Source organism: Phyllostomus discolor, chromosome 1, assembly GCF_004126475.2.
Source record: "Phyllostomus discolor isolate MPI-MPIP mPhyDis1 chromosome 1, mPhyDis1.pri.v3, whole genome shotgun sequence".
Classification (NCBI taxonomy): Eukaryota; Metazoa; Chordata; class Mammalia; order Chiroptera; family Phyllostomidae; genus Phyllostomus; species Phyllostomus discolor.
Genome location: NC_040903.2, coordinates 69,972,746 through 70,094,641, shown reverse-complemented (window position 1 = coordinate 70,094,641; position 121,896 = coordinate 69,972,746). Strand labels below are relative to the sequence as shown.

Here is a 121,896-nt window from a genome sequence, read left to right as displayed (position 1 = left end):
CTGCGATGAAGGTGAGGGAGGCAGTCGAGTCGAACTCCCCGGGTGATGAGTTAAGGGGACTGGCTGAAGTGTGGGTCGGGGAGGGGACCCTTGGAAGCAGTTGTGCTCTCCAGCCGCTGGCCGGGAGCAGGGGGGAGCTGCTTGGACCAGATGGCACGGTGCGGGCGGAGGGCGGGGCGCGTGGTGGCTTGGCCGGAGGGTTGGCCTGGAGGCGGGGCTTGTGCTCCAGCTGCCGGAATCCCGGCGCGGTCCTTTGGGTGCGTCGGCTGCCTGAGCTCCGTGCAGTTTCCTGCAAGCCTCCCGCGGCATCCCAGTGCCACCATGATCCTGCTTCTGGGGCTGTGCTTGGGGCTGCCGCTCTGCGCGGGGTCGCTGGAAGAGCCACGGAGTTGGGGTGACACTTTAGAGCAAGTAAGTGGAAATCTGGTGGGACCCAGGGAGGGACCGGGCGCTGGCTGTTGTCCCTTCCCACGTCCTCCTTTGAGCGAGTGCCCACTGGACAAGCTCCTTTGACCAGTGGTAGACGCTGGGAAGAGAGATACGACCCCCGTATCCTGTCACTTCGTCCCCTGCTTTTCTTCTCTGTTCCTCGACCTCCTGCGAGGGAGCTTCCCTATCTATTTATTGGTCACTTGTGACCAGAGTCTGAATGGTGAAGTTTCCTGCAGAACTGTGCCTGGGACTTCAGAGTCCTGCAGAACCAAATCTTCTTGGCTCCTATTATCTGCACAGATTTCTGCTAGTTTTTTTGTTGTCATTTCTGAGCCAAAGTCCTCAGTTAATGAATTACAAGGATCTTCTTTAAGAGGCTGTGTGGGGTAGTGTGTTGTTACTGTTCCTCCTACCTGTTCAGAGAGAAAGCACAATCTAGGGAAAGCTCCGAACTCCTGAAAGCCTTGCTTTTTCCATCTGAAAACTGGGAGAACACAGACATTCCACCAGGTGGTTGAGGACCAAGAACCAAAGGGCCTCAGTACTTCTAGTTAATATTCGGTGCATCTCCCAGGGTTTGTATTTTAAGTGGCTTAATCTCACAGATGGGTAAAACTTGCAAACATGAAACCCCAATACAGTGTCTGATGAACAGAAAAGCTCTTTGCAAACTATCAAATGAATTCACATGAATATCAATATAAAGACCTGATAGGGAGAAGTGGCTCTGTCCCAAGCAGATAGTGCATACCTACACCTCCTGGCGCTGTTTACACATACATCACTTAAATTATTTTCAAGTCGTTTCATCTGAAGCATGTTATCACATGATGGGAAGAGATAAGTAGGCATATGCCCTCCACCCCTTTTACACCTTGGTTTACAGAGCAGATCCAGAAGATGGAATCTGCCTAAACATCAGATGATCTTGTTCTTGTTGTCTGCCTCATGGATATGCTTCCTGCAAAATGGAAGAAATGGTCATTTTTTTTGTAGGGCTGTCAGAAGGGATGACCCATCAAAATTCCTGGAGGCTGTGCATGGAGTAGGGGAAGCACAGGCTGTGGGTCCAGAGAGAGAGGCTGGTCTTGGCCATTTGCAGTTGTGTGGCCTGGACAAGGGTTTAATCTTCCTGCCCCTTTCTTTCCGGTTGATCACAGCAGGAAGTAGGTCTCCTTTCAAGAAAACTTGTAATGATTCAGCTTCTGGTCTGTGGAAGGTATTCAGTAGGTACTCAATAAATGGCAATGTTTTTTTAAAAGATTTTATTTATTTATTTTTAAAGAGGGAAGGGAGGAAGAAAGAGAGAGAGAGAGAGAGAGAAACATCAATGTGCAGTTGCTGGGGGCCGTGGACTGCAACCCAGGGACGTGCCCTGACTGGGAATCAAACCTACGATGCTTTGGTTCGCAGCCTGTGCTCAATCCACTGACATGGTGTGGGCATGGTGTCAGGCAGCCAGAGTTTAATTCCTACATCTGTCCCTTACCAGCTCTGTGACTCTGGGCAAGTTACTTGGGACTTCAATGTCCAGTTCTGTTAAATGTGGGAAATAATACACTTAAAGTGCTTGGAACAGTGTCTGCACTCAGTGTGGCAGTGGCTGGTAGGCCTGGGCAGCTGAAGTGCTGAGGAAAGGAATTTAGGGTAAAGATTATAAAACGGTTTTTGGGGGGATGGAGGAAGGAGAGTGTGGGAAGAACTGAAACAAAGATTCTGTTTATGGACTAGGAGGAGGGATTAAAGCTCTAACATCTGCAAGTCCAAATAGGCCGTGAACACTGTCTGAACTCTCCCACATAAAATATGAAGGGCTTGGCCCATCTTAGTGATTTCATGCTGTCTTCAACCCATGACCCTACTTATTCATCTCAAAAATGACTAAGTCAGAAAAAAATCCAAGATATATAGTCCATGAAAATGAACAATTTTACCTCTTTATTATGACTCTATTAAAATTTATCTACTATCTTCTGTCTATCTATCTATCTATCTATCTATCTATCTATCCATCTATCTACTTATCTATCTATCTAGTGTGACATAGGATTCCAGAGCACAGGCTGCAGAGTCAGGTTTTCTGGGACGGTCTGGGTCTGCACTTCCTGGAGAGTTAGTGTCTACGAGCCTCTATTTCCCCACCTCCAGAATGTGGATAATGAGATGACTCAATTAAAAGGACTTTGAAAATTGAGAGAATTAATAGTATACTTAAACCTGAGAACAGTACCTGGAAATGTACTTTGTCCTCTATTCGCAGAATCGTGGTCTTCAAAATTATATGTAAACTCGATTTTTCTTTTTTTTTAACACATGAAATATTTTATTCTTCACCCTGTGCCAGAGGCCCCATTGTCATTTGGTAAAACGTTAAACACCCTCTGTCCCAGGCCTGTTCTCTGGCTCCTCGTGATGCTTCTCTATTATTTCTTTATGGTACAAACATCAGAAAGATGTGCAGTTGTCTCTGGGAGCGTGTGTGAAGTACTCTTTTCACTGTTTTCATTGGTGTGCATTTGACCTACTTCCAATTTTTCTTATGTAACTGAAAACTACAGTTTCAGAGAAGTTCTCTTATTTGTCTTTTACCTTTAGTTGGAGGTATTACTAATACCATCTCAGTAATGGATTCAGATTCCTTTCCGACTTTCCCTCCGCCTTACCTGTAAACAATATTACTCATAGCAGGATTACTGTAAGCAGAGTTTTTCAAACTTTGTTGCATAAAATGACACTCCAGGAGCCCACTGAACACTTTCGTTGCTGAGACCTCCACTCCCATCAGTTTAGATCCATTCAGTTTGGGCGGGGCCCGGATGATCCTGATGATGGGGATCGGCGGACCACACTTAGAATAATGCTGCTTTCAGACTCTTTCAGGCAATTAATATTAAGAAGGAGGTTTCTTGTATGAAATCAGCCTGCTACAAATGTATCTGTTTTGTAAGTTGCAAGTTGATATGGTTTCTTTAAGTAAGGATAAGTTTGTATTCCTGTTATTACAAAAGCAGTTTTTAATTTACAAAATAATAATAACCATTAATTATTAAGGGTCCATATGTCCCAAAGAATTTGCTAGGACCTCTTGTAAAAATAATAAGAAGCAATTATGTGTGTGGTTAAGAGCACTCCAGGTGGAGCCCGGCTGCCTGGGTTCAAATCTGGACCCCACCACTAAGTGGCCGTGTGTACTTGGGCAAGAAATTTAACCTCTCTCAGGGTCTCAGTGTCATCACCTGCAAGACAGAGTTGTTGATAGTTCCTACCCACAGGCAGGGGAAGATCTGGGTTTTGAGAGGCGAGTAAACTTTACACAATTTGCAGGGCCTTATTGAAGAAAAAAAATCAAATGGTGACTACAAAACCAGGTGCTAAAGTGAACATTTATTTAGGATGATAAGCAAATCACAACAAATGACACAACTGATAAGTTCACAAACACAAGTCTTGCTTATCGATGAGGAACTGTACAAGGGAGGTTCCCTGAAGCTTATTACATTTTATTAGTGTCTAAATAACAATAAAGTATTAAATAAAAATAGTATACCCACTTTTGCTCTTATGATTGTTGTGAGGATTAAATAAGTTAATTCAGGCAACGCACCTGCCTATAGAAATAGTGACTACCTTTAGTATTTATGTACAGCCTGGCTAAGTCCCCGAGTCCTCTGCAAGGAGGGTCTCAGTGTGCCACTTTACTGGGAAGGCATAGAAGTCCACGCTGAGGAGTGATGCGGGCGCTGCTGCGTGCACAGCCTGGATCGGAACGCAGGTGTGCTGGTACCAGAAGCAGCACTCAGTGACTCCTCCAAAGACCAAGCCATTTTCATATTTCCAATCTTAATGTAATTTGTTTCTGTGCGATTTTTGCTTGTGGCCCTTGGTGCATAGATGGTGTTCAATATTTGCTCATGGTATCACGTTGATTGTGGAGGCACATTTCCAATTCCCTGAATTGAGAATTCCTGGAGTTTTAATTTTTCATGATCTGTCTCTCAGAGCCAAACCTTCTAATTTGGGGAAAGACACAAAACAAAGACGACTGTTTTTTCTTTTTCTTTTTAAAAACTCTTTGAAAGGTAAGTCAGTTAAAGACTTGGTGAATTCCAGACCACTCAGTAATGTCTCCTTTATGTGCATGCGTGGGATTGCTGAAACAGGCAAAGAGCTGAATGGGGAAGGAGGATACTGTGAGAGAGATTCCAGGGATCTGCTCACTCCCTAACCAGCATATCTTGTTTCTCTGAGGAAGGCGAGAATGTTGGGGGGGGGGGGGTGGCAGGAATCCAGAGGATCAGGTGATGAATCTTGCCTACCATACTGTCAGTTCCAGTGGGAGGACCCAACAAGCTTTTTGTATCTAAGGAACTGTAGAGTCTGTTTAAGAAGATGGGGCCATGGGATGGGGACCTGAGCTTTCTGGGGTAGAACAGGGGGTCCTGAAACTCCTCTGGTCCAAGCAAGGTTCATTTCCCTTGCTTTTCACAGTTAAAAGAAACAGTGACTTGTCCAAAACGAGTTGATTTTCTTTTTTAAAGTTGCCTGGAAATTGTTTGGAATTTAAGCCTTAAAAAGAAGTTTTTTCTTCCATTACTGAGATTTTAGGCATCCCTAACTGCAAACAGTTAATAGCTGAACAGCTCACAGCATAATTACTCCAAAGGAAGAAAACTTTTGTGCAGGTGATATAGAATTACCTGAATGGGGATCTTCCCAGGCTAACTGTCCTCAGCCCAGGTGATAAATGGCATCTCCAGTGAACCTGTAGCCTTTGGTTTCGTTTCAGGTATAATAACACACCTTGAGACAACTGAGTTCTTGGGTCTCGGTTTCAAGATTTTAGAATGCCCTCAGAAGTTGGGGCCAACCAGTAGATGAATTCTCAGTACAGAACCCTCTAGAAACTCATGGCCAGTCACCCGATGGTATGTGGCTGAGCCAAGTGCAGGGTCCCTTGGTTCTATTATGGGACATGCAGACCCAGTGACAGGGCACAGAAGAAAGGTACGGGGGCATGAACCCTGCCTGTCAGTCAGTCTGGGTCGTTAAGCATCCACACTAAAAGGCAATGCACGTTCTGTGTTTGCAGGGTGTCTTTCACCACGGGCAGACTAGGATGCAGTGCTCTCCTCTCTTCCCCTGCTCTCTCCCATTTATGGACCTTTTAGAGTGCTTTCAGGATGTTTGTCTTCTTTTCCATTTGTGATCCAACACTGTGATGGATCCTGGGGGAAACAATAAATCTTTGTTATCCAACTTATAAACATTTAAGCAGTGCCTGCTATTTTTGACCTATAGTTGGCCCAACTAATGATGGGCTACATGGGGGAGATTGTAAACCCTATATCTACATTCCTTGTGCAAAGGAAACCTTCAGCCACACTCTACCTCCTGGTAGTGAATGCTGCTTGGTCCATATGAGTTGAACAGGCAGTGGCAGGTTGATGAAACTGACCATTTCTCACAGGGCTCCTGTACTGAACTTGATTCCCTTCAGTTTCTCCTTCCCTTTCATCCCACTGCAACAGATGTCCTACACAACTAGTTGTAGTGACCCCTTCATCACAAAGCCTCTTACGGTCACACAAGAACCTAGTACATTCTTTTTTTCATTTCCTTTGTAACTTATAAAGAATTATTTGGTCTATTAAATTTTCATGAATGTATTTCTTTTAACTTAGATAGTATGGTTCTTGATGGCAAAGATCACAGCTTATATTTCTCAATAATTGTTGTGGCCTGAACATCTTCTGTTCTGATGCCGGAGAGACAGGCTCAGTTCAGGAACAGCAAAGGATTCTATTTGTTCCCTCTCTTAAGTCTATGATTTGGGGCCCCAGGCAGGTTGATGGAAGCTCTGAGATTACTAGTCATGGCAGTCCCTGACCTTAAGTTGGAGTCAGTTACTTATCTGTCCCTACACCCCTCTCCCAGATTCTTACAGTGCAATGGGATCAGGAATGCATGACTGAAAACAATGATGATGACAGTGGTGTTATTTCCACTTCAGTCCTGGCTGGCACCAGGAACCTGTGTGTACCAGGAAGTTTGATTCTGGTTCAGTCTGAGTTTAAACTTGGACTGAAGTGTAGCCATAGTGATCCCCTGAGACGTCAGATAGTCATCTCAAAAATGAAAAACCAACTTCTCTTGTTCTCTTTAAAGCTTATTTTCTTGAAAAACCTATTTTACAAAGGAGGAAACTTCAAAGAAACTTCAGGTCAATCACAGAACATAATACCTAAGAGGGGCTGGGCTTTTCTTCTGACCATAGTTACATTAAGTGGTCCCCAGGCAATTCTACAATTTTGGACGGGAAAGGCCAGAGATGAATCTGCAGAACTGATAAAGACCTTCTCCAGGATGCTTATCACGGCTTTTCTTGAGCAGTCTCATACATACCACCTCATTTTAGAAATACAAACTAGTAGTCCCTAGAGTTGTTTGGTTCTCATTTGGAGTCAGGGCAGATGTCAACCTAAGTCCTACATTATTTCTTTCTATCCCATGTTCTACAGAATAGGAGGCTATCTGGTGGCTTATGATGGCAATTTACAATAGTATATTTTTTGAAAGGAGAAAGGATCAGGGAGAGGATGGAGATTAAAACAGTTTTTGTTATGCTTTTAGTTTACAACTAGAAATATCTTTCTTTTTAAAAAATATATATTTTATTTATTTTTAGAGCAAGGGGAAGGAAGGCAGAAAGATGAGAAACATCAATGTGTGGTTGCACCTTGCACGCCCCCTACCAGGAACCTGGCCTGCAACCCAGGCATGTGCCCTGAATGGGAATTGAACCTGTGACCCTCTGATTTGCAGGCTGGCATTCAATCCACTGAGCCACACCAGCTAGGGCAGAAATATCTTTCTTGTGTTTTCTTTTATTGAAAGTAGTAATGATTAATTCATCAAAACCTGAAGTAATCCAGTCCTGACAGATGTGGCTCAGTGCGTTGGGCATTATCCTGCAAACTGAAAGGTCGCCAATTCGATTCCAAGTCAGGGCACTTGCCTAGGTTGTGGGCCTGGTCTGTGCCACAGGCAACGGATTGATGTTTCTCTTGTACATCAATGTTTCTCTTCCTTTCTTCCCTGCTTCCCCACTCTCTAAAACTAAATAAAAATCTCAAAAAACTGAAGTAATACAGAAAAGTTAAAGTTGAATTAATTTTCTAAAAAGAAAAAGAATTCAACCACCCAAAGGCCCCACATCATTAGCATTTTGGTGCACATTCAAACATACAACAATGAGGTCATGTTAGAGGTAGGGCTGTGTTACTTGATTTAATTACTTAAACATGTGTCACTAATATATCAGTCAGGATTGGCTACACTGTACTGTGGTAACAACACCCAAATCCCAACATCTCAAATGACAAATGTTTATTTCTTGCTTATACAACTTGTCTGTCCTGGGGTAGCAGTGGAGAGTATGCATGTTGTGGTCAGTTGGGAACCTGGACTTGACAGAGCAGCTACTGTCTCAAACACCACTAATTACTGTGCCATAAAGAAAAGGCATTTCTGTAGTACCACACATCGGTAATTAAATATTTGGCCCAGAAGTGACAAATGTTCATTGCATTTATACCTTCTTGGCCAGAACAAGTCCCACGGCCCTGTCTTGTCACAAGGGGGCCAGGAAATGCAGTACATCTGGCAGAGAGCTGGAGAAATATTTGGTGGACAGAATTGAAGTCCAGCAAAATGAACATTTATTGATGGCAATAAACATAGGTCTACATTATCATATTTATTAGCCATATTCTAATTAGTCTGTATATCACAATATATTTAACCAAACCACTTTTAAGGGTGATTTATGCAATTTCTAATTATTAACAATTGTTTTAAAAGTTGCAGAGAATTTTCTTGTACATTGATACAGTGAGAATATAAACTCTTATAGCCACTTGGAAATCAGTTTGGCAATTTCTTAAAAGTTAAATTTACCATACATCCCAGGAATTCCACTCCCAGGTATCAACCTGAGGGTAATAAAAACATACACCCAACATCAAGACTTGCATGTGAATTTTCAAGCAAGTTCCATATCATACCCAAATAATAGCTCCTAAGCAGAAATAACCTAAATCCATCAGCTGATGAATGGATAAACAAAATATGGTTTATTCATACAATGGAATATTATTCAGATACAAAAAAGAATTAAGTAGTGATACATGCTACAACATCGATGAATCTTGAAAAGATTATGCTAAGTCAAAAAAAGCCAGTCATAGTGGGGGTGAAAGCAAGGGAGGGAGGTGGGGAAAAAAAGCCAGTCATACAAGACTGCATATAGGATGATTCCACTTCTATGAAATGTCCAGAATGAGCTGATCCACTGAGACAGAGTTGATTCGTGGTTGCCTAGGGCCAGCAGAAAAGCAGGGGTTGTGAGGTGACAGTTAAAGGATACAGAGTTCCTTCTGGGATAAATAAAAATGTTCTAAATTGATTATGGTGATCATTGCACAGCTCCACAAATATACTAAAAACATTGAATTGTGTACTTTATTTTTTAATTATATTTTATTGATTATACTATTACAGTTGTCCCACTTTTCCCCCCTTTGCCCCCTCCACCCAGCAACCCCCTCAGGCAATCCCCACATCATTGTTATGCCAAGTGTATAAGTTCCTTGGCTATTTCATTTCCTATACTGTACTTTACATCTCCATGGCTATTCTGTACCTACCTATTTATTCTTTTTAATCCCCTTACCTCTTCACCCATTCCCTCACACCCTCTTTCCTTTCGGCAACCATCAAAATGCTCTCCATATCCATGATTCTGTCTCTGTTCTTCTTGTTTGCTTTGTTTGTTTTTTAGATTCAATTGTTGATAGATGTATTTATTGCTATTTTATTGTTCATAGTTTTGATCTTCTTCTTTTTCTCAAATAAGCCCCTTTAACATTTCATGTAATAATGGTTTGATGATGATGATGAACTCCTTTGTTTTTTCTTGTCTGGGCAGCTCTTTATCTGCCTTTTGATTCTAAATGATAGTTTTGCAGGTAGAGGAATCTGCTTTTCATGACTCTGAATATTTCTTGCCAGTCCCTTCTAGCCTACAAATTTTCTTTTGAGAAATCAGCTGACAGTCTTATGGGAACTCCCCTGTAGATGACTAACTGCTTTTCTGTTGTGACTTCTAAGATTCTCTCTTTTTATTTAAGCTTTGGCATTTTAATTATGATGCGTCTTGGAGGGGGCATCTTTGTGTCTGTCTTGTTTGGGACTCTCTGTGCTTCCTGGACTTGCATGTCTATTTCTTTCACCAAATTAGACAAGTTTTCCGTCATTATCTTTTCAGATTTCCAATTTCTTGCTCTTTCTCTTCTCCTTCTAGTCCCCTATGATACAAATGTTGGCCCACTTGAAATTGTCCCAGAGACTGCTTATAGTATCCTTATTTTTTAGATTCTTTTTCTTCTTGTTCTGATTGGTTGTTTTTTGCTTCCTTATGTTCCAAATCATGGACTTGATTCTTTGCTTCATCCACTCTACTGTTGTTTCCCTGTAAATTGTTCTTTATTTCAATTAGTATGTCCTTCATTTCTGACTGGATCTCTTTTATGCTGTTGAGGTCCTCACTAAGTTCTTTGAGCATCATTATAACCAGTGTTTTGTATTCTGCATCTGATAGATTGCTTATCTCCATTTTGTTTAGTTCTTTTTCTGGAATTTTTATCTATTCTTTAATTTGGGCCATGTTTCTTTGTCTCCTCACTTTGGCAGCCTACCTGTGTGATTATATGTATTAGGTAGAGCTGCTTGACCCCGTCTTGGTAGCATGGCCCAATGTAGTAGGTATCCTGTAGGATCCAGTGACACAGCCTCCCCTGTCATTCAAGCTGGGTACTCAAGGTGAGCCCTTCATGTATCTGAGTACATCCTCCTCTTATATTTGAGCTTTGACTTCCATTAGCAGATCAATGGGATGGATTTACCCAGGCTAGTAAGCTGCGAAGACTGGCTATGACCACTGACTACCAATCTCTGCCCTCTGTGGAGGATTACTTGGGCAGGGGCAGGATGGTGGTGCTCTGATGTGGTCTGCAGCTCTCTGCTAGATGCATACACTCTGGGGTTTCCTGGGGGGTGAAAGCCAAGGTCAGCCCCTACCTGTGTTCTGCCCAGGGCCACTCTGCATGAGCTGTAAAGCAATCTGATACGGCTGCTACTTAGCTGGGCTTGGAGAGTCCCAGGTGAAGGCAAACTGTGAACCCAGGCTGGCTGTTGTTAGTGCCAGCCCTGGGTCCACTTAGCAGGAGGTATGGGGGGCTGGAAACTTAGTGAGGCCTGTTGTTGCTTGTTTGAAAGGATTTAGGAATTTGTGAAGCATGAGCCAATCATATGGAAAAGTCACAGTTAACAGTTTGGGTGGGCCATAAGTTGAGTGGGACAGAGTCTCAGTGGATCTCCAGGAAGAGGCAAACTATGTTTGCCAAGTTGATGGAGTGTCAGATATGGCACCTACTTGCTGGCTCTGTGAGTCTGTGCGGGAAGGCTCAGAAAAGGGACAATGGCCTCTGCTCACATTTCCGTGTGGGAGAAAGCTTTCCTCCATCTCCCACCTTGTTGCCAGTCAGTTCAGTTCCTCCCTGTATGCCACTGGTGCCTTTCAAACTTCTACTCCTGTGCTAGAGCTCAGAGAGAGTGAGTAAGCCTGTGTGTGGTTCTTTAAAGGAAACTGCCTGGGACTCCAGAAGTTTCTTCCACTGACTCAATCCCTGCTGGTTTTCACAGCTAGAAGTTATGGGGACTTACCTTCCTAACATTGGAACCCTGGCCTGGAGGGTTAGATGTGGGGCTGGGGCTCCTCATTCACAAGATATCCCTCCTGAATTTTTATCTACCTAACATGAGTGTGGGACCAGCCCATTCCCAGTCTCTGCCCCTCCTACCAGTCTGGATAGAAGTGGTTTCTTTAATTCCATAGTTGTCAGACTTCCATTCAACTTGTTTCTGATGGTTCTGAGTGACAGTTGTTCTGTATTTTAGTTGTAATTTTGATGTGTTTGTGGGAAGAGGTGAGCTGTGTTTACCTATACTGCCATCTTGACTGGAGGAACATACTTTCAATTATTCCCCATAAAACCGTTAAAATAAGACATACGTAAGATTTAGGCAAATCTTTCAAGTTTTTAATCTACAGTGTGAAATTGTCCCACAGAAAGGACAATTTATTACAGCAACAATAGTTCGCACTTCAGTTATTTAAACAGTGATTTTCCATGAGTAAAGTTCAACGATAAGCTGGGACTTTTAAATTAGTCCAGAGTGGCTGGTTCATTAGCATAATTTTTGAAAGTGAGGATCTTGTCATCTTCCCAGGGTCTTCCCCTTCATGTGAAAGCACAGCAAATCATCAAGAAAAACAAAAGAACATTCAAGTTCAGTTCAGCTTTGCTTTCAGGGTTTCCTGAAGTTTTGAGTTGAATAATTGAGTAAGGTCAAACACATTTACTTATTGTAATGGAGACAATATGAAAGGGCTTATTTTCAAGCCCAAAATAAAATAAAATAATGCAGATGAACTTTTTGTTCTTGTCAATTCATCCATACTCCTCTAGCAGATTTAAAGACACTCAGACGATGGGGCAGTGTGACGTCGTGGGTTCAGCAGTCCACCAGGTCTAGGAGGGAAGAATGCAAATTCTGTCTCAGAAGCTTTCTGACTAAAGATCAAAACTGTTTTTCAGGATAGATAGTCCGTTTTGGGAATTTCAATTGATTTTAACTTCCTTATGTAACTAACTCCTTTGAGAATAATCTCCCAATAATATTTCATGACTTCTCTTTTAGGTTGGAGTCAGGGTCCCGAGGCAAGTCCGGCTGTTGCAGAGGCTGGTATGTATATACATGGTGCGCCTTACATCTGTCCTCTCACTAGTCTGGGTATTTTGAACCAGGCACTAACTTTGTTTGCAGCTCCTCCAAAGTTTATAAAGCTGCTTGTTGAAGGATTCTAACATGAAACAGAGTCACTTTTATAAGGCTTTCTTTAAGTGGATTTTTCTTTCTGGAAAGAGACTTGATTATTTCAGTAGGACTATAAGGACAAAATGTGAAATTCTAAAGGCCTTCTTATGAAAAACACACACCTAAATTCACCATTACTTTTTTAGACATTCTTACATGAAAATAAAGGCTATCCTATGAAGCAAACAACTAAAGCAAATGAAGAATTCACATTTGTAAAGTAAAGCTTCACATGATACACGTTAGGCAAGGCTCTCAATGCATGTTGGAGACTAACAGATGGTAGCTCAGGCATTCATTCAACAGTTTTTTGAATGCTTACTATCAGCCCCGCACTGTTGCAGGCACTGTGTACACAGCAATGAACAAAACAGACCAAAGGTCCTGTCCATCACAGTGCTTGAATTGTAAAGGGGCACAGTGATAAATTAAACAAATACATTGTAAGTGTATTAGTAATAGAGAAGATAACAAATACCATGACAGAGGAAGATGGGGGGAACTTACATACATTTGCATCTGTGAGATTTTTGGTCATCACTTTCAAACAATGGGATCCTATAATGACAGCCAATATATACTGAGTGCTCACCATGTACCAGGCATTGTTCTAAGTGCTCCATGTGTCATAGCCCAGTCACCCTTGTCACAATTCTTTGAGGTATTTTACAGATGAGAAAAATGAGCTTCGGAGAGATTAAGTAACTTGCCCTAAACTACACAGTTGGTGGGAGGTGGAAGAACCAGGATTTGAGTCCCAATAGTCTGGCTTGTGAGGCCATGCTCTTAACTAATACACCAAACTGCCTTCTCAATTATATCTGATTTTCTATTTATTATTATTTTCACTCAACACTGCCTCACCTGGCCTAGCTCTATCCATTCTTTTACATGGAGAGAAATACTCCATGTTGTTGGCACACCATTAGCTATTAAGCACTCTACAACTGATGACTTCCCAATTTTTTCCTCTATGAACACTGCTGCAAAAAGCTTTCTGTTTATTCTGTTATGGGTGGTTTTAATATAATAGTCCAGATTTTTCATTAGGAGGGCTCCTGGATCACAATGCATGTACATTTTAAATTTTGATAGATGTTTTCAGATTACTTTTTGAGTACTGTTACTCTTAATACTATCTGTGTTAACTTTATTTCTGTCAGCAATAGAAATAATAATTCTTTTTTGACTTACCAGTCTTTTAGATATAAGGTGATTTTTTATTGTTCCTTTAATTTGCATTTCCCTAATTACTTATGAATTTGGACTTTTTGCCTATACATTTCTTGGCCATGCAGAGTAGTTCTGTGAATTGGTTTTTTCAGGTCCTTCCCTCATTTTTCTCTTGTGTTTTTATCCCCTACTTGTCAGTGTGTTGGGTAACTTTGTGTGTTATTGATACTCTGTCCTCTAAGTTGGAAGAATTTTCTCCTAAATATGTCACTTGTCTATTAACTTTGTTTATGGTATATTGGGCATTTGAAGGTTTTAAGTTCATAAGTAATAAATAAGTTTTTCTTTTCTTTTTAGCCTTTGAGTTTAGCCAAAATTTTCTTGGCCCCCATGACTGACACTTTTAATCGAATTGCCCCGATTTTTTGGAAATCTCTAGAAACTTTAGAAATCTTACATGTATTATAATTTTTTAACACGACCTTTCTTTGCCCATTCAACTGGTACCAGAATGATCTTTCTAGGAGTAGACCTGATGCTTCACTTTCACAAATGTCTTCAATGATTCTGCATCACCTAGAGCAGGGGTGTCAAACTCATTTTCACTACGGACCACATCAGCCTCACGGTTGCCCTCAAAGGGCCGAATGTAATTTCAACTCCTTAACCATTAAGGAGTAGTTACATTTATAGAGTCCTAAAATTATTTCAGCCCTTTGAAGGCAACCGCGAGACTGATGTGGCCCCCGGTGAAAATGAGTTTGACACCACTGACCTATAGGATTAACTCTAAGAACATACAGGGCCCTGAGTAATCTGGTCCTTGCCTGGCTACCTGAGGAGTCTGTCTCCTTTATTTTATACTCAGCTGTATCACACTAACTTGAATGTTCTCTATTCTCATTAATGAATAGGATGTGGGTGGTAACAGCTGGTATTCATTATCACTGCCACCTCATGGACCACAGGGATTTGCTTGATTTTATTCTCAATTAGATACCCTTTTTGCGAAGCTCTCTGACATCACATACACGAAAAATGTTTATAGTTTGAAAAGCAGAGTGTCTTTGTGTCTGAGTCTCCATGGTGCTTAACATATATTGGCCTGGTTTTCCTAAAACAATTAGACTGTCATCGTTTAACCTACCGATGGAAAGGGCCATGGCAGGCATCTCATTCGGAGTGGGTATTCTAAAATTTGTAGACCGGAGTTGTTTTAAGCAGATGTGTTGAGATTAATAGACATGGAAATGACTATAATAAAGGAAGAAGTTTATACTTACAGATTTGCAGGAACAGGAGGCATAGCACACCACATAGGGCCGCATTGGGGAACACCAGGGTCGGTCAGGAGGCAGAAGAAGCAGAGGAAGAATGTGGGCCAGAACCTTTACTGGGTTTTTGCAGGAAGGAATTGGTAAGTAAGCTTAGGATTGGATAGTTGGAATAATTTTGGCTGACTCTGGGTGATAGTGTTGGTCCCTGGTTGTCTGGGGGTGATTTAGGGCAGATGAATGTTGGCTGGGGGTGTGAGAGTTTAACAAAGAAGGTGGTTGAAAGTGCAGACTCTGGACTGATTGGTTGTATATCAAACATGTGCTGCCAGGGGAGTTGTTTGTTAACCATATGAATTAGCCAACCCTGGGATCGAGGCCCCCAATGCCAGAGCTTTAAGAATATAGGAAATAAGAAAGTGTAGTCAATACAGCAGATAACATGGCTCTGGGCACCATTACCTCATAGAGGGTTGATTATATGTGTGCCCATCTCTCTACTCCCAACTCTAACCACCATGGTTTATTTTTTAACCATGGTTTATTTATTTATTTTTAGAGAGGAGGGAAAGAAGGGAGAAAGAGAGAGAGAGAAATATTGATGTGCAAGAGATACATCCATTGGTTGCCTCTTGCATGCTGTCCCCAAATGGGGACCTGGCCTGCAAGGCAGGCATGTGCCCTGACTGGGAATCGAACCAGCAACTTTTTGGTTCACAGGCTGGTACTCAGTCCACTGAGCCACACCAGCCAGGGAACCATGGCTTATCTTTTTGTAGGAGATGTACAAAGTGGGTTTTTCTTCTGCATGAAGGTGATAATTGCATTTTACCTTTCCTCTCCTCTAAACATAATAAAATATTGCTAAGTAAGTAGTATTACTTCAGATAGGCAATCCTGAGCTTATGCAGAGGGGTACATTACTTCTCCAAGGTGATAAATACAGGTGCCTGATCAGGGAGGTGCTTCATCTTGAGGTCTTCTGTTTCATGTGATAATGATGTGGCTATGTTGTTTTTCTCAGCCAACTGCCAACCATTACACTTCTCCTTTATAAAGTGAGAGGGAGCTGAGTTAGATGATTTCTAAGGTTCTCTACCACCTTCAGAATTATTTCTCCTAATGATCACTGAATTATAAAACCAGAATAAAACAACAAAATGTTAATCTTCAGGGAAGAGGCTTAACTTCTGGCAAATGCCGATGCAAACATTCCTGAGTTACATTTCCAGATGGCATCTTGGGTAATTCAGGACATCCTCTGGGCGACTCCATACTAAGTGACTCACATGAGTCACACAGACACGTTTGTTCCCTCGAGAAGCTAATTAAGACACTCCCTGCCTCAAACTGCTTTTCCAACTGTTTAGCTTTTTTATGGAAAATACTGAAGAAATTATTGTGTCATAGGAAGACTTGATTTCTGACCCTATTTTCCAGTTGGCATTCCCAAATGAAGTGATTTAAGTATAAAAACGGAAAGCATGTTGAATTTTTAAGAAGTGTGCTCTGGGGAAAAACTGAGGCAATTGTTTTATAGCTTTCCATTTATGCCATACTTTCATGAACCTTGGCCATTCCAAGTTCTGTACTTGGCTTTTGGGGTTGTCCATTTCCTGACAATTTGACATACCTGTCCAGTATTCTTCTCACAATGTATCCTTTCTAACTGAACCATTCTGTTCTTTGTCTCAGGAATGTGATGTGGTTCATTGCTATTTCCATAAATTTTGTGTTTCTAGAATGTTCTTTTTGTTCTTTTCCACCACATACAAATTCTATGTCTGTTTTAAAACTCTTTCTTAATTTTACAGACCTCACTAATTTCTCTTTCATCTGAAAACTGTATATAGCATATATATATATCCCTATACCTTCCTCTATTGTACTTTTTTCCCAAAGTGATCATAGTGAGTGCCTTGAGAGAAGGAACCATATGTAATATTTTTCCCAATCATTCATAGTATTTAGTCTATCATAGTGTTTAATAAATACTACTTTATTACCATTTTCTTTTCTTGGGTATTTATTTTTCTTTAATTGTTCAAGAAGCAGAAAATTCAATTTAATTTCATAAATGTTTTTGAGTTTTATTTTATGCTGAGAGCTGTGGGTGAAAAAAAATTAGTGTTGGTCCCTGTTCTCCACATGTGTACAGCCTAGCGGGGGTGGGGATGAAGAATGGGTAGCTTGAGGAGAGTGGGGGACAGATTTGCACACAATTTCAATAGATTGTACACAGAGAGTGCAGTAACAGAAGGGCAAGGCCTATGACTTGAGAGTCACAGCAGATGCTCCTATGGAAACACAGTTATAGAAGGAGCCATAAAACTAAAATAGTTTTGTGAAACTCTCCTCAGCCTGTCTGTTGGATCTGTAAATTATGCCTCCCATTCTTGATATAATATTATGGGAAAATCTACTATATCCATAACCTTAATTTAAGATAAAAGAAGGTACAATGGTATATATAGGTAAACCTAGCCTTTTATCAGGTGTCTCTGATTTTCACATTTTAAGTTCAATGAACTTATAATTAAAAAGTATGTCACAAGTGACAACAAATCAACATGACATCAAAAAGAGTCACCGATGTACCAAGTGAAGAAGATTTTTAATTATTTTAAAAATAGTACTGGGCAAGGACTGCCTACTGAAAGCTAAATTATTTGGACTGCTATGCATCTCAAGCTGTATACTCTTACCTAAGATGTGAACTTAAGAACTGAAGATGTGAACTAATAGTATTCTACTTTTATGTAAAAGAGATAAGCAATAGGTTGATAAGAATTTGGGGGGCATTTGAGCTGGGAGTCTCACAGCTGCAGCATGGGTAACTCAGTTGCAGCGAGGCCCAGGCGGAGGAGAGCAGCAGCACACCACTTGGTGAGCCCTGTGCCTTAGCAGCTTTGGAGGCACCCGAATGTCACCCTGGCTCCCTCAGTTTTGCCTGCCTTTGTTAGCACAGTGACTGATCAATATCAGCTGCCCAAGAACAGATTGGTGAATTCAAGGAAGCTTTCTCCCTAGTAGAAAAAGATGGCAATGGCATCATCACCACACAGGAACTTGGCACTGTCATGAGGTCACTGGGTCAGAACTCAACAGAAGCTGAACTGACCAGAGAAGTGAATGCCAATGGTAATGGCACCATTGACTCCCCAAATTTTTGGCTATGACTGCAGAGAAATGAAAGATACAGACAGTGAAGGAGAAAGCTACAGGGCATTCGGAGTCTGTGACAAGGATGGCAATGGTTACATCAGTGTGGCAGAACTTCATCATGTCGTGACAAACTTAGGAGAAAAACTAACAGATGAAGAAATAGATGAAATTGGCAGAGACACAGATATGGATGGAGATGGACAAGTCAACTATGAAGAATTCATATAGATGGTGACTGCAAAACGAAGACCTACTTTCAACTTTCCCCCCTGTAGAAGAATCAAATTGAACCTTGCAAAAAATAGTAATAATAATCTACTCATTCTCTTTCTATATAGCAAAGCTGAATGTCAGGATTATGTTCTGTCAACACACAAAAATATGCATGTATTGGTTGGTGGCCTTCTCCCCTATAGATCAAGCTATACATTAGTTTTACAATATAAATGCTTGTACTACCTTAATGATAGGGAAGCTCTTAGTGGACTCCTTGCAGAAGATCCTTTTGCTAATGATTAATACACTGTTTGGGCTTGCCAGTTTTTCATGTATACAGCTTGACCATTGAGCACCATCAGGGATTTGTATTAAAAATGACAAATGAAAAAACAAATTCAAAACTTATTCAAATAGTTCTAGCTCAGTGTGTTAGTGTAAGTGGTCATAGCTGGTTTACTGAAAGAAAACACATTTAAAACTGGTGTGTAGAAAAGTGGGTGATGGATAAACTGTCCAGACATAGCCCACTAGCAGGATGGTCCTCTTGTACTTCCATGTGCCCTGACTCTTGGTGATGGTGACACATCCTGGTGGCATGCCCACGTGTGTTGGTTTTGCATCGTCTGCATTGTATGAGAGCAAAATGGGTGTCATGCTGTCAGCATTTCACCAAGGAAGCATCTTTGGACCCTTTGTTCATAATACCTTTTGAACCATGGCTTGGAGCCAGCAGAGGTAGACTGTGGGTATGGACTTTAGTACAGCCATCAACACTGCTGTTCAAGAAATTACAATTTACATCTATTCCAAGTTGTAAATGCTAGTCTTTTTAATATTTTCCAATAAAAAGACCATTAACTTAAACAAATAACTTTTGGAAAATGTCAGAATATGACCACAGTGCAGAATGGGTTCAGCTTAACACCCTATGTCTTGAATATTGACAATTTAGTGGGTGATAACTGAGGTTCACAGGTAGGGTTTGATTCAGCAATAAAGACTGAGTTATATTTGGCATGCCGTCAGAGTTCTATATTTTATTGGCCACTTAACAGTGATCACTGTGCAAAGCCTAGAATGGCCAGGCTCCTTAGTGAGCCCTTTATAACTGAGGTATGATTGGAAGTCAGAGACCCTAGTCTCCCAAGCTGGGTCTATTACCCCCTAGCTTTGGCCTACATTGGTAGACTGAAGGGATTGGACTTAAGAATCTTATTCTTTATATTTTGTGTTTATATTGTAGTTTTCTTTGGCAGGATTTTAAGGGTTTTTTCAGTATGCATAAATCTAGTTCAGAAAGCAAAACAAATAAAACATATAGTGATCAGAAACAGCATAAAGTTAAGAATAACTGACAAAATGACTAGATCTCACTCAAACGCTAGTCACACTACAGTAGGGTTGCAAACTCTAAAATGTCTTAAGAGATGAGGTAGGCATTCCAGTTTTATTGCTGTATAAAAGTCTTCCCCAAACTCAGTGGCTTTTAAGCCACAACCATTATTGCACCATGTGTGGGGCAGGGTTTGGGCAGGGCTCAGCTGAGTGAGTCTTCTGGCCACAGGATGCTGGTGGAGGTCGCTCGGTGCTGTTTAGGGGCAGAGGGGCTGATCTGGAGGGCCCACTACAGCTTCGCTCTTGTGCTGGGCTCCTGGGCAGGAATGGCTGCAGCTGGGCTCCACTGCCACAGCGACTGCATTGCCTACACACAGCCTCTCCAGCACAACAGTCTCAGTCTAACATGGTAACTCAGAGCCTCCAGAGAACGTGTTCCATGAAACCTGGATGGATGTGGTAAGGCTCCTGTGACCAGGCCTCAGAGTCCTAGGACATCACTTCCAGTGGGTTCTATAGGTGAAGGAAAGTTACTAAGGCCCAGATTCAAAGGGAAGCTTATATTAAACTCCTGCCATTGAGGAAGTTCTCAATGGCAGGAAAAGTGAGAATTTGTGGCCATTTTAAAAAAATATTTTTTCTTTCATTCTTTTGTTATTATAGTAAAATACCTATAGCACAAAATTTGCCTTAGCACTTTACAGTGTGCAGTTCAGTGACATTCATGCTATTGTGCAACCATTGTCATCGTCCATCTCCATAACTCTTTTCACCTCACAAAACTGAAACTGCATACCCATTAAATAGTAGCTTCCCACTCTCCCCTTCCCCCAGCATCTGGAAACCACCATTCTGCTTTCTGTCTAGTAAATGCATGTACTTGGAATCATACAGGTATTTGTCCATTTGTGTCTGGTTTATTTCACTTGGCATAATGTTCTCATGGTTCATTTGTGTTATAGCCCATGCCAGAATTTCCTTCCTTTTTAAGACTGAATAGCATCCTGTTTACATAGATACAACATTTTGTTTGTCCATTCAGCCATAAATGGATGAATTTTTGTGAAAAATGCTGCTATAAATATAGGTGTGCAAATTGTGGCCATTTTTAATCCAGTAGAACAGAGGACATCAATGAGTGAAATAGGCTAGGAATAAGGAAAATTACAGTAAAGACACAGTGAAAATGGCCACCCACTTTCAGTCTCAGCATCAACAAGACATTTGGGATGTGTAAGCCTAGGGAGCTGGGGGCGTGGGCTGTGGGTCTGATCTACGGCAGCAGCCAGCATTAGTGCCAGCAGCTCCTGGGCACATGGGGACACACAGCCACAGCGGCTCTACTTTCTGTTTCAAGGAAAATGGGCATTATGGATTTTTATGTGACCTTCCCCAATTTTTAAATGTTGCCACCTAAACTTGAAAACCTTTTAAAGATTGTCAACTCAAATAAAAATATCTATGGGCTATGTAATTTGAGATCTCTTCCTAAAATACACCAATCAGTAAAGATATGTAATGATGGATATCAGGGCCTTATCTGTTTAAATAGTGTAGACCAGAGATCAACAGACTTTTTTTTTTTTAAGAAGAAGATACTACCCTTACCAGAGGTTTTTAGGATAAGTTTAAGCAGCATAAGCTTTCCTTTTTCTGGGTTCTAATTCTTCAAATACTTTCTTAAACTCAGTATCGATTCCCATTTTATAATGATGTGACCGTAATCCAAATGGAAAGCCCAGAATACAACATCTCTAAGTGGATTTTGAAATTAATTTGAAAAGGAGAATCTCTTTAGGCATGCTCTGATTTTTTATCAGTTTTGTGATCCTATAAATGTGATCTGAACATTTATAATAGAAAAATATTATATATTTCACATACATCTAAAATTCCAATAATTTATTAAGGTACTTAGCAATGCGTAATCTCTGTCAAATTGGAAATCTTAACTGTGTGTGTTTGTTACAGTTAGGTGAGAAGATGTGCTTCTATGTTATAAACTGGTTCTGTAGCCAGGTTTATAAGCAGAGGGAGTAAAAGGTGGAACGTCAGGGAAGACAAAAATAAAGAAGTAGAGAATTACAGGTCAAAGTCTCCCAAATTAAAGATTATTTCTTATGGGGAAAAAATACCCACATCTATCCCAAATGATTGAATCATGCTTTCACACATCATGGAAAATGCTGTGTGTTTTAATTTCAACAGAAAACCAAACCTTTGATGACGGAGTTCTTCGTGAAGTCTACCATTATTTCTCGCTATGCCTTCACTACAGTTTCCTGCCAAATGATGAATAGAGCTTCTGAGGACCAAGAGACTGAGTTTCTGATGCAGATTCCAGCCACAGCTTTCATCACCAACTTCACTATGTAGGTGACATTGGTCAGTGACCCCAGAATGAGGACAACTATGTACGGTGGTCAGGGTGAGCCTGAGATGATGTGTGGCCCACAGCCTTGGCTGTGAGAATCTCTTTCCCAGTTGATAGCATATGGGTCAGAAGGCTGATCCTTCTTTCCCTTCTTCCGTCCTTCTCTCTCCCTTCTCCCTTCCTCCCTCTGTTTTGTGTTCTTACTCCTTTCTATGACCTCTTCTTTTCCTCTTGCTTTCTCTCCTTCCCTCCAACAAGGTTGGGCACTCTTCAAAGTGATTGTACACTTTTAGGAAAAAGACCATGCTGTTCTGCTCCAGAAATTTTATAATAATAAATAAACAAATCAATAAATGAGACAATTTCAGACAGTAGCAAACGCTATAACGATGGCAAACAGAAATGAGAGGGGCTTGTTGAGGTGGGGAAATCAAGGAGGTAGCTCAGAAAAGGCAATGTTTATGATGAGTTCTGAATAATGAGACAGCATGAAACCTTCGCTATGTTAGTTATATTTCTTCCTTTCCCAGTGGATGGTAAAGATATGCAAAAGAGGGGAGGTGCTTGATTTGCATCTTAGGCCTGGACAGGATTCAAGTACATGACGTGTCTTGGAAGTTTGAGCAGATTCCCTGATTTCTTCCTGAAGAATCATAGAGGCACCGTGGGCTGGGTCTTACCTTCTGTACCTATTGAAAATTGCCCTAGAATAATTCAAAGGTAGATCCTTGGTTTGGAACATAGGTTCTGCATATCCAACAGGCAAATAAAAATATTTTTTACTGTTGTCATGGTTATGAGATCTATGTTTGTATTTGGGAGCTGCAAGCTGGTAACACAGCTGTCTCTGGTTTACAGGCTAATTGGAGACAAGGTGTATCAGGGAGAAATCACAGAGAGAGAAAAGAAAAATGGTGATAAGGTAGAAGAGAAAAGAAATAAAACCACAGGAGATAATGGGTAAGTGACCTTTTATTAAGGAATTAAAAATTCCCTGTAGCAAAATGTCAAATTTTCTACCTCTTTGCCTAGCCACCTAGATCTTTTTTCTTCCTTTAAGTATTTATTTTCTTTTTTTACCATAATGATGATGATGATGATGATGATGATGATAATAATAATAATAATAATAAAACATACCTTGTTAACAGCACAGAAGAGAAGGATTTATAGTAAAAAATGAACATTTTAGTACTCCTACTCCCCAGTTCTCACTCTCTAGAAACATCCACTTCTAATATTTTTGTAGTTTTTTGTTGTTATCTCCCTAACTCTAAATATTTTATGATAGTCTTTGTTTTCCCAAATGTGATAAAAATCAGATATTACCCATTGATTCTTTGCTGGGAAGACACAGGATTTAGCATAATTGCAATGCTCCCATTCTCCCTCTGCATTCCAAATTTTTACATAATTATTCCTTCTTCTTACATCAGTTTAAGCAGTTGCACCATCTCAGACTGGACCTGCGATCTTCGATGACATTGTTCCCTCCCCTGTGCTTTACCGTACCTTTGGGTTTCCATTTCCGGTGCCCATCTTCCCTTATCTAATCGTTCACTTTCGCATTCCCGGATTTATTGGCTTTTAAATTCTGACCTGTCATGATATGTGTGTTTTTTGTTTTGTCTATAAACTGAACCTAAACACTGACCACGAAGAAATAGCATTTACTTTTTTACCCATACATAAATAACTAGCTGCAGAGCCATCTAGTATACTAAGAGAATCTAGAATACCAAGATTCTCTTTCTCTCTTTACCAGCCCATCTGGAGAAGCATGATTTCTTAGTATCTAGATAAAATGTGAAATTCTGTGAACATGTAAATCTGCTTTTTGTTCATTAATAAAAGAATATAGTTTTGAGGAAGTTTGTTCTCTGAAACCATACACTGTCAGACACTCCGCTGTTGGAAGTCTTGTTAGAGAGAAGGGAACATGTGAGTCATGGGTTCACTTTGATCATGAAAACCAACCAAGGTCCACAGCTTCAGATGAGGGGTTGTCTGCCACAAAAGTCCACGTTTATCTTAATTTTGTAGTTCCTAAGGACAAGGAACCTTGAGTTTGCTTCTCAGTTCAGGCTGATATTAAATGCTTTGCACACGGCCCTGCTCTTCTTTGAGCTTCCAGACACTGCTTCATTTGACTTTGCCTGCACTCCACCCTTCCCCCAATCCTGTAATAACCCGTGTCCTCCTTTGTTTGGCAAGATGCTCCATGATGCTTCTGGTATATAATCTCCTTTGCCACAGTAGGTTATTAAAGCCTAACTTTGTTGGTCTATAAGTGGTCTTTATCAGATGGGCTTTATCAGGATTATCTTCTCTTACAATTCATAAATTGTTCAGAATCATGCCACAGTTTTGTTTAGTCAGATCACAACACATACATACCTGTTTTCTCCTGGAGTTTCTAATTGATTTTCCTGTGAGATAAAGCATAATTTTGTCACAATTAACATCTAGAAAGACACAGAACTCATTTGAAATGGTGACTACGTAAACAGCCATAACAGTGACATCCATGTCATTGTCAACAGCAACTGGAAGGCATCACTAATTGAAAGACATATCCTGATTTCTGAGCTGGTTTTTTTTTAAAGATTTTATTTATTCATTTCCAGAGAGAGGGAAAGGGAGGGAGAAAGAAAGGGAGAGAAACACTATGTGTGGTTGCCTCTTGAGTGCACCCTACTGGGGACCTGGCCCGAAATCCAGGCATGTGCCCTGACTGGGAATCGAACTGGTGACCCTCAGGCTGGCCCTAAATCCACTGAGCCACACCAGCCAAGTCTTATTTCTAAGCTGTTAAACATGACTGAATAGGTGTCATGGAAGACTGTCATTGCTTTGCAGCCTTAACATATGATGTTTATCTTGGGATACCTTTTCATTTTTATCTGGGTTGATTTAATTACTTCTTGTATTCCATATCCTCCTCCTTCTTGATTTTCACCCTCACTTTGCTGGAGTATATTCTCAAGTAACTTCCTTAGAATGAGTGTGTGAGAGGCAAACTTTCTGAGACCTTGCTTAAAATGTTGACTGTGTATAGAATTTAAGATTCAGAATAATTTAGCATCCAAACTTTGAAGACATTGCTCCAGTGCCTCAAAACATCCAGCATTACCAATGATGCATTTAATGTGGCCTAATACCATTTCTTTTCTTTGTTTTCTCTACCTGATATTCTGAAATGTACAATAAGGAGTTTAGGTGTCAGTCATTTTTTTTATTGATTCTGCTCGGCTCTGAATAAAACTTTTTCATTTTAACACTTCTGTCTCTTTTTAACTCTGGGAAAGAGAAGTATAGGAAGCCTGTCATCTTAACCATTCATTCATTTACACATAAACTTGGAGTTCTCCCTGTATTTGGTCCTGATTCTCACTCTCATCTTGTGGTGTTCTGCTGAACCAGAAACTGGAGTCTCTCTGCACTTCTGCAGGTTGTTTGTTTCTCTGCTTTGCTGAAGACCCTTCCCACATAGTCTGAACTGTAGAGTTCTTGGTCTACTGAATTTCCCAAGTCTTCCAGAAATGTTTTCCCATGTCCTACCTGCTGATGGTTGCCCCTACCACTCTTACTCTTTTTGTTTAATCCTTTACCCTCCCTGTTATGGTCAGTCTGCCACCTTGAATCAGAGAACTTTCACTCCAAGTACTGAAAATATTATTTGTATTTTTATATGCTTTGTAATCCTTTACTTTTTACCCTTCCCTTAAACACATCCATTATATTTTACCAAGGTGTAAAAACCTCATATATTAGCTATTTTAAAGTTACATAAAATGTCTGGTTTATTTGGCTATCCCCACAAAGAAGCAAATGCAATTTACATGTTGACCCCAATGCTCTCTCTTACAGCAATTCACCTATTTCAGCATCCCCTTTCCCCTCTGTCCCCTTGAGTATGACTCAGGGAGAGGTAGGAGAGTTCAGCAGTGTTTGAATTCTCTACTCCTTAGTACCCTTTGAACCTTTGCAACCTTCCTCTAGTGTAGGCCTTTACTTCTCCCAATGCTAACTGTTACTTTTAATTTCTAAGGACTGTTACAGAGAGTTCGGTTGTGCCCCAAGGAGACATGAGGGAACCTGGCTTTCTTTGACTCCTTGTTCCCATTTTTTTTTCCACACAGGGAGAAGGGGACTGAAACGTTCAGAGCCTCCATAGTTATTCCCAGCAAGGACAAAGCTGTCTTCCTCCTGAGTTATGAAGAGCTCTTGCAGAGGCGGCTTGGGAAGTATGAGCATGTCATCAGTGTGCGACCCCAGCAGCTGGTGGGGAGGCTGACAGTGGAAGTGAATATTCTGGAGAGTTCAGGCATCACATCACTGGAGGTGCTGCCTCTACACAACAGTAGGCAGAAGGGCAGCGGGAGGACGGAAGGTGAGTGGTGCTTGCTGGGTAAGACGAGGTATTCTTGGGTAACTCAGAGCTGGGTGTTGGCTTTAGAGCAATTTATAAAACAAATGGCACTTTTTTCACAAAAGCTCTGAGTGTTTTTCAGGAATTTGAATGATTGCAACAAAACAAAGACAGTGCCCTCTACAATTTTTTTAAGCTAGTCTTTATCAAGAAATTTTAAATGTTTAAATTATTTGACAGAGTAATTTCACTTCTGGGAACCTAACCTAGGTGAAACACCTAAAATATTGGAGATGTTATATGCATGAACCCATTTGATAATACTTGTAGTAGCAAAAACATTCCATCATTCTAATTATTTAACCATACAGACATGGTTAGTAGACCATTGTTACAAACATGATTCAGATGTTATGAGGGAAAAAGACACAATTGTGCATACACCTTAAATATGATACCTCTGTTCAATAAAAATTTGACAAAAAACTAGAAAGTTCAATAAAATAATCATTTTATACTAGGGGTGAGGGATTATGGGGTCATAAAAAGCATAAAAATATGTTTTAAAACTAATAGTTTACATTAAATATTCACTTGTGTTGGGCCTTATCCTATAGTGCCAGTAAGGCTTGGACAGGTGGGTCCACAAATTGCCCCAGAATCAGAATGACAAGCTTTCAGATCATTGTGACATTGAGGCCAGAGAAATGCTGAGCAATAAGTGAATATGCAGAATCTTAATTCAACCCCTGTGATTGCAAGGAAAGTGGCCCAAGAAGTCTTCTTGTACGAGAATATTTAGGAATGAGATCGGAAGGGAACAGGACAAATGACTTGACCAGGGCAAGAAGAGAATGTTGTGATTTTACATAATGCAAAAATAATCCAGAAGTGACTTGTTTGCATGAGAAGTGGTTACCCTCAAACTCTGGAGTGTGTCCTGGTCTGTGAGGGACTCAGGTCTTCTGTTATGTATTAATTACAAACATTGAGTTTGACCCTCTCAATCCAGACTTAATTGAGATTTTAACATATTGTCAAGGTATCTGACATTCAGAAATGTCATGAGACACAATACACCGTTCTTATGTCATGTGAGTGGTCATGTATATGGTTAATGGATTCTAGTTATCAATATGAACTATAACCTTGAAAAAACTACCTAGGCCCCCATAAGACTCAGCTTGTGCATCTGCATATCAGGGCTGATAACTACCTCACAGGGCCATCGGGAAGTGTTAGTGTGTGCAGAGTGCCTCGCCCAGAGGAAGAGCTTAGTAATTGTTAGATATTGCTATTATTATTATCATCTTATTTTTTCTTTGCAAATCAATATTCTTATTAGATTATAAGTGTGATTTTGAAGGCAGATCTTTGTCTGATTAACCTGTATCTCCTTAAAATGCCTTTTAGAGAGTAGATCGCTAAGTAAGTAACTGCAAATTAGAGGAGAAAGCAAAAAATACATATACAGGGTTCAGCACAAATAATGCTCCTTTTTTATGACCTGGTAATCTGTATCAAATCTTCTATTACAAAATCATAAGCATGTAATTCTGTGAAATATCATACTCAAACACTCCATATGACATTTTAGGTGAAATGTTCACATTGCTGTCCATCTCGTGTGAGATATTCATGTACCTGACCAACCACACTCAATGGTGTTACTTCTGCCAGACCCTGTATATATATATATATATGCACCGAAACTAATAGCAAAGAATGTCTTCAGTTTCATTTCTTCCTCATCATAGTTTATAGGGATATTTTCTTATGTACAACTGTGTGAAGGAGATCTTCCTGGGGGAAGGGTCTTTGAGAGTGTAGGATCTCAGAGAGGGCAGAGCAGCTGTGCCATGCATCTGGAGTGAATGCCCAGGGCTCAAGAGATGTGTGCAGGCCCCCCATAGGAGAATCTGAGGGTCACGCTGCAGTAATGAGATGTATGTGTGTTTTGCCTTACTTTCAGAACGACTATGACTGCTCAGAGATGTGCGCAAGTTGTGTTGTGTGTGTGTTATGCTTGGAGGGGGTATAAGTCCAATTGTTGACCTGAAAAGTTGCTTACTGTTTATATTCAGGGCCTGAGAGAATCTCAGAGGAATTTTTCCAGACCATTGATCTCTTGGGACCTGTTTATTTTTAAGAAAATTGTTTTCTTAGCTCTTTGTAGCAGAGCAGATATTTTCTCTCCAGAGCATGGAGGTTTCACAAGCATTTACCCAGGCCAGGTGCAGAGGACAGATTTTTGTGCTCCTCATTCCCATCTTTAGGGTTCAGCTGTTATTGTTCCTGCAAAATAGAAGCCTCAGCAGGAGCGGCACACATGTTGTGATTTTGTCTGGATGCTTGCATGTTTCTAAAAGAAATCTGGGGTAGAGATCAAACTAGGCTTGGCTTTGCACCAACAGGAGCTGTGACTGCATGAATGTGGATCCAGCCAGTACATTCCTCTGTCAGAGCTGGCTGCGTTCAGAAGTCAGAATTCTGGAGTTTCTCTAGGCAAATCTCAGACCACTGGACCCATTTGCATCTTTTAAGGAAACAATTCTAGATAAGGATTACTATGTGCAAGATACTAGGCCTGGCACTTTGCATGAATCATTATCTCATTCAATCTTTATAACAACCGTCTTAGGGAGTGTTTTGTAAAATACTGAGGGTGTGAGTTCAAATTCCCAGTTTTCCCTTCATTATATAAACACACACACACACACACACACACACACACACACATGCCTAAAAGCAATATCACCTATCTTTGCCTTTGGTTTACTTTCCTGCTGTATCAGGATTGGGCCCATGGCTACTGAATTGTACATTAACAGGCTACTTCTCAATCTATGAGCTGATTCTCTGAGGTGTAATTTGGAAGCCAAAGTGTTATACTTTCTGGATTAGTAAAATGTCAGCTCATGTACTCGGAACTCATGTAACTCATGGTTCAGAATCTAAAAGATGACAAGCTAGTATACAGCGAAAGGCAGGGCTCCCTCTCCTGCCCCCAACACCCCTAGTTCTTCTTCCCTAAATGTTTTAGTAATTTATGGGCTCAATGAAAAGAATATTTGAAATTTAGACTTTCTAGGACATCATCCTTGGGTTGTGTTACATGTGAAGGCATATGCCAAGATAGATAGTCCACTGGTGTGGTTGGTTCAAGGCTGCTTATTTCACTCTCTGTGTTAAAATCTCAAACTTCCTATTGTCCCATGGACCCCAAATTTCTGCCCCTTTCATGATTACAAATTTTTTTTGACAAAATTTTCATTTGTAATGAGATCCCTAATAGATAGGAATAAAATAAAATGAGATAAAGTAAGAAATAAGGTACCTTGTTTTATTTATTCCCTTTTGCTTTACATTGGTGACTCTTGAACTTGGCTACACCTTTATAGACACCTGGAGAGACTTTAAAAAGTAAAATATAGATGACTGAGTTCTACGTTAAACACTTGAATTAGAAATTGTCAAGGTAGGCCTAGGTAGCTGTACATTTTGAGATGTGATGTTCTATGAATTTATATGAGAAACTAAGAATTTATATAGAGAAACTATAATGAGTGCTTTTAACATGTTCATTTATTTGTAAAACTAAAGAAAAATACTGAATTTTTTCTACTTTTCGTAGTTTATTAGAGCGTAGCCTTTTTGGGATTCAGTTTATGTAGTTTGAAATGTACTCATATTAGGTGTCAAGTTCATTGATTTTTAGTGCATTTGTAGAGTTGTGCAACCATCATCTCAATGCAATCTTAAAACATTTCTATCAGCCCACAAAAATCCTTGTATATTGTTGCAGTCACTCCCTGTTCCTACCCCAGCCCCAGGCAACTACTAACCCACTTTCTGACTCTAAAGATTTCAGATAGCTCTATTTTTAAAAGCTCCCCCTGGTATTCTGATGCTCAGTAAATGTTGAGAACCCTTACTTTGAACTTCCCAGCAGAACTTAGGGACATTAACTATGTCAGGATCTTGATCTACAGCAGTAGATTTTAAATTAAAAAAGATATGTCTTTAACTTCATAGGACCACAGAATAACTTTTTTTAGTGATTTTTTAAAGGATTTTATTTTTAGACAGACAGGAAGGGAGGGAGAAAGTGAGAGAAACATCAATGTGTGGTTTCCTCTTGCACGCTCCTCACTGAGGAACCTGACCTGCAACCCAGGCATGTGCCTTGACTAGGAATCGAACCCACAACCCTTTGCTTCTCAGCCCACACTCAATCCACTGAGCTACTCCAGCTGGGGCAAAATAGCTTTTGATCCTTATTAAAATGTGTATGGCTCCTCTTTTTACCAACATGTTTTTATTGTTGGATGCAGACCAACACAGAATTACTCACACAATTGGTGGGAAGTAGCTTCATCCCATATCCAACTTCTGCTCATCAACGTAGAAAGTTGAGATGGAAAAGTACCAACAGGCCATCTCTATGGGGCTAGTGCATACTTCTAATACAGTCTCAAGCTCATTAAACTACGTACCCCATCTTCTCTTGGAAAAGACAAACATGACTGTTCAATGCATTTTGGTGTCAAAAGAAATTCTCTACTTTCCTCAGTTCCCACCACAGCTTCCTGGACCCATGGGAATTGTTCTCCTGCTCTTCCCACTCTTCCTCCCACCACTGTGAGAGATGGTGCTCTTACCTCTTCGAAGCCCGGCTTAGTGTTTGCCTTCATCCTGGCTTTTTCACACAGCCTGACCTCTTGTTTTCAAGCCTTCTTTGGCATTAGTTCCCTTCTGTTCCCTGAGGTTTCCCTGGGCTGCTGACTTCGTTTTCAGGCCTCTCAGCTGGAGTTCCAAGAAGTTTTAATTCCTCAATCTCTGTCAAAATTGAGGGGCCCATGTGATGTTACTCTAATTTGACATTAAAAGGAAATTTTAGTTTCAGGAATGAGGGCTTTCATAAATGTCTTGATGTTCTTTCAGTGTCTGGCTCATCATTAAGGGGTGCTCCATACTCAAGAACACAAAAGAAAGACAAAGAGTATCAGCTGGCCATTAAAAAAATATTCTAAAAAGACAGCCTACCGAGTAGGAGAAAGTATTTGCAAATCATATATCTGGATAAAAGTCTAGTATCTAGAATATATATAAAATTCTTACAGCTCAAACACAAGAAAATGTAAACAACACAATTAAAATATGGGCAAAGGACTTGGATAGACATTTCTCCAAAGCAAGTATGCAAATGGCCAACAAGCGTATGAAAAGATATTCAAGACCATTAGTCCTTAGTGAAGTGCAAGTAAACCACAATGAAATATCACATCAAACTCACTGGGATGGCTATAATAATAATAAAAAGAAACAAATGGAAAATGAGTTTTGGCAAAAATGTGGAGAAACTGAGACTTGTGTACATTGCTGGTGGGAATGTAAAATGGTGTAGCAACTGTGGAAACCAGTCCGGTGATTCCTCAAAAGGTTAAACATAGAGTTACCATACAACCCAGCAATTTTTCTTAGCATATGCATGAAAGAAGTGAAAACAAGCAACCTGTGTGCTCATGAGTAGATAAGTGAATAAAAAAGCTGTGGTACATTTACACAAGGGAATGCTACTCAGCTGTAAAAACAAAGGAAATGTTACATTTTGCAAGAGCATGGATGGACCTGGAGATTATTATGCTACATGAAATATGCCAGTCAGAGAAAGACAAATACCATATGATTTCATTTGTATGTGAAATCTAATGAACAAAATAAACTAACAAACCAAATAGAAACATACTCATAGAGGGGAGGATATAGGGGGGTAGGTGAATAAGGTGAAGAGATCAAGCAAACAAACAAAAAACCCAAACAAACCCTCATAGATATGGACAAAAGTATGGTGATTGCCAGAGGGAAAGGGGAGGGTAGGGGGAGGCAAGAGAGGGTACAGGGGGGACAAGTGGTGATGAAAGGAGTCTTGCAATGGTGAACACACAATATACAGATGGTTATTATAGAATTGTACCCCTGAAACTTATATAATTTATTAACCAATGTCACCCCAATAAATTTAATTTTAAAGAACTAAAACTGTTACAATTTTATGAGCCATTGCAATAATCAGTGAATATTAGCTTAGAGACCCAAGTGATAAAAGATGGGCGTGTGCTGGCTTTGTTGTGGATCCCCGGACATCTGCTGTTGTAGCGTTGCAGGATGCCTACTGTGCTGCTCCATGAACATGTTCATTTGCATTTCACAGCCATGACCTTGTAGTTTCTGATGTTTGCTCTGAATGCCTTTTCGCTGCTCTGTAACACATTGTACAATAACTGGTGATTAGTCTCCTGTAACTTATGGAATAATTCTGTAACAGAATTGACCTTGCTTTCAAAGCACTCTGCACCTAAGACAATAAAAACATCAAAAGATAAAAAAAAGGAGAAAACAGGTATTCAAATACTTGTACATAAATGTTCATAGCAGCTCTATTTACAATAGTCAAAATGTTCAAGCAGTCCACATGCCCATCAGTGGATGAATGGACAAACAAATTGTTGTATGTCCATGCAATGGAATATTAGTCATCCATTTAAGAAATGAAGTACTTGTAGATGCTACAACACAGATGAACCGTGAAAGAAGCCAGACTCTCCAGGTTCCATATTTATGACCCACTGATATGAAATGTCCAGAATGGATAGGTAACCCCATGGAGACAGAAAGCAGATTGGTGATTGCCAGGACCTGGGGGAGGAAGGAGTGGGGTGTGACTGCCCGATGGTCACAGAGTTTGCTTTTGGGTGGGGGAGAAATACGTTTTAGAACTGGATAGATGGAATGGTTGCATGATATCATGAATGTGCCAAATGCCGGTGAATGCCACTTTTCAGCAATTTTATGTTATATGAATTGTACGCATTGAAATGGTTAAGTTTATGTTATATGAATTTTACCTCAAAAACGTAAATTGAAAAAAACTACACATTAGGTTGTTGGAATCCCATTTCTTCAAGCGCCCTGGAAGTAATGTTAGCTGTGCTCTCCAGCAATTAGCTGTGCATCCTTTACAGGCCTAGGAATGCAGACTGTAAGACTGGGTGGAACTCAAGCTGTGGCTTGCTGTGTAATCCTTGTCACTCCTGTGTAAACTTCCTATGAAATGTTGACCTCCGGGTAATCCTGAAGACTGAGGAAGCTTAATTCGAAAAAAGAGAACCACTCAAAATACAGTTTCCTTACCTTCTACATTAGAAGATGAGGCTGGGACACAGCAGCTGTCTTTGGGAACAGGTCAGTGACCAGCCACAGGTCCTGCAAGATCAAGTCGCCTCTCACTGGAGACCAGCACAATGTCTTGTATTTCAGCAGATGCCCAAGAAGGGGTCAGGCTCAATCTGCTTTAACAGCTTATGTTTTTCTTTGTTTGGTCTGTTAGCCTCATGACTCTGCCTTTTATTGTGAAGGTTTGTAAGGACTGTGTTCTAGGCACCTCGCCTGGTCCTGCCGTAGAATGGGTGCTCACTAAGGATTTGCAAAGTGAACTTAGGAATGACAGCTGTTGGCAATGGAAAGGCTGTTAGGTTTTCAACATTTTCCCGGTGTAAGTTGGCTAATTTTGCCAGATCTTGGGTGCAGATATCATTTTGCTGTGATGGAGGTATTACCAAGTTTGGTTCCAGAAGACTGGCTACAAAAATCTAGATCTCATCTTCCTTTGCTAGGATAGCAGGATAAACTATAGGTTCCTCAGTTAAATTTGAATTTCAGATAAACAATATGTGTGACATACATATACTAAATTTGAATTTCAGATAAATGTTACACACAGATAAATATCTGTGACATACACACAGATAAATATCTGTGACATACTTATACTAAAAAAATCATTTGCTGTTTATCTGAAATTCAAATTTAACTGGGTGCCCTGTCTTTTTATTTGCTAATTCTGGCAGCTCTGCCCTATCGAAGGGCTACATGGAGACTGATTGCTCACCCCAGGTCCAGCTCCCTGCAGCTGTCCTCTCCCCGGCCCCCCGCCCACCCCCGATCCAGTGTCCATGCTGCAGCTGTAAGGGCATGGCCCTGTTTAGCCTCTGTCCCTTTGCCAGGAAACAATCTGGTTGTCATGTAGGGTTTCCAGCATTGTTCAGTGCAGAAATTGTTCAGGTATGAATCATTTGGCTCCACCGTTGGTTTTGTTCAGTTTGGTTTCTAATGCCTACGTGAGAACCCATTTTATCTTGTTTGTTCTGACATTGGCTGTAGTTAGGTCAGGGCCAGCTGTGAGCAGGATGACTCAGAGGAACCCAGGAGAGTGGCATTCTCTCGTTTACTTGACATTGGTGAGGAACCTACTCTTCTCTGGGAGACCTTTCTTTGTTTCTTCCTTTTTCTTGCCGTCTTAGTTGGGTATGTGAGATGGGATATCACCTGGGCCTGTGGTGCTGTCTACTACAGCTGTGGCCGAAACCAGTTGTGGGTCCAGGACATGTGACATGGGTTACTGAGAGCATCAACCACACCAAAACGCTTTCAAGGTGATCCCCTCAAGGGGCTCCTCTATCCACCCGTCCAACCACATGCCAATGTATTGAGTCATCTCCATTTTAAATGTTCAACAAGCTTATCTTAAGTTCTCACCACCTTCCTGGCACTATGCTAGATGCTTGGAACCTAAATATGTCAAAGATGTTTTCATTGCCCTTGAGAAACTTGTGGTTGTCAATCTTTAAAAATTAAACATGTTTTTCATTATGATTAAAACACGTAACATTAAATTTACCATTTTAACCATCCACTTCTGGGAATATATCCTAAGAATACCAAAACACTAATCAGAAAGAATATATGCATCCCTATGTTCATAGCAGCATTATTTACAATAGCCAAGGTCTGGAAACAGCCCAAGTGCCCATCAGTAGATGAGTGGATAAATAAGCTGTGGTACATTTACACAGTGGAATTCTATGTAGCTATAAAAAAGAATGAACTCTTACCCTTTGCAACAGCATGGATGGACCTGCAGAACATTATGCTAAGTGAAACAAGCCAGTCAGAGAAAGACAAATACCATCTGATCTCACTCACATGTAGAATCTAATTAACGAGACAAACTGATGAACAAAATAAAACCAGAGTCATGGATACATACAGCACAATCTCCGAGGGGGTACTGGATAAGTTTAGCCAAAGCATGTCTTTGCATATATGAGAGAGAACCCAAAAAACAGAGTTTATTTATAAAAATTGTATATTTATTCTTACATGCTTAAACTTCGATCACCTTCAAAGTACTCTCCATTTGATGCAATATACTTATCAAGATGTTTCCACTGCTCAAAACAGTTTTTGAACATGTTGATTCTGATGCTTTTTCATGCTTCTGATGTTTTTTTGTTTCACCTCTTCCACATCAGTAAAAAGTTTCCCTTGGAGGACTTTTTTCATCCAGAGAAACAAAAATAAGTTGCTTGGGGTGAAATTGGGTGAATAGGGAGGGTGGGGCATGGGAGTCATGCTGTTTTTTTATTAAAAATGGCTGAACGCTCAGAGCAGTGTAGGCAGGTGTGCTCGTAAATTGCCCATCATGAAATGGGCAAACGCATTGAAAGTCCTCAAAAAAAAAAAATCCCTGAAGCTGAACTCAGCCTCTCACAACTATGCCAGCTGGTACACTGATACAGATGGTTCCCAGAACACTGTCCTAGCAAGAGAAGCCTGTGCTACAGGGGACCGCTCTTCAGAAGATAATTCTGGGTTTTGGGGGGTTCCCCCTTGAGTGCATAGCCAAAAGACACAGACAATAATGCAATGAAGGCCAGGAGGGAGGGCAGGGACTGAGGGGAGTAGGTCAAAAGAGGGGAAACAGGGGACATCTGTAATAGTGTCAAAAATAAGTAAATAAATACGCATTTCTTAAAGTTTTTTATTACAATTTACATCCAATGTTATTTTGTATTAGTTTCAGTTGTATAACATAATGGTTAGCCAATTGTATACTTTACAAACTGTTCCCCCAATATTTCCAATACCCAGTGAGTACCGTAGTTATTACAGTGCTATTGACTATATTTCCGCTGCTGTACTTTCCATCCCCATGACTATTTTGTAACTTCCAATCTCTACTTCTCAATCCCTTCACCTCCATCTTAGCTGTGTCTAAATTCAGTAATCTTTTGTATTCACATTGTTATGCACCAATCTTCAGAACTTTTTAGTCTTCCCAAACCGAAACTCTATATCCATTCAACAACTTCCTGTTCCTGCTTCCCCTGCCCCTGGGCAACCACCATTCCACTTTGTGTCTGTGTGGGTTTGACTACTCTTGAGAACTTCATATGAGTGGAATCACATAGCATTTTTTTTTTGTGACTGGTTTATTTCGCTTAGCATAATGTGCTCAAGTTTCATTCCTATTGTGGCCTGTGACAGAATTTCCTTCCTTTTATGGAGGAATAACACTCCCTGGTATGTATAGACCACATTTTGTTCACCCATTCACCTGTGGAGGGCGCTTGGGTTGCTCCCACTTCTTGGCCATTGTGAACAGTGCTGCTGTGAACATGGGCTGTGGGATCTTTGAAAGCCCGCCTTTAATTCTACTAGGTATATACCCCAAAAGTGGAATTGCTGGATCACATAGCAGTTCTATTTTTAATTTTTTATGAACTGCCATACTGTTTTCCATATTGCTGTAACATTTTATGTGTACAGCAGTGCACAAATTTTCCAATTTTCCCACATCCTTGCCAACAAGTTGTTATTTTCTGGGTTTTTAAAATATTTGTAGTACCTATCCTAAGGGGTGTAAAGTTGACAATTTTGAATAATAAAAAGATAAAATCCCTGGTAAGGTTGACTCTATAAAATGATACCCAGGTTTTCTAAATAACTGGGCCATGTTTGCCTGCACGTATGAGAACAAGGTGGAGGAATTTCACTGAAATCTCTGTCTTATACTCCTTTGCTGCCCTAGTGCTGCTCTTGGTGGGCCTCCATTCAGTTCAGTTTTAAGTGCTTAGAGCAGCAGTGTCAAGTATCTGAGGTCTTTGATGACCCCAGAATGATATTGGAAGGGATGATGCATGTTTTTATGGGTAAACTGCTTTCAGAATGGGTGAGGTAGTTGCATTGTTTTCGTGCATAGTTCTGTGAGGAAGTCAATCAAATAGGGAAAACAGACTCAGTAGTGTATTATTTTAGCAAAAAAAAAAGAGCATTGTGTAAGTAGTGAAGAAAACTAATTTGCTAAGAAGTCTGCCTCTGTCCATTGTGGCTCAGTTATTTGGGGACCATTCCTCAAAGTGAAAAGTCAGCAATTTGATTCCTAGTCAGGGCACATGCCTGGGTTCTGGGTTTGGTCCCTGGTTGGGGTGTGTACAAGAGGCAACTGATTGATGTTTCTCTCCCTCTCTTTTTCCTTCCTTTTCCCTCTCCCTAAATAAATAAATGAAATCGTCAAAAAAGAAGAAATCTGGGTAAATACCACAACTATAAGGTGATAAAGTTGAATTTGAACTACTTCAGCTGTAAATTTACATAATTATTCTGTTATATATTGCTACAGTATCTATATGATGCTATTTTCCTAAAGAATATAAAATACCAAATGTCAATATAGGGAACTTGAATAGATTTAAAAAGATAATCAGATGCTTTGCAGCAGTTTCAAGCCTGGTTTTGATTCAGTATCTGGATAAAAAGTCTCCACATATACTGATATTTATGAATTCTCCACTTTATTTTCATATTCTTTATTGTGTAAGTAGACCTCAAAAAAAAAACCCTTTCCAAGAAGAAAACTATATATATAATAAGGGACTTATGAAGGTATTTATTAAAATTCTTTTTCATCTTCATTGCCTCAACTTCACTACTTTCTTTTTCTTGAGGCCTAGCCAGTAGTTTTTTAAACTGAGGTGTAAAGGAATACAGCATTATACTAGTTCTAGGTGTACAACATAATGACTTGATATTTGTATATATTATAACATTGTTACCACAATTAAGTTTAGTTAAGATCCATCACCACGCATTGTTACAGATTTTTTTTCTTGTGATGGGAACTTTTAGGATCTACTTTCTTAGCAATTTTCCAATATGTAGTACAATGCTACTAACTATACCCACCATGCTGTGCATCACATCCTCATCCCTTTTTCTTTTAATATGTTTCTGATTTGCCTGACTTGTGTCTTTATTGCTACCATCAAAAGGTAGTTGTCCAATTATTCACAGTATCTTTGACAGCTATATATTTAAAAGACCTCCCCACTGGAGCCCAGGTGAGCAGGTTACATAATCAACATAGACAATTTAGGCTCTTTTCCAAGGGGAAACAAGCAGGCAGTGTTTGTTTGGAAATCCTTTTATAAAATCACCAGGTGTTGGCTGCTTTTCGCCAACTGTCCCCAAGGTCCACAGGAAAGAGAGGCCAGGAAATCCCTGTCAAGTGACCCCAAGGGGCATAGCTTCTAGTTGTATGGTTCTTTGCTCCCAAATCTTGTCACCTTTAGACATTTTACATAGCAGTTGGCTTCTTTTCCCCCATGTAGCTGTTTAGGAAGAGAATGTTTACTTGTTAGTAACACCCATGTTCCAGGACAAAACTAAGGACATATGTTTTGTTCTCTTCACTACTTATACAAAATGGTACAAGGTGAAGTGCCTTGCCATTACAAGATGGAATCGACAGGAGGAATGTTTGATATCACTTGTGTGCATGCTTCTTAACATTGTGTTGACTCCTTGGAGAATCTGGTGAAAGCTATAGACACCCTCTCCAGAAAAAATAAACATGCATATGCTTTCACACAAAGCTCTGTATATAATTTTCGGGGGTTCTTGGAAAGCTACTAACTGCATTATACTTTATAAAGCTTGTGTTCTATATAAACGTTCTTAAGTTCCTGTTGTGAATGTTTACTGTGATGTGCCTTTTTTCCTCCAAATAATGATTATTTGTTTTTACTAAGCTCTCAATGGTGGAGAGAAACCTGTTATGGCAAAATGTAAATTGTGTGTTATCAAAGAGTGTTTTAAACTCATGAGTTGCCTTTCATCCTAGACAGAGAGGACAAGAAGCTGCATCTGAAGGGGAAGAGGCTGGGGGCTAATATGTGCTCAGCACTGATGGTGTGCCAGGCTCTAAGCTCTGTTCCTTTTATACATGTGATCTTGCTTAATTCTGACAGTGATTCTATGTCTGATTTACTCCAATTTAACAGATACAAAACAGATTTAGAGACACTAAGTCAGTCATTTTGAATCTGTCTCACCCTAGAGTGCACTCCCTTCAGTATTATGTGGCTTCTAAAATAACACATATTTCTTGTTAAAAAATACTGTGCTTTAGACATAAAGAGAGCATCATGGGGATGCTGGCGACCTGAGAGTCAGGGACTCGCTGTGGACACTGGAGACAGACATGTGCCACTGAAGGTCGTCTCACACGAGACCACTGACGCCCGGATTAAAACAGGAAGATGGCATTAGAAGACTCAGCTTGCTTCAGTTCAGAGCAATGGCCACACTCCTGCCCCCAACCAAGTTGGCATGAAGGAAAGAAAAGCAACAGGAGGGAAAGATATGTGGGTTCTCATTAGAGAAGTAGGTCAGATTCTCAGTCTTTTGGTTTGCTCCCAACCTCCTTTGCACTCTTCATTATCTTTAGAGCATGTCTCATGACTGCTGAGGGCCCTACTAATAAAGCTCATTGTGATTATGAACTATTTTATGGGGGTCAGCAGCCTGAGTCCCAATTCACAGCAAGGAAAAGCTGAATAGTCTTATTCTGCTTTGAGATTTTGGTCAGTAATGGTGGGGCACCCTATACTAACCTCATTGATTTATTTCCTCCTTTAATAAAAAGAGGATTTTTTGTTTTCTAGAGAGATTACTCTGGGATATTTTCTAGCCAACCTTTTTTTTTTTTATAAGGAGTGGAAAATTCACTGGCTCACATTGACTACTTGGTACTTAATGGGTAGAAGTCAGTCTCAGGAGCTAGTCTCAGTGAGTGACCACACTGGGAATCAACCCACAGTTTGGACATAGAAAATAAGCCTATTTAGAGGAATCTCATGAATTTTCATCATGAGCTAGCAAATATTAGAGGTCAATAGGAAACCAAAATAATAATACACTATCCTTTCTCATGGATTATATCAAAGAGCCCAGTCAAATGAATTATGAAGAGAGGAATTATAGTTTTTCATCCTCAGTGCTTTTATTCAACCATGAATGGTATTAATTCAGGGTGGTTGTGAAGAGCATTTCTGGGAGAGATTTGAAACAGGAAAAAGTAGGTCCGTGCTGACAGCACAGAGTCAAACCGAATTGCAGGAATGTACAAGGTGAGTGCTGCCCAGCTACATACATCAAAGGCATGTGACCGTTGTCTTTGTGCAGGAACCAGAGTCATCTGGAAAACTTGCTAAAATAGAAGATTCAGCGTCCCACCTCCAGAGTTTCTGATTCAGAGTTCCTGGGTGGGCCCAAGAATTTATGTTTCTAGTAAGTTCCCAGGTGATGCTGATTCTGCTGGGCCCAGACCACATCGTCAGAACCGCTCGGCGCCATGCCTGCAGGTGCTGAGTCACCCGGGGTGGCTTCAACACTTGGGCTGTGAAGGTGGCCTCTGCCTACCGGACATCTTTCCTAGAGCTTCCACTGATGCTGCATGAAATGTGCTTCTTGGTGACGCTGTCCCTAATGCTGTTCTGCCAGGTGGAAGTACTCTGAATACACCTAATCTATTCTGCTATCCAGCTCCCAATGACTTTAATTTTTTTAAAGTTGGGGAATACATAGGGTATAGTACATACATCTTATGTATACAGCCTGCTGCATTTTTACATATGTATATACCCATACAACTACTTCCAGGTCAAGACATAGAATATTTCCACCACCTCGAAAGACTCCCTTACACTCTTCCCCAGTCAGTCCTCCTGCCCCCACCCCCAAGAGTAATCAGTATTCTACTCCAATTTCCATGAATAAGTTGTGCTGCTTTTAAGTTTTCTGTAAATAGAAGCATAGAGAATATATACTCTTTTATGCTATATTTTACTCAAAATGACTGTGAGATTCAACCATGTTGTAAATAGCAACAGTTCTTTTCTTTTCATTGCCTGTAGTATTCCAGGTTTGACATGTTGAATTGCCTTACATTTAATTCCCTGTCTCTTCTTCTATTTTTTGTGTATTTTAGGTTCATAATAGTATTAGCAAGCATGACTGCTTACCATGAATCAGAAAGGTGCTAAGTACCTTGCACTGCTTAATCTTTTCAATAGTGTGAATTTGGTAGACCATTAATCCACTTTACAGATGAGATAACCCAGGCTCAGTACCTTGCCCGAAGTCACAGTGCCGAATGTAGTCCTTCTCTTTCATTCATGATCCTGAGTTCTTAGCTATTGCATCCCTCTCACTCTTGGTGCTTTACCAGTAATCACCAATGAAATGAAAGACTGACTTGCGAGAACAAACAACTTTCCTTCTATTTCAAGGGTCTTTCATTCGCAGCCTATTTTCCTTCTTCCTGTCTACTGGTTCTAAGGCATCATCAACCAGTCTGGTGAAGTGGACGCTGGCATTTGTCAATGAGCCATTGAATTGTTCCCAACTCCTTCTTCAGATGAGCAGATCTGTTGGAAGCATGTGATCTTCCACACAATTGTCTTTCTACAGTAATGAACTTTCTTATTTGCTAGCTCTCTGGCCACTCCCCCTATTTCTGCCTTTTATTAAGTGCAAATAATAGAAGACTCAGTTTTGCCTTGTGGTCCCTGCTCAGGTTATACCTAAATTGTTTCTGAAAAACAATTGTCTGTTCTGTTGAAGGAAATGTTTAAACTTCCTTTGATTTTAATATCTAATAAAACTTTAGCAGAAGGAAGTATATTCTCAAATACAAATTACCATGGGTCATTAAGCTTCGTTTCCTTTTTTATTTTGCTAATTAGGGATGGAAAATTGTCGGTCAGCTTACTCCATGGTATCAACTTGAATAGATTTAAAAAGATAATCAGATGCTTTGCAGCAGTTTTAAGTCTGGGTTTGATTCAGTATCTGGATAAAAGTCTCCACATATACTGATATTTATGAATTCTCCACTTTATTTTCATGTTCTTTACTGTGTAAGCAGACCTCAAAAATTTGGATTTCTGTTGCTGAGTATAAAGACATATGGCAGTGTTTGATTTGTAAAGGCGGAGAGTCTGCACAATGATTCTTTGGTGTTCCAACAGGAGGTAAAGGTCAGGAGTGAAAAACTGGGATGGCTTTGCTCAATGTCATGTCACTAACTTTTCTTAAATCACATAGAATACATTTATCTGTTTATCTTTCTGAAATTCAGATTTATATTCTAAGATTCATCCCAAATCTTTGGGAGGTTTTGTTTTGTTTTGTTTTAAATTTTATTTTAATCATTGCTCAAGTACAGTTTTCTCCCTTTTACTCCCATTGTTTGTTTTTTTGTTGTTGTTGTTTTTTTTGAAGAGCCATAAATTTTCTGGACAAATAGTATGGTAGGGCAACCAAATGATTGATGAGGGAAAGGTGTTCTGTACGGAATAATTCACATGGAAGTAATGATAGAATCAGAAATCACCCTTTTACAACTGTAATGAAATAGTGGATCTAGACAAACATTATCAGCAATTGATAAAACTGTTAAGTGGAAGATTGATGAGGACTGCAGCATGGTGATCAGGTTGACAACGCCAGAGCCTGCCATCAATCTCACCACCACTAAAAAGACAAGAAGACATTACGTACCTTCTGATGTGATAAAGCAGTAAGTACTTAGCATCACCTATGAAGTGTTCTTGCAAATAGCATTGAACCTGAATCTAACCAAGCCTTCAGCTCTAGTTACCAGAACACAAGGAAATACAGGGGACTGAGGTGTGGTTCTCAGCCTTGACTGCACAGTAGGCTCATATGGGGGATTTTAAAGTCCTGATGCACAGGCTGTGTCCAAAACCAATTAAATAAGCTCTTGGCCTGGGAATCAATATTTTTTCTATTCCCCTGGATGTTACATACAATACAAGCCAAGGTTGGAAACTAGGGGAATAGAGGAGCAAGTTAAAAGTCAGGACAAGAAAACAATCATGAAATGTGGACTGTGAGAAACTTGGTAAGACAAATGACCAGTATTTTACAACACATATATGTAGTGGTATAAAAAGGTAGGGGTGGGTGATACAGATGAAAAGAGACTTAAGAAACATAAACCAAATGTGATGTGGGGACTTTGTTTTGATCCTGATTCCAACAAACCAACCATTCCAAGACATTTTTTCTTAAGAATCAGGAAACTTTAAATACAGACTGATGATTCAACCATAAGTCATTGATCATTAATTTTGGTACTTGTGATAATGGTTTTATGTTTATGCTACAAAGGTTCTTATCATTAGAGATTCATGCTGAAGTATTTATGGATGAAATACAATGTCTGGGATTTGTTTTTAAAATACTCTAGCAAAAAATGGTGAGGTGATACATAAAAACAGATACAAAAACCTTGGTAAAAAAGTTGATAATTATTAAAGTTCAGTGATGGGTACATGGGGGTTTATTTTTACTATTCTTTCTATTTTTGTGTGTTTAAAAGGTTCTCATATGAAAAGATTAAAAAGAAGACATAAAGGTGAATTATATGCTGATGTATCTCATGCACTGTGATACATTATCAATATGAAGTCTAGAAAGTTTGCTTGGAAATAAACCTGCAATAAAATGAAGTCTAACCCTCTGTGTCACTGCAAAACAGTTCTTCTTTTCAGAAGAATATTTATGTATTACATTACTAATAATGTTTATATTTTGTATGCAGACATTGCTGGGCCACCTCCTTCTACTCTTATCAACCAAAACGAAACTTTTGCCAAAATCATTTTTAAGCCTAGCGTGGTGCAGCAAGCCAGGATTGCACAAAATGGCATTTTGGGAGATTTCATCATTAGATATGATGTCAATAGGGAACAGAACATTGGAGACATCCAGGTAGGTATTTGTTGCTACTCTTTCATGTTAGTTGCTTGATGCTTTTTTTAGACTCAGAACCGGGGGTTTTAATACTTACCTAAGGTAGAGAAAACTTTCTGACTTTTAGGAAATTTGTTTTAACCCAAAATGTGTCTCCAAGGAGATGAGTGGTATTCCCCAGCTGGAGACTGAGGGCATGTATTTCCTGCTTCAGTAATCTGGAGAGCAAGGGAAAATTACAATTTTCCCTGTGGTGCATTAGATGAAGTTAGAATTTTAGTTCTTCTTCTATTTTAATTAAGAAAGACTGGTCCCTGGTTCATTTCCCTGTAGGTTTTATTGCTCCAGAGACAGGACTGGAATATTAAAATGAATTAATGTGCACCCAGAATGTAGATAGTTTTCTTGACATCTCAATTTGTAAGATGCTTGGTAAAAAAACAGATAATTAAGGAGGCAGGATTTTCAAGAGGCAAGTGGCAGAAGGGTATGGATAATTTAAATTGAATCAGTCAACATAGTCAATAAAATTTTAAGGGATGATTTTATCCCTTGTACAGTTAAATTAGAAATTCATCTTCTTGGAAGGATCAGGACCATGAATACTTTTGCTCTGGGCCTAGAATCTGACCCTTCTTTCATGCTGTCTTTGATTTTTTGGAAGTTCCATATACTGTCCATTTTAGTTAATTTTCCTACCTATTCTGGGTACTACCATTTGTATTTTCTTTTCCCTCCAACAGGTTCTAAATGGCTATTTTGTGCACTACTTTGCCCCTAAAGACCTTCCTCCATTACCCAAGAATGTGGTATTTGTGCTTGACAGCAGTGCCTCCATGGTAGGAACCAAACTCCGGCAGGTGAGTGACAAAATGCCCACTTCTTCCTCCCTCACTTTTGCCTGAGACAACGATGTGGATACAATTCGATTGATGCCAAATGTCTGCTTTACCATCCAGCTGTTGCTGCCTGCAGAGGGCATTCTAACCTGATTCAGTTAAGCCATTGACATAAATGCTCATTTCAGCTTGGGGTTTCAGAGAACAGAGGGACATGCTATAGAAATGTCTTGAAGTAAAGGCGACTGCAGAGCGGGTAATGTGAGTGAGACAGGACCATACTGAGAAAGCCATGAAGCAACACCATTGCTGATGGAATGATTCTGTTCAGTAATGATGTCCTTTGAGAACAGTGGAAGAGATTCATTGGCAATCCTGTGGAAATATCCTTAGAACAAAGGGCCTGTATCTCAGTAATTCGAGACTGATATTTTCACAGTACTTAGGATGAATCTTAAAATTCTAGGGATGGGAGGAATCTCAAGGGTACATGTAGTCTGTATTGAAAATTTTAATGTATCTTGAAAATACAACTATATACTTTTTTAAAAAATGAACCACTGAAAAAGGCTATTCTTTATCCTACTCTGGTATCCCAAGCATCAGAAATTTGCAATTATAATATATTTTCAACTCATGTAACAGAAAACAGAAAGATCTACTGACATCTGGACCAATTGATAGCTCTCCATTTATCAAAAACTTAGATCTCAGCTTTTTTAACTCATATCTATTTTATCAAATAATAATAAATATAATGAGTAAAATAGTATCTTGAATCTCATGAGAACCTTCTAGCTCACCTGTTTCCACTCCTAGGTCCCACTTTACAGGCAGTTGAAACTGATTCTAACTGATAACTATTGTACATATTTTCTCTATTATCACTTATAAATGGCTTCTTTGGCCATTTATATATTTTTAAAATCATGTAGTATAATATATTGATCTCTTTATGGCATTTGATTTTTTTATCCCAAAAGAGTAAAAAAAAAACAACCAAAATGTGATATGAAGATTAGGTTTAACTATTTTCTTTCAGAGGACAGCCAAATATCATTTATAACTAATATAGGAGGAAGATAACCTCACCTGGGAGTCAGCTTCTTACAGTTCTTCAACATCACATTCTTGTACAGAATTCAGCCTACCAATGCCTCTATTTTTATTGCTTTTTATTGCTTTGCTTTCCTTTTGCATATCTAACCTTCCATCTGGGGTTACTTTTTTTTTTTTTTTTTTTTGCCTGAAGAACACTCATAGGTATCTTTCTAAATATAGGTCTACTGCTAAAGAACACTGTTAGCATTTGTCTGGAAATTATTGATTTCCCTCTCATTTTTTAAGGATAGTTTTTACTGGTATGGAATTCTAGGTTGGTGGCAATTCTCTTTCAGTCCATTGAAGATGGATTCCCCTGGTCCCTCTCTTGGCTTCCATTGTTGCTGTTGAAAAGTCAGTTGTATTTTTAACTGTTGTTCCTTTAAAAGTAACTTTTCTATCGGCTGCTTTTAAGATTTTCCTTTTTGTTTTTAGTTTTTGCCTGAAGTTTCTAGGACTTCATGAATTTGTGGATTCATGGGAAAATCCCGGCCATTTTTCTGAAATTGCTTCATCTTAACTTTCTCTTCCTAGCATTCCAATGTTAGATTTCTCTCTCCATGCCCTCTGTTTCCCGTGCTCTCTTCTATTTATTCCAGATTTCGTCTTTTCATATTTTATTCCAGACCTATCTTTCAGTTCACAAATTCTTTCTTCAGGTATATTCGATCTACTGTTAAACTAATTGAATTATTTTAGTTACATTTTTTTTAGTTTTAGAATTTCTGTGTTTTTTCCAAACCTGCTCTGTCACTTTTTAGAATTTTCAGTTATTTTTCAAATTTTTAGTAATTTTTTAAAAATTTTTTTCTCAAGTACAGTAAACATAGTTATTCTAAAGCCTGTATGCTGCTATTTTAAACTCTGGAGCTGCTTAGGAGTTGCTCGTATTGTTTCTTATCTTCTCTCCTGTGTGACTGGTTATCTTTGATTGCATGATGGACATTATATTTTAAAAATTGTTTGTAGAAATATTTTGAGGCCTAAGATGATAATCTATGCCTCTAGAAACTAAAGTTTTGGGTTTTTTTTTTTTTTGAGTATTTGAGGAAATTATAATCTAGGATTACTTTAGCCCATTTTCAGGGCTTGAGGTTTTCTAGGGGGCCCAGATGGCTCATGGCTAGATGGCACCTGTCATTAGTGGTCTCTGGACCTCAGCTTTTGGATTCCTAAACTACTAAATGCTTAGCCCTTCAGATATCTCTTGGGCCTTGGCAAACATCCCTTAGACAAAAGTGATCCTAAATGCTGAGCCCACCTCTTTATATTTTATCTTTTCTTAGATCTTTTTTCTTATTATTTTGTTAACTCTCTGGTATCTCAAAGATTTAAAAAAAATGGACATTTTGTTTAGCTTTTTCAGTTGTTCTTGGTGGGAAGGTTGAGTACAAATTACCTGTAGGTTTCCTTTATGGGCACCATCTCCTAAAGTTTTATTCACTCATAGTGAAGCAATCTTTCATAGTGGTTGATTATTGATCTTTGAGAGGCCTTACAGCCTTTCCATATTTACAAGTGTGCTGAATGTCTTTGCTTTATGCACCCCAAGTTCTTAAGTGTCTTGTTGGCTATGTTGTTTTTGTGCCTCTGTTAACTGGATGATAGATATCGACAGAAAAATAACCATGGCTTCCTTTGAGACCACTCTTAGTCACAGAATACAGTGTTTGTCCTTGCATCTGATTCCAGTATGACAATTCCCATTTGGATTTTGAATCAATTAACAGCTACTGAGTGGGTGCCATCTACTAGGTTTCCCCATGTATCTCATTAAATTTCTATATACCTATAAAGATTTAGGTTTTCTTTTCTTTTCCTTTAAGACAATGAGCTTAATGAGGGCAGTGTTTGGGTTTTCTCTGAAAAAAAAAAAAGTAAGTTGAAGATATTGATGATTAAGTTACTACAACTAATCAGAACTCCTGTCACCACCAAATATTTTGTATTTTGACATTTTTACTTACCATCATATTGTGAATACATCCAACATTGTTAAATATTTTTTAAAAACCTGATTTTAGTGGCCACAGAGCAGCACTATTTAATAGAAACCTCAATGAGAATGGGAATGCACTATATCTCTAGTATGGTAGCCACTAGTCATGTGTGGCTTTGTGCACTTGAAATGTGACTAATTCAACTGAGAAACTGCATTTTTAATTTTATTTAATTTTAATAAGGTTGAATTTAAATAGCCACGTGTGACTGATGGTTACCATATTGGGCAGTGAAGCTGAAGAACATTCACTCACTCCACCATTGTTGAGAGACTTTTAAGTTATTTCTGTTTCTTGCTGTTATAAACAGCATTGGGATGACCATCTTTATGTAGAAATCCTTGACCACATGTCCCACCATTTTCTTAAGTTAAATTCTTAGGAGTGGGGCAAAGAATACCAACTTATATGTGGTTTTTACAAATATTACAAAAACATTTTTTAGAAAGGTTATACCAATTTATAACTTTTAAAAGTGTTTCCAGACTAAGAATTCCAAATAGATTGAGCAGTTAAAAGTAACCAAGGACTCACACTCCAAAATATGTAAGAAAACATAAGTGTGCATTTAACTAGTTTTAAAGTATGAAAGGCCTAAGCCTAAGGCCTCATTGCTAGGTTCTAAGCCTAAAAGCAATGAAAGTAACTAAAAGGGAAAAACTTAATAACTTTACCTATATAAAAATCATAAACTTTTGCTTCAAGTTAAAACAATAAAAGTGAACAAAACTTGGAAAAAATTATGCAGCAAAAAGATTTTCTTTAATATATAAAGAGCTATATAAAAAGCAGCAGGTGTTTATCTTTAATATATAAAGAGCTATTCCAAATCAATAGCAATTAATCCTGTATAAGAAAGTGGTCAAAGAATATAAAATCATTTACCATAAAGAAATAAAGAGATTCAGTAAGATTATGAGAAAGAGTTAAATGTATTAGTAACTAAATAAATGCAAATTTAAAAAATACAATTTTTATCTTCCTACAAACTTTAAATAATGTAAATTACTTATAATGACAATTTTTATAGTATACATCTGTAGAACTCAACAAAATATTTACATTATTTCTCAATAAACATTAAAAACATCAAAATGGTAAAATGTATGGTCAGTTCTACTGCATCTTCATGAAAAGGCATTAGTCATTCAAAGGCCACACCAGCCTAAAGGACTCGCTTCTTTAGGTGCCTGAGTCACTTCAAGGTTTAACCTCAAACCCAGTCTATACCAGTGTACAGGGTCTTCTTCCACTTCTGATGGGAGAACTATCACACGTTTTCTTACTAAATAACCCTCAGAGAGACCCAAGTTGTATAGAGCAAACCAGTGAACTAAGTTGAGATCTCCTAGACTTACCATTAATGATAAAATAATTTGAGTAAGTTTTAAAAATATGACATAGAACATTTTCAATATGTTAGATGTATGTTAAAGGTAGTACACGAATTATTGAATAAAAGAATATTTAATCTCTGCAACAATTTAGTTGTCATTCCCATTTTACTGATGCAAAAAGCTGAGGGTTTGTGAAGGTATGTAAGTCAGCTAGCACGTGGCAGAAAGAGGCTTTAAAGCCAGGTGTGACTCTGAAGTCCTTAAGTCAAGCCATAATGCTATGGTGTCTTAGTGCATGTACCCGTGTGATGAAGCAGCAGTGTCTGCAATGATGGAAGTGCCAGTGGGTCCGAGGTCAGGGCAGTTTGACATTTCACAACCCAAGCGACAAGGCTGCGTTTCAGAAGGAGGGATTTCCTTGCATTGTGCAAGAGCAGTGTAATGATAGATGTCACTCCTTCATTATTCTCCCCTCTTCTTTCATTCCTGGAAATTAAAATTCCATTCCTTCCTAGGCACTTAAAGTCTGGCATGCATTTTTCTGGCTTCTAAGCTACAGCATGGCCTTGTTCCAGGAGTACCTAAGGACAGCCAAACACATGTCAGAAGCCTCTACACAATTTCTGATGTCCATTGCTGTCTTGAGTGGTTTTGAAAACTGCTGACTGTTTTAGCAGCTCTCAGCTTCTCAAAGACCACAGCACTGAGTGAAAAGCTTGGTTGGCTCTTTGCAGGCTCTCATATGCAATATTGCATCCACTGGTGAAGAGGAAAACTACCCCCAAGCACAGGGCTTTTGTAACCTGTCAATGAATTTGGCAACATTGGACATGAGTCATGAGTCCCCTCAATTCTCTGAAGGATCATTCACTGTTATGCTGCATGTTCTTGGCTCTGCTCATCTCCGAAATACTTCGCTGTACTCATCTTGATGTAGATCATAGTCAGTATTTAACAATTACTTGAACAATTGATTTTTAAAGAATTGTAAAGGTTATTTAACCTTAAAAATGTATATTCAGTACTTGGGAGCACCTAAAGCTGGGTGCATCTGGCATTTTCTGATTCTGGTCCTAATCTCAGTGGGAATGCAAGTATGGACACCAGGTTTAACCAGCTGCGGGACAGATATCTGCTCCGACCCCCCACCGCTACACACATATGCACGGGTTGCTGGCTCTGTTTTTTCTCCCTTGTGCTTTTACTGACGAATGTGTTCAAAGATGGCTTGGTACTAGATCAAGAAAGGTTTTTGCCTCTCAATTTGGGTTTAGAAAACTTCTCACTGAGAGGAGAATTGAGAAGAGCAACAACAACAACAATGTGATTAGGGCAGACTGTTTTCTTGTTAGTTGCATGTTTGAAGCATTGGCACCAGCAAACACACATGTCCTTGGGAACATTGAGGAGAGTGTGTCTATTAAATACATTTTCCTTATCAAGGTCCACAGGTTCTTCTCTTTCTTTTTCCTAATCTATATAATGAGATCTACTACTTTTACCTTCATATTAAGTTTCTTGGCTAAGGGTCCCTCTTTGGCAACCCAGCAGTGACTAATGTATCATTTACCAGATGCCTTCATGCTATAACTTTCATACATTCTTCTCATAATCTGCCATCCCCTGGCAATCCCAGATTCCCATGTAGGTTTCTGAAGGTTGTCTTCCTTTCTCCACACAATTTAGTCAACAGTTTCAGAGGGTAAAGAACAAGCATTATGTTTCTTTTTTTTAGGTATTTTATAAATTTATTTATTTTTATTATTTATGCTATTACAGTTGTTGCTTTTTCTCTCCTTTTTCACCTCCACCTAGCCTTCCCCTCCCTAAGTCAATCCCCATATCATTGTCCATGCCCATGGGTCATGTGCAAATGTTCTTTAGTTAATCCCTTCACCATTTTTCATCCCATCCCCCCGCCCTCCTTTTTTAGCAGCTGCCAGTCTCCTTTATGTTTCTAAACTTCTGTTACTATTTTGTTCATTAGTTTACCATTTGTGTTCAGTTAGATTTCACATACAAATGAGATCATGTGCTATTTGTCTTTCACAGAGTGGCTTAATTTGCTTAGCATATACTTTCCACGTCCATCCATGCTGTTCCAAATTGTCAGAGTTTCTTCCTTTACACTGCTGCATAGTAGTCCATTGTGTAAATGTACCACAGCTTTTTTATCTACTCATCTATTGATGGGCACTTAGGCTGTTGTTTCTAAATGTTGGCTATTGTAAATAGCACTGCTATAAATATAGTGGTGCATATATTTTTTGTATTGGTGTTTCAGAATCCTTATGATAGATTCTGAGAAGTGGAATTGCTGGGTCAGAAAGCAGTTCCATTTTTAATTTTTTGAAGAAATTCCATACTGCTTTCCACAGTGGCTGCACAAGTCTGCATTCCAACCAATAGGTCACTAGGGTTCCCTTTTTTCCACATCCTCACCAACACTTGTTGTTGGTTGATTTATTGACAGTAGCCACTATGACAGGTGATATTTCATGGAGGTTTTAATTTGCATTTTTCTAATGGTTAGTAATGTTGAACATTATATATATATATATATATATATATATATATATATATATGCCCTCTATATGTCCTCTCTAGAGAAGTGTCTATTCAGGTCTTTTGCCCTGAATGCAATTTCTTAATTGCATTGTTTTTCTTCCTTGTGTTGAGTTGTGTTGGTTCCTTCTATATTTTGGAGATTAAATCCTTATCAGATGTATCATTGGAAAATATGTTCTTCCATATAGTGGGTTCCTTTTTCTTTTTGTTGATGGTTTCTTTTCCTGTGAAGAAGTTTTTAATTTGATGTAGTCCAGTTTGTTTGTTTCCTCTTTGGTTTCCAGTGCCTTAGGAGATATGTTGGCAAAAATACTGCCACATGGGATATCTGAGACTTTATGTTTTCTTCTTAGATTTTTATGGTTTTGTAACTTACATTTAAGTTTTCTATCCATTTTGAGTTTATTCTGGTATATGGTGTAAGCTGGTGGTCTGGTTTCATTACTTTGAGTGTCCCTGTCCAGTTCTCCCAACACCATTTATTGAAGAGACTGCCTTTGCTCCATTGTGTGCTCATGCCTCCTTGGTCAAATACCAATTGATCATGCAGGTGTGGGTTTATTCCTGGGCCCTCTGTTTGGTTCTATTGGTCTGTGTTTCTGTTCTTATGCCAGTGCCAGGCTCTTCTTAGTATAGTGGCCTTTGTTCTGCTTTCCCAAGATTGCTGAGGCTATTTTTTGGTTCCATGTAAATTTTTGAAATTTTGTTATAGTTCTGTGAACTGTGCTGTTGGTAGATTAATGGGAATTGTGTTGAATGTTTAGGTGGCTGTGGGTAGAATGGGCAGTTTAAGGTAGGCATCATGCTTCCTACCTGTAACTGCCAGATTGAAATGAGGAGAATTGGGAACTGGATTGGAGAAGTGGCATCTGAATGCTGCTGTGCTTCATTCACTGGCATATTTCATGCTTCAGGATGTTAATTTCTTCTTCACTGCCCAAAACTGGGCTTTCAAGAACAATTTGACATGTCATATGTAACCTGACAAGCAAGTGGTCTATGAAGTCCATGGATTTGGGTACCATGTTGTTTCTTTATCATTACGGTATGTATTCCCAGATCCTATACAGTACATGACACATAGTACAGTAGGTAATGATTTCTGCTAAAAAACATACTGGCACATAAACATTAAATGTAACATGCATTTTTAAGGCACAGTAGCTACCATTGATCAACTAGTACAAACCAAGCACTCTAAAGGTTTGACATACATTTTTCCATGTAATCTTTCAGCAATCCAGTGAAATGCTATTCCCATTTTATAAATGAGAAGCTGATGGGCAGGAAGGTGACACAACTATGCTGAAATACACAAAGTTAGAGGTGGAGAAATTCATAGTCAAGCCCAGTCTACCCCACTCTAAAGTTCTTCACCATAACGTTCTTCACTGTTAGACCATAACATAACTTCAGAGCACATCTTAAGTTTTCAGGTGCTACCTGTTCTTCTGCCAAGTGACATAATGTGGAAAGCTGCCCATCTCAGGTGAGTGCTCATAGATGTCAGCTGCTCTCAGGGGCCTCAGCCTGCAGCTTGGTGTTGTGAAAAACCAATGGAGCTGTTCAGTACTGATGCATAGAATTAACTATCAGTATTTTATTATTTAACTTTAAGCACACCTTGGGCATGTATGTGGATACAGATTTCTTTCTACTTTATGATTTGGGCTGATAGGCTGAATGCAAGTGTGGGGATGGCACAGGTGTAGAGTGAAGGTGAGGTGGGTGACAATGAGGTCTAATGATGTCTAATGGTATATTCACTCTAGCTGTCCTATTCCAGAACATGTGACTCTGCCACATTTTCAGAGGGAAGATGCTGGAAAATAGGGTATAGAGAAAGTAGTTTTTAAGAGAGGGAGGCAGTCTAAGTTCCACTGAGCCACCTGGAAGAATGCTAGACAATGACAGCAGAACCCAGAAGGGCCTCAGAGAGTTGTGACCTGGCCAGGAGGCCAAAGTTCCCTAAACAAATGAAGGAGCTCAGCAGAGGAGGGATGCAAACATAACAAATGAGATCGTGTCAGAGACATTTGGAGGATCTCTGGAGGCAGGCACTATGTGGCCATTGTACAAGTAAAAATGGACAATGTAAGTTTGGGGTACTCCTGGTTTACCTTTTCAGGACACAGACCTCATATGCATCTGACAACATGGCTCCAGTTAATAATAGAAACATCTACCTCCCCCCTTTCCAGATTTCTACAACAGGGTCAGCAAACATTTTCTAAAAGGACAGATAATAAATAACTTAAGCTTTGCTGGCTAGATGGTCTGTGTCATCACTATACAACTCTGCAATAGTAGCACAAAGGCAGCCATAAGCAATTTGGAAAGAAATGGGTGTGTGGTGTTCCAATAACACTGTATTTATTAACAACAGGCAGTGGCCTGGATTTGACCCTCAGGCCATAGTTTGCTGACCAGAATGGTTTGCTGGTCTAGAGTGATGACTAGTTGATATATGCCTGGAGATCATTTTAGTTGATAGTATTTGTTTTCATCTACTGAACTACTCTTGTCCAAACATTGCCACCAGCAAATGTGTTTTAGAAATACATTGCAAAACGGAGGTCTGGGACGTGGGGCAATGAGCAGCAGGCCATAGGGAAGACTACTGTTTTTCGACTCTGACTCAGAATATGAGGAAATAAATGATGGACAGAGGACACATTTTTCTTTCCAAGGCCACCATGAAAACTTGGATTTTTTGTTTAAAAGAACTTGCTCTTTAACGACTATAATGTAGATGATTTAAAATAAATTGGAGGTACTCATTCAAAATTTTCTGTTGAAGCAGTTAGGGTTTACCCAAGTGAGGTCATGTTTAAAAAATTTTGAAGATCTCTGAATGAAGGCTTTCTGTGGCTCTTGTAGAAAGAAGGAATGAACAATACAGAGCTTTGAGTACCCTTGCGTTGTCTGTTCAGGTTTCAGACCTTGTTTTCAGCCTCTGAACCCGTCGGAGAGCCCGTTGGCTTCCCCTTTCAAATGGCTTCCGAATTTTGCACTCAAGTCTTGAGTGGAGATCGGCAGACTTTCCTGTACAGGGCTGGATAGGGCCCCAAAGGAAACTTTTGTTACAAGTAACAACAAGATAAACACTGTAAGTCAAGGAGAATTGAGTGAGATAACAAATGTGTAAGTGCTTGAAATGCTTATCAGAGTGTCAGAAAGTGGTGTCATTCCTGGGATGGCATCCCCTTGGCTGGCTGGCTGGAACTGCACCAAGGCGAGATTCCTGAGGGCTGCCATGCCTGATATCGGGGGCCCCCCTTCTCTCCTTCAGCACACCCGACTCTCCCGCAGGATCCCATCTTGGCTTTGACTCCAGACTTCAGATTCTCAAAGAACGCGATAAATATCTAGTACCTTCCCACAGCAGGATTACATGCTGTGGGAAGGTACTAGACATAGGGGATACAAAGATTAATAAAAGACACAGCCTTTCCTTTCAGGAGTTCCAGGGGAGAAGGAAAGTCAGGTGAAACTCACATGCAAAGTGCTGCTATAATAGAGATATAGCCAAGGCACATTTGGAGTGTCGATCAGTTGTTTTTGCAGATGAAGTTTTGAAGAAACAACTGTTGAACGCTATCAGAAGAGGGAATAGTTGAGTGAGTCTAACTTTAGAAGTCAGCTCAGTGGGAGGAATGAGGAGGAGGAGGGATGGCTAGCATATGCAAAAACATGGAGGCAGGAGAGAATGATGTACAAGGAAAGCATCATATTTAAGTCACTTTAATTATAGACTTTAGGGTTTTTCTGGGGAAAGAAACATGGAACAATCACATGTTAATGAAATCCAGCATGTCACATAGATAGTGGGAAGAATTTTAGGGAGGAGAATGAGCCCAAGTTACTCAATAAAAGATATATGATGGAGGTGATGTAGGAACTGGTTCTTGAAGGTGGGATACAGTTTTCTGGGCAGGAAAGGAGGGAGTGAATTCTTGGTTGTGGAAAAACATGAAGAAAGACACAAAACAAGAGTGATTATGTTAGAGGTGGAAGATATGGCAATACTTGGATTAGATAACTTGAAAACCATCCTGATACGGACAGTTAGAGAGGCAGGTAAATTTTAACAAGTGTTCTAAGTGTACAGCTAAGCTTGGTGAGCAAGCAGAGAACACCACAGATTCTAAGAGTGAAAAGGGAACAGGGAAGTAAAGCAGTGAGCACCCGAGCTAAGTGATGGTTTCCCCTGGAGAGGTAACGGTATGCATGTCCTAGGCCTGAGGTCTAAATGCCCATGTGGAATGAGGATGAGAGCTTGTGCCCTAGGGTGGGGGGGAGTTTGGTCTGAGACCTCTGCATAAAGCTGGTTCCTCTGAAGGGCTGCACCCTCAGTGCATTGCCGGGCAGAAGAAAACTCCTGCCAGTCTCTACTCTGGACCCTCTACTGTCCAACAATTAAGTTCATCTGGCTTTAGAATTTCTCCCTCTTGCAATAAAAACCTTACTTTCCCATCTCACAGTGTCTTGAAGAGTAGGGGAAAATGGCAAGAGACATGGACCTAGTCATTCTCCCTGTCTGATGGAGGGTGACTTCACTTCCTCTAAATATTTTCCTACATATACAATCTATAGGTGCTGACATGCTATGGTGACTCCTTTCATCATTGGTCCATGTTTCCTATTTAGCATGACTCTTTCGCATCCCCTTTTATATTCTTGATGTTTGTCAAGACACAGCCCTGGGAGTATACAAGGAGGCACAGGGTGCACTTACACCAGGGAAACAAAGATCATGAGAACTCACATGTAAGGGAAAGTTGAATGGGTGAAAGGATGGTCAGAGAGTCAGCCACCAGAAAAGATATGTAGAATGAAACAGGCTGGGCTCCAGAAGCCGGACGTGCAGTTGGGCAATATGAACTTCAGCATTCAGACCAGGCACTGGGGACCGACAACTCAGTCACGTCAATCAGTAGATGAGTCAGAACATGGACAAAGGACACCAGTTGCAAAGGAGACCTGTATACTCAGGTGAACTTCCCCAGGTCCGCTTCTTCCTATGTACTTCCTGATGGAGCAGGAAGCCAACCTGCCGATGACCACCTGGAGCCTGCAGGTGGAAGTGGCGAGGCAGCCTTCCTGGCTCTGCTCTAGAATGAGAAGCATGAGACTGACACTGGGGGGCAAATCTGGGTTATGTACTAATCTTCCACGTGAAGAGAAGTGAAAAGGAGACTGTTTGGAGTCTTGTGTTGTTTATACACCAAGCATGAAAAATGAATGTGCTTTGTATGGCATGAAGAATCAAAGATGTGTTATTGGCAAAGGGCTTTTTAGAAAAATGTATAGTGGTATTATTAGGTACATGTTTGATATATTTGTCAAAGCAAAGTCAAAACATTAGGTAATGAATCTTCACGTTAGTCAGAATGGTAACATGAGAGACAGCTTGCTTCTTAAGTTAGACTTATGTTATCCAAACACAAAGACTCATGAAATTTAGTTACATTTACATTGCAGAAGATGTTTTAATATTTTACTTATTCAGACTTTTTTTAAAGTAAGGCTGAATTCAGCCAGAATTTAGTCTTTAACAGACATTCTCTTTTAAAACCAGTCCTGAAGTACTATTGGTATTTAGATCTGAACCTTTACTAAGAAGGTGCTTTTCTTTTGATTTGAAGAAACAACTATTTTATGTTTTTATACAGATTATGTAAACATGTAAATAGGTCATCAGAACCAGAATTGTACTGCAATATAATCTAGCCTAGTACTACATTAAAAGAGCATTTGAAATTAGAATTAAAACAGTAAATGAAATTATAATAGCTTTAAAATAATATATTTTTGAATACAGAAACCCTATGATTTTGCTTAATTTAAGAAATAAAAATATATTAAAAATAAGAAATAGGCTCTTTATAACTTGTGAATATTAAAATGTAGAGATAGAAGAAATAGTTTTTCTATATTTAGGTGAAATTTCAAGTTAATATTTAGCATTTACTGAACTGTTTTAAAATATTGGAAGCTATAATGACTTCTATTCCAAATTTTCTATGTATATGAAGAAAGCTTATTAATTTCTGATCTTTCTTCAAAAAGAACATTTTGACCAGTAGAAAGTGAGTTTCTTTGACTTTCAGCAAGATTCCTCAAATTTAACTGAGCCACCTCTTTTGGATACTTTGTTTCTTGCATTATAGTTTGATTTTTCATTTTTAACATAAATTCTCTAATGTGGTTCGATTCAGGAGATATTTACGGCTGTGGCAACAGGAGGGAAGCAGGCACTGTGAGAGCATTACCACTGATTCCCCTTCCGAGTGCACACAAGCTCAGAAAGTGTACTTTCTCTCTAGTCTGTGGAGTAACATTATTTTTTAGGGTTTTGGTTTCTTTTCTGAAGCCAATCTGTTGCTAGATTTTTATAAAAGTGTAACAATGATATAGACTTGATATATTGGAGAAATGGCCTTTTTCACCCAATTTATCACCTTGTTCCTAAAGTTGGAATTAAAAAAAAATCTGATTACATGGTGGGTCAGTCACAATAAACTTTCAGAAGTTTTTTTCGATTTATTGTAAGACTTGCAGCATGGAAATATAAGGTTCTTCTACAGTTTACAGAATGTTTTTTTGTGATACTGAAATGTTACGATCTTGAAATACTCCCGGCATAATCGATACCCACGGAATCCAGAGTGACTCGAGGCAGCGCCTTGTCTGGATGCCTGTGGAACGTGTGGAGAGACGCTGGGATGGGGGTCGTATCCGTGCTCCTGAACGTGGACTGCAGTAGTTTAAGGTTGCAGCGAGGATCTGATGTTGCACACTTAGATGGAGTCACAGGCTGTGTTTTGTTTTTGTCTGGCCCTTCAAATAGAATGACTACAGTGCCACCCTACACCTAGGAGCCGGAGGGGCTGGGCACCGAGGGTTCCCCTATTGGCATCAGAAAGGACTGCAGGCTGACAGGAGGACAATGTAGATATACTTCTCCCTTCCTCCCACCAGCGTGCATTGTCTCTACCCTCCTAGGACAGAGAGAAGGCTGAGCTGCAGCTCAAGTTAATGTTGGGCATATTCCTTTTCCCGATATCATCTCAGAAACTTGGGCTCTTTTCATGGTCTATATCTGTTGATCATGATTCTCTTTCATGGCTCAGATGGACTTGAATTTCATTGTTGGATTATTTTAAGCTTTTCATCAAAGACAATTTTTCTCTTGGATTCCTTTAAAAGGACTGTGTGGATCAATGAAAGAGAAAATGTCAACTCCACGGTAAACATTTTAGAATGAGGCAAATGCTAGGACTGCTTAGGAGAACAACACAGCCATTCTGCTGAAAACATGGGATGGCTCATATCTAATACCCTTGAACTTGAGTTCCTTCTGTGATGTCATGGGCTCCCCTTGCACTACGCCCAACAATCCAGAGTTTGTGGTACAAAAGCCTTTTGTGTCAGAGTGTGGTTTGACGGAGATGCAGAAATATGTGAGAAGCGCTGCATCAAATGGGTACCCTGACAGAAGTGGTAGCAAGGAGTGGGCAGCAGCTGGGCTGTTCATGGGCTGCACTCTGAGAGTCTGTTATGTTGTACTGCTCCACTTGGGAAACGTTTCACAGTCATTACCCCCAGTGGAGCGCTTGCCCCCTTAAGGGCTATGCCAAGAGTCTGCAGCTACTTGAGCTCAGTCAGTTTTGTAGGGAAGCAGGAGAGGGAGGCAGAGGAAGGTCCCAGCTCCTGTTCCAGTATGGCTTAATTCAGGGGCCCAGAGTGCCCAGGACAGAGCTGTCTCTTGGACACTCCCTTTCCTGTAGTAGTACCTCGAGGGGCTGCATGAGTACAGAGTGGGGAGGGGGCTGCATATGCAGGACCCAACTCTGCTCTTTCCTACGGATGCCATCAGAGGAGACTATTTCGTTTTCTTTCCTGAAGATCCATTAGAACAAATAGGACCACTGCCAACCCTATTGAATGAATGGAGAACCTGAAACAGTTTATTTTTGTTTGTTTATATCCTGCCTTGTTCCTGAAAACATTTAAATGGACAGAGATTAAAAGACTTAATAATAAACCAAAGGCAGAGCTGGAATTAACTTCTAAGACATTGTTTTTAAAGAGGATACTTTTTATTCCCTTTTAACCCAAGGAAAGTACATATAAGAAGAGGAATTCATCACTGTAAAATAATTTCAAGCAGAGAAGTGTCCCTATTCTTTGTGATTGTAAACAGCCAGGATTAAAAGGAGTCTTGTGTAATACTTGTATTCAGGCCAAGGTACTTCTTTACTCCGTAAATAGTAAAAGAAATATGCGTAGGCCCTTTTCATTTATTAGTTGCATTTGTGTACTTTTTTTTCCTCCCTCAGTCCAAACATAATCTGGATGTTGTAAAGGTCCCTTCTGGTGACATATATGGACTGGTGCTTATAGATTGCTCTCTGGGGTGGGCGGGCAGTGTGTGGTACCTGCTGCCTGGGGTTGGTGCTTTCAGAACTGGCTCGTACCCAGAGGAGACCCACTTGGCCTCTTTAGCGTCTTGCTGGCTGATCTCTTTACGAATTCTGTTTTCTTTCTCAGCCAGGCCCTTATATGCACATTATTCTTCTTTCCCTAGGCACAGGGTTTGGTTTTCCTGCCTCTCCCCTTCCCCCTGTCTCCCCGAGATTTACTAACTCCTCCCCGACAGGCTTACCACCTAGCGATTGGATGTAGCTACCTAAACTGTCTCCCACAGAAGCCCTGTCCTTGTCCCCACATAAAGATGAGTGAGGATGGTGACTTCCTGGGTCTATTCTTATGGTCCCTAAAAGTGAATGTAACCTTCCAATGTCAGACGTTTAGCCTTCCTCACTAATCAGACCCTTACCCCCAATTTTATTAATCTCCCTTGAATGCTATCTAATATGTATAATTGTAAATTTTGCATGCTTATTTTCAAAGATCTCCAAGGAACATATTTCCACAGATTCCTATGATCACCTATTAGCAAGTTAATTTCAGGATATCATTCCAAGAGGTGTCTTTTGGGGTTGCTTGTCACCAGCAGGCCCACTTCTTCCGAAAGTGCAAGGCCACTAGGTGGAGCTTTGGGGATAGGGAAGAAGGCCAAGGGACATGGTGTGCTGGGGCAGGCAGTGTCCTTTCCTTCAGTTCAGGTTAGGTGGAGAGGCCACTGTGGGAGTAGGGGTGACAGCTCACTTTGTCACCTTCACTTGTAGTGTTGAGAGCTACCACCCAGGGTTTGGAAGGGACCTTAAGGGGAAGTAGTCCAGTCCCTCTTGGGGTGCTTCTTGGCCTTCAGTGTAGCTCAGTCCTCAAGCCAGCTAGGATTACACATTCTCTGCCTTTCTGGGCTTCCTCTGATCCTTCTGGAATGTCCTAACTCTGTCCTCTGGACTGTACTCTTGGAAAATATTTGACTTGGTTTCTGTTAATCTTAAGCATGTAAACACACCATGTTGAAACATCAACTTAAGCCCACTCCCAGTTACTCTTCTATCTGGACATTCACCTTCTGCCTGCATGTTAAGCCTGCAATGGCCTGCGGAGTTCCTGGGGTCATCAGCCCATCTCAGGAAAGCAGGGGCCTGGAGAGGGCTCGTGGATGGTGGTGGCTGCAAATGTCAGTGGCAGCTTCTGTCCGGGCCCCTTGGGATGCAGGGTGGGAGGCCATCCAGAAGGTCCTAATGCAACTGGAAAAGGAGTGACTGCGAGCCTGTTGGCCTGCCTTTCCTGGTTCAAGTGAGGTTAAGTTGCAGCTGTGGCCTTACAAGGTCATAAGGAACCTGTAGTTGCTGAGCTAAGGGGAAGAGGGTGGAGAGGCTTGAACAACTGCTCCTAAAGCAGAATATCCATCACAATCAGAAAAAAAATAGCAGCAAAGGAGCCAAGCCGACCCTTATTGAGGTCTTTAGAGCACTGTTTGAGGATCCTTAAGGGTGCAGCAGCTAAACAAACAACAATCTTCTGACGAGTTTCCCCTTGTCCCAGCCTATGCCCTGGGTTCCTGGCCAGCTCCAAGCTCAAACAGGGAGCAGCTGGAATATTTCCAAGTGTCTGCCTTGGAGCTGGATTTCCAGTTGTGTTGTCTCAGGGACAGCCACTGCTTGGTGTTGCCTTGTCCCAGCTGCAGGCCTTCAGACTTTCCAGAGGTCCAGACCCCACGACTGGGAATGATGCCTGATGCTCACACCGGGGATGCGCTGGCTCTAACTTGAAGGAAGGGTGACGGACAAAGTGTTGCCAGCTCCCTGGAAAATGGCATCAGCATCAACATTTAGGGCACTCCACCCACATCTGTTTATTATAATTATCAGATTTGTTTGTTTTCACTTGAACACCATCCACCCGTCAGCCCCAGGATTCCTGCACATCATCGTTCTCGGAGTCATATGCTGTAGGTGCTCCAGCTCAGGGGCTGTGCCTCTAACTTCCTTTGTGTTCACTCAGTAGAAGTCTACCTCTCTCTCATTTACTCATTCACCAGATGCCTACCGAAACCCCACAGTGTGTAAAGTGCCATGTCAGGAGGGTGGGGTAGGGCAAGGGGACAGCTGCCTTGAGGAGCTCCCTGTCTGATGTGACAGACGACTCACTCAGGAAGCTTGCATCAAGCTCTGTCATGTGGCCTGGCACTGCGGGGTATTCACATACAGTAACAAAATGGGAAAAGGCCCTGCACTCAGAAGCACAGGGATGAGTTGGATAGAGAAGCAAATGCACAGATATGTAATTGCATTCTCTCTATGTGTGTTGTGGAGGCAGACAACAGGGTGCTGTGCCTGAGAGCACAGCAGTGTGTAGGTGAGGAGGCAAGAAGGGCTATCTTGGGACATGATGGGTAAGCCCAGAACTGAATGTTGAGGAGGGTGGAAAATGCAACTCTGGCAGCAATGTGAGGACAGGCTAAATCCTTTAGAAAGTACAGGCCCTTGGCCACACCAACTCCATGTAAGGAATTTATTCCAAGAAAATAGCAGTGAGCACAAAGATGTGTGAATACTGAGTCCCACAGAAGTACTGCTTAAATGTTTAAAAATATTATAGTGTACGCATATGATAGAATATAGTGCCACCATTAAAATGATTAGACATTTATGTATGGGCATGAAAACTATATATGACACAGTAAATTAAAACTTTACAGCATGATATGTGAGCCCATTTTACTTAGATTACATACACAGTAAAGTTTCTGAAAACGTGCGTGGTACAACATTTTAATAGTGGTTGTCTCGCCTTGGCCGGGTAGCTCAGTTGGTTAGAGTGTCATCCTGATACAGAAAGCTGTGGGCTCTACACCCAGTCAGAGCACATACAAGAATCAGCCAATGGATGCATAAATAAGTGGAACAACAAATCTCTCTCTGTCCCTGACCCCTTCTTCTAGCTCAAATCAATAAATACATTTTAAAAAAATAGTGGCTATCTCTAGGTGAGGGAGATTTTGTAAGTCTTACATGTTTTTCTTCTGATCTTTTTTTAAATGATTTTTTTTTGCATTAGGAAAAATATACAAATAAAGAAAAACAATCTATTGCCAATCTAAAGTAGAGGTGGCCCAAGCCCAGATTACAGCCACAGGATGTTTAGGAAGAGAAGGGGTTACTGAAGGAGGTGGAACTGCCAGCCTCGGACGACCTAAGGACATGAGGCTCAGGGAGAGGGGCAAAAAGGAGGTGCAACACGATGACACGGTTTCTGACCTGGACCACTGGGTGGCTGGAGGTGCTGCTCTCCCGTCAGGGAGGATCAGAGAAGAAAAGGTTTGGACAGAAAGGCAAAGCTTCTGACCTTCAACATAATAAATCCGAGCACCTGTGGGACTTGCAGGGGCAAATGGTCAGCAGCTGGGTCTGAGTCTCATGAGAGCGGTGAGCTCTAGGGATACGTGTGGATGTCAGTCATTCACTAATTGGCTAAGGGGGTGTATGCAGTGTGCAGCGGCGGGGGTGTGTGTGTGCTGAGTCCGTGGGCACCCTAGGCTGATCTGAGAAGGAGGCTCCAGTAAGGGCAAGGAGCACTGTTCAGAGTGGAGGGCATACAGGGTTGTGCCCGGAAGCCAGAGGAACAGAGCGTCACAGATCCTTTCAATGGCTTCCAAATCGGGCTGACAAGTTTTGGATGTGGATTCTGCTTATTTTTACAAGATCCTTAGACACATTTCCTGAAGGTGGAGTCAGGGTTGGGAGAAGACGGGAAATTCGGCTGCCACTGAGTGTGTCCTCCAAACAACCCAGTGTGATGGGTTAGGAGGAAGGGCCCAGCCCCAGAGGAGAGAGCAGAGGCTAGAGGGGGATTCCTAGACTCCGAATGAAAGAAGGTCTGCCATCACCATTCTCTCTCATGGAAGAACCGGGGGCAGTTGGGAGGGTGGGACTGCCCTCTGTAGCATGAGACAATGAATTTAATGAAATACGTTCATTGTTCTCATCTCGGGTGGATGCCTTCTGCAAGGATGTTATAGGAAATTAATCCATTAGTTGCTGCCAGAAACCAAGTGAAAGAAACAAAGAAATAAACAGAGCCCGTCAACATTCAGGGACCTGGATGGAATCCCAAAATGAGCTGCACATTATAAGGGTTATAACTCAGAACATGCTCAGAGCCAGCAGTCTTGGAGCTGGGATTCCACTGCTGCTGGTGTAAGCCTTGGCCCTGGAGTCTGACTTCCTGGTTTTCATCCAGGTTCCCAGGGGGCATGGCGCTTAACCCTTTCATTCCTCAAGCACTTTGCCTGTAAAATGGGAATATTAATAGTCACTTTACATTAGGTGGGTTGTGAGGATTAAATGGGCCCATCACCTCAACCTATGAAAAGCTCTGGCACTTGGCAAAATATCTGGGGGTATAATTCCATGTCCAGAAAATGTTAGCTGCCAATGTCATCATTGTTATGCGTCTAATGATATCGTTATGATGCATTGCTTTCTCAATCTGGGAATAAAGAGATGGGGAAATTGAGGCACAACTTCATTCATTCAGTAAAGATCCATAAGGAGAATGTTAAATGAACATCTGTTTGCTCAGGCTAGAAATTCTGTAAGTTTACTGAAATAATGCAATATACAGATTTAAAAATAAATACATCCAGGTTAGTTTTCTAGAGTGGATTTTGAGGTTCCCATGAAATTCAGGGGCTGGACAGTGGGATGTTGGAGTGAGCAGATTGAAGAGTAAGACTAAGGAGAGGAAGAGGGACCATTCAGAAGGGGAAAGAAGTTGTGGTTATTTCACTTAGGGAGATAGAAGGGGCGGTACTGTCTGAAGCTGGTTTCAAAGCAAAGGCTAACAGTCATCAAACCTAGGAAAAGACCTACAAAATATTATCAGGGTAACCATATAGTTCCTTAGCACACCTCATTCTGCAATCACTGTTTCAGACTTTACAGTTTCTTTGACTCTGCCACCTACCACCTGCTGGCAAGTAAGAGCAAATACAGATATAACTTACTGTATGCCTGGCCCTGTTATGAATACTTTCTGTATGTTACTGATTCAATCCTTGTGACAACCTGATGAGTAGCACTATTATTGTCCTCCTTTTTCAGGTGGGATAACTTAGGCACAGTGAGAAAAGATAGTGATAGAACTTCCTACCCAGGGCCACAGGGCCACACAGAGAGTAAGTGACACATCCAGGGTCAAACCCAGACCACCCATTCTGAAGTCTGTGCTCTTAATCACTGTAAGAGATGCCAGATGTCACTGTTAAGGCAATTATGTAATGACTGTTCCTTACTTCATATGATGAATCTCTAACTCTCTAATAATATTGCTGTTTAGAGAAGACAATGCTTTCTTTCAATATGTGGTTGGTTATTTTAGAAACTCTTGTCCATATTCCTAGAATTTTTCTGTTTTCAGTTTCACATGGTCTTTTCTTTCTTTACACAAACCGTGTCTTTTTTCCATGCCTCTTATCCACTCAGCTCCTGCAGGCTTACCCATGTCACCTCTTTGTTTTGCTTGACCCATCACGCGTATCTTCTTTGCATCTTTGCAGAATGCCCACCCTATCTTTCAAGACATCCAGTTCCTTTAAGCCCCGTGCTCAAACTGCTTCACAGAGAAACTCTTGCTTGTCTGTGAAGTCTCCTAACATCACTCCAGCCCAGTTTTTTTACTTTTAAAAATCGCTATGGTATTTATTATCTGTACTTTTAATCTTCTAATTCATTCTGTTCATTCACTCATTCATTTACTAAACCTCTCTAGTACCTCTTGAGTACTGGCAGTTTGCAAAGATGAGTGAAACCTGCCTATGAAGAGCTTAACATATAGTTAAAGAGCCCTGCCTGGAGTGGTTCAGTGGTTTGGGTAAAAGTGCCAGCTTGTGAAATGAAAGGTCGCAGGTTCTAAAATGCAGGTTCGCAGGACATGTCCCCAGTTGGGGGCATGTGAGAGGCAACCAATCGATATATCTCTCGCACGTTGATATTTCTCTTCCTCTCTTTCTCTCTTCCTTCCCTCTCTCTAAAGATAAATAAAATCTTTAAAAATATACAGTAAAGGAAAGAGATATAAAAGAAAATAATCATTACTTGGACATTTATCCAGTACCCTTCACATAGTAGGCATTTAATTTTAACCCTGACATTGTTCCTGGTGTGCAGTTTCTAACCTAGGGGACATGTGGACTAATGCAGTTGATGTGACTGGTTTTGGTTTTGTGTTTGCCTAGACCAAAGATGCCCTCTTCACAATCCTGCATGACCTCCGACCCCAGGATCGTTTCAGTATTATTGGATTTTCCAACCGGATCAAAGTGTGGAAGGACCATTTGGTGTCAGTTACTCCCAACAATATCAGAGATGGCAAAGTCTACATTCACCACATGTCACCCACCGGAGGTAAATATGAGTCCTTCTTTTCATGTTAGCTTTGACGTGATAATAAGTGAGTAGCTAAATTTTCTGCCAAGAGACAAGGATTTGAATACTGAAACTATCACAGGAAAGGAGATAACAGCTGAGAGCTTTCCCAGAAGCTCATGTTTCTCTGAATACCGATTCCGTAAATTCTCCTCTTCCAGGCCCCAAACTAAGATGGTCAAGTAAGTTATGAGGGGGAATACCTGATAGGGTTTGGAGCCTTTCCTGGTTTATCTCACAGATCCTGAGTAATGAAGTAGTTTTTGTAAATTGTTTGAGGGTGTGGAATTAAAGCCAAATAGATGAGTTAGTTTTGTGTGCTCAAATCTTAGCACCTTAGGAAGCAGCAGGTGGACCTGCCCAGCTGTACCCTTAGTCCCTTTGGCAGGGCTGAAACAGTGAGCAGAGCAGGAATCCCAGGGAGCCTTGGAGACACTGTGGATGGAAGGTGTGGTGGGCTCTGAGTGTCTGCATGCCTGGCTTGGGTATGGTGCCCAGGTAAGAGTGGAGAGGAGGGACAGGTCATAGAGAAGTCTAAGATAACTAGGGTATCTAGAGGCAGTCCACTAGTGTTATCCAGCTGGACAGATGTAAGTTCCTTCAACTCAGGGCCTTGGTCCCACCCACTCTTGCTGTCAACTTTGTCACTGGTGCAGTGCACACACGGTAGGTGCTCAGTACTGGAGTGTTTACGGGCACTGATCCTGACCCCTCCCCACTTTCGTAAAGGCCATTTATGGAGACACCATCTCTTGTTGTCATCTCAATTATTGTGGTGGGTAGTCACCTGGAAACATACAAAACACCCAATGGTCTTCTTCCATTTGGGATTTTTCATCTTTCTTTTCTTTTTTTAAAAAATTATTTATTTATTTTTAGAGAGGAAAGGGGGAGAGAGAGAGAGAGAGAGAGAGAGAGAGAGAGAGAGAAACAAACATCAATGTGCAGTTGCTGGGGGCCATGGCCTGCAACCCAGGCATGTGCCCTAGCTGGGGATCGAACCTGCGATGCTTTGGTTCACAGCCTGCGCTCAATACACTGAGCTACACCAGCCAGGCTCATCTTTCTTATATTCATCATTTCCTGTCCAAGACAAAGCTCTGATTTCCTACACGAGTTTCATTTGGAACTTCATCTTTCTTGGACCAGACTTGGACTTACAATGGGATTTCCTACCAGTCTCCACAACAGTGAGATTTAGGAACTGTTTTACTAGCTGATGGGAAAAATAATAGATTGGATTCATTATGATATTGTACTATTGATCATCCACCTATGGCAGGAAGTGACAAGGTTGTAAAGTCCTCGAGAGGAGAAACTCTTATTCATCTTTGAATATCCCCCAGCTCCTAGCACAGCCCCTGGCATATAGTGTATGCCCAACAAATATTTGTTAATTGAATTTATTTTAATGCTCTTGGTTATAATTAGGATGTTATGCAAAGGTGAACATAAAAGCTTAGCAAACAGCTGATGTATATTATGTTCTTTTGGAATCCAAACCTTAGAAACCTTATGGTTTCCTGAATTTTTTTTCTTGGCACTTCATTGCCTCAACCTCTGCAGGTGGACAGAAAATTAATCTCTCAAAGACATGTAATATCAGGATTGGATACATCAATTCTTTTTTTAAAGATTTTATTTCTATATTTTTAGAGAGAAGGGAGGGGAGGGAGAAAGGGAGAGAAACATCAATGTGTGGTTGCCTCTTGAGTGCCCCCTACTGGGGACCTGGCCCACAACCCAGGCATGTCCCCTGACTGGGAATTAAACTGCTGACCCATTGGTTTGCAGGCTGGTACTCAATCCACTGAGCCACATCAGCCAGGGTGGGAACATTGATTCTAAAGCCAGATCACCTGGATTTGAATCCAGCTCTACCATCCACAAGTTGTTTAATCTCTCTAGGCCTCAGTTTCCTCATCTGTAAAATGGGGATAATGATGGAGTTGTTATTAGGATGAAATGAGTTAAAACAGTTAAAGTATTTAGCAAACACTTGCCAGGTCTCTAGTTAGGCCATGTAACCTACAATCACCCCGCATGCTTGGGGGAGCTTCTTCCTTTCCTCTCTAGTGTCACCCCTGCTAATCCTTGAATGATTGCGAGTGAACCACAGCTGTGAGTGTGCAGCCAGGGGAAAGAAGTGAGTGCCAGCCTGAGCTGCCCTGTTTTGGTGTCCCACAGGCACAGACATCAATGGGGCCCTGCAGAGGGCCATCAGGCTGCTCAACAACTACGTGGCCCACAATGACATCGAAGATCGCAGCGTGTCCCTCATCATCTTCCTGACGGATGGGAAACCCACCGTTGGGGAGACCCACACCCTCAAGATTCTCAACAACACTAAGGAGGCTGCCCGGGGCCAAATCTGCATCTTCACCATCGGCATTGGGAATGACGTGGACTTCAAGCTGCTGGAGAAACTGTCCCTGGAGAACTGTGGCCTCACACGGCGTGTCCACGAGGAGGAGGACGCAGGCTCGCAGCTCATTGGGTCCGTTTGTCTCCTTCGGACAATAATGGGAGGTTCTTAGAAGGGGATGGAGGGTTGGGTTTTATGAGAGACTCAGAAATGAGGATGGTTTGCTGCACCTTAACCTCAAGTCTACTGGAAATAACTATAACTCATTACACTGGGATATATCATGTTGGGTTTTGAAATCCATCAGTCAGGCCTGGCTGTAAATTCAGGTCCTGCTTTGTGACTTTAGGCAACAATTTAAGTTCCCTCATTATAAAGTGAGATTTATGGTCAATTGACAGAATTTAATGAGAAAACCTGTGTAAAGCATTGGCAGAATTGTTATCATATGTTAGGTGTTCAATTAGCTCTTCTGGTTATAATTGTCTTCTTGACAGTTCAAAGCACTTCCTGGCATAATCACTCTAATTCTGCCCTGTGCGGTAGCTAGGAGAAGTAACTATTGAGTAGTATTGATTATTAAAATGATCATATTTTTCTTTGGAAGTGAAATGACCAATTGACACTAGTCACTGATTATATATTTGAGGTGGAGAAAATACTAGAACTTAGGTCTTCTAATTGAGTTCAGTGCCTTCCCTTTGATATCACAATGCCAAACACGGGGTATAGCTTTGCTGTTGATTCAATAGCTGGCTGACTCCCAGTTGAAGCAGTTCAGTGTTACCACTTCAATCTACTTTGTGGCACTTGGTGTAGATATTTAAAAGGAAAAGTGGGCTTTAGGTACATCCATGGGTGTTTAATAGCCATTTAAAGAACATTCATCAAAGAGAAATCTAATTGGAGGTCTCGAAGATGGACAATAGAGATGGGTCCTAGGGATGGAGCTGGCCACCATTGTTTCCCCAGCATTTTAATCAAAGATTTAAATAAAAACACAGGTTAGCTTCCCACATTTTCAAAATCATTCAAAATGACATTCAATTTAACTTAATGCATTAATGGAATATGTGTTTCATAACCGAAAGCAAGTACATTGAAACAAACTGACTACACCGTCCTACTAAAAATACTGTCACTATCCAACATTTATTGAGAACTTACGATACGACAGACATTTTTATAAGCATCACCTCCTGTGAGCCCCACAGAAACCCTAGGAGCGGGTGTGCTAGGGTAAAGGCTAACTGCCGTGCAGATGACCATCCTGTAATGGTCTGGCAGGCTCAGTTCTGCTCCATGAGGTGGGTCATTCAGAGATTTCAGGTTTCTTCCATTTCACTGCTCTGTGCCCCTTAGATGTTGCCTTTAACTGCAAGGTTGAAATGGGCACAATCCCTTCGGTGTTCCAGCACTAAAAGTGGGGAAGGAAAAGAGAGCCAGAGCAAGCCATTTTGTTTCAAGCAAGCATTGCAGAAGGTACACATTTCACTTCCACTCATACTCCACTGGGGAGAACATGGCCATATGGGACCACAATAGAGGCTGAGAAATGTAGTATGTAGCTGGATGGGCATCACCAAGTTAAAACTAAATTAGTAGGGAAGAAGGGGAGGCTGGGTCTGGTGAAGCAGCTAATAGTTTTCTGAAGTAAGTATTGTTAATGTTCCAATTTTACAGTGGAAGAAGCTGAAATTCAGAGAGGTTAAGTTATATGTCCCAAGACATACAGCAAGGAAGTAGCTGAGATAGAAGTCTAACTCCACAGCCCATGCTCCCTAGATCTTTGGAAAGGGATTTAAATTGTTTCTTTACTCAGAAACTAGCAACCAGGTGACATAAGTAGAAGAAAAGTTAATGCAAGCAAATGCTGCATTGCTGAAAAGCATAGTGACAAAATCAAGGTCAGATTTCTCAAGTAATGTGCTAGTTAAAGCACATTGGCAATAGACATTTGGTTCTAAGAAAAATGTTTTAAAAGGCCCTCTGAGAAACTCAGGCATGTACAGAGGAAAGTTACCTCTTTCCTCCAGTAAGAGTGGTGAGAGAACCTTGCAATTACATCACCTGAAGAATAGTTAATGAAACTGGAGGTTGATTAGACTGAATAAAAGATGACCCCAGGAGCAATATTTGTCAAACCCCCAGATGGCTGTCATGGTGAAGCTAGATTAGGCTAATTCATGCTGGGCTGCTCCAGAAGCAAATGTGAGACCAGTGGGTGGAAACTGCAGGGAGAAGATTGTGATCTACTACATGGAGGTTCCTCTTCCTCCCCAGAGAAGCTGAAAGAGCGAAGGAAGCCTTATGAGACAGTGAGTTCTCTGTCACCAGTGGTGTTCAAGCTACTGCTATATAACCTCCTATGAACAATGTTCTACTGGGCAGAATGTTGGACTCCATTGCTCCTAAGTTCAGGTTCTCCCCTCCGCCAGCCCACAATTTCCTTTAGGACCTGTCCTGCCTGCAGTCAGAGTTGGGCCCTGACACATACTCTCATTCTCTCTCTATCTCCCCCTCTCCACTCCAGCTTCTACGATGAGATCAGGACCCCTCTGCTCTCTGATATCCGCGTTGATTACCCACCCAGCCTTGTGGAGCAGGCTACCAGAACCCTCTTCCCCAACTACTTCAATGGCTCAGAGATCATCATTGCTGGGAAGCTGGTGGACAGGAAGATGGATCGGTTGCATGTGGAGGTCACAGCCAGCAACAGTAAGAAATTTGTTGTACTGAAGACAGACGTGCCCTTGGAGCCCCCAAAGGTGGAGAATGATGCCACAGGAAGCACCAGGCCCAAGGGTGATGGTGAGGAGGACCCCAACCATCTCAAGCGTCTCTGGAGCTACCTGACCATGAAGGAGCTGCTGAACTCCTGGCTACAGAGTGACGACAAGCGGGAGAAGGAACAACTGAGGCAGAAGGCCCAGGCTCTGGCTGTGAACTCTCGCTTCCTCACCCCGTTCACCTCCATGAAGTTGAAGAAACCTGCACTGCAGACAAAGAAGCTAGAGGAGAGCTATGGCATGTCTGCTGCAATGGGGCCTGAAACAGTGACGCAGAGCCTGCAAGGCTCCAACCTGCAGACAGGTAACCCAGCTCCCGGGATGGCCGGACACAGGAGCCTAGCATGTCCTTTCTGCCTCATTCTCAGGCCGAGGTCACCTCAGTAGTAGTCTGTTTTTACTTTGTTTATTATAATTTTTGTAAGTAATCACCCCCACATGCAGCTCCCAGTTTTCAGGAAGTGTGTTCAATTGTTCTATTTGATTGGTTATAAATGGCAGATCTCTGTGCAGGGATTAGAGAAGGTGGCTGTTGTCTCAGAAATGTTGTCTGGTGAGGTCAGTCCATCAGTCAGTCATCAATACTGAGTGCCTAACCTTCACCAAGCATTACTGGAGACAGCAAGAGGAATAAACAGTTTTATATATATGCGAATGTTCATTTTAAACTGCCTTTCTACATTTTTAAGTACTTCAGAGTTATGTCATTTTATATGTACGCTGGATTTTATTTTCCTGGGAACATAGGTGAGGACTAATTTCTGGATTCTTGAGAGAACACACCCTTTACATACTTATTACTCAGAATCTAAAGAGCAGCTGTCACAATCAGGCTCACTGTCATTTTGATGGGGAAATGAGTAGTGATGAGAACAGGAAATGGAAAAGGAAGGTAGTGCAACCAAAGCAAAGGATTATATTCTCAGTAATAGCTGCTTGGGAAAATGGCATTTTTTCAAATATGTAACATTTTCATTAAATTTCTGTCAAGTTCACATCTCCTAAGTAGGAAGAACTGATGTTATCTCAGGACCACAAATGCTGCCTCATTTATTCCTTGAACTTTAAACTCAGAGAAGCACCTGGGATGGGGGAGAGAGCATGAGTCGAGGGTGCAGACAGAGCTGAGGTTCAGCTCACCTACCCTCATGACCAACTGTGTGGCTCGGGGCAGGGTTCTGCACCTCTAAGCTTCTGTTCCCTCACCTATAAAATGTAGGTGATGATAATTTCCCTGAAGGGCCATCGCAAGGATTAAATGTGTAAAGTCTTTGGCACATATGAGTGTTCTACAAATGTGAGATTCCCTTTCCCTTGAGGAATGTAGAACTAGAAATTAATTGAAAGTTCAGACCCTGATGGAGAGGTTAAAGCTGACGCATTGCCTTTTTAGATGGAGCAAAGCTTGTCTTGGCACACAACTAGTGCAATCCGAGTTCTGATGAAAAGCAAGCTGTGTGATGCTATGAAAGAGCCATATAAAGAAATAACCAACTGATAGCTCAAAACTGTTGTTTGGAATAAATTTTCCTGAAGCATTAGGTAGTAGTACCCAAGATAGTCTTTCTGTGCTTAAAGCTCTGATGATTTTTAAAATTTAAGTTTTAGTTTTTCTGAGTGTCCATGGCAGCTGCCACTCACCACAGCTTCTCACATCAGCTGTGTGGATTAGAAGGGGCTTCTCCTCCATGGTCTGCCCGATTCGGCCTGCATCCCACTGGCCGGGGACCAGTGTGGAAAAGACACGGGCACATGGACACTTGGAGACAGTTTGATCTTTAGTTTCTGTGAGGGGTCAAAAAGCAGCAAAGAGGAGCATGATCTTGTTAATACAAACAATTTGAAATAAGATATTAGTTTTATTTTATTTATAGAAATTAATTTACTTTTAGGTTATTCTTTAATGAATTATTTATTTTGCCTGCTGCTTTATGAATTGTGTTTACACACATAGCAATAGTCCCTGGATTCTAATTTATTTTTACATTTCTGCATTTTTCTGTGTTTTTTTAAAAATTATGGTACAAAAACATGTATCATAAATTTACCATCTTAACCATTTTTAAGTGTACAGTTCAATAGTGTTAAGTATATTGATGTGAAATAGATCTTCAGAACTTATTCTTCTTGCAAATCTGAAACTCTGAACCCATTAAACAAGTTTCCTTTTTCTCCTACTCCCATAACTAGACCTTAACTATGATGGAGTATTTTCCTCTATTACATGCACAGAAATTACAGACGAGAAGAATATTATCTAATTTATAAAAGAATAAAATAATTAAGCCTCCACATGTTATACCTTTGCTTGTATGTTGTGAGGCCAAGCTCCCTCTTTAAAACAGGTGATGTTTTTAAGTTGCCAAAAATGTATCTGAAAGCTGTATTTTACTCACCTCAACCCTCTCCTCTCTGTGCCCCTCACTTCATCCTCTTTCATGGGTAACAGTGAGTGTTCTTGTCCTTCTCTTTCGTAGGGCCTGCTCTTGAGAAGCCATACAACCCAAGAATTAAAGTCTCCAAAACATCAGGTAAAGAAAACAGTATACGTGATTTGGGAGTTGATAGGTTTAGAAAGTGGACAACCAGGAATTCCCTGAAACCACTTAAAATACCAGCTCATACTAGAAATGTGATGCCAGGACCCATGGGTTTCTCAGCCTGCGCTAGCAGCGTGCGACAGTTCTGAGAACCAGGATTGTTGCTAAATCGTTGCATCCACACAGTGGATGACAGTCCTGCGGAGCCTGGCAATAGCCTTGATCGAAGGATGGGTGACACACATTCTCCTCATTGCAGAGTTTAAAAGACATTTGTTGTAGAGATCTGAAGTATGTGTGCTTCCTGTTTCTGGTGGTACAAATATCTGTGACATTCACATTTTAAAAAAGTTATTGTATTATTTCTTTAATCCTTGGTTTAGAGGGAAGAATAGATAAAAATACCACAAAATTTCCTTTGGCCAACTTTCTGGGATTATAATGAAAATCCAGATGGAATAACGACACAAAGGCTGGGTTGGATTCTTAAAATGTACACGTCACTTTGTAAGCCTTGCTGTCCATGTGCCAGACACACAAGTTCGTAAAATCAGGGACATCCCCGAGGTTAGCTGAGCAGACAGGAAACTCACAGTCTCCAATGGAGAGAATGTGATTCCTTTGAACTCACACATGCTTTAATGCAAGAATGCTTTCTTCTGCGACGCTGCAGGGAGTCAGACTTTCAGACCACTGCTCTATTGTTTGGCACAAGCAAATCGTCCAACACCCTTGTAAAGGGACTTAGACGATTTGAGGAGAAATGATGTGGTGTGAGCCCAAGAAGCTCTCAGGGAACTGTCACATCGCTCCATTCCTATCGACTCTATGTCTTTCACTGGCCACCAGCCCTCCACTGGGTTTGGTCATTACTCCTATAATGTGTCCATTACCAGAGTTGTGTGCATCGGGCTGTGAATGTCCCTAGTGCCGTGGCTCTCTGGTCATAGGAGACAAAGGGTTCTCACCCACATCTCTTCACTTGGGTAGTCAAAGGAGAAAGGAAATGATTGGTGTCACATGGGAAGTTGAAGCAAGTGGGCTCAATCATAGTGGGGGTATCTGGCAATAACTCTCCTTTCTGTTTCCCTCTTACCTCTCAAGGCTTAGTTGTCTGTGTTTGGCTGAGGTGTGACGAAAGGGAGCATTATATTTGAATTTAGGGGACCTAAGTTCAAACTTCACCATCTACTAATTAGGTAACTGTGGTGAGTCATCCACTTCCCAGTCATCTTCCTCATTTAGAGATTCAGGATCATTGACAGAATCAAATCAATAATACATGAGAAAAAATAAAAGAGTACTTACACATGGAAGGCACTCAGTGATGTCTTTTCTTTCTGTTTCTCTCCTGTTTCTTCTTGCTCTGGCAGCGGATGGAGACCCCCATTTTGTTGTGGATTTCCCCTCGAACAAACTCACTGTCTGCTTCAACATTGATGGGCAGCCTGGGGACATCCTAAGGCTGGTCTCTGATCACATGGACTCTGGTAAGTTCTGACCTCTGTAGTGGTTTTGGGCAAGAGCAAGGTAGATATCGTATCTCCTCTGTTCCTAAGACGGGTGTCCAGGTATATGAGAAGCACATCACAGATGCTCAGTGAGGATCGTTGATGAATAACTAAAGCAAATAGACTGTGTGCTGACCTTGGAGTCAGGAAGATGTGCACTAGAAACCCTGCCCTCTGACTGCACTCATGTTGTGGCCCTGGGTACTCAGCTAGGGAGCTCCTGCTGTTTCCCTTGTAAAACAGAGATAGTGATACTCGCTGTGCTGGCCTCACAGTGCTATATAAATTCACAACACATTGTTATTATTATGTCTTTCCAATCAAAAACTGTGATGGTGGGATGTGCTAAGCTCATTTATCTCAGTTCCTCGATGATTAAGGTGTTAAGCCCAATGTTAATTACTCAGCTTTGTACAGAAGACACAGATGTAAGAAGGGCTCTGATCCCCTTTGGTCTGTAGAGGGACTGCATAAAAGAGATTGGTATATAAGAAGCTTCTCTGGTTATATTCAGGTGCCAGTACCTCAGGGATGGCCATGTGGATAGCCACACAGTCTGACTTTGTGAGGACAAGTTTTGCAGTGGACACTCTGGCATTCCTCAGTTCTGAGAAAACGAGCTTCTTAGAAGGCTAGGTGACAGAGGGCCCCACAGCAAGATCACACGGATGATGTTGTTATGTCATGTTTGACTGTGGGCTCCTTACCTACCTTACTCTCTTGCAGGGCTGGCTAGCCTTAGAGCAAAATGGTGGCTTCTTTGTAACTCAGAGGGCTCCAGAGTGAGATACGGGCCTACCTGTATCCTTCCCCGGAGGTGTCCACCCCCCTCAGAGCTGTTCTGTCGTTTCTGTGTTCAGTGTGGCATCCATGATGTGGAAGATGGCTCAGTGGAAGATGCTTGGAGCCTTGAGGTGGAACTGTCTGACCTCTGCTCATGCTGGGGTTTTTCCTTTCCCCAGAGAAAGGAGTTTTCCCCTGGAGTGTCCAAGGAGTTCCTAGTCAAGATGTATGGAAAGATTATCCCCAAAGCAGAGAAAACAAGAGTTGATGACATAACAATCTTTTGTTAATGCAAACTGCCTCTTTGGCTGAGAGCAAACACACTTAATGTACATAAACTAATTCAGTCCCAAACATCTGGTGTAGAGTTGCCATCTGTTTTGACAGCATGGATTGCCAGGAGTCTGGCTCCCAGGCCTTGCTCAAGTCTAGAAGAGTTGCAGTTGTGCTCACAACAGTGAAGGAGAAAAGAAAAGAGTTCTATTTGCTGGCCATTGACAGCTTGCCCATGTGCCAGCTTCTGTAATCCTCACCACTGTCTTGTTGGGTTTCATACCCCCTCTTTACAAATGAAGACATTGAGGCTCAGAGTTTTAAAGTGACTTGTCCAGAGATGCACACCTGGAAAGTAAAAGAACTTGAGCTTTTGGACTAAATGTGATTCTAACATTTGCATTATGCCACACTGTTCAGTGGCATCATAGAGTCTCCAAATCAGCAGCAGTGGCAACTGGCAGATGAGAAATATGTCTCTTTGTCCCTGCAACCAGAATGAAAGGAAATACTGGAGTGAACACAAACATGTAAACTCTTTCTGTGGTATCTTGACCCAAATCTACATCATCCTTCCCCTCCTCCAAGATATTGATTGAACATGGGGAAGAAATTTCCTTGTAACTTCATGCGTTTACTCATTTCTTCACTCACTCAATAGGCACTAAGTGGCCTCTACTCCTGAGTCAAAGTTCATGGGGCGAGAGATATAAAGATAAAGCCAGGGGAGGAAGGAAATTCTGATTAGATGTCTTTAGTGTGAAGGTGGGGATAGTGTTTCTAACCACTGCTCTCTTCCCCTCTATCTTGGAGGTGTGACAGTGAATGGAGCATTAATTGGGGCCCCCGCTCCTCCCAGCGGCCACAAGAAACAACGCACTTACTTCCGCACCATCACCATCCTCGTCAATAAGCCCAACAGGTCGTACCTTGAGATCACACCACACAGAGTCATCTTGGATGGTGAGGACAGGCTGGTCCTCCCCTGCAACCAGAGCATAGTAGTGGGGAGTCGGGGGCTGGAGGTGTCAGTGTTTGCCAATGCCAATGTCACCGTAACCATCCAGGACACCATTGCTTTCGTCATCCTCATTCACCTCTACAAAAAACCAGCCCCCTACCAGCGAGACCACCTAGGTTTCTACATCTCCAGTAGCAAAGGCCTTTCCAGCAGCTGCCATGGACTGTTAGGTAAGCAGCCACTCTTCCCAGGGTGAGAGGAGAGTGCTCAGCTCCTGGAGTCCTGGAGTGAAGCTGGTGTTGCCAATCACTTTAGCTTGATTGAGAAATTCAGTGGGAAGGTGGTCTTTATGCATGTCAGAATAATTGTATGTCTTGCCTCTTCATGACTTTCTGGGATAGGATTGCACTTTATAAACTAATTCTCACTGGTTTTCTGGGAAAGCAAGGAAAGAAGTTAGGACTAACCCTCTGGCTCCTTATTCTCAGCAAGAAAATACAAAGAAAGGGTAGTCCACAGCCTAGCACCTGGTGTGACATGGGTGTCTCTTCTGAGGAGTTACCCACATTGCATGAGCAGCAGGCGATCTGCTTGGCATGGCTTTCCTCAGCATGCAGTTTCATGTGGGCCTCTTGTCTGCAAGTAAAGAGCCAGAGCCACCAGGACTTGATTTAGAAAGCAGGATTTCCTGGCACTTGAGCTGGATGCATTTCTGTAGTTCCTGATGGTCAAGCACGCACTCCTTCTGACAGATGCACACCAGTGTCCTTGGCCTCAGTGATGCCCTCACTTGACCTGGAGAATTATGATGATGTGTAGCAGGGACAAACTGAACTGGCTGCCTCCACACCTTCAGCCCAATACAATCCACAAACTTTGTAGCATGGACTGGAAAGAGGGGAAGGCCTGACTCTTCCCTGTTTGCCTGCCCCCTTTCTTGTCCTCCCAGCTCAGTAAGAGACTACGGTTATTCCTGTGGGCTGGTTAGGCAGCATTCCAGTGTTAGCAAGTGGACAGCTTCCAGATGCGGAGGCCACTACCTGTAAAACCTCAGGTATCTCCTCTCCATATGCCCCAGACACGTGTTCCATCACTTACACTGGAGAAGGTGTGAGTGCCTTCTGACAGAATGTAACTAGGAATGCGGTCACATCATGAATTCCCCCTTCCTCTGGATACCACGTATGCATTTGCTCATCACCAGTGGCCTAAATTGAAATTCGTTTTTTTTCTGCATGGTGTGGCCAGCTCTTGACTTAGACCTGATTCTTTTCTTGTCCGTTCAGGTCAGTTCCTGAACCAAGATGCCAGACTCACAGAGGAGCCTGATCAGCCCAGCAAGAACACCACTGGTCCTCCACTCCCAAAGACAGGCGAGGCGTCTGGGACTGTTTTGAAGGTGAAAGGACACCAGGTCCCAGTGGTCTGGAAACAGAGGAAAATCTACAACGGGGAGGAGCAGGTAGACTGCTGGTTTGCCAGGAATGCTGCCCAGCTGCTCGATGGAGAGTACAAAGATTACCTGGCAGCCCATCCTTTTGACTCAGAGACTTCATTCGGCCTGGGAACATCCAGGGGACTCTGACACCAGCAGCCTTAACATCACCGTGCCTGACAGGGAAATGGCCTTAAGGGAAATTGCGGTGTGGTCCCTGTGCCTGGTCTCTTGGTAGTAAGCTGTGACCTTTGGTCTGTCCCTGGTTGTCTGTAGGTTGGACATCATCTTGAGCAAAGAGTAGGGTCAGGAAGCACAAGTGAAGTGTTTCCCCTGCTTCCTCCTCCTGCCAAGGTCTCCTTATGTACTATTGAGAAAGATGGTTGCACCAAGGGGGGAAAGGGCATGATTAAAAGCAAGAAGTCTATGTTTCATACCAACTGCTTGTCCATCTCACAGCCCGTCATAAAGGAACTCTGACAAAGGAAGGTTGCTGCAAAGTTTGTTTTCTCTGTGGAAAAAGCCAAGTTTGGGCACATTGCTTTTCACCTTATAAATGCTTAGGAATCCTTTCTCGTCATACTGCTGCATTCTCCAGATGTGTGGCCTGCTTCTGCTTCAGGGGACCCTTCAGTGGAGCCCAGACCATGAGCCATGCGATAGCCTGTAGATTTGATCATTATAAACAATTAAGTCTTTTCTTAGAGAAGATTTTTTTTCTGCTGTGATATCTTGCCCTTGAAATTTCGTTTTCATTTTTACAAAAAAAAACTAATTAAAAATTAGAAAATCTACATCCCAGCTTACCCATGTCTTTCTAATGGGTTTTGCAAAACACTTTACTTTGCCAATGAATATTCTCCTATTTATTCCAGTAAGCTACATGCTTTTAATAAAGAGGACAACTCCACATGGATGTTTTTACTGGCCTGTCTTGGTGCCAGCTGAATGGCCAAGCTTTTACTAGGCCCTCTTCAGCCTTCATCATCATCCACCAGGTGATAAATTAGGCTCTCCCAGTACTAGACTGGGAGGTAGACACAGCACAGGGAGAGTGTGACAGCTGACATATAGGAGTCAACCTGCATGTTCTCAGCAGGAAGTACACCTGCTTACAGAGTCTAAGAAGCCTTTCCACACCTCATATAAGCAAAGCAGGGAATCAGCGTGAGTCAAGGGCTCTGGTTCCAGAGTGTGGACATAGCTAATCCCATAAGAAATAGGTTAAAATTGGGGAGGGGAGCTCCAGGAGTCACCGACTATCAGCCTTCTCGTTGTGGGTGCCCTCTTTGCAGCGTGTTCATATAATCACAGGACGTGAGGGTGCTGGTGGCGTCGGAGCCTCACTTTGTGCTCTACTCACCAGTTCTCGCTTTTCAGTTTGGTCTTCTCAGGACCACTTCGGCTCTGAAAGTCTGATCCTCACTGAGTGAGGCAAACAGTCATGTCACAGATGGACACAGGGGGCACTTGTGTCAAACCGCAGAGAAAGATTTGGGCCAGAGACATAGAATATTTTGATGTGAGACTGGATGAAATAAAGGCCTTTGTGCTGGCTTCACAGGAGGTTTTTCCCCATCAGGACTGACTCTAAAGCAGGCTTTCATGAAAAATGAAAGCATACTTAGTACTTGGAGGGAAATCAGAGCTACAAAAATTGTTTGTCATACTTGCCTTCCCATGGGAACCATTTGAACAGTAAAACGACCTCCACATGGTCCTGTTGGACCAGGGGATTAAGTTAGTAGCTGGGGACTTTTCAGTCCTCTCTCAGTCTCTCTCCTCTGCGTGAACCCACTAGACCATGGCCTGCCAGCTGTGTTATTTTTAACTCCCACCATCTCAAACTAGCTGCCTGTTTTCATGCCAGCATGTGAAGATACCTGCCCAGACTGACAGATGCTTCCATATTTCAGAGCCCAGAGGAAGAGGAGGAGCATGAGCCAGGGCCAACCAGTGAGTGTCCAGGCCCATCATACAATTGCAGCCCTGGCTGGGTAGATGTCCCTGAGCCAGAGGTGAGCCCGCTGTGTTAAGAGTGGGATCAGTGACCTGTGTTCCAAGTGTAGGCCTCAGAGCTGCAGAGAGGAGGCTACTGAGAGACATTCCCACTTCTTCCTGCTTTTCTAAGAGCAATGAAGAATATTCCAGTGGTCTACCCATCGCTTCCTCTCCTGCTTAGACAAAAACATTTTTTACTATCAAGGTTGAGCTCTTATTTTAAAGTTTTTACTTGAGACAAATCCACTTTTCTTTTTCCTCCTTCAGTTGTACGTCTGTTTTTATTGCTAAAGGTATTTACCATTAAATTTTCTCTTCTCACCTGGAGACTGTGATATATGTGAGCCCAAAATTCCACACCCATGTTATAGTTAGGGCCTTTTAATTTGATTGAAAAATGTAATATTTTCTGTTGGCCATGTGTTGTGAAGAGCAAGCCATTTTGAAGCCAATGCAGGATGAAGGAGGAACTCTCTTCTCCTCTGGTAGGGAAACTGAGGCAGGGTACCATTGGGTGATTTTGCCCATGCCAGGTAAAAGACTCACAAGGAGACCAGGCTGAATTTCCAGAACTTCTTTTGTTTGCTTCGACACATTTGCACTATCTGGGCAATCATTTATTTTCCTTGAGCATTTATAAATTGATAGAGGGTAACTAAATGAGAAGTTGAATGAGATTGAGAAATATGTTGCAGTTAGAGGAGATAAATCACATGTTGTCAACACAACTAATGTGAAAGAGTCATAACAACTGATTAAGATCTTAAAAGTCTTCATCTCTGGCTTCCCACCCCCTCCCACATCTAAAAAGAAAGCCTTCTAATGGGTCATCTTGATTTAAAGTTTTACATTCTCCAAATAAATGGACTGAATGTTCTCTACCCAGCCATGCTGGGTGGTTTATCATCTTCCATTTGACTTTTCCATGATTTACTACTTCAGCCTCAAGGGATTAGGTATTTGGGAGGATCAGCCATCCTGACAGTGTCACAGCTGGGCAGTTGTGAGGCAGGCACTGGGAATGAGGAAGAACACTTCTTTGTTTCTATCAGGAATAACATTAAGTCTTTAATGGAATCATGGACCCTCACAGGTGGATTTGGAACATGATTCATTTCTTTAAATTTATCTCTTGTCTAAACTGAATGCTGTGGACAGAATGTTTTTGTCTCCCAAAATTCATCTGCTAAAGTCTATCTCCCCCAGTGTGATAACATTGGGAGGTGGGGCTTTGGGAGGTGATGAGGTCATGAGGGTGGAACCCCATGAATGGGGTTAGTGTCCTTATAAAAGAGACCCCAGAGAGCTGCTTTGCCCCTCCCACCAGGTGATAATGCAGGTAAAAGATGACATCTATGAACCAGGGGGTGGAATCTCACCAGACACCAAATCTGCCAGTGTCTTGAACCTTCAGCCTCCAGAATGGCGAGAAATGAATGTTCATTGTTTAAGCCCCCCAGTCTGTGGCATTCTTGATGTAGCAGCCTGAACTGAATAAGACTGAATCAAAGCACGAATTCTTTTCATTTCTTCAAGCTACATAGAACGTATACAAATAATGCTGTCATTAAATTTGGAGAGCTCTTGGAACAGAAGAACTTGATCCGCCTAAAGCTAACAGCAACTAAAGTAACACAGCTAAACAAACACTTAGAAATGTAACTTTAAATATTTATTTTAGTCAGTTTAAAATAATAAGTAGGGTACAAGATAGTTCACATTCAAGAGACATTTTTCTTAAAAATTTATATGAGAATGACATCTAAAAATAAACAACATATTGGCATGTTCATGTTTTGAAGGAAAACAGAATTAAAGCTCTGGAGAATAAAACTTGATGACTCTAACTGTACTGCTTGTTTATAATAATTTATGAATTACATAAAAATATATGTAAATGGAGTAGTGAGTGACACTGGAAGAATAATAGTAAAACACACAAATTACCATGTAGAACAGCAAATGTACAGCAGCCATTCCTGACCTTTATATAAAACTGTCAAATAGGTAGAGAAGTGTTTTAAACCTCTCAATAGCATATTATCTGGGACTCCGGTATCTCAAAGTTTTGATCACCTTCTTATTGGGTCACTTGTTCGTACACACTGGCCACCATCTTGCTTGGAAATTTTTCCATTTGGCTCTGGGTCATTTTCCTCCTCAAGGGGCATCTCCATTTTATGGTTCTGGCATCCCACCTCCAGAACCTCCAGTTCTCAGTGGCCCTCAGGTCTTCCTCAGATTTTGACTGAGCTATGTTAAGTTCTGAATCGGACAGCAACTGATTAGAGCCCACCCAGACAGAGCATGAGTAAGATGGCACTGGGAGGCTGTGTTAAAAACAAGCCAATGCCTGATCTCAAGGGTGTGAAGTCAGACTCTCTGGGTTTTGCTTCCTTCTTCTTTCCTTCAATTTCTATTTTCCCCAAAGTATATTGGCCTCAATGTTTTCTAGATCACCTCACCCCTGACCCCTCCCCAATTTTCCATAGGAAGTTGCCTCCTATTTTTCTGAGGAAAAAAAAAGTGCTTCCTTTTCACTGTCTGATATCAAGATGGCTCTATCATCACATGATATTGTTACCTTCATGACCCCTTCCTCTTAAGTATAACTGTCTTCCTTTCTCCCAGTACCCCTTCATGCTCACTTCCTCTGGGAAGTTGCCTGAATTATTCCTTTTCATTCTAGAATCTCTAAGCTCTTATTCCCCACAAGGTTCTTCCCTCTTTATTTCAAGTATCACTCCAGAAGTCTCCTCTGGTCTGAAACTACTGTCCTTGCCTAGGGTTTCCATCTTCCCTCCTTTATATCTATGTCAGGCTTGCTGTAGTGGTTGGTATTTGAGCCCTCATTTTTCTTTTCTAACCTCCTACTCAGTTGCTGAAATCATCAAATTCAGCTTCTGTCTTCACCGTGATGATAGAACTGTATGTCAGATGTCAGGTTACCATTCCTGAGGTCCAGTTCCAGCTGTCAATGTCTTTCACCTCACTGCATGACAATGTTGGTCTCTTCCTCTTTTAAAGTGATGGATCCCTATGCTTCTTGATTTACAAGTTTTTTCTCTAGTCTCCTTTGCTCAATTTCTTTCCCCCTTCCAACCTGTGGACTTACCCTAAGGCTCATCCTTGGTCCTCTACACTTTCCAGCACACACTCTCTCCCTTACAGATCTCAGTCACATCAGGGCTCCATCACTGGGCTCTGTGGAGAAGGCTCCTGCCCATAAATCTGCATTGTTGACTCCTCGTGTTGGGACACTTCCCTTTAGTTGTTCCAGCATCCTCTCAAGCTCAAGAACAAAAGCAAATGTTACATTTTCAAAGTGTCTATATTTTTAGTATAAGTATTTGGAATTTGTTGTCTCAGTAGATAGGAAGAAGATCCAGCACAGTCCTTTTTTATTTCAATTGTTGCAAATAAACGTGGAAATATCTGTGTGTGTGCTTGTGTGTGTTGGTGCCTTTCATAGGCCAACTCAAAATTCATTTTTACTGACACAGCATTCTTACTGAAACTTCTTCGTTGATCATATTATTTTCTCAAAACAACAGCTGTGTTTGTGTAAAAAAAGGTTCAGTGTCCTGATTGCTCACTGGGAATCTCTTGTTATATAAGATGAAAATCACATGCACTAAGTTTATTTATATATCATTATATCACTTCATTGAACTATTAGTACAACATTTGTTATAAATACACTTTAACATGCTTTTTACAAATAATTTTTAGAATGTATAAGGACAATACAGAGAACACAATACTTGAGATATTTAAGTGTGAATGGATGCATGAAGGATACACATACACCCTTCTCTCCTGTTAATTTTCCTACTGGAAGTCTGCCTCACAGTTCCAGCACCTCCCAGTCATGACAGTGATACAAGCTCTCTCAGTGTCACAGAATGCTGAAACCCAGATTCTATCCTGAAATTTCACATGGAACATTACAAAAGAAACAAAACTTTCTAGGGGAAGCAGAAACAGTTCAAAGTCTGAAGACTCATCTTAACGGTGAAGTGTATTTGCTTTTGAAGAAGGCTGAGAACATTTCAGGAATATTCTAGAAACTGAACATTCTCCTGGAATACTCTAGAAACTAAAAGGTCTCATACAACTTGGAGGCAACTCTTTATTTTTTCAATCTCTTCATCTGCCTTCCTGTAGAAAAAATATGGGACACTTTGAGAACTTGTGATGAAAACATAATATAAAACTTCGCATTTTATTGATTGACAATAGCATTTTAAATTGTTCATGCAATTTTCCCAAGTAAGAAAATACTTTAAAACAAATATATTCACTTATACATTTATTTAACTAATACTTAGTGGTCACTAACTATGTGGAGGGCACAGAGTGGCCTCTCTCCCTGGCTCTGGAGCATTATCTGGAGATAATGTTTCAGGTAATTAGTTCTCAGAAAAGAGAGTCAGCAGTGTGCCCTTACAAAGGCCCAGATAAAATATGTGGGGTTTAAAAAGGAAGAGACTTTTCAGCCTAGGTTAGAAAAGGCATTGGCATTGAATCTAGGTTTCAAAGAACTGGTACGGTTGGTGAGGAAAAATGTGTAGGTGTATTTTATATAAAAACATATTTATTCTTACCAGAGACATGGAAATAAAGAACAAACTGACAGTGACCAGAGAGGAGGAGGGGGGATATGGGAAAAGAAGGAAAACATGTACAAAGGGCCCATGGACAAGAACAATAGGGTGAGGATTTTCTTTGGGAGCAGGGTTTGGACAGGGCAGAGGGGTGCAATGGGGGGAAATGGGGACAACTGTAACTGAGCAACAACAAAATAAATAATTTTTTAAAAACATATTATTCTTAATAAAAAAATACCAAAAAGGAAAGGAAAATGAGCTGTATAGAAAAACTGAAAGTCAGCGATGTAAATACCTTGCCCTCATCACAGAGCTCTGTGAGCTCAGGCTTGGCTTTCCTCATGGCGCTGGGATGCTTTGGACAAATCAGAGTGGGGTGCAGCCTCTTTTGTGACTGTCACAGACTGCTGGCCCCTGAGCTGAGGACCCCCCACCCCATGTATGTCAGCCGACTATCACAAGATGAAGAAGAAAGGATGGTAATGGGTGTCCCCAGATGCAGAAACTCCAGCATTGCTTGTTCCCCTCTAAAAGCAGGTGTTCATTGTATCGAATGTCGGGCTTTCAGCCTCGGGTCTGGGCCCAGAATGGCAAGGGAGTTCTGCTGGGGTGGGGACCACATCTTTCTCCTGTTCCCTTAGAAACAGCATCCTAGGAAACAGTTCTCGGTTGATAGTTTTCTGTAGCAAATCATTGCTCAAAGGACATGGACATGTATCTGGAGAGCTGGGGTGTGGAGAGCTAGCAGGGGAGGAGGGTGCTAACCCCAATCCAGTTACATGCACAGAAATGGAGAGAGACAGAATTCACGTGAACATTCACTGGCTAATGTCACCTGTCTTCCTTGGCAGAGGCCCAGAAAATGCAGCTACTGACATGATTAATGAGCCGTTGGACGGCACCTGGCAGAGAGGTACTGTGGCTGGGGAGGCGGGAGTGAGGGGAACTTCCTTTTTTCTGTCAGACACCCAGCGCTGTGCTGGGGCGACTGTCCTGGTTTCTGTAGAGGAGATAAGCAAGTCCCTAGGACAGCGTATGAGTCTGTCAGGGAGTAAGGAAGGAAAGAAGGGAGCACAGACTCAGATCTGGGGCCAGGGGCCACAGGAAGATGGGAAGTGCCGCACGGAATCAACTTCCCAAAAGCAGATTCGTCCTGAGTCACTTGCACATCCTCCATCTCCACAGCACTGGTGAAGGAAGCAAAACTGAATTACAAACTACCCATATTTGGAAAAAAGAACTGATTTCTGAGGTTCTGTGAGGTTCTGCTGGCCCCTTGCTTCTGTTACTCAGGCAGGGGAGACACACTTTCTGTCCTTTGCTCCTTCTTTCTTTCATGTTCTTTGTTTGGGGCACCCTCATCCCACACCTGAGAGCCATGGTGAGTTCAGGGCCTATCCACTCAGCCTGACCTGCTGGTGCATGTCCACCCACCCAGCAGTTTCTGTTCCAGGCAGCTGGGTCCTAGACCTGGAGGAAGAGCAACTGGAGAAGGAACAGGGAGAAGTAAGGATGCTCTTTCCTCTGCATTAGGGAGCCAAAGGGGATCTGGACAGATCACAGCATCTATTTTTTCTTTTGTTTTACTTTTGTAAATTTATTTTATAAACTCACATACTTTTGCAAGGCTATGTGTACAGGCTGTTTCTTGCCACTTTCTAATACTAAAAGCAAACACATAGACACTAAGAAATAGCCTAAATGGCCATCAGTAGGTAGCAGTGTGCATTCACTGAGGGCAGTTTAATACAATGGTTTATGACTATTAAAGTGGATCTGTACTTATTAATAGAGAGCTCTAATAAACATAAAAACAAGTTGCAGAATAGTATGTACAGAATGATCCTATTAGATGACAACACCTTGATGCCTAATATCTCTAGAGTCAGGGACACATTTGAGCACCTGATAAAATGTGAAATCTAAAATACGATCTGTCATTGTTTCTTAAAAAACAAATCACCCAGTTCATCTCTTACTAAAACTTTCCAAAGCAGAAGGTATTTTGCTGCCATATTTATGTAGCCGATAACTAAAGTCAAACCCCAAACCTCTGTGCTGAGATTTAAGCCTAATTCATCTAGTATGAGTCCTTAAGTGACCCTCACTACCCTGCTTTACTCCCACCTGCCCATCCCTTTTAAGGAGCAGAGCCTTACTCCAGACATAATAACCAGAAAGGTTTTTTTGTCCTCTCCCCCTCCCCCACAGCCTCCCCCCCCCCGGACCCCCCCGACTTCTTCCTTTTCTCCTCAGGACTTTGACACTAAGACTAAAGCATTTTCCAGGACCTCCCTGCAAGCCTATTCTTTCCTGCTTCTAGGGTCACAGTGGCAGCTAAGACCCAGGGACCCGCTGATGACCACAGTCTGCCCAAGCCCGGCCTGGGTTACAGGTCCCAGCTGGGCTCACTCCCAGTAGCGAAGGCCTTGGCGCCCCTCTGCCCGGGGCCTGCTAGGATTACAGCTGAGTGTCCCCAAAAGAAAGGGGAGAAATGATCCGCAGGTTCAGTAAGGCCAGCGTGTCCCCACGCGGTGGGTCCAGGGTTGCTGTAGCGCCGAGCTTGCTGGAAAGAATGGGGCTTATTATGTGTGGGGCGGAGGGGGAGGGCCGGCGAGGTGTTAGGTAGAGAAAATGGTTGAAATTCAAGTCGCCCCGATGCTGGCAGCCCGGCGCCTGCTGTTAGACAGTCCGATGAACTCTGATAAACCTGCAGGCACTTTCCCCACGCCGGCCTGATCCGCCAGGGGGAAACTCTAGCACCCCGTGGAGAGTGAGGGCGCCGGCAGGGTGCGGGCAGAGGGCTCCCGGCAGCCAGGGAGGGGCTTTGCGTACTCGCAGAGGGGCGGGCAGAGGCCAGGGGCACGCGGGGTCCGCAGGGGAAGGCGCACCGCTGGGAGGGGGTCCAGCTGCTGGGACCCGCGCGGGCAGAGGAAGAGGGAGGGATCCGGGCAGCAGGAAGCTCAAGTCCACCAGGGCTGTGGATCAAAACTGCGGCTGGGTACGGAGGCGCCTGCTGGGAAAGTGTCTTCGCCAAACCCTCCTAGACCAGCCAGTGAGAAGCCCTTCGCTGGAGCACAGTGCCAGCCAGCCTAACAAACACCCTGCCACTCAGGGAGGGTCAGCTCATGCCTGGAGGTCTATTTTCTGAGTTGGCTTCTGATGCCATGAGGCTGCCAGGTGCTATCAGACTCTAGGATTTGGGAAAGGTACCAGTCGTGGGTGTGGAGGAAACCTCATCGCGTTTCTATCTTTCCGCTCTGCTGGGAGTGAGGAGTGCCATTCCCTGGTCTGTGTGCCAGAGACAGAGTTCGGATGTGCCTCTCCTGAGAATGGGGATGAATGCCTCACTCCTGCACCGAGTGCCTGCGAGACACTGTATCCTCACACATTGTTCCATGTGCGAGATTCTGTGATAGGGCTGACCTACCTTTTGTCTACTAATTAGGAAGGAGAAAACCGATCCAGCCTGACACTTAAACTGAAATCGAGGAAAGTGGGATGGGGTAGGATCAGCGAGCTGAACCCCTGCCACCTGTGCCTAACTCAGGACCCACCTGGCCTCCCCCTTTCTACTGTTTAAACGAAGACACTGAACGTTGTCTCAGTTTTGTTCCGACAGTTGGAGTTTTGAGGCCGCCATGACACCCCTGCTTGTTTCTTATACGGTAGCACGGAGACTTCCTGATTTCTTTGTAAAGTATTTTTGTCAGCTCTGGCTGCCCTAACAAAATACAGGCAGTGTAGCTTACAAAACAGGCATTTATTTCTCACAGTTCTGAGGCTGGAAATCCACTATCAATGTGCTGGCCAATTCAGTTTCTGGTGAGAACATCTTCTCCCTGTGTCCTCACCCAGAGGAGAGAGAGAGAGAGAGAGAGAGAGAGAGAGAGAGAGAGCAAGAGAGAGAGCAAGCCTTCTAGTGTCTCTTATAAGGAGTCTAATCCCATTGAATTAGGGCTCTGCACTTACAACCTCATTTAACTTAACTCCCTCTTACTCCAAATAGAATCACATTAGGGATCCCAAGCACAGGTTCCACTTGGTTTTCTCAGTCCATCAAGTCAGTTATCACTATTAAGCTCTGACCCCATCAATGAAGAGGGGAAGGAGGCTGTACTCACACCTTGGCCAAGAACAGCTGCTTCTGCTTGGGTGTGAACATTACAGTGACCTGGCCTCAGGCACAGAGCCACAGTGCAACCTGGCTGCTCCCAGACCGGGGCCCACTCCAAAGCAGGGACCCTAATTTTAGGGACATTTATTGTCTGTGAGGGATTGTCTCAATCACCACTTTACTCTTTAGGAGTGGAAATTGGGGCCCAGAGAAGTAGAGTAGCACAAGTTTGTCACACAGAGCCAGAACTTGAACTTGGCATTCCCAACTCTAGTCCAGGCTTTATCTAATTTTGGAGAACCCCAGTCTTTGAAGGGCAATCATCTCGTCCTCACATTATTAAACTTTCTCCAACTTACCCTGGACTGCACTTGAAAGCCCTTCTAAGGTCAATTAGATAGACTCACACCCAGCAAAAGGGGCAATTTGTTTACTGATGGTGGGAGGGAAAATTGGTGCCCTCTCCCTGGAGGGCACCTTGGAGGTAAGAATCATCTTAAACATGCAGGTACTGCTTAACTTAGTGTCCTGCTTCAAGGGATGCTGTCTATGGATATCAAGATACGGACAGCAGATGCATGGACAGCAATGGAGCCAAACTAGAAACCCCTCGGTTTCCTAATGAGAAGGAGTTGGTGACATTGATCATGATGTATTCATATGGGGGCATCTTATTATGCAAGAATATTTAATGACACAGGAGAATGTTCACATATATATTTAGTGAAAAAGAAAACCATATATAAATTGTAACAAAGAAGAAGGGAAAAAATGTATCAGAATAATAACAGTGGTTATCTTTGGGTGGCAGGATTATAGTGATAATTATTTCCTTTTTTATACTTAGTAGTATCCAAAGTTTCTACACTGAATATATATGTAAACTTTCTATAATAAATATTAAAGTCACAGATATAATTGCACACTTTATGTTCAGACACCTGACGTAATCATGATTCAGCTAAAGGATCATGTTTAATGCCACATGCTCATCAGTACTCAATACTCATCTTGCTTTGTGACTGGTAGACTGCCCACCTCCCACCTGCATTGAAAACTGTCAGTGTTCTTTGTCTTTTTTTTACATCTGAATGATCAAGTTGTCTGCCATCCAAAACACAATGACCTCAAGAATGACATGTAGATGATGATGATGATGATGATTAGAGATAGAAAATAATTTTGAATAAAACTCTGATGTGAGATTGTGAAAGATGGTGAAGATGTGTCTGTCTAAGGTCTTGGTAAGGACAGGGGGAAATGATGACAGAGAGGATGCATGTTCTCTTTTTGGTGTTTCTAGCTCTCTCCCTTATTGCCAGCCTCACTCCCAATCCCCCGACCTCTTTCTTGTTCTTGGTTATCTGATGGTGTGCCTCTAGTGGAAAAAGACTCCAGTGGCTAAGAAAAGGTAAGAAAAGAATGTAGGAATGGTATGTACGATTAAAGTTACTTGGGGAGAAGGGAAGTGATGATGGGTGTGGTGTGGACCTGAGTGTATGTAAATATGCCGAAAATACACAAATGTTCTAAGTAGCTAAAGGGTCATTCTGTTTCTAACTGATGGATTTGGGGTTGAAATAAATAAAAGGTCATTTTCCATTTCCTGTTTTATGATTGAACTGAGTCCGTGACAGCCACTAGCCATCTTAGTCTAAACTTCCCATTATGACTACTTAAATTGGAATGCAATCTGAAGAACAGGAAGCATCAGGACAGCATTTGAGTCACCAGAATCTCCAGAAGGTTTGCAGAAAACTGGGATAGACTATGCCCTGAGGAGAACAGTTTGAAAAACAAGCAAAGTGAAACTCCTGTGTGGAACTTCTGAGGTGCAGACCTCATGCAATTGTACCCTCTGCCCTCTAGACACGTTCAGTGGTTCTCTTATAACTTAAAGGATGTTAGTTTGTTGCTTTCTGGTTTCCTTGGAGGACATCGAAATCCTTGTGATAATTTCCTCTGCCAAGGAGGACACACAGTACTGTTGGCTCCGCCCCATCCAGAGCTGAGGGGCTCCCAGACCAGGTTTCTGCGCTGACCTGCGTACCTCACTGCGCTGTCCATTTTATTCTCAGAAACCCTTTGAGATGCACTCATGTTGACAATGAAAGACACAATAAGCTTCACTAGGACCAGCTCCAGCTGAGGGTCTAGGATGTAATCCAACCAAAGCTTCTGAGGCTGGCGGGAGAGTAAGATCACCCCACAACAGTGGAGTAGAATCAATTTAGCATCTTCGTCATGGACACTGGCAGCCTTCTCACTGGGGAGGTGAAATCCTCTATGCTCCTACCTGTTACCAGGACGCATGAAAGAAAATGAGTATTAAGTGTACGTATAGCTCACAGTTTTATGTGACAAAAGAAGAAGTGATCTTGGGGGACAGTGAATTGGAATCAAGTAGAGGCAATTCTCACTTATTTGTGGCAATGAGAGCACAGAGATAAACCTTTTTTTTATCTTTGTCTTTTATTTGGTTGCAGTGTTTACATTTCAGAAGGCATTAATAAGCAAGAGCAATTCTAAGCATAACATTAAGATACAAAGTTCAAGTGATGCATTATTGGGCACAATTTTTCTTCCACTTTTCCTGTCAGCTATAAGCCCATAGAAAGTATAAACACTCAAATAAAGATGGCAAACCAGTTAGGTTTGGGTAAGTTACCTTTTACAACAGCTAAAATACTTTCAAACAACTGTTGACTCTAATGCTGATAAACTGCTGAGAATATATGCATTCCAATAAGAAACTAATAGTGAAATTGACAATGACCATTAATAATGATCAGTTCTATTCACCAATCTGAATCAATGTTTGAAATTTTTCCTGTACTACACAGAAGTAGGTGGAGTTCCTGGTGAACAGGGCTAGAAGAACTGAAATAGCAGCCATGACTACTGGGAGACCATGAAGCCAAAAACTGAAAACATTTAAATCAAATCTTTGTCATTGTTCTTTCGAACATAGAACATTAAGGATACATTATTTTTATAATCCCCCATCTCAGACAACTAGGCATAGCATATCAGCTCATAAGGCAGTTGGAGGGAAATAAAGTATAAAAGTATATTTTGTCTCTTAGAGCCATAAGTCCAACAGAGAAGGAACTACTTGTAGCCATTGTAGCAACACGTCATCAGGGAATGTTTTGTGGAGACAGTGAAGATGAAGTTCTAGTAACTAATGAGTAGATTTTATGAGAGAAATGAGGACATTTTAACAACTAAAAGTACCCCAAATTCTTGAAAGCTATGACATTCTCCCAGCCTCAAGGGAACTCTACCAAAGTCTTATTCCTGCCCTAACATGTGTTTTACCAAAATTGCTTCAGAGTGAGCAAAATTGACTGGCTTATGTCCCCCTGGAGGACCAGAGAAATGGCTATAACGTGAGTGGCAGGTTGAATCTCTGTAATTAGTGCTTGAGTGGCCAAGGCTTGGCCAGATCCAATCCTTCTGGTTCCAAACCTCACCCCTCTCTCGAACATCAACTCACAGAACTTCCAGAAGTGTCAGTGGAATTCTTATTGTGGTCCAGCTGAGGATGAGCAGAACAAGACCAGTGGCCACCTTCTCCAAGTCCACAGCTGGCAGGTTAAGGAGGTACTACCCGGTTCAGGCCTTGTTTAGAAAGGCTCACCTGGGAGGACAGAATGAACCCAGTGGGAACCAGGGACTTGGACCCAATGACTAATACCTCCCTGGGGTCGCCATGGGGAATCACAGCAGGCCACTCAGTGAAACTGGCCAATGAGTTCAAAGCTCAACTTGTAACTGAGATGTCACTAGTTTCAGGCTGTAGAACTTTAATGACCGGCGCCACCTGGTGTCCAGCACTGACATCTTCCTTTTATAGTCAGCAAAACAGTGGAGCAGAGAACAACCCTTGCCCATTTGCCCAGAAAGTCAGCCCCAAGTGTGATGGCTTCCCATTTCCCTCAGTATTAGAATACTTTATTAGGGTGATACTTCAGCAACCACTTTCTTCCCGTTGCTGCTGCTTATCCCCAGAATCTGATTCAGGTGACTTCCTCGTAGACCCCACAGCTCTCCATGCACCTCTCTGGTTTTTGTTTTTTAATCAAACTAGACAAGCCCCTGAGACAGTGATTCTTTGTCTTCATGGCTCCAGTGTGTCGCACGGTGTCTGATACATGGGAGGCAATGAATACTCACAGAAGGCATGAAAGAGCATAGGAGGAGGGGCCAAGAGACTGAGGTGGGGCTGATTTTAACTCTGATTGTTTCTCTTTCCAGAACTACGGTTCTTACACCATGGAGAGAAGTGGTGTTTCAATCGAGGGGGCCTGCTTGCTCTTGCTTCTTTGTCTCCTTTTCTTCCCACCTTTCTCCGACTTCCCTCCACATAATGTGCCAACACGGATGGGGCCCACATAATTGTGCACGGATAGCACTGTTTCCCAAACAGAACAATGCATGCCACCATTTGCTTAGGTTTTATACAGACATAAAAATCAGTAATATGGGATCTCAAAGAGAAGAAGTTACTCCCCGTCCAAATCTCTTTCAATCATTCTGATTCTGCCAAAAGAGAGAGAAGTTTCTGAATCATGTTACTATGTTTTTAACCTCTCTTGAATATCCATTTAAACAAAGAAATCACAGGCTACCATCGCAGGCAAGACCATCAGCAGGCAAACATACCTGTCTGTAGCTGAAAAGTTGAATCATTCCCACCACAGAAAGGAAATGGTCATCATGTGGCATGACGGAGGTGTTAGCTAACGGCAATCACACTGAATGCATAAATGTATCACATCAATGTGTCCTGCACCTTAAACTTACGAAATGTCATATGTCAAGTATGTGTCAATAAAAAAATAAATACAGCTGCAGAGGTTTTATTTCCAAGCCGGTAATACTAATATGTTTACAGGGTGATTTAGGTTTTCTTTGCAAAGTAGACGTATATAGTGTACCAAGTCGGCTGAAAGGATAGCATTAAGTAAATCACTGTAAAGGCAGCACAGTTATGACAAGAAAAACAGGAAAGTGGCACATGGTATATGAGTGATGTGAACTTCAGAAGCACTTGGATAACCAGGCAACTTTTCCTCCTCTCACTGCATTTCTGCACATCCCCACGGGGCTGCCTCTCCAGGCCCTGCTCTCTGCCTTCAAGAAGGTTAGGAAACCTGGAGAAGATCTAGCCAGAGCAGGGCAGTGCTCAGGCGGATGCTTGTCCCATCAACACCTCGTTTCTGTGTGGTATCCCTGCATGGACTGGAAAAGTCTGCACGCAGCAGTCAACAGTTCACCCCCTAATTTGTTTTCCCTGGGGCTCCCCCATGCTGCAGCCAAGCCTGTGAGCCAGGCTCAGCTTGGTGGAGTCTCATTCATCAGAAATCACTCCGAGGCTGACGAGCAGGCCTCTGCCTGGGTTGCATGTGGCAGATCGGATATCTGGTGGCTGCCAGGCAGGCCAGCACCGACACAGAAGTGTGTGGTGACTAAAGGTCTCCGGAAAGAACCAGGGTGTCCATTATCCCAGGCTTTCTGGGTAATGCAATCTGAAAATCAATTCTCATTACATACAAGTGAGACGAATACCTCTGACAGGTTACATCTTAAGTGATAATTAAAAGCATATTTCCTGACGCTTAGCTGCTATGAAATGCATCCCTATTTACGCCACAAAGGGGGTCTCAGGCTAAGACCCTATGGACAGTCATTAGCTCCCCCAGGAAACCTCATAGTTCCTGGAGTGTCATTCATTACTCTAATCTGATTTTCTTTACTCCAGTGAAATGGAACCTGGCACTGGCGCTCTCTCGGCAACTGCACCAACAGTCCTTAAAAAGCAATTAACATCGGCGTGAACCAGGGAGAGAAGACCGATTGTGCATGATAAAGACTTCGGCGCAGTGCATGGATGGAGTTTATTAATCATTAATAGCATCCTATAACCTCTCTCAATTAATAAGAGGAGACTCAGTGGCTAAGGTGTTAAACCCTTTATTTGAGTCATCACCACGGAGCCCTCAGCGAGAAGGGAGGCTGACAGCCACCTCAGACTCTCAGAAAAGTTTGAGAATTTTTACAATGGCTGATACTAGTTACTGATTTCGCCTCTGTCAAATTTTCTCTCAAAAGCTACTTATTAGAAAAAATGGGAATTATTGATATGTCTTCCTTCTGAACAGGACTTAAAAATCATTAAAACATATCATTAAGGCATAGGAATTAGCAATCAGATCAAAAGAACCCAAAAAATTGCCCATTATATGTTGTTTTTATTTCCTGGGGCTTCCATAACAAAGCACCCCAAATTGGGGGGCTTAAAACAGAAATCTATTGTCTCACATTTCTCGAGGCCAGAAGTCTGAAGCTGAGGTGGGGCAGAGCTAGGTCTCTGAGCGGCCTCGGGAGCAAGGCCTCTTCCTGGTGTCTTCCAGTTTGCGGCAGCCCCAGGCATTCCTTGGCCTGCGGCAGCATCGCTGCCATCTCTGCTTCTGTCTTCACCCAGCCGTCTTCTCCAGGTCTCTGTTCATCTTTTTGTAAGGACAGGAGACGTATTGGAGTAAGGGGCCTTCCCTGTTCCAGTGTGACTTTATCTTAGCTAAGTGTATCTTCAATGACTCTATTTCCAAACCAGGCCACATTCTGAAGGACTAGGGGTCGGGACATCAACATGTCTTTTGGGGGGACGTAATAAACTCTTATGACACATAAAAAGAGAGATTCGTCAATAAATGATGTTTGAATAACTGGTCAACCATTACGGACAAAAATGAATTCCTTAATTACTTACTCCTTATGCTAAAATACCAAATGGATCTATGTTTTGAATGTGAAAAAAACAAAATATTGGAATCATACCAGGCCTGAGCTGGAAGAGCTGTACACCTGTCAAAATTGAATCCTCACAACAACTCTGCTGTTATTTCCAGTTTACAGCAGAGGAAACTGAGGCACAGAGAAGTTAAGTGATTTTCCTAAGGTCACACAGCTGGTAAGCCATAGAGCTGGGACTCAAACACTGGCAGTGGGTTTCTAGAGTCTGTGTTCTTAGATGTACATGATTAACACCATCTTGGAGCAATGCTAATGTCCATCTTTTACTTTATGCTCTTGCATGGTGTTTAAAATTTGTAGGGTAGATATATATTATTTTAAATTAGTAAGAAAATTATCGGATCTCTCTCCTTTGTTCTTTCTCCTCCCCATCACTGCCTTCGTCCCACTTGTCCCCTCCCCTGACAGGGCCTAATCAGACTGTTAATGTGCCAAGCTTTGCCACTCAAAGAATCCAGTAGCTCCTATAATGGAATGCTTGTGTCAGAACTACACCCTTATTTCTATATCCTTTTGGAATCTGTCTTCCTTGATGCTGCAACCAAGTAACCGTTTCTGACTTGGTCAAGTACACATTTCCTCTCACAGTTCTGAAGACAGCTGCTTGGGCTTTTCTCCAAATGAGTCTTCTTGTTACAGAACACACAAGGGGGGGGGGGGGCCTGGGACGATATACTATTATTAAAAGAAGGCCCCGGTCCATTATATCTGCCGCCCTAGGAAAGATGTCTCTCAATGCCAGAGATTCGTGAAAAGGAAAGAAAATGTTTATTTAATGCTATACTAACTTAAAGTAGTGACCTAATGTCTTTATCAAAAAAAAAAAATCCTAAAAAATCCTAAAGTCCCTAAAAACACCCACAAAAACACAGTCCTTCCTTCCTTCCCCCCTTTGCCCAGTCCAGAGTACCGTATCTCAGGAAAGGAAATAGAAGTCCATGACTTAGGTAGTCTTCTGGTTCTTCCCAGTTAGAACTCCATCTCGACTGGGAGACCTCCCAGGATTCCCGGCACCCTCGGCTGAGTCACCAGGATCTCTGCTAAAACCAGGTGGTGGTTCCCCCTTCTAAAGCTGTGGGGGTCCCCACTCTGCCAGGCATGTGGTCCTCTCTCTCTCAGGGCTGCAGGAAGGGAGAGTCCCCACTCTGCCAAAACTGCATGGTTCTCTCCTCCAAGGCTGCCGCGTGGTTCTCCCTCTCTCAGGGCTGCAGGAGTCTCCACTCCGTCAAGGCGGCGTGGTTTCTCCCTCAATGGCTGCCGTGTCCGTGTTTAAATCCCCCGCACCAATCTTCTTCTGCAGCCCCATTTCCGACTCCTCCTACACTTGGGCACACTGGCCCTCAATCTGCTGTCTTCTCCAGCTTTTCTGGTCGCCATCGTGGGTCTGGGCAGGTGTCACCCCATGTCATGGAGCCAATCTTCTCCCAGCTCCCATGCAGGCGCTGTAACTCAGGGGACCTGCCTCCCAGGTCCCATCTTGGGGGGAAGGTCCCTTTCCATCCCCCTGGCCTTGAGCATGGCCATAGCTATTTAGCATATCTAAGTGACCAGCCAAAGGCTATAGGTATGCTAAATGACCATGCCATGGATTAGCTGCAAAGCTGCCCTGCATGTTCTTGCTCTGTGTGCCCCTTCCCCCAACTCACACCTGTGGGGGAAGGGGTGAAGACACCTTAAAATCTCCTGGACACATTGAGTTCTGGACCCCATTTCAAATGCCTATTTGGGGTCCCCCCTCTTGGCTGCACCCTGTAACATTCTCAAGCATGAAAGTGCTTGTGAATCACCAGGAGAATTTGTTGAGCAGTAGATTATGATTTTGAGTGGGGAGGAGAGATGAACCTGAGATTCTCCATTCCCAACCAGCTGCCCTGGGCTGGCCCAGGCTGATGACCTTGGATCACATGGTCAGTCCCAGAGGTATCCATCCTTTTGGCATCTCTGGGCCACACTGAAAGAAGAATTGTCTTGGGCCACATATTAAATACATTATGACACATAATCACCAAAAAATCACATAACATTTTAAATAAATTTACAATTTTGTGTTGGGCCACATTCACAGCCATCTTGGGCTATATGTGGTCTGTGGGTCACAGGTTGGACACCCCTAAGTCTTTTCCTTCTCCATCAGTTTACCTTGTACTTCTGTTTCCTTCTGAAAATCAAGGCCACAGAACTGGAGCTAGAAAGACTGAGGCTAAAATCCTCTCTTAAGAATCTGTCTTCCCCAAAGGCTCCTCTTGGGAGCATGCCCATGGAAAAGGAAAATGAGTGTGGGAGTACCGAACTTGTGGAAACTTGGCCCTCTGAAGCTTCCACGGGGAGGGCAGGACTCAAAGTGGGGATTCCCCCAGTGCTGGGCATATGCCCACAGAGCCAGACAGCCAAAAAATGACACGTCACTGCACTGACAGCTCAGGCACTTTGATCCCTCACTCACTCCAGAATTTTACTGTTTATCTGCTACGTGTGAGTCCCTGTGCCAGACACAGGTTAATTTTGTTAATAACAGTGAGAAATGATGTAGGGTCTTGAGTACTCTCTTCTTCTAGGACCACAGAGTACTTTAAATAGAGTGCCTTATTCCTATTTATACCCACCAAGTTTAAATTAAGTTCCTGAATTATTTTTTGTTCTTTTGCAGAAAAGGCAAATAAAATCTTGAAACCATGGAAGTTAGCCACTGCCCGTGCTCAGGTAGCTCACTGCCTCCTCCTTGCCCTTTGCTCGCTCTCATTTTCTTCTCGGCAGCTACCTGTGTCTCACAGACACGAGGATGCCTGCAGCTATGGCACTCTGCACACCCTGCAAACTCTCAAAACTAATGGCAAGGAATGTGCTCAATGCCTTCTAAGCAACTCTGTGTCTTCTTCTAGGGCCATCCCTGCTAGATCTCAAGACGGTGTTCATGTACGTGCCTGGTTCTAGCCAGAGTTACTTTCACAGGCATAAATCAGCATACCAATCCCAAAAGGTCCTTGATCCCTTTCCAGGCTGAACAGCATCATGCAGTGCAAACCATCCAAGTTGGCTTGCCCAGGATGTGGGAAGGCCATGTTGTGGAAACACTGCTCGGTGCCATGGCAACAGCACGGGAGCAGCCCGCACGCCTTCACAGTGGGACGTGTGTCTCAGACATGACTGCAGAGGACCAGCCACAGTCAGAATCGACCTTGTTTTAGGGAGGAATTCTGCCTCCCTGGCCTTCGGACAATGAATGACTGCAGATTCCAAGGACCATACCTGCAGATACGGTCCTGGGAGACAAAGAAAAAAGAAAGTGCCATGGCTGGTTTGGGTTCAGCTTTTACTTGAATATAACATACAGTTTCAGTATATAAATAAGGAGGAGAATTTATTTCAAACTTTTATCCGCTTCTGTTTTACATGATATCATTCAGGCAATACAGAGAAATTATAATATTATATAGAGCACATTTTGACATGAAAACAGCACATATTCTAAACCAGAGAGAACTAAATTTGGGGCTATCATCTCTTGTGTCAGTGGTGTGATCTCCTGCTCCCTCTCCAGTGCATTCTGCTAGAATTCATCTCAGGTCTGCAGTCCTGCCCCTTCTTGCCTCCAGGGCCCACTGCTGCCGAGTGCATCTGCGCATCTCACCGTCTGCTTCTCACTTCCAATCAGGGAACGTTCTTCAAGCCCTTGGGGTTGGAGGGCGAGTCTGTCTCCCCTCTCTGCCAAGGGCATTACTGAAGACAGCTGGGATCAGAGTTCTTGAGCAAAGAGATGGGAGAAGAACAAACACAAATTCCCACTGGGCTTTTCAGATTATAAAGATACATAACCTTCAATCAGTAGAGAAAACACAGCCTCATAAGTCCATGGAAATTGCCTGTGAAAAATCTTAAGACTTACATTAGGTAGAGCTGTAGTATTTTGGTGGAAGGACTTTAAAACTCCTCCGTATACAGATTATTGCCTGACTCACCATCCCTTACTTCCCTCACTCTAACCAGTATTAACCTGACCTGATAGTGACTTTATCCTCGCCTACTCTCGGTTTCTGGAACAATTTGAAATACTCATTTCTTCTGCCCTTTCACCATCTGCTCTTCTCCCACACAAAGGGAGAAAGTGAGGAGGGCCCAACCAAATTCCATCCGCTCTGCCCCTTCCCAGCTGCTTTCTCTGTCACCACCCCCAGAGCCGAATGCCTCCCTTCTCTCACGCTGGATTCCCGGCAACCATGAAGTGGCTCCTCCCGTCCCCAGAGGTACAAAGCCATGGTGGCGTGCAGACCCAAAAAATAAGAGGGCAAATGTGACATTTATTTTTTTGTCTTTGAAGGGCAGCCCAGCAGTCATGTGAGATGTCACATTTTTAAATAGGTAATAAAGCTACAATTTTCTTCCATGTTGACATGTTACCCAGGGAGACAAACGATGCAGTGACATAATGAATGTAGACTCTAATCAAGAATTCTTCACTGAATGCTCCCTCTGTATAAGGCAGTGTGAGAGACACCAAGGGGTTGCTGTTTAGGTGAGAGGTAAACATACAAGAAAATAAACCCATTGCAGAAGGAGGGATATGCAGGGCTCTGTCAGTGACAGAGAGGGAGTAAAAGCTCAGAGAAGAGGGTGGATATTGTGAACTAGAGCAGCCAGGGCAGGCATGGGTCTTGGTGAGGCTGGACCTTGGAAGATGGCAGGCCAGCCTGTGTCAAGGCTTTGAGAGATAGCAGTGTCTCCAGGCACTAAGTCATTGAATGAAAATGGTACTAGACGCAGGAGACCATGACTCTCCTGTTCCTTTTTGCCTGTAGAGCTGTCATTGGTGAATTTATTTCTCCCACTTTCACTCTTCTATACATTTGACAAATGCATGAGTGGATGCTCTGTGCACAAGACAACTACCCTGTCACACAGGCACTAAGGTGGCCCCAATTCACAGTGCTTGTAGGGAGTACAAAGAAGCACAGGGCGTGGTCCCTTCCTCTGGGGAGCATACAAGGTTAAGTTGATGTGATTGTGACTTAGTTCTTAGGGTTGTTCTGCCCAGGATACCATGAGGCCTGCGTGGGGGTATGTTAAGAGCTGGGGAGGAGCTGGTAACCATCAGAGGGACCTAATTATCAGAAAATACCAGCACAAATGAAAACGGGTTGGAGACAAGGAAAAGGAAGTGAGGGAAATAAACCCTACATTTAGCACGCACTTCTGATAAGAAAACAGTTCAAGCTAGTGGGTTAAAACAGAATTTTTACCAGGTGAGCTCTGGTAAATTTTCTTGAATTTTTGTCATAAAATGCATACATAGTAAGTGTTCTGGTCTGGTGATAAAGAAAGGATATCGAAAAAGCTCTCACAAGAGACTGTGCTAGAAATTTTAGCCATTCTGAGAACTCTTGTTGCCCCCTTGTGGGACTGTTTGAGAAATTAAAACAGGGAGTAGATTGGAGTATAATTCAAATATACACTTCAAAGATATTTCAATGGGAGTGAATTTAAATGAGCATTGCGTATGTTTCACAACCCACCTGAGCTAGCTCAAACAGGCCGTCATGAACCAAGGCTGAGAATCACTTCCAAGCAAGTGTCCAATAGATGGTGTTGGAGGCGTGGAAGGCAGGCTGGGGCAAAGCTTAGCACAAAGGAAGTCGAACCACAGTTGCATGAGGAGAGGCAGCCTGCTGCCTCCAGAACTAAAAATTACTGTGCTCCCCGGAGCGAGTCACTGACTGTGCCCAACCTGCCATTTTCTTCACCTGAAAAAGAAAAAGAATAACTTCCAGGGTTGTCATGAAGACCAAAGATGACAACAGATATGAAAATATTTGAAGATGTAAAACACCATACGAAGTGAGCGATGATTAGTTCTGTGCTTTAACTGGTGCCTGCCTAGCCCACAGCACTGCTCAGTGGTCAGGACAGAAGCTCTGGCAGCTGATCTGGCCGGTTCCAGGGGGAGGGCCAGAGGTGTCCTCTCGGAGAGAGAGAATTTGGCTGAAATTTAGAAGCTATAAAGTTGGCCACGTTATATTCATTTGGGGAAATGCATGCAAATGAGGGGACTTCTACATCACTCTCTAGGACAGATAAAAACTTAGGGCCATTCATTTCAGAAACCCCTGTGAACACCCATGAACTAGGACTAGGAGAATCTTTTCTGTAAGTTTTTCTTGTTAGCATCTGACCTTGATTTTTTGTTTGTTTGTTTAGCAGAGTAAACAGTCCTGTTCATACTGGAGGTATTTCTTCCCCCCACATCAAGAATAGAAAGAACTGAAATCAAGTTGTTCACCTTCCACTAAAACCAGTAACAGTCACAGCAATACTTTATCTCTGATCTCCAAGAACACTTGTGCATAAACCTAGAAGCGGCACTCTGATTTCACGGGCACGTCTTCACAGACACTGGCAGATTCTGCAGCCTGGCTCTCACGCACCTGTTCCAGCTTCCAGCATGGACGTGTACAGAGGGCTTTCCTGCCTGCAGGGAGGTATGGGGACACATTCATTAGACTCTCTTGCAACTGGGCATAGGACGGTTAATTTTATTTGTCAACTTGGCTAGGACATGTCAGTGCCGGATATGTGGTCCAACATCATTCTGGATGTTCCTGTGAGGGTGTTTTTAGATGAGGTTAACATTTAAATTGGTGGACTTTGAGTAAAACACATTGCTCTCCATGATGTGAGTGGCCCTCATCTAGGCAGTGGAAGGTGAAAATATAACAGAAGACTGATCCTCCTCTTTGCAACGTAAATTCTGCCAGCAGAAGGCCTTTGGACTTCATCTGCCACATCAGCTCTTCCTGGGTGTCCAGCCTGCCAGCCCACCCTGCAGACTTTGGACTGGCCAAGACTTCCTAATCCTGTGAGCCAATTTCTTAATACAAATCTCTTACCGCATGTGTGCACCTCCTATTGGCTCTGTTTCTCTGGAGAACCCTGACAAACACAGGGCTCGCACTTAATGCGACTTGGTTCCACCAAAGAGAAGCACTTGCTCAGGACTGAAGTGCGGGCCTGAGGGAGAGAGGGAGACAGATGTGCGCTCTGCTGGTGTGGACGCAGCAGCAGCAGCCTGGACCCCCAGCTCTGCGGGTGCAACGGCAGGTGGCTTTCTGATGATGACAAAATCACAGCCCCTTGGCAGCCCATTTCTGCGGTAAGACTTTGGCAAACTCAGCCTAGAGTTTCTTCAATGTTTCCGTCTTACCAGTGATTCTGGGAGCCACTTAATGCCCTGTAACGGATCCTTCTCTGCTTCAACTAGCCAGAGCAGACTCTGCTCTCTGCAAGTGAACCCTGATCAACGTGGCACGTTGGTCAGTGTAGCTCCTGAGACTCCTGTTGTCAACTGAACACAGGAGAGGCGGTGGTCTGATGAAGAATTTCCTACAAAGACCCACAGCTGTGGGATATTAAGCTGAAAGCTCTGAGTAAACAGAAACTCCTCAGCACCGTCCCCTCTGTGATGCAAAGACTAAATCTGCCCATGCCAGAGTTCACCGTCAAACACCAACAGGAGTAATCCCAACGGTCAGCCACTCGGGACACTGATTTCACACCAGGCCATGGGAGTAGCATTGCCATGGTGGCATCCAAGACAAAATTCATTGGGTCATTAAGCAAAGAAGACAGGGGAGAGGAGCTGCTAGACCAACTGCAAGCTCTGCCCATCAAAACAGATCCGCCAGTGAGTCTGCACAGTGGGAGGCGTGGCTTCTCTTTAACTGGCTGAACAACGTTCAAGGCTTTATTTGGTGGCCGGCTCCGTAATGACAGTCCTGTTTTATCTAAATGATCCAGTCTTTTCCCACAGTTCATTCGCTGACTAAAGAACATGGGAGTGGTCATTTCTACAAAAGGAAGGCATGGTCTCTGTCCTCTTGGAGAGAATAGTCTGCAAAATAATAAGGATTTCAGGAGGCCACGATATTATTTCCCTCTACCATTCTATTCACTGTGCCATGTTTCATAGTTTCTTACAACAGAAAGAAGATGAATAAAACCTGTATTATTTATTCGTGTTCCACTGGCAATCCCCAGAGCTACTGGTCTTTTCTAGAAGACATGTGGTGAGAGTCAGCCAGCAACGCTGCACCACAGGGTCGGCAGGACGCACGCTCCACACAGACAGTGCGGAGGCACATGTGTCCCTCTGCTCCCACCCACATATCACATGTCCTTGGAGTCATGACCTCCAGCAAGGCATGTTTCCATGTGTTAACTGCACCACAGCCATAGAGGGGTTTGCTTTCTTTAGTTTTGAATAGTTTATTTTCTTTAACCTCGGATTTCTCAACAGTACTGTTTACATTTTGGGCCAGAGATTTCTTTGCCATGGAGAGAGGCCTTTTCCAAATCTGGGTCTGCACATGTCACCATTCCATCCAGGACAATTCCGACGAGGCCACCAGGGTTCTACTCCTGCCCTCCTTTCTCCTCTGCTCTCGCACCAAATTGTGCCCTCTGCTCTGGTCACATGGTCTGCTTCTTAGTCCCTCCCCCCACCTTCAGATCCCAGACCCAGTTCTCTCTCCCCTCTCATCCCAGGACTCATAGCACCCACCACCCTTCTCTTTCACCGCACTCGTCATGGCCACAGTTTTCCATGTGCTCACCATGATTCTTTGATTAACACCTTGTCCCCCACTGAGATACGAGCTCCATGAAAACCAGGGCTGGCTTTTCTCCTGTTTCTATCCCTGGTCCCCAGAACAGCACCTGGCTCATAGTAGGTACAAAGTAGAGACTTTCTGAAAGAGAAAGTGAACGAAAGAATGAATTTAAAAAGGGAGAGTGCTGAGAACGGATTATAATTAGGAATAAACGGGGCCTGGATGGGCCTGGCATACATGTACAACAGGACAGAAGATCAGGTGGGTGTGTTGTTCACAAAGCCGCAAGCGCAAAGGCTAATTAATTTCTGTGCACCCCACACCCAGCACAGTGTCAGTCTGTCATCGTCAGCACCCATCGATATCTGTCGTATCGAATGCCATTGTGCCAGCTTGTCTCATTTCTGACAACTGCTGTCTCTCCGTAGCTCTCAAAGAAAGTGACTGATCCATTTTCACAGGCCGAAGGCAAAATGCAATGCAGCATATCCAGTGAGGATGGATTGAGCTGTTTTCCCAAAGATGTGTTCATCTAATATTAAATGCTATTAGATAAATAAGGTCTGAAGAGAAGGAAAAGCTTATCATCATGACATCAGGTTTTCCTGCTCCGAAAGAGCCAGGGTGGCAAAGAAAGACTGAAAATCAATTAGAGAGTCACTCAGCGCTGCTAATGGCTAGCTAGAGCGGTGTAAAAATTAGTAATAAATACATACACATATTTTTATATACAGAAGTTAATGAATTCTGGTTACAAAGATAAGGGCATGATTTAGACACAGAATCTGTATGAGGCTATTCTGTAAAATCTGATAGGAGAATGTAAGCAAAGTGTATACAAGGGCTCCCATTATATGCTTTGAGGTCTCATTGAACCAAGAAATAGGGTGTTTGAAATTCATTATTAAAATTTATTTATTTTTAGAAAGAAGGGGAGGGAGGGAGAAAGAGAGGGAAAGAAACAGCAATATGGGAGAGAAACATCAATTGGTTGCCTATCGCTCACTTCTAACCGGGGACCTGGCCGACAACCCAGGCATGTGCCCTGACCGGCAATCGAACTGGTAACCTTTCAGTTCATGGGAAGATGCCCAACCCACTGGGCCACACCAGTCAGGGTGAGGAACAGGTTTTTAAAAATGCCTTTGTTTCATCACACCATTCTAGCTGACACTGTCCTGCTCCATGTCAGACATTTTTTCAAACACATCCAATTCTACTCCAGTCACATGGCAAAGTATTTAGAAATGAAGGAGATGGACACCCAGTATATCTTACACTTTTTAACATATGTATATTATGATAATTGTCGCAGTGACTTCAAAGGAGGAATTAAATCACAATATTTATATTTTATTTACTTTTACAATAATCCGAAAGTAATTATGACATCTTATTTTTGAAAAATGAGGAAATAATGTAGAATTTAATAAATGTTTTCAGACAAATCAGCAGGAAAGTGAATAAATTACAAATTTGGACATATCCATACACCTGATCAATGGCATTTTAGAAATAAACTGAAGTTAAAGAAAGTCAGTATTTCTGAAATAGTTTTGTGCTTTTTGTTCTTTTTTTTATTTGCTTGTTTCTTAAAGTTTATTCTTTCCCACTACCATTCAGTCCCCTTATTCCCCCTCCCCCGACATGGATGACACTCCTGTCCATGTCCACAAGTCCTTTTTCCTTTCTGCTCAATCCCTCCACCCCTAACCACCCTGCCCCCCCTTAGCTGTCATCCTGCTCTACCCATGAATGAGTCTGTCCCTATTTTGCTTGTTAGTTCAGTTTGTTCATTAGATTCCACATTTGAGTTAAATCTTATATATTTGTCTTTCTCTGACTGGCTTACTTCACTTACAATAATGTTCTCTGTATCCATCCACAATGTCACAAAGGGTAAAATTTTTCTTCTTTTATATGGTCCAGTAGAATGCCATTGTGTAAATGCCCCATGGTTGTTTTATCCACTCATCTATTGTTGGACACTTGGGCTGCTTCCACATCTTGGTGATGGTAAGTAACACTGCAATGAACATAGGGGTATTCATGTTCATTTGAATTAGTGTTTTGGGTTTCCATGGCTATGTTTCCAGAAGTGGGATTGCTGAGTCAAAAGACAGATCCATTTTTAATTTTTTGAGGTAACTGCATACTGCTTTCGACAGTGGCTGTGCCAATCTGCCTTGGCATCAACAGTGCAAAAGGGTTCATTCCCTTTTCTCCACATCCTCACCAGCACCTGTTGTTTGTTAATTTATTGGTTATAACCATTCTGACAGGTGTGAGGTGACATCTCATTGTGGTTTTAATTTGCATCTATCTGATGATTAGTGATGTTGAGCATCCTTTCATATGTCTACTAGTCATCTGTCTGTCCTCTTTGGAGAAATGTCTATTCAGGTCCTTTGCCTTATTCAAGTTTATTTTTTAAATTGGGTTGTTTAGTTTTTTGGCCTCGAGTTTTCTAAGTTCTTTACAAATTTTAGATATTAACCCCTTACTAGATGTATCTGTGAATATGCTCTCCTATTCTATGGGTTGTCTTTTTATTTTGTTGATATTTTCTTTTGCCACGCAAAAAACTTTTTAGTATGATGTAGCACCATTTGTTTAATTTTCTTTTGTTTCCCTTGCCTAAGGAGATATATCCAATAAAATATTGCTATGAGCCACGTCTGAGATTCTGCTGCCTGTGTTTTCTTCTAGGATTTTTATGGTTTCAGATCTAACATTTAAGTCTTTGTTCCCTTTTGAATTTATTCTTGTGTGTGGTGTTAGAAGGTGGTGTAGTTCATTTTTCTGCACATATCTGTCCAATTTTTTGGCACCATATGTTGAATAAACTACCTCTTGCCCATTGTATGTGCAAGAGTTACATACAATGTACCTCTGTCTAATATTAATGGACTATAAAGGTGTGAGTTTATTTCTGGGCTCTCTATTCTCTTCCATTGATCTGTGTGTCTGTTTTTATGCCAGTAACATGCTGTTTTGATTACTGAAATAGTTTTGTGCTTTTTGGATAAATATTTGGTTTATCTCATTTGACTTTCATGTGTGGTCAGGAATAAAAACAACTTATTTATGTTAGATGTTATTTTATAAACTAAGAAAAAATACCACAAAATGGGTGATGTTTATAATATTGACAAGCAAAAAGCGATATGATTACAAGTCATCATTGGAGAAAAAACTCTCTGGGAACTCATAAAATCTTATCATATTCTTTAGTTCCACATTAAAACAGTCAAAACACACCACATTCTCCAAGATGTCTTCTTTCTTTGGTTCCTTAACCTGTTCCACTAGAAGAGAAGAAAAGAGAAAAACTAGAATCCCACCACGATGTTTTCAGATTCAGTGAGGTAGGAAAAGTCATAGACAAGGATGTAAAGCAGAAAGACCTGGACCTGGACCCTATAATCGTGTCCCCTTTTTTCATATTGTTATTAATCACAAAACCAAAACCTTTGAAGCAATCTCCATTTCCCCTCAGGGGGCATTTGCATAACCTCCCTGTTACTGAGGGTCTCCCTGGGGCCTGATCCGTTTCAGTAAAAATATTTGAAGCATGTGGCATTGTAATTAAGCGAGCCCATTGTATCTAAACCAATCCATAAAACAACAAATCTGTTGTTTGGGGATCCTTTTTACAAAGCAGAAGGGTTAGGGGGACCTGGTCTTAATTAATCATTCTTATTTTTAAAGTGGCTCATTCAGGACAAGTATATAGACCTTAGGGATGCATAAATCACTGGATGTGTCTAAGACCGCTAGAGAAATTTGTGAGAGCATTTTCTAATGTGAGCTCAAGTTGAGTATTTTAATTTCGGAACAAAAAGGCCCAAATTGTATCAGCTGGGACCTCCCATCAGAGTCTCCCATCTTCCTCCAACGGTGTTCTGTGGAGGTCTCCTAAGACCGCTGTCAATCAAAGACAGATAAAGTGCAGCATTTCCTGTTCTGGCTCCATAGTCTTACTCCGCTGTGTTGCTGCCATTCACAGAGAAGGGTCCTACTGCCCAGTTCCTCCTCGGATGGAGCTTGCAGCTGCCCCGACATGTCCACGTGCCTGCAGCCCCTGGCTCAGGTATCTCCAGCTACAGGAAGAATCTACAACTCATTTTACCAAAAATATGCTGACAGCTCACTTTGTAATATTATAAGATTTCTCTATGAAGTGAACGAATAAATTATTTCTGCCTTTTCTTTGAGTTACCTTTCTAATCGTGAAAAATAAACTGGAGTAAAAAGTCTATCTACCTATCCATCCAACTCTCTAATCAATCTATCAACCATCTACTTATCTATCCATCTACCCATCTATCTCTGTCTCTATTATTCCTTTGGTTATCTAAAATAAGCACAGTCAGCTGAATCTTCCAGGGAAGACTTAGCCTGGAACCCCCCCTCCCCAGTCCCCTCATCCCTGCCACACAGGGTGCATGCACTCACCTCTCATTTCCCCACAGCCTTCCCTCTCCTCCAACTTAAAAAATACAACCAGATTTGAAAAGCAACCTAAACAAGTGCTTTTAGAAAGTTTGGGCCAAAGTCTGCCAAATGAATGTAACAACTCTTGCCAAGACACCTTCACTCAAATACATGAAAGCAAGGGGTGCAGAGGAGAGGGCCTGTGGCAGCAGACGACCTGAGTGGAGGCCACACAAGAATACAGGGGGTGTTGTTTGCCTGAATTCCTCTCCTAAACATGTCCGAATCACCTTCCTGAGGAGCTGAGAGGCATCACCATCTTAATGCTGTTGTTAATGCAAGTGGACACGCCACAGGGTGGTCTGGGGAGAGCTGTCACCCTGCATCTCATCAGCCAGTGGCCTGGCACCAGGGAACACCCCTTCCTCAGCCTCTGTGAGCCCCTCTTCCCCACTTCCAGACTGAGAGGTGGTCACAGGCACAGAAGGGTCTGATCAATCATAGCCTATCAAGGACAAGTGCAGTTCTGTGTGGGTCTGAAATAATTAGTCGGTACACATCCCTGTGTGTGTGTGTGTGTGTGTGTGTGTGTACACACACACACATGGTTACATACACATAAATAAATATACATATACACATTTATATACTTTATACACGACACACACACACTGTACACACACACACACACACACACAATTTTAGAAGAAACTTTGAAAAGTAAAAGAGGAAAATTATAAAAGAAACAAAGTGGCAGACAGTTCTGGTCCAAGGTCCCAAATCGGGTAAAAAAGCAAGAACTTGATGAGTGAGAAAGGGGGCAAAGCAAGGGAGTGGAAGGAGAAATGGAGGCGGGCTAACAGGCTGCCAGGGTCCAGGCAGGAAAGGACAGGAGGCGGGCTTCCCCTCCTGGCAAAAGCCACCAGGGCAACCTCCACCTCGCACGCCAGCCCGCTGCACTAAGCCCACTTCACTGCACCCACCACCGCCCTCGGAGCTCAGACCAAGGAAAGGCCTTGACACTTGAGCACCGGTCACAAAAAGTGACATCAAATGTGTTTGAAAGTGGCTTTATGACTTCCAGATGCCAGGCTCTCTTCCAGACTCAGGGGAGTCGAGCCTGCGGTGCTCTCACTCTGGGAGAAAACACCCAGCCCGGCCAAATCCTCACTTCCTGGTGAGCAATTGACGGGAAAGAAAGCACCCAAGTCTAAGACACATTTTCTAGGCAATGGAAACTTACATTCGATCCCCGATGCCTTCTGTCCACCTCTATAAAAATCATTGCCCAGGCTTTTTACAATCTTCCCTCACATCTGTCGCCTTTTTGCTGCTAGCTGAGCCTTGCCGCTAGAAGACTGGGACAATCGTAGGCATTTTATACTCAAATGGACCTTTATTTTACTTCCTTTTTAACCCACAAGTTATTTCTAAGGAAATCTTGCCCCCTAGCTTTCAAGTCTCAATATTGGATTTAACTTGGTGGAAGACGTGCACGTTGGCAGATAAACAGATGAATAGCACCACCTAATGGATTGTAGCCAAACTGCAAACCGATTCAAAATAGGGGAGAAAGCTGACACACATGGATATATTTTTTCGCTATCAATCTATTTCTCATTTCAGTCTCTGCAGTAGAGCTGCTTCCTATTGCATCATCTACGTGTACATCGTCTCTCCATAAAGGAGAAGGAGGACTTGGAGTTTAGCTCCTTGTCACTTATTAGGATTATGACATATCGCTAATAGATCTTTTTTAAATCCTCACCTGAGGATATGTTTATTGATTTTAGAGAGGATGAGAGAGAGAGAAATATTGATGTAGGAGAGAAACATCCATCAGGTTCCCATACACACCCTGATCAGGGATGGAATCTGCAACAGAGGTATGTGCCCTGAATGGGAATCGAACCCACAACCTTTCTAATAGATTTTTAAAATTCACTCATTTGTCATAAAATTATAAAGTAGCCAAGTGTCATCTTCCCAGTAATTGCCATTGGGGATAAGGGAAGTCAGAGAGCAGGGAAAGGTGGTACATGTCTGACATTGGGCCCAAATTAGCGAATCCATCTAGTAACCCACTAGATGTATTAGTAACCATCAGGGACCTACCTGTGGCCTGTGGTTGCCGTGCTGGGTCTGCAGTGGTACAAAGACAGCAAGTAGTTATCCCTGGCTGGCATAGCTCAGTGAAGTGAGCATGGGCTATGAACCAAAGTATCACAGGTTCGATTCCCAGTCAGGGTACATGCCTGGGTTGCAGGCCACGGCCCCCAGCAGCCGCACATTGATGTTTCTCTCTCTCTTTCTCTCTTTCTCCCTCCCTTCCTTCTCTAATAAATAAATAAATAAATAAATAAATAAAATCTTTAAAAAAAAAAGACAGCAGGTAGTTGCAGAGAGACATCTGACCTGCCTGCTGTTTATCTGATTCATTCACTAAGCATCATTAATTGTTTTTTACTGAATATAAGATGTGACTCATTCTGGAGCATTAAAGTGCACCACAGGAGTTGAGAAAAATGCAACCACTTCTTAACCTAGACAGGAAGGGACTGTGAGAATGAGTTTTCAGGGAAAGGTCACTCCCAGATACCAAAGACCCTCAATTCTACCCTCATCCATAAGTGACTTGCCCCCACTCCCCCACTTTTTTATTTGCCTTGAACTTTGGAACCAGAGGCACGCATGAAACACTGTTGATGTTTTAGTTACTTTTATCTTGTTTCCGCTTTTCATAGCCTAGACTCCTGTTTGTAGTTAATAAGTCTGAGACTCTAACAGAGTGAATATACCTAACACGACTGAACTGTACACTTAAAATGGTTAAAGTGGTAAGTTTTTTATCAGGTGTTTTTGAAGCACAATATTTAAAAAAAGAATATTATGAAAAAAATCCTATGTGTGAATGACAGAAAATTCTGAGTCTAAGCAACAAAGTGAACTTGCCCTTTTCCCACTTTCCCTGACTGTGCACGCTCTGCAGGTTGGACAGATGTAGAATAATTCAGTCCGATGCCTTTGATTCATGTGTAGCAGGAATCCCAGAGCAGAGCTCAGTGCTCGGGTGATCCGCCTGCTCCTGGGGGCTCTCGGGTGAGTTGGGCAGGGGCTGCTTTCCAGAAGGAGCATCAACACCTTTGCTGTGTCGTCTCCTCAGACATTCTGGACTGTTCTCCTCTGATCTCTCGGCTGCCTCCTTCTTACCCTTTGGGCCTGGGATCAGATGTCACCTGCTCAGAGGGACCTTCCTCGACTCCTCATCCAGCATGGATCAGTCTTCACCCACCGCTCCGCACAACCCTCCACTACAGCGTCATGTCTCATTGTCCTCACAGCATTTTATCATAATTCCCAATTACCTCTGTATTTATCGTCAGGCTGCCCACACCGGAAAGTACATTCCAGAAGAGCTGTTCCTGCCCACCACGGTCCGTCCCCACTGTGTCCTCACTCCTTGGGACCCTGCCTTGGCTTTGGGTATTGCTGGTGGGGGATTTGGAGGAGCAGAACTGAAGGGAAGCTGACCTCCGAAAAATGCGAATGCATTAACCCTTTGATCCAGCAATCCCATTTTGGGCATTTATTCTACAGATTCAACTGTGCAAGTACAATAGCGTGCACATGAAAGTATTCACAGTGATAATGTATTAGAATAACAAAAGATTAGAAACAATCCATGCCCAGCAATAGAAAACAACTTGAGGAAATCTGGTACACATGGCAATGAAATACTGTGCAGCTATTAAAATACTGAGGGAGATACCTACGCAGAGATCAGGTACAAAACAGTAATATGTAAGGTGCTTTCTTATATATTTGCTTATAAGTAAAAAACAAAGTAACAATGGCGACCAGCAGGGGGCGCCTCCTCAATGTATATATTTTTCATTTAATTTTGAACTTTAAGTTGTGTAAATGTATTATGCATAAAAAATGCCCGAGGCACATGGCAGGTGCTCAGCTAATTATGTTGAAAAAGAGAATGAATTAGTGACTGAACATATGAATTTCATAAGACAAATGACTAGACAGGTTGAGGCCTCCAGGACTGCCTATGCTAGAGGTGCAACCTCTCTCCACCCCGGGGAATGAGGGTCACTCATTACTCAATGTCTTGGGGAGTGTCCCTGAGGGAAGACCTTATGGTTGTAGATGTGGGTCCAAGCCCATACCTGCGGGTGAGGATGGTCCTTAGAGCTAAAGACGGGGACTCCTAGACATGCGCCCATTCACCGTTCACTTGGACAATACTTGCTGGGTGTTACTTGGTGGAAGGTCCCGTCCTGAGTGCTGTGGACCTAAGGAGAATGGGGAGGACGTGGTCTCCTTCTCAGGGAACTTATGATCTGAGGCAGATGGGGATCTGGGGGGTGTCCCAAGGCAGCACCCCTCCGTCTGACCTCTAGCCTGCCCAGCTCTCTTTTGGGTGAGTGTCCTGAGGACAAAACTTCCATGTGAAGTGAATAGAGAGCAGTGGGACTTCGTAGCCCTAGCACAGAGCACACTGACTCCTGGGGGCCAGAACCTCCCCACCACCCACTTTATTTCTCTGTGAGAGGAAGACACGTCCAGGTCGTTGGGGGCAGACTGCAAGGAAGCAACAGCAACTGGCTGTGTTGGGTGCTCTGAGCTGCAGTGAGGAAAACAGAGCTGGGGTTTTCCTGGAAGCTCTCTAGCATCCTGGGAGCTAGCAGGCCCTGTGGTAACAGGAGCACCCACCCACTGCTTTCCACATTTACAAAGAACGCAAGGCCGGGCTCTCCATGATCTGCTGCTTTGGGCTAAGGAAGAGATTTTTGCCAGTCTTTCTGGACTTCGAAGTATGTTTACTGTAAACTGATTGAGCTTGCAGGATGATAACCTGAAAATTATCTGTGACAAATGGCTTGACCTTGAATCTTCCAAACATAAAAGAAATCTATCTACTTGGATGAAAACTGACCTTCTGTTAAAGGCATGTGCTTGCGACTCATTTTATCTCAGTTAAGATGGGATACCCTCTTTCCTGGGATCTTGCCCCTGAAGTTCATTTATAGAAACAGATTTACAACAAACTCTTAAGTAAAGCAAGGACATGGGTATAAAAAGTGGCATAGGAAGAGATGATTCTTTGCATGAAATTGCTGTTATTCTTAAAATTCAGATAGAACAAGCTTAATTTTGAAAGCATCCTTTTTATCAAAAGTAACTATTTTGGTGACTCACAGCCCAAGGAAATTATCAAAATCAATAAAAGTATTTTCAGTAGTAATTTACCACCTTCAATTTTCAGATACTTTAATCCTTTTGTGTCTTGGTGAAATCCTCGGAAGAGGCATTACCCTCCACATTTTCAGGGCACAGAGCTAACAAGGAAGTGAGCTAGAACTTGGAACTCCATCTTCTGGCCCCAAATCTGCACCTCCTACCACACCACACAGGTACCTCGGAATAGTCCCTCTGATCGGTGAATCTCCTCCACCTCTCATTACACTTACTCACTGGAAAGGTCAACTCATGTAAGTACTTAGAACTTTGAACTTGACCTGCTGTCGACGTGCCAGGCATTACTCCAGGCAAAGGGAAGATAAAAGTGAAAAATAAGCGGCCTTCTGCTATTTTTACCCCACTACTGTAATCCTGCAGTGGATCCCTCTCACTGAGAACATGCATGTTCTAAGGGCAGAGACTTTCTCTCTCTCATTGGCCACTGAGCCACAGCCTAGAACAAAGATGCTAAATAAATAATAACCCCCCAGGACCCCCTGAATGATTTGGGAATGATACAATAGAAGGTTGGTGGCAGTTATGTAGACTGTGGGAGAAAGGAAAGACATGAAGAAATAGATTTTTGAAAGCATCTTGACACTATACTGCTCTATACCTCAACTCATCTCAAAAGTAAAGGCCTGAGTAACCTAGGGCTCATTTAACTTTCAAGACAATCCTCAGGAATGTATTCTTTGGGATAAAAAAATAATAGGCTCCAAGAGGCTAAATGGTTTGGCCAAAGCCACACATGTGGTGAGCACTGCATATGATTGACCCCCTGCCTTTCCACCCAACCCAGTGTTCACTGCACTGCCTCTCGCTGATTCTCTGTCAGGGCCTCTTGAGAAGGAATGTTAGAATTCCTGAGAACTGAGAAAGCAGAGGACCCTGCCTAATGATTGCATTGTCAGGTGAGTGGAAAACTGATTTATATTGAAGGCCCTCTCACCCTGGGTGTTGGGCAGGATAAAATGCAAGAGTGTGAGCTCCCCTCCCCGAAGTTTATTAAGTACCACCACTAATTGACCCAACAGCAGGTCATGTCACACCATTTTGCCCATGGCGAGTGACAGGTCGGTGCCTGGCTGGTGATACTGTAATTGAGTGTGATAAGATGGCAAAGAGGCAAGAAGCTAATGGGGTGTTGCCTTGTTAAGCAGAGCTCACCACGCCTCATTAGATTTAAAAGAGTTATCAAGACCGAGCGATTATCAGAGACAGTCCAACTGTTGTATTAAAAGATAAAAAGGCCAGTATCAAAGAGAAATAATTAACTGCTTAATAGGGCATCTGCTGAACTGCTTGGTCTAGGAACCTGAATGAGAGGCTGCAGAGGGTGGTGCTTCAGCCGTGTGGGGCCTCCTGCAAGATGAGTCATTTTGGACCCTGTGTTTTTTAGCTTCTGTTTTTATTGTGGTAAAACATACACACCGTAGAACTTACCATCTTAATCATATGTGAGTGTTCGGTTCAGGGGCATTGAGTACATTCGCCTCGTTGTACCACCACCGCCACAACCCATCGCCACCACACTTTCATCCTGCACAACAGAAGCTGTCTGCCTTGGACAGTAACTCCCCATCCCCACCCCTGGAAACCGCCATTCTGCATTCTGCATTTGTGAACACAAAGTGCCTCACATACGTGCAATCATACAATATTTGTCATCTTGTGGCTGTTTATTTCACTTGGCATAATGTCCTTGAGGTTCATGTCATATGTGTCAGAATTTTCTTCCTTTTTAAGGCTCGATAATCTTGCATTGTATGTATCGATCACATTTCGCTTCTCTGTCGCTTGTTGACGAATGCTTGGGTTGCTTCCATGTCTTCCCTACTGTGAGCAATGCTGCTGCAAACATGGGTGCACAGGCATCTCTTCGAGGCTCTGCTTTCAATTCTTGTGGGTGTGCATTCAGAACAGCAGAATCAATGTTAGCTCTATGTTTAATCTTTTGAGGGACTGCCCACTGTTTTCTACAGCAGCTGCACCATTTCAAATTCCCACCAACACGGCACAAGGGTTCCAATATCTCCACATCTTCCCCGACTCCTGTTGTTTTCTGTTTTTTAATAGTAGGCATCCTTAATGGGTATGAGGTGGCTGGATGGTATCCTTTTACATTGACTTCAAGTGTATACAGGAATCAAAGTTAAGAAATCCACTTTGAAAAAAATCAAGGTCATCTTTCATAAACTATATTGATAGAAACTTCAGTTCTGTTTAATTCATGTGTTTATTGACCACCTCCTGAATGGTCAGGGATGAGGGAAGGTGTTCTTCTATGTCAAGGAGCGCTGAGTTGTGGTGGGGGGAAACCTGGTTAGGAAGATCGCAGCACCCCAAGGAGTTGTATTTATTACATGGAAAGCTGTCATAGCTACTGAAACATTTCATAAAGAGAGATGCCACCAAGTTGGGTTGGTTCCATGAAATCCTGGTCACAAGCATGTATCTAATGAAACAAAGCTATTCCCTCCTCTCCCTATCTCCTCCTCCGTCTCCCTTTTTCAACACTTAACCCTCTCCTCTGTTTCATTCCCTCTATGCTGCGCCTATCCAAACCTACAGCGGTACCTGAAGTTAAGGGGGTCTTCACTCCTTCTGGAGTCCATCCCTTTCCTCCCCTCTTTCTCTAGCAGCTATAGTACCAGTGAGAATAAGACTCAACCTCTGCTGCCATCAGCCCCAGGTTCCTCCCTTCACCTGTATTTCCACTCACTTTTCCAGGCCAGTTCTATTCTTTCTGGCTTGTTCCTTCACTGTTTCCAGGAAAGCTTCCACTGTGCTTGTTGCCTGCTTTCATGTGCTTTTTCCAGCTCCTGGGCCACATACAAGCACAGATTTAGAAATCTGTCTCCAACTGTTTCAGTGCCTCCAGTTCAGCCTTCTTCCAACTTCCTGTTGAACTGAATGAGGCTGTGCCTTAAAACTGGACCGTGCATTCTGCACATTGACCCCTCGCTGCTTTGCATGGCAGATCTTAGCTACCGGTGAGATTGAACGCTCTGCCAGACCAGACCGTGTACCGTGGGCTTCCTCAGTATTTCCCAGCATCCCTCAGGAGGGGACCAGTAATACATGAATGAAAGGAAATTGAAGTTTCCACCAGGAAAGGTCATCTACAGGATGACTTATTTCCTGTGGATTCCTTGCCTTAGATCCCGGTATGCACTTGGAGTTCATTTAAAAGAGCACAGTCCAAAATGACTAATGCAGCTATATTAAGGTGATTAATTTTGTGGATTTTGGAAAAAGAAAGAGGAAACATCTTAGCATCAATTACAAATAGTGTTACTTTATACAGGTCAGATTGTTTCATTAAATCTCTTTGTTTTTACAGTTTCTGCCAACATTCTCTCAAGAGACATTTTATACACTTAACCTCCGTCAAAATTCAAAATTTAGGGACAGCAAGAAGGAAAGGGAAAAGAAGACAGGGATGTAAAAATGACACTAAAGTTACCTGATTTGGGAGCTCAACTGTAGAGCCAAAAAGAGTGTCTGCAGCATTTTTGTTTGCTTGGTAAAGAGATACAAGAAACATATATAACCATCTTTCCAAAGATATGCAATTTTAAAAGGATTGCAGGCCCTAGGATATTTAGTCTTACACAGATTCATTTTACAAAAGATTTTCTTAAGATCAGTAAACGTAACATGTTAACTTTGCACCAAATTGGTCATAAAGAGATATTTAGTACAGGGTACATGGAATTCCCCATCTCCCTGGACCAGTAGAAGATCTTATCTACAAAGCTGACAGTTTAGAAATTTGGGTAATTTTTAAACCTAAGGCACTTGCTAGTTCAAATGAAGATCTCAGTTCAATTCAGGTCATCTAGCTACCATCTAGCCACTAAGGAAGTGGAAAAAACCAACTCTGATACTGTCAACAAGTCAAGTCCTACAAATTAATACCTGGAGCAATAATTCTTATCCTTCTGAGAGTCATGGTCTGCTTTAAAAATAGAATGAAAACTGAAATTTCTTCCCAGGCCAAAAAAATAAAAAAGGAAAAATACAAGTATAGACATTGACATGATTCGCTTTTGATTCCAGTCAGAGCATTTGACCCATTTTATACCATTCAGGAAACAATGCATAGTAAACTCCCTGGAGAGGTCCATAAATCCCAGGTTAAGGAATGCTAATCTAGCCCTGGCTGTTGTGGCTCAGTGGATTGAGTGCTGGCCTCTGAGCCACAGGGTCACTGGTTCAATTCCTAGGCAAGGCACAGGCCTGGGTTGCAGGCCAGGTCCCCAGTAGGGGGTATATGAGAGGCAATCACACACTGATGTTTCCTGCTCTTTCTCCTTCCCTTCCCCTCTGTCTAAAAAAAACTTAAAATAAAATCTTTCCTTTTAAAAAACAGAAATACTAATCTAGAAATATTCAGGAAAAGAGCAGTAAAGGATGTCATATTTCATTCTGTTGTTCAAAATTTACCCAGAGTTGAATACAAATAAAGAGAGGTCAGATTTTATTTAGAACAAAATGAGTTTAATTAAATGTATTTATTCTAGGACTTGTGTGCTGAATTTTCATCTTTGGTTGGGTTAAATCATAATTTTGGAAGAAGGGCAAATGAGTAGATTGTCTGTCTCACAGACATTGAGGAGGAAAGAAGCTGCTCCAAGTTTAACACTTTATGCTTAATGTTTGGGAAATTGCAGCTGGAAGGACCGGAAGCACTGGTGCTCAAAATGGGACTTCAGAAAATGACCTTCTTTGTCCCTTCAGCTGCTTCCATGAGACAAGTAAGGGAGAGTAACATTTCCCAAGTGGAAAAACCACAAAGGATGATCGGGTAGATAAAGCTTTCAAGAGCTGTATTTTATTGGTAATTCCTACAGAGTTTTCTTTACAAATCTACTCAGCCTACATGTTTCCTCCTGTTGCAAATTATAACATTATGAGAAAAAGGATTTTTCCCATTATACACATAAGTTGCAAATTGTACATTTAAATTTATGCTCTTTGTCCTGTGGGAGATGAAGCCAGAAATCAGGAAATGGTAGCACCTCTAAGGTCTGTCCATCTAATTCAACCTCTTCCTTCAGAGAGCTGAGGAAACAGGTGGAGTGACCTGCTCAAGGTCACATAGTGACTTAATGTCTATACTGTTTTCACAGCCACACTGGACCCGGTCCAGCAGCCAGACATTCCAGCTAACTAAATTTATGGCTTGCAAAAGGTCTATTTCTTTGTTCCTCAGTCTGCTCCTATACAAAATGAGAGCCCAGACTCTGACTGTGGTCACAGCATGAGGTGAATTCACAAAAAAACACCACTGATGCTTCCTGAAAAGCAATTGTTTTGTGTGATTGTTGATGAGAAGTCATTTTACAAGCATTCTCAGGTACCACTGTCAAGGCGGTTGCCCTCATTCCCATCGGGAAGAAGAAATGCTGGCTCTGAAACGGAATGAAGCTCCACAGCCTGAAGAACGAGCATCTGAGGGCAATTATTCCAGGTAGAATCTCATTTTCTCAGGCAGGCAGGGCAGCTCCCAGATATTTCCTGGGAAGCCTTACTCATCTGAAAAAAGCACTTGAAGACATCAGAAGGGAGGAAAAACAGGACGAAGTGGATGGTTTAAGAAATGAGGAAGGGCCCTGACCAGTGTGGCTCAGCTGGTTGAGTGTCGTCTTACAAAGCAAGAGGTAGCTGGTTCCATTCCCAGTCAGGGCACATGCCTGGGTTGTGGGTTCAGTTCTCTTTCACATGTTTTTCTCCCTCTTTCTCCCACCCTTCCCCTCTCTAGAAATAAATAAGTAAATTTTTTTTTTAAAAAATGAGGAAGGGACATGTATGGAGCCTTCACAACATAATAAGCTTACTGCAGCCTTAGCAAACCAGGATGTAAGCGGAACAATTTCTTTTTTCCCCTCCCATTTAATAACGCAGCAGAATTTCTTGTTCCTGAGCTCTGAAATTTGTCCCTGAGCTGTTAGTAAGGGGAGTGAGGGCTTTAGCTGAACAGTGAGGTCAGACACCCTTTACAAAACAGAGTCCCGGTCCTGGTCCTTAAGGCAGCTGGGGGCTCCAGGCGAAAGGAGCAACCACCACCATGTACAGCAATGGCAAAGCAAATGGTTATGGTCGAAATTAGGCTGAGCTAGCATTTGTTTGAAATCCACTTAAAAAATGACCAGTGGGGCTTGGAATCCTTTGTCCTGGCTGGCTTTTTATTTAGGAGTGTGGAGGAATGAGTTTCGTGGAGAGATATCATCTCTGCCTCCCAGGAGACATCAACATTGACTGAGACTAAAAAAGCAAATAGTATCAGATAACCTACTAAAATAAAGCAGGGAAAGTCATTATGCTTTTACTTTATTGATCCTGTTCCTGGTTACATGGAGAAAAAAACAACTTACAATGTGGTAGCTGGAAATCT

General features: G+C 42.0%; 1 protein-coding gene and 1 pseudogene across 1 annotated transcript; both read left to right on the top strand.

Moving 5' to 3' along the window:
* The first annotated feature begins 227 nt into the window (after window positions 1-227).
* On the top strand, window positions 228-82,568 carry ITIH5 (inter-alpha-trypsin inhibitor heavy chain 5). Its single transcript, XM_028507846.2, has 14 exons — window positions 228-411; window positions 12,253-12,297; window positions 21,804-21,967; window positions 22,828-22,929; window positions 26,112-26,362; window positions 44,154-44,323; window positions 45,049-45,165; window positions 66,813-66,981; window positions 69,190-69,499; window positions 71,901-72,460; window positions 74,634-74,687; window positions 76,070-76,186; window positions 78,077-78,454; window positions 79,511-82,568. Exons 1-14 carry the CDS (start codon window positions 322-324, stop codon window positions 79,807-79,809), a joined length of 2,826 nt encoding a protein of 941 aa, XP_028363647.1. The 5' UTR covers window positions 228-321; the 3' UTR covers window positions 79,810-82,568.
* Window positions 17,854-19,149, top strand: LOC118500284 (annotated as a pseudogene).
* Window positions 82,569-121,896: the final 39,328 nt, after the last annotated feature.

Excerpts from the sequence above, each read along its gene's own strand:
- ITIH5 (XM_028507846.2), top strand. The coding sequence starts at position 322 with ATGATCCTGCTTCTGGGGCTGTGCTTGGGGCTGCCGCTCTGCGCGGGG. Across the intron at positions 44,324-45,048 it reads AGAACATTGGAGACATCCAG|GTTCTAAATGGCTATTTTGT; the intron begins GTAGGTATTTGT and ends TCCCTCCAACAG. Across the intron at positions 72,461-74,633 it reads AGGCTCCAACCTGCAGACAG|GGCCTGCTCTTGAGAAGCCA; the intron begins GTAACCCAGCTC and ends TCTCTTTCGTAG.